Source organism: Talpa europaea (genome assembly GCF_964194135.1).
Source record: "Talpa europaea genome assembly, chromosome: 1".
In the NCBI taxonomy this organism is placed as follows: Eukaryota; Metazoa; Chordata; class Mammalia; order Eulipotyphla; family Talpidae; genus Talpa; species Talpa europaea.
In genome coordinates this window covers 20826364-20970542 of record NC_140073.1, presented here as the reverse complement: position 1 = coordinate 20970542, position 144179 = coordinate 20826364, and the positions used below count along the sequence as shown (strand labels likewise).

At 38.2% G+C, this 144179-nt stretch overlaps 2 protein-coding genes across 4 annotated transcripts; one reads left to right on the top strand and one right to left on the bottom strand.

The window, feature by feature from the left end:
• Positions 1-32885: 32885 nt before the first annotated feature.
• APIP (APAF1 interacting protein) lies at positions 32886-50149 on the bottom strand (the record flags this gene model as incomplete). 2 transcript variants are annotated; one of them, XM_084239796.1, is made up of 7 exons in its annotated part: positions 49984-50149; positions 43866-43966; positions 39574-39622; positions 37861-37978; positions 36332-36467; positions 33564-33731; positions 32886-32985 (listed from the first exon to the last, which is right to left on the bottom strand). In XM_084239796.1, exons 1-7 carry the CDS (start codon positions 50038-50040, stop codon positions 32886-32888), a joined length of 729 nt encoding a protein of 242 aa, XP_084095922.1. In that variant the 5' UTR covers positions 50041-50149. The 2 variants fall into 2 exon arrangements, with proteins under 2 accessions (XP_084095922.1, XP_084095923.1); XM_084239797.1 differs by having other exon boundaries at positions 33603-33731.
• A 254-nt stretch (positions 50150-50403) lies between these two features.
• PDHX (pyruvate dehydrogenase complex component X) lies at positions 50404-102820 on the top strand (the record flags this gene model as incomplete). 2 transcript variants are annotated; one of them, XM_084245249.1, is made up of 11 exons in its annotated part: positions 50404-50596; positions 60977-61057; positions 73054-73154; positions 80147-80346; positions 83879-83977; positions 89420-89594; positions 91267-91414; positions 92032-92090; positions 95233-95391; positions 99531-99595; positions 102562-102820. In XM_084245249.1, 11 exons carry the CDS (start codon positions 50437-50439, stop codon positions 102818-102820), a joined length of 1506 nt encoding a protein of 501 aa, XP_084101375.1. The 2 variants fall into 2 exon arrangements, with proteins under 2 accessions (XP_084101375.1, XP_084101376.1); XM_084245250.1 differs by lacking the exons at positions 80147-80346; positions 83879-83977; positions 89420-89594; positions 91267-91414; positions 92032-92090 and having other exon boundaries at positions 50437-50596.
• Positions 102821-144179: the final 41359 nt, after the last annotated feature.

Below are 144179 nucleotides of genomic sequence, written 5' to 3'. Positions count from 1 at the left end.
GTTAATCTTACTCTCTCATGAGTGTAGTATGGAATTCTCCAGAAACTTCAAGATGCAATGAGAATCATTATTCTAACAGCTGTGTGCTTGTGCATAAATTTAGAAATTTAATTTTAAATTTAATTTTGAACATAAAGATCCATAGCTGTAATTTACACAAACAAAATTTCTTTGTGATCCTCAATAATTTCCAAGAACATTTATGATTTAGTGTGTGATACTTTCCCCTATTTTGGTCTATGAAAGTGGCTAATTGTTATAGGAGTTATTAGAAGAAGTTAGATAAGTTTTTCCTTTTGTGCTCATCAGGATCTGAAAACAATTTAACCATTTATTTAGCTTCCTTTACATAATCATTAAAGATTTGCACCATATTATATATACATTTTGTGTCCTGCCTTTTCACTTAGTTAGTATAGCATATATAAATATTCATGTAAGACATAATAGCTTTTAGCCTGGCACTATTCAAAGTATTTCACATAACAACCTTTTGAGATAAGAATTATTATGGGCCTCCCCAGTGGCGCAGCGGTTGAGCGCTGGGCTGCGAAGCTGCCCACAGCCTCTGCAGCACTGGTTCAATCCCCGGCCACCAGGCGAGGGTCCCACATGGCAAGCAGAACTCTCCTGCCACGCCCGATGCTCTCCTCAGCAGTGTGCTTTGTCAGGCTGCCTGTTCTGCTCCCCACTCTGGCTTTGGTGAATTATCTCACCCTCCCGTGCTTCTGACTGTACCCAGTGTTTGTATATAAATAAATAAAAATAAAGAAACACTTTGTTAAAAAAAAAAAAAAGAATTATTATAATCTCCATTTAATAATTTAATAATAATCTCCATTTAATCTCCAAGGCAACTAATTTATGTTAAATTCATTTGCTTTATGAAGCTGTGGAAAGACAGTTGGAATGAAATCCAAATCCAAAGGCAATCCTGAAGCTCAATATTTCATCATCTGAGTGGCCCACAATTTATGTACTTATTCTACAATTTTTGAACATTTAAAATTTTAGTCATTTTCTACTTTCCACTTACATAAAATAAGACTACATGAGTCCTCAGACAAACAGCTTTTGGGGAGCCATTGATTATTTCCTTCTAATTCATCTTTAGAAGTAGAATTACTGGATCAGGTTGGGAAGGGAGTTAATTTTTTCAGAATTTTGATGCACATTGCCAGATTCTTTTCCAAAAACTCTTTTCCCATTCTGCTTCTACCCTAAATACTTGAAGAATATTTATCTCATTTTACACTCATTGATTATTTGCTCACATGATAAGTAACCAAAATAGTTCCTTTCTTTACCAGGAATTTCTTTAATCTCTAGGGAAGCCAAACACCACTTAAAATCTTTTGTCAACTGTTCATTTTTATGATCTATTTTTATCTAACGAGACTGACCTGGCTTTTATTCATACATTCTTGAGTTTAGGCATCTAAGCACATGTTGACCACATCAAAGTGATCACTTAGACACAATCTAATGATAACAACACTTGATAAAATATTTGGAACTCCTTGATGGAACTTACATATAATGTAGTTTATGTCACAGAGGAAGGTAGGGGGAGAATTCTTTGTGTAAAGCATGATCATCACCTTACAGAAAATGCTATTTGTATTTAAAAACAAACAAAACAAAATACGTATTGTTTACTATGCATACTTTCCAGGATCCAAATAACATTTTGGTTATCTCCTGATATCAAGCCTACTCTCAAGGGACCGGGAGTTATTACAGAAATTGACTGTAATGGACATTGTGGGTACCCCACCTCTTTCCCTGTCACCTGGCTAGGGCACCCATTCCCCTGGAGCTGTGAGGAAAGGCTACTAATGACCTACAGCAACCACTTCTTCAGAACATTTTCTGCTGAACAAGAGTGGTCAGCCCCACACATCAGGTATCCTGTCAAATCCTTAGGGTAGCCAGTAACCAATGATGACACAGGACACAAAGACTGATATCCTTATCTTGAGGGAGATCCAACTATATTGTGCAATTTGTGCTGCAGAGCTTTTTGTGGGACCAGGCTGGTCTTCTGCCCACACCATATCCTTGCTTTTCCCTCTTGGCCCATTCTGCTACTCTCACTTCCCTTCTCCTGAGAGCACTATTCCAATAAATTAGCTTTAGCTGTTTTTAGGGAATGCCACCTAAGGTAATTGGAACCAGCAGTCAGAGCAGATAGATTCTAAGGATGGGATCCATGAGGTGGGTCACTCACTGGATGATAATGAGGACATCTCCTGGGAGGTAGGTGGAGTACAGATAGTTTCTTTAATGCTTTCTCAGCAATGGCTGAGAATTTCCCCTGTGATAAGCTGGGGGAGGCACTAATTTGTGCAAAGTTTCTGAAACTTGAGAGGTGTAGAGCAAATGGTAAACTTAAGACTGTGGAATTGAGAGACTGCTGCTAAATGCCACTGATTTCCTTAAGAGAAAAAAAAAAAAGCAAGGCTCAAATGCATTACTCAGTCATTTAAAGCCAGAGCCTCTTTGGTGACACTTAGAGACACTCTTTTTTTTTTTTTTTTTTTTTTCTTTTTTGCAGCCAGAGGGCAGAAAGAGCTGAAGAGCAAGCTCAGAACCTAATTGCAAAGCAGAACTTCAAAGCAGACTGAATTCTCAGCTTAAGCATATAGCCTATGCCTGATAAGAAAAGTGTAGGACCTTAAGATTTGGGAAACGGATATTTGTGGAAATGCAGTTGAGAACTTTGAAATTCAGATTTCCCTGAAACCCACTGGCATGCACGAATGGCCCACACTTCTTTGTTGGAAGACAGATTCCCTGTCCCTTTTCTTGATGATAATATAGAGCATCAAATGAGGTCTGTGTTTTACAGATGATGTTTGTTCTTAAGATCAGCTATCATCTTCTTCTTCATGAAGACCCCTAGACCTATAATTACAGTCAAATCTCCTATAACACCACTGAGAAGTACCAAGCCTGCAAAAGGTAGAGAGAAATTATATACAAATAAGCTACAAGAAATGATTAATGTGTACCAGCAGGAACTGGGTGAGTATGCCCAAGGGTGGATCATGAGGATGCTGGATGAAAGTGCGAAGAAAATGGACCATTTGCCAACACAGGGCTAAGGGCCCTAGGAGACATGTCTAATATACTGCTAGAGTAGTTAGTGGCTTAGAAGAGATGATGGGTGGCATCGAATGATATAGAGATGCCAGAATGCCTGGTAGACTGTGTGGATGGGATTAAAAGTCTCAGAAAACTGATCATGCTAGAGTGGGCCAGCTGTGTAAGACTGATACTCAGGCACTGACTCTGTCCCTCCGTTTATCAAGGTGGAAAAGAGGGCTAGAGGGAGGATACCAGAAACATTGAGAAGTTCCTTAGAGGCATTCTCTTTAGATGGGGGCTGACAATAGAACATGTTATTCCAGAACTAGGCTTTCTAGCATGAATGGGAATAATAGGGTCCCAGAAGAGCAGAGGCCAGGTGGAAATCCTTGTGTCAGAGGTGAACAGAACCCCTGCAAGAGGTAACAAACAGCAATGGCCCCCCAGGTCGTCTAACCTGAAGCTATTTATGAAGATCTCGAATAGGCTGTGTTGTCCCTAGGACCACGGTACAGTGTAGCCAATAAGAATATTTGCTTAACATACAGAAATAAAAGATATCATTCAGGGATGAGCAGAACGTTAAGGTTAGTCATCCCAACAAAATCAGATTTTTTTTTTTTTTTTTTTTGCCCAGTTTTCATGCCTGAGTCAATGTTGAGATTCAGAACTCATTGACAACAAAGGGAGTTGGGTCTTCATGTAAGGAAGATAGTTCAGCATCAAAATAATATATATGTACTGTTGTGATTCACCCAGTCCTTCACCAAAAAATAACTCTAGTTACCATGCAGGTAACCGTACGTGGGGGGAAGGGAAATGCTGTCAGATACAAGATCAGGTGTGATCCTGATATCATGACCTTCTTTAGATTAGGGCATGTGCAAGTCAGGGGATAATGGAAGCCTCTCAGTTTGTACGCTGGGCCATGGGTCCACCCAGTGGTCATTTCAGCAGCTACCAAATGTATAAGTGGAAGGGCTACTCTTAGTCATTTGCAAAACACTTCCATGTGATCTTTGACCTGCAGAGTAAAAGTAATTATTGTAACTAAGTCCCCAAACTGTACCCTATGGTCAAAATAATTTATCAAAACACTCTGCATCCTAGGGGGAATGACAGATTATATGCATAAGGGTTTTAGTATCTGCCTTATATCCTTACCTGATTTATCTGTCTGCCCCTAAAAAATTGGATCATGGGGCAAGCCAGTAGGTTGCTGCAAACTTGATCAAGTAGAGCCCCCAACTGCAGCTCTTTTTTTTTTTTCTAGAACAGATTAACACATCCTCATGTATATGGTAGCCAGCTATTACTTGTCAAATACTTGGTTTTAGAAACTTGCCCAAAAAGGAAGATCAGAAGCAGTTGTCACAAATATGCAATGAACAGCAATGCTCATTGTCTTGGGGCTTTGTTTATTTTCTCCTTTCTAAAGATATAGTCCAGACACTCATGATCATGTCGTGTATCACCTCAGTTTACTGCTATCATGACATCAGTTTCATCAAACCTGATGAGAGGTGGCAGATTTTCTGGATGTCTTGACAATGTTAATGTGCTTAGAGGAATGGGAGATCAACACTACAAGGATTCAGAACTTGCAACATAGTTGAAGTTTTTAGGGGCTCAGTGATATGGGACATGCTAGGTTATCCTACATAAAGCAAAGGTCAAGTTTTTGTGTTTTGCACCTTATTTGACTAAGAATGAAGCACGGAGCTTGTCAAACCTCCTTCAGTTTAGGAGATACAATAACATTCATTTATTAGGTGATACAGAAGGATCCTAGATTGAGTGGGATCTTGAACACTGATCCAATAAATTCTTACAAGACTCTGCTTGACTTCAGACAGGTACTGCAAGAAGAGACCAGGTTGACCTCAGACAGGTACTGGGTCTTAGTTCTATGGATTTTTCCTTAGGTTGAGTGATTTGAGCATGATCTTTTTTCTCTGTGAGCCTCCATGTTTTCATCTATAAAATCTGGGGTTTGCGTTAGGTCAGCATTTCTTAACCTTCTTCCATCAGATAGAAGATATGACTGATAAGATTTACATGCATGACATCCATGGCACACCCAAGGGTGTGCCCCTCGGCACCCATAAGAGAGGCTACAGGTTATGTGTAATTCCCAGAAGGCTCACTGTAATAGCTCTCCTCCCGCCCACTCAGGAAGGAATATTGGGATGCATTGGGGTCAAAGTAGGATAACATGGTACTTATAACCTTGATTCTGTTCTATTTTTTTAAATATTCATGATCTGTATATTTTAATGTGCTAAAAATTACTTTTAACAGAATCCAGTGTCTTGACGCATGGCTCAGAAGTGGTGGTTTAAAATGTTTTTAAGATTACTTTACCTCCGAAGTCTTAGATTCTGAAAATGGGTCCCCCCAAAGGAATTCCAAGTTCTCTCTATGTCAGTGCCGGTGAAGTGAGAGCACTGCTTTGTGTACATAAATACGAATATAAGTTGAGGTGTACTTGGTGGGCACTCAACTACCATGGCCCTAAAGGGGGCCATTCACAACATATTTACTGACTGTTTCTTCTTGTGTTATTTCTAAGATTCTAGAACTCTAAGTTGTGATTAGTTGATTAACAAAATTACTTTCCTTACTTGACAGTAACATTCTTAAAATTGCCCATTAATAAGTGTTCAGAGAGAAAGGGATTCTGTTGTCAGAAAACTTGGTGTCAATTAAGATTAATCAGATTTCTATTACAGACTTCTCAAGTCCTTTAATCTAAGCAGGTAATACGTTTCTTGAATCTCCAGGAGAGAAATTTAGTTTGCAATGTTTCCCAAACATTTTGAGCAAGAAATCCCATAGAAAAAAAAATGTTTCTAAGAATCCACACTGGAAAAGTCTGCCTTCTGGGATTCACTGGCTCCTGAGTAGTCTGAATAACTCTGCAGTGATGCCATCCACGCTGACTTGCCAACCACCAACAGCATGATACTCTCGAGTGATGTGCAGGGTGTCTGCTAAATGCCGTGTGCTCACTTCTGCATTCATTTCTCCCCACCCACAGTCCAGATTCCACAAGAGCAACCAGACAATGGTTGTACTATAAAGTGTGTGTCTACCCTCCCAGGTACTGACAAACTTGTGGGGGTAAAGTGGACACATGGACCAGTGGTCAAGCACTGGGTCCAGGACCTTGCTCAGGCACCCAGTAGAAAGGTAACCAGAACCAAAGACTAAGAATTAAGGTGCAATAATCAAGAGTGGGGTATTTGTGAAATGAGCTGATACTTTTTAATACTGATTAGAGATATGTATTTTAAAATAAAATAAGGCACCTACTGCATTTCTAGGTCCATAATCTGTAAGAAGTAAGAAAATCATATTATTTATAGTCTCATTTATCAAACACTCTACACCAGAACTATGCTAAATACTTTGCTCACATGTCACTTCCTCACAGAGACCATTCCTGACTATCCCCTCAGATAGGTCACTCTCCATACCCTCACCCTCACCTTTATAGAATTTATCACTATCACTTCCCTGCTTGTTCTTTTTCTCTCTCTAAAGAGAATTTAAGATCTGTGAGGAGAGAGGTTTTGTGTATTTGTACTGTGGTTATCCCTAACATCTAGAACAGTGCTTAGAACATGATAAGCCATAAATATATTCATACAAGGAAGGCATAAATGAATGATCTCGTGGAACCACATCTCTATGAGCTAAGTCCTATTATTATCTCCATTTAGTAATTAAGGAGACTGGGCCACAAAGAGATGAAGTCACCTACTTAAGGACACAATAAGCAGGTCTAGGTGTAATTCACAATGTTAGCCACTAGGCTATATAACCTTCAATGAATGCTTTTCAGAAGGTGGTATCTAGCCTCCATGGAAACTCACTAAAGTATTGATTATGGGAATTCATGCTGACACAGCAGGGCTGCAGGGAATGCTGGGGGGCAGGGAGAAGAGGGATAGGAATGACAGAGTGAAAGTGCCAGAGAGAAAAGAATCACACCCATCTCAGAATCCAGTTCTCAAATGGACCAGTCTCGCCTCCTGGGATTTCTGTCTGGATCCTTCCAGGAGGAGACTCCATTAGGCCTGGCATGCTTTGATGTCCAGGTAAAAAGTTAGTACCAGTTTGACCTCGTTCAAGTCGAGTAGCTCTATGGCACCATAGACAGCCTTGACCCAGATGCTGGATTGTCATGGAGACCTTGGAGGGAATCTTGGGAACAGGATCATTAACACAGAGACAGGAATGGAAAACAATAGAGTCAAATGCAAAAGGTTATGGAACTTCACCTGGGGTCACAGAAAAGCTTAGAAGGTGGGCAGATTTTGCTAGGGTCTGATGTTCCCGGATTAGGCAAGTGTGGGCAAGTGCCAACTACTGACATTTGAATTGTTATTGTTATAGTGATTTCATTGGTACCTACAAATATTATTTTTCATCCTCCAAGGTTCTTGTTTTCCTTTGTCTGGTTGGACCTGGGTAGTTCTGCTCTGCAGGTCACGCTGGCCTGTTGGGCTTTCACCCTGAAGTGACCAGGGGGTTACCCTGATGTAACCACCCTGCACTGTGACCAGTGCAGCATTCATTCCTTTCTGGGACGATCTGTAATTCACTGGTGGTTTCAAGCAGGAAAAAAACAACGTCCGGAATAGAAACTACCTGGGAGGATTCAGAACCAGTTCCCAAGTCCCACCTCCTGGCCGCCCATCTCCAAAGGACATGGGTGAGCTCCAGAGAGAGAAAGGAGTCTTTTGTCCTCTCCTTGTTCCAAGCCCAACCGCCCTGCTGTGCCTAAATTCCACAGTGTCACAGGATTTGACTGAAATTGCTCTTGATTTCTAGTAGCTTTCTTGAGAGGCCCCTCCAGGACTGAGCTGTTAGCTCACCACTCCTTTATTTACATATTAGCTGGTGAAGTACACCCACTCGGATTGTGAAACACTAGTCATTGTTTTTGGCGAGTTGCTCTTTCGGTGTAGTCAAGTAGTGTTGTTCTGAGGGGTTCAAAAGTGTTCCGTAGCAATGTCAAATCCATAGTTGTGGTCCTAAGGAAAACCTTGACCTGAGAAATGGGACAAACTCCCAATAGGTGAGGTAAGTACCTGGGCAAGGGACGACATCTCATTGTGTAAATTATACCACATTCACTGTGAAGTTAAACTTCCAATAACCCTTACAAAGTCCTCACAGGGAATGACTTAACCACGAATAGTGAGTTCCAGGTTTGCAGAACAGAACACGTTTGTCTTTTAAGTGCTATTGGGAAAGAGAAACTAGATTAAAATTGAAAAAGAAAAAGCCATTTCTCAGTCTCCAGTCATTGAAGGTTTGGCCTGGGTTCAGGGGTGGAATCCTGGTTTCCCCCCCTCAAACCAACCCAGGACTAGGTTATGCAAATCTTAGGTGTAGCAAGAATTGGGCATGAAATCAATTGCACTTTTGGAATGTCCATCATACCTGCAATTTGGTAGAACATTCTCTCTCTCCTGGTCCATTTTGTTCAGCGTTTCCCTGAAAATAAGAGGCACTGATCACCTTTTGAATCCACAGGTTTGCATCACTTCAGGAGACCTCTGATCTTATGTGAATGATGCCCCCAAGAGGTATGCAAAACACCAACCCTCATTCTTTTCTAATGGGATCATGAGTACTCACCAAATATAACGATCCTGTCTAATTGGATATCCATTCTAGCATACCTTCCACCGCCTGATCCAGGTTAAATGATGTCTTTCACCTCGGTCTATTTTTACCTTTTCCTCTTCATCGTTCAAAGGTGGGACTTTTCATCCAGCACCAAGGTGTGCAATGCAACATCTGACATAAGGGAGAGTGGGCGAAAAAGAGAAAAGAGTCTAAGTTGCTTCAAAGAAGCTGGGACATTTGTTCTGGCAAAGACTTTATGATGGCACATAATATTTCAGATCCCAGATCTATGATTGATGTTGAATGTTAATAGACTTTGAGATGAAATGAGGGCAAGATGTCCCTGGCAGATGATGAAACAAGCAATATGTCTCTTCCCTACCTCACCTTCCAACCAAAATGGTTTGAGTGTGTGTGTGCTTTTTGTAACAGGTCTTTACTTACCAAAACAGCTGGTTCTCTTAGGAAAGACGTATCCAACTAATCCTCCACATAAATACTTGGCTTCAACAGAGAAAATAAATTTGCCATATTCAGCATAAAACTTGATTGCACTTGCCTCCTGGTCTTTGAACAAGCAGGGGTGGTTTGCCCATTAGATACTATAGGCAGAGTGCCTAAGCTAAGGCCCAAGAATATTTCAAGAGCCGATTAAAACACCTGAGACTTGGAAAAGAAATATTTGGCCTCCAAGCTGTGGATATTGATTTCAGAATTTCAAAATATTTACTGAAATATAGATACAAATTGTGACATATGTCAACTTCATCAGTTATTAAATTCTATACTCACAGGTATCTCTTAGTTAGAAATAATTTGTTCTTTAGATTTTTCTCCCTTAAAATTTCTCATGAGTACCTAAAGATTGCTGAGAAATCATAACTAATTGTGAATCAAAGGCACTACACAGAAAATAATTTCAAAAGCCAAATTAGAATATGCCTTTCAAGTTTTTTGGCCCCTAAATTTTGGTAGATATGGTTGTTTGAATATATTTGGTAAGCTATGTGTAGAACTGCCTACAATTTAGGAAGAGTTCCAAGTGGTCTCTTATGTGGGTCATTTCTGCTCCCTGGGATTCTTGTTAATTGTCTCTGTAATCATCCCTGATTTAAATCTTCAAAGAAAACTCCCCTAAGAACATTTCGTTGTTCAATTCTTCTGGTTTCCTTGACTATTTCTTTAGCAATCACACATAGGAGGACTTATCTTCCTCTATTTTTATATTAAGGGCTTTCCTAACATTTTGTATATTGTCATGTCATATTTCAATAAAGTAAAAGCACTGGAAGGGAAAGCATTTATTCATTCAACAAAATTACTATGTATTGGGTACTTGGGATACAAAGTTAAGTAAATCACAATTGGCCTTTCTTTCAAGGTGTTCACAGTCTAGAAAAGTAGATGGAAAAGCACATACATTATTATTGCACTGCTATTCCTGGATGCTCACTCTGTTGCTTGCACTGGCACTGGCCTCAATATTGTTTTTCTTATTAAGCATGCATTTTCTTGTGTGAGGTACTGTTTTCAACATAGGTGCTATTTAGCGCATTTGTCAGTATTAACCCTTTTTATTCAAAACGGTGTATTATTAACTCCATCTTTCAGATGAGGATATTGAAGAACAGAGAATTTAAATATTTCGCTTAAAATCAGTCACACAGCAAATATGTAGCAGCATCAGGATTTGAACCTAAATAACCCTGTCTCCATAGACCATGCCACAGACCTCAAGGTTATGAATTGAACCACCGAATCAGTGCCAATAGGATTCCTTGAAGATGCTATATAAATAATTATGCACTACTGGAATGAAACAGGCAAGAAGTTCTTTGAAAAGGAAATGCTATTTGAATTGCTTTGTATGAAACTGGAATTTGCCCAACAGATAAACCTGGAAACAGATTAAGAACAGCATTCCCAATAGAAAGCATAGCCTGGGCACCTCATTTACCTATATAAGCAAACAAGGAAGATAATTTGTTTGGGGAAATGCAAATATTTTATATGGTTAAGGTATAATAAACTTGGAAAGCATGTATAGAGAGAGGATTTGAAAGGGAAGCCAAGAAAACCTAAACTTATCAATCATTTCAAGGGGGTTGGCTCTTGGTCAGTTTCGACTTTGGTGTCGAAATGTTGATGCTGTCTTCCTACCCCCACCCCTTCAAAATCACTCAAGAGAAGATCTATAAATTCAATTGCACACAAGAAAATGTGTTCAAATGCATGGAAGGAAATGACACAAAGAGCCAACAAAGTAGGATAAAATGTTTCACCGTACAACGCAGTCTATTTTCCTTTTTTTTTTTTTCCACAGTCTATTTTTCTTAATCTATGAAGTGTGTTGACAAGTATACATGTGATGATGGATGTTAGCTGCATAGTGCGGGCACCATTTCACAATCTATACAAATATCAAATTATTATGTTGTATACTTGAAACTAAGATAATCTATCAATTATATCTCAACAAAAATAAGGAACAAGAGTGACCAAGGAATCAAGAAACAAAGGACTAGAAGAGAGGGCCTAAAGAAAAGGCATTAAAACATTTGTAAAGGTGCTTTGACCACTTATAATAAGAGAAATACAAAAGAAGACAAGCATAAGATACAATTGCTGCTGTTGGTTTGGCAAAGACAGAAAGGTGTGGTCACACACCAGCTGGGCTTTGGGGAAACAGCTGCTTCATATATTGTGGCTGGTAGGAGGGTAAATTGGCACAACTTCTATGAGGTCAATTGGGCAATAGCTTTTAAAATTACACATGTATATATTGTTTAACCTGACAATTCCACTCCTAGGAATCTCTTCTAAAGGTTTATGCACACATGGATATGATGTTGTACCTATAAGAATACGTGTGCTACAACATTGCTTGTAATAGCAAAAAGATTTGGGGGAAAGCATCTAACCTAAATGTCCTTCACTAAGAAACTGAATGAGTCCATTATGGTACACCCAAACAGTAGTATTCTTTCCTGTCTTTGAAAAGAGCAATCTGCCCTATATGTATTGAAGTGTTGGAATCACCAAGATACAGTGAAAAAAAAAAAAAAGGTACAGATCAGTGGACAATGTTGGTTATCATGTGTGCTGAGGGAAATAGATACATACAGATTACAAGATGCATTAAACACCTCTGAAGGAAACCTTAGGATTTGGTAAGCTTGCCTGACTCTAGGGTAGAAAACTGGATAGTAGGAGAAAGGGATTATGAAGATCTACTTTTTATCCTATAATTTTGAATTTTGATGTCTTCTGAGTTTTTGTCATGTTTCCCATTTTGATTGTCCCTTTGCCCTGGTATTAACTGATTGTTAAGTTTTAAAATTTTGGTTGATCTCCTCCCTTACATCATTGCATGATCCTACATTTGATAAGAAGATCAACTAATATATTTATTTTGTGTTTTTAATTTTTCACAAGATTCCAAACTAAGTTACCTTCTGGTGTAGAGAGCAGAGAGAAGAGCTGGACCACCATTCATTGGAGCATCAGGTTTGTTGGACATTCAGGGCAAAGAGGGAAATGCGTAAAGAAAATGAAATGGGGGGGGGCCCTCCCTGGTGGCGTAAGGAGCTGGAATGCAGCTCTATGAAGCTATCTGTAGCCACTGCAGCACGAGTTCAATCCCCAGCCAGGGAGGTGACCCACCTGGTGCAGCAGATCTCTCCTGTCTCGCCCGCTGCTCCCCTCAGCAGTGTATTTCAGTAGATCTGCGTGCTCCACTCCACACTCTATCTCTGGTGAATCCTCTCACCCCCACACCTCTGTCCTATACCCCAGTTTTGTATAGATCTTAAAAAAATTTAAAAAAGAAAATGAAATGGCCAACTCTACCCAGGACCCCAAGAAACATAGCCAGAGCTCATAAAGCCCAGGGAGAGGCAAGAAACACCCAGAGGGGAGAAAGACTGCTCCCCATTCCAATCTACAAGCAGGTGATAACACCCACAGAGAGCAAGATGCAGCCAGAAGGGGGCAATTCCTCAAAACCGGCCAGTTTCTGGAGGGTAAGGCAAGTTCCCTAAGCAGGACAAGCAGTACCTGAAAAACCCCCAAATGCTCTCTCCCTCCCAAGAGAAGGGCAGAGCTGGATAACACATGGCAACTGAGGCCTAATGCTCTCCCCTGCCCCAACCAGCTGCCTGGGCTGATAAGACCACACCCCAGGAACACAATGAGGGGGAGTGACTTAGAAACTGCTGCCTGGACCAATAAACCATACACCAGGAGTGCCAGTGTAGGCACCTGAGGAAGGGATGGAGTGAACACTTCCTGGACCCCATTTAAGGCGGGAACACCCTCATTTCCCTCACAGTTGTTCTTACCAAGGTCTCTGTCCACCCAAGGACCTCTCCTCAGTGGCCCTTTATTCTGTCTCTAAATAAACTTTGCTTTTGCTTCCTAAAGATGTGGCAGTGAATTCTCACCACAGTCAAGAAATGAGGAGCTTCTAATTCAGGGAACCTGAAACCCCACAATAGGTTGAAGATGGCTCTGGGAAGAGGCTGCTTCTGCCCATCTTGTGCTGTGAGTTGGGCCAGCGGGAGAGACTGTGTGTCTGGGGAAGGCGTGCAACGCGGCTTGTTAAAAGACTTCTGTTTAAACACCTTTCCAAATGCTGGTTTTCTGGTTACTTAAAACTAGAGATAAAGGTTGTGAAACTCCTGTCTGGCCTCAGTTTTGGTTACAACCCTGCATATGTGTTCACTGACACATTCTAGAATGTACATAATCTTCACTGGCCCTTTTTGCTAAATGGGATAAATTTATGTATCTATTTTTAGAGATCTCTCTGGTATCAATCAGCCTTGCTTTAATAGGCTTATGTAACCTCCCAAAGCACTGATTTCTTCAGCTAATAAGACTGAGTGCAGAAGACCCAAGTGCCATTTAGAAGAAACTGTGTTTAGACCTCTCAAGGTATAATTAATAAAGAGAATAAAGGATCAAAGATCATTTCAACTGACAAGGCCAGGCCCTTCTAATTAGTGAAAACTGCCCAGTTGCCTTGCAATATTTTCTTTGCCAGGAGACACCTCCTAGCCTAAATGTTTAAGCGACTTCTTGTTGAGCTGGTTTCGGAGGATTAAGCTCAGTGTAATTTCATCTTTCCCAGGTGTGAGACACTTGTGTGTGCAGTAATATGATTCTGTACCGTCAGGAAAAACAGTATGTCTTTGTCAGCACTGTTTGACACAGTCAAACCCCTGAATCATGACCTCACAGGCCTAAATCCTGTGTGATTACCACTTGTCCTTTGCTGAGACATGGGGGGTTTGGCGCCTGGCATGTGGTCATGCCAGCCAGCCGTCGATAGAGTGGGTGCCACCAGTCTCGATGGACTTCAGAAACTATTTCCTTTCCTGTTCCTTTGGATTCCACTTCTAAGCTCATTCAGCGAGTGATACTATCTCTGTTTTTATCGAGAGTAAAAAAACAAAATGTTTAATAACTAGTTTGTTTTCACTTTAGTTGATAGCTAAGTGGGTTATTTTTTTGAGATGGTGTGCAATGTCCTCAGTCATGGTTTCTGCTGAGTGTTTGCATTTTTGATATGTAGTATGTGCTATAATGTTATAAAATGGTAGCTACCATTTATGAATAACAGCTTTTTTTGAGTTCTAATGAAGAATCATATACTGGTCTATGTGCTTACATGGATTATTGCCTCTGATGCATACTACTATCATTATCATGTCCATTTTACAGGCTTGAAAGTAAATGCAGGAAAAGTAGCCTGAGGGTTGGTAAGTGGTGGACATGGGATTCAAACCCAGGAGTCTGAGTCTGACATTTTAGCAAATAATCACAAAGTTATCTACTCCCATTTAGCATCTGCTAGACACAAAACCACCCCAAACTGATGATTACCATCCTCATTTTAAATGAGCAAATATAGTCTCCATTGAAATAAGTTACACAGGTCAGAAAGGTGGTAAATTCTTAGTGTAGTTAGCTCATATTCAAACCTTGGTCCACTTGGGTAATAGACAGACAGATATGGGCCATATTGCCGTTTGTCCTTACCTGTCCCTACAGAGAGACATCAGAGATGAGAGACACTTGTATTCTGAGCTGGGGATTATATAAATTTGTTACTTTAAGCCTTGATGTCTTACTCTTCAAAAAAAGAGTCTTGAAGGGTTGGAACTTTAAATATCAGAAATGAGACCCCAATATTTCACAGATGAGGACTATTGCCTTGGTGACAGAAAGTTACTTATGCAAAGTCATAGAGAAAACTTCAGTGGACTTGCTGCGGTTAGAGCCAAAGTATCTTCCCATCAAGTCTAATGGTCTTTCTTTAACATCCTTTTTGTTGCCACACATGTTTATTGACCTTGTACTGCAAAAATCCCATTTGGGCAGAGTTCATCATTGTGTGGTTTAAGATCAGTCCTGCTTATCAATATCACTAACTTTAAGTTCTTGAAGTTCTCTATAAAGTCTGTGAAGTTTTCTCCATAGCCTCTACTCTAAACCACATGAATTGATGCCTCTGTGATTCTAGAAGATTGAATATAATCAGCTATTTATGATTCTACCTGATCAACTTTCATTTAGTAACTAGCCTTTGACATAGTCTGTCTTGAATTTACTAAATTAAGAAATCATGTCCTCTTATTGAATTGTTTCTTTAAGCAAATGCTTGCCTCGATACCTGTGTGGTTATTTTCTACTGTCCCCTGTGCATTCAGAAGGATACATGGGAGAACTTGAGAAGAATAGAGAGGAAGAACAGTATAGCAAAGACTTACCCAAGGCTTCCCAGTATGATGGGTTACTAATGTCCTCTGTGTTCTTGCCAATTTAACTGTAAGATGTTTCTTAACTCCACATCATGACCGCCAGAAGCAGGTCATACTTATTACACATTCTCCTAAAGGTTGATGACTCTCTTTCGTAGCATGTAATAAATTTCGACTTCCATATGAAACGATTTGACTGATTTCTTCCACCTCCACAGGGCCATAAATTTCACCTCCAGCCCTTAGCACAGTGTCTAACATATAGTAGGTGCTCAACAAACACATTGAACAGCAACAAAAAATTTTGTTTTATTCCTTTCCTCACCATCCAACCCACTTAATGTCAGAAAGTTTTATTTAAGAATATTTTTAAAAGTTTGTAAGTTACATTTATGTGGAGGTAAGATGTGCTTTTATTGAGATATAATTGACATACAACATTATACTAGTTTCAGTGCACAGAACAGTGATTCAACATTAGTATATATTGTGAAATTATTACAATAACAGGTCCAGTTAACATCCATCACTACACATAGTAACAATTTCTTTTCTTGTGATGAGAATTTTTAAGATCAACTCTATTAGTAACAGATACAAACTTCCAGTTATAAACAAATAAGTCATGGTGCTATAATTTACACTATGGTGAGAATTGACATGAAATTTGGTTCCAATGTAGATAAGGGAATTTGTAGTAATTACTTCATTTGTCTAAGCTGAGGCACAGAAAGAAGAATCTTTCCCAGCAATGAGGACAGTGTGACCTGGCACCTTAACTACTCTTAAGTGCCCTTAAATCTCCTAGTCAAGATCATTATCTGCAACCTGGGCATACTAGAAAGTAGTCTTCTCCACTGACATCTCAACAGGGATTATGATCCTCTATGCTTATGGAACATGAAAAAGCCAGGCCCTGAGAAATATCTGAGACAGATTGCATGCTTGAGAAATCAACTCATCAAATAGGACATGGTTTAAATTGTCTATGCTTGGGTTGAAGATGATGGTGGCACAACAAGAATGCCCTGTGTCTTGTCTTTTCACTACCAAGTTATCCAGTGAGTAGTTCGCACATGCTTCTTGACATCTTCTTGGAGCTCTGACATCTGGCTTCCATTTTTCAGTTTTCCCCAGCTCAACATTTATCTCTTTGGACCTAGGTTTGTGGTACTTTCTACACTTACTTTTCCCTATTTCTCATAATCATCCCTTGCTACTATCCCTCCTCCAAAGTCCAAGTAAGCACAAAAAAAAATAGTTCGTAGCCTTCTAATTGGGAGTCACTTAGGCAGGCAAATTTCTAAGCTGGATAGACAACTTCATGTGCTATACTAGCTGTGGAGACAGAGTACAGTTTGACCTCAGTTTTGAGTTTGAGAACCCAGATGTATACTTTGCTTAAATTTCCAGCTGTGTTACAGGCCACATCCTCCAAATTGAGACAGAAACATCAATCTTAGATCCCTTAGTTATGGGGTCCTGAACTGTTATCAAAAGCATTCCATTTGATAGCCACTTTCTCAACAGCTTATCAGAGGAGCACAGAATAGAAAATTATTGATCTGAGATGCATAGGACTTAGAAGATTTTTTGAGCAAGGGTGACTTGGATTTTAAAATTTAAGGACTTGGAGCAAATTTCCTAGAATGCACCAATTCTTCAAATTCAAAGGTGCCAGAAAATAAAGTAGAATAAAAAACAAAACTACTATTTACTAAGCAGTATACATGACACTTTGCAAACATCTCATTTATACAAGCCTTGAAGAAGGTGTTTTCATTTCCCTTAAAGGACACTTATCCAAAATCACATCATCAATAAGTGGTGGACAGAGAACTCAACATTATAGTTTTCTGAAACTAGAGCTTATGTTGTTAACAATATTGTGCTACCCTTTCTTTCTTAGACTTATGCTTGTTATTTTAGCAACAGATGCTATTTTACCTTCTCCCTTTTGAAATTCTCATATCTTAAACTGAATGCAATATTGTTTGGATTTCCCACCCACTTCCTCTTTCTCTATTTCCTTTGCTGGTCTCTCTTCTCTATTTTTTACTCTAGAGTGTGCACTAATGTTGAATATTTCTCCATACCCTTGAAAAGTTCATCAATATTCATGGCTTCAAGCGACATTTTCACAGTCCCACTAGATTCTAGATAAGAGGACAACAGAGATCAGATCTTTTTATTCCCTGGAAAATTTCAAGCCTCTTGAGATAGTGCTTGACATATAGTATGTGCTCAATAAATATTATTGAATAAATGAATGGTTAGATGAATCACTGATCTGCTGAGGTTTCTCAGATACCCTTTTTCTTAAAGTCTAGACCATTGTTTTCAGCTACTTACTGGGTATTCTACCTCAGGTACTGTCATTGCTACGAATTGATAGTAAGAGTTTGGTGGAACCATTGAGAGTTTCAACAATTCATTGGATCGTCTTACCAGTTGAGTTCTCTAATGTTTTCCCATGGAGGCAGCAGTTTTCAAAGGAGAGCTATAGACCTCTTACAGGGGAGCCAAGAAGTTTGGTCTTCCAATGGTGTAGACTTGAACTTCCCAATGATGTGGACTTTAACTTCTTTGGGAGGTCCCAGTGTAGCTACTGAGTAGTGTCCTTGCAAAGTAGACATTGAAGGAGAAGGAATGTTGCATCTGAAGTGACTGGTAGCTCATTTGAGAGTGGGAATATTATAGTATTCATTGGGTAAATGTATCCCAGTGTTGAGGCACCAGAGATATTTAATGCCAGATCAAGTCTAGGCATGGAAGAATAATGAGCTCTAGCCATAAAAAGGCACAATCCTATCAGGAGCTCCAGATCTCTCGGTTGCCTTCTCCTCCTGTGAGTCCTCAGATACTCCCATAAATCTTGACTGTGAATGTCAAAATTGGTGGTTGTCCTTAGTAGAGGTTTGTTCCACTAAGGATTTGTTCCAACTAGAAAAATTAATCAAATGTCTTGAGAGGGGAGGATTTTCAGGGAGAGACTTGGGGGTGGATGACATCTATTGATTGAGTTTCCTGTCCACTCTTTCACACCTAATTCTAGAGCACATACCCCCCATATGTTAATATCCTTTAGTGGGCATTAACATGATTCAAAACTCTTAACCCTTCATGCTGGCAGCCATATGTTTGTTGTCTTGTTCTATCTCACTCTGATTTAATTCCAATATTTAAATCTTTCTCCTTCCAGGCACCTGATTAGCCAGTAGGAATTTACCACTGAAATTTATCTGCTTAATATTATAACCTTATCTATATAACTTGGGTAACCAGACTTATCCTGTTTATTGGAAGAATTTTTGCTTCATCACTATCTTCCAAGGACATCATTAGTGGGGTTATAGTGGAGCTCTTTGCCATATACTAAGTTGACCCATCCAAGAATTAAGCTCAAACCTTTTCCTATTCTATGAAATGGCTATAAAGTGTCCATCACTTGACCACGTGTGAGCTGAGAGAAAAGTGTTTGTGTAACAATGGTGAATGGTAACAATGGTGAATGGTATGGAAGCCTGAGTTATCTGCTATTGCAACTTGCTTATGACCTCTGACCCAGATCGTGCTGTATCTCATGTGTACCACTGGCATCTTATAGATTATGGCTGTGCCTATCTGTACTACAACATGACTTATGCTTGTTATTTTAGCAACAGATGCTGATGGTGATAGGCATTCCGGATACCTTCGTATATTAGTCAATTGGTTTATTAGTCAGTGTTCTCCAGAGAAACAGAAACCATAGGATATATGTATGCATGTATGTATCTACACACACTCACTCATGCATACACATATGTAGTTATACATTAACAGCAAATACTAAAAAATTTAAAAGGTCATTGACAGCAACCCACTAACTGCAGAGAATCTTAATACCCCACTTTCAGCAAGAGACAGATCAGTCAGCCAGAAAGTCACTAAAAAACAATTACCTTAAATGACAAATTAAATGAGATGGACTTGATAGACATTAACAAAATGTTCCATCCCTATATAACATAAAACATATTCTTTTTAAGTGCTCATGAATATTCTCAAGCAGAGACTATATGTTGGGATAGAAAACAAATCTCAATAGATTTATGGAGATTGAAGTCTTATGAAACATCTTTTCAGATGATACTGAAACTAGAAATAATAAGAAACTAGAAATCAACCATAAGAGGAATGAAGGAAAAACCACAAATTTATGGAGAATAAGCAACATGCTACTAAACAAATTTTAGGTCAATGAGGATATCAAAGATGGAATTAAAAAAATACAGGCGATAGCTAGAAATGACAACATAGCTTATCAGAACCTAATGGATGCAGCAAAACCAATACTATGAGGGGAATTTTAAATAACACTGGTCTATTTCATGAAATAAGAATCACAAATAAAATTTCTAATCTTACAACTGAAGAACAAAAAGAAAAACCAAGTTACTTCAGTTAAAAAAAGAAATAACCTAGAACCTATGAATATAAAGTATTTTAATTGCTAAGGCATGCAACCAACCGGAATGTCCTACAACAGACAAAAAGATAAAGACATTGTGGGATATATACTTAATGGAATATACACAGCTGTGAAAAAGACAAAATAGTGGTTTTGGATACAAGAGAGTTGGACCTTGAGGTGACTATATTAAGTCAAATAAGTCAGAAAGTTAAAGATAGATATCAGATGGTTTCATTCACCTGTGGAATATAAATTTTAAAAAATGCAGGCAAAATACCACAGGAATAAGTCTTGTACTTAATAAAAGAATTTAATGGTTACCAAGGGAATGGGGTGGAGGGAGAAGGGGATAGGAGAAGGAGGTAGAGAGGTTATTGGCTCAGGTGGTTTGATAGGTCATGTGCACATATGGATGAACAAAAATAAAAATACAAATTATTTTGTTTTAAAAATACTTTCATTTGACAAATATTAATTTAGGCTTTATTTTGTTCTTTTGGATGTAAAAGTTTACCTTGATAACCAAATGGTTAAAATTCTATCTAGTTTATATTTTACTTTCTTTATCAAAACCAGCAGGGCCAGCAGGGTAGTATGAGATGAATACAGATATTAATAAATTGGTTTATTATGGAATGTCACCTGACTTTATACAATATCTGAGTAGTATATCTACCAACACAAGATTTTATAATAATTTTGTCTTAGATTTAATTTCACCTTTCAACATTAATGCCAATGCTTCTATTCCTTCCTTTCTCCTCAACTCATGTTGTTGTATAAATTTATATACAGTCCTCAGTTCTTTTCAGAATGAGTGCAGATACAGATTAATGAAACAGAAATACTATAACACCATATATATGTTCTGGAAGGATCCTTGCTATGCTAAAAATAGTAAGGCATATGAAATCGAGAAGGCTGACAGACCAGGAGACATTTGTGGGATCGTATAACCAGAATACCAATTAAAAACAATAATATTAGTAATAAAAAATTCTAGCAGAGTTAGTGCTCTTCAAGTATTTGCACCGAACATCATTATTAGTTAATCATTTACTTCTTTATAATTCCATGTGGTTGTGCTTCCTCTCTTAAGGTGTAGGTCATAGAGGGCATTTGCTTCTAAAATAATTTTCATCAAATTTGGCAATCTGATCCAGTCTGAAGCCTCCTTCATTACTCTCTTGTTTTTTATAGGGAGAAATATCTTCTTAGTATCTTCATTCATGCCTGCCTGAGTACACAGCTTAACACTGAGGACTTGTGGATCTACTAAGTCAGCCTCTTATTTTTTTTTTTGCAATAAAGAATGAACTTCTGTACATTTTCAGCTTCCCCTCCCCCAAAGTTTGTATATATTTCCAAAGTTTTCTCATTATTTGTGAGTTTCCCCCGATTGCTTTAAAACAATGATCTAAGGAAAATTGTGTACGAGTCAACACAACTTCCATGTTATAGCAATACACCAACATCATTTTTCTATTTACCAATTCTGTATGAAGTAATGTGCACAAAAAACTGTAGTCTTATCAACATTAACATGAGTTAACCTTTTGTTTTATATGGTTCCATAGCATCTACTATTAGCCAAACATCGTATCAGTTAAGTTTCTGTTATGAAAGGACTTATGTCAAAATAAGTCCAAAAAAAAAGCAAATTTATTCAATTCGTCTAATTCAAAAAACCAAAGATGAATCCAAAGTCACTTCTGAATCCAGATACTGAAATGATGTCACTGGAACTACGTATTTCTACATCTTATAAGGGCCACAATCTGGAGCTGCTGTATGTCTACATCTTTGCTCTGTTTTATATGCTTCTATTTTTGTGTTGGTTTCACTCTCTTCAAACAGAGATATGTTTTCTCTGTGTGGCCAGGAAGATGGGCCCTGGCAGCTTTCCTTGAGTGAGCAACCTCATAATTGAAATAATCCTGGTGGGGTGCATCACTGGCCAGGCCTGGGGCAGGAGGTCATTGTGATTGACAGGCCCTCCTGGGATAGAGGATGGGGTGCAAGTGGGTTCAATGAATGAGTTGGGCAGATTCCAATAATAACTTACCACTACTTACCCAGATGGGCAAGATTAAGACAAGGCTAAGTACTCAGAATTCAGAAAAAGAGCAGCTGAAGTTAGGAGTTAGAGGATCACTAGGAAATGTCAGTCAAAAAATGGAAGTATGTTATTATAAATGATTCCAATCAATGTAAAGATTTAAAAGTGTTAGCACATGAGCTGTGAATATAGATGTCAGAGAAGAAAGGATAAGCCAAGAGAGAGGATTAAAAGAATAAAAGTTACAAGTTTAAGGAACAAAAAGGAAGAGAATTGAGAAAAAGGCAAAAAGAAATGAAAGCAATTAATAAAATCTCCCTAATTAAAAATGAATGGGCAGAAGGAATTGAAGAAAAGGAAAGCTAGTAGAAAACCTCTTTCCTAAGGCCTCCCTGGTGGTGCAGGGGTTAAAGTCTCAGCATTGTCAAGCTAAGGCCAGCCACTGAGGCAAGAGTTTGGTCCCAGGCCAGGGAGCAACCCACATGACACCACAGACCTCTCCTGACTCGCCCGCTGCTCCCCTCAGCAGTGTATTTTGGTCAGTCTGCCTGTTTTGTTCCCCACTCTGTCTCTGGTTAATTCTCTTACCTCCACCCCCAACTCTGGCCTATACCCCAGTTCTTATACGCATAAATAAATAAAAATAAATCTTTAAAAAAGAAAAAAGAAAACCTCCTTGTTAGGAACAAATGCATTAGGAAAGATTACCAGTGATAATATATACTTTAATATATCATGGATTTGGTTTATGGTAAAGTTTTTATTTCATATTAAAACTAAATAGTCATTTGTTTCTTATGTAAATAGGAAAAATGCCTGAAGAATATTTGAATGGCATTTAATGATTGAAGATTAACAGCTAGAAGTAGTTAAGGACTGGGTTAAAATCACACTTATTTGTAAGCTTGGTGAGTCAGAATCACTGTAAAACGTTAAATGGTAATTCTTATAAAGTTACCTGGGGCAAAAGTAATATCCTTCACAATGCCAGCTTTCTTTCGCAACTCAGCCAGGTTTTTAAAAATGTCATGCCTTGGAAAGAAAATCTACAACTTGAGTAGGAGTTCAGTTTTGCTCTCTGGATAGAGGCAAAAGAGAACATGGTGATAATCTCTGAAATTTAGGAAAATGGAGGAAAGTTTTATTCAGATCATTTCTGTAAAAAGCACACACAGATTGCTGATAAAACAAGTGTAGATTGAAGGGAGTTAATTTATGGTATCATGTGATAAGATCACTTAGTTAAAGATGCCATTCAATTAAATTAACTGCAATAATTGCTAAAAAGAAGGGGACTTAAAGAGTAGAATTATACCTGCCATCCTGTGAAATAAATGGCTTTGTTAGTGCCATTGCAAAGTGTCACTTTTGTTCAGAGCCCTTTGAGGTTTGAATTTAAAATAGAAACAACACATTTCTAAGTTGAGACAGAGGTTATCACATTCAGGAAGAGTTAATGAAAGAAAAAGGAAAGGGAAGAAATGTGCAGCCTTATCAGTTTACGTAAGTTTATTCTTAAAAATTGGAGGGTGGGGAATAATGGCTTTTAAAATATTACCATAATATTCTAAAACTGTGACATTAATTACCTCTATGAATATTGTTAATTTATTTATGTATTTGTGCATAGAAGAACTGGGGTGTAGGCCAGTGGTGTGGGGGTGAAGGGACTCACCAGAGACAGAATGGGGAGCAGAACAGGCAGATCTACTAAAATACACTGCTGAAGGGAGCAGAAGCTGAGACAGGAGAGTTCTATTGTGCCATGTGGGTTAGCTCCCTGGCTGGGGATTGAACTCGTGCTGCAGTGGCTGGTGATAGCTTGATAGCCCTGAAAATTTAATCCCAGTGCCACCAGGGAGGCTCTGTTCAAATATTCACTAATCATTTTTTAGTTTTACTAAACCTGTGTGGGCACAGGTTATGGAAATGGATGGCACTGGCCTTGATTCACTGGAAATTTATATTCTTCTGTGAATGGTTATAACACCAAAATCACAGGATTGTTGAGAAAATGCCAAGAAGATTGAAAGTATTTGCTAAATTATATGATTTTATACAATTGTCATTATAAATATAGTTAATGATTAAGGTGATTCATAGTTTGCTAATGAGAAATCTCATAAAAATTCAATAAAGACATTCAATAAAGAGATACCAGATAAGCTTTACTGTCTCAATGAGATTTTGGAGTTTTATTCTTCCCAATCTTTTCATTTGGAGTGTCACATATTATTGATTTGTTTATATTATTTATGTTTGTTCCAAACAGGGATTTTAGGCTTTCCCAGTCCTACTCCATTAACTCCAACCACCAATTATGTCTGTAACATAAGAGCTAACATAACTTTCTTCCTTCCCAGCCTCAAGTCTCTCCCAGTGAAATTAGAAGGAGGAGGTGAGGAAGACATTTTGTTTTACTTTTTATTTTCATTTGCTTTAACATTGCTGGGAGCAAAAAACCATTCATTCAACATTTATTGACATCTGCTTAATATTCTTAGGTTGGCAACAGTATCATTTGAGGGGAAGAGATTTCCAACCCAGTGTTGAATAGGCATATTTAGTGCCTTGGGATGTCTATTCTGTTCTCTTATCTTTGCATTATGGCATATTTGAGATCACTGATTTCAACCAGATAAGCTTATATCAGCTGGGAGTGTTAGATTTGACACCTTACAACTGCCTGCTTCGAGAGAGTCATTTATTATACTAACAAGTTATATTTCCTTGAGTTAGGGCATTTTGATTTTCATGCAGTTTTTATTAAATAATGCAAGCCTGAATGTGCATATGATTATACGGACACAGTGTTTTCATACTTAGAGCATGGAAAAGGAAAATTTGTTAACTGGAAAGTTTATGTGTGAGAAAAAAGAACAGATCTTAGCTAGCTAGTGAGCTCTAATTACAGTGGCATTGAATCATGTTAAAGTCGACTTAAAGAGGTTGTATAACAGAGCAACATATCTTTTATTTTTACTTGTATTAAAAATGATGATTGTAATTAAATCTAAAACCAACAATCAGCATTTGTGAAACCAATGGAAAAAATTGTGAGCAATTTTGAAATATCTTGTTAAAGTAATCAATGTTTGGTGCTGGCTTGATAACAACCTTAAGAGACAAATTATTAATAACTGAGTGACAGACATAAACACTGTGCTTTTGAGTGCTATAGGTAAACATTTTTTCATTGAAAAAAAAACAGGTTAAACTCACAAATCATATATATGCTACTTTATTAGTGACTTAAAGGATTTTTAAAGATAAATTTGACTATTGGAGATTTTTGCTTTACTCATTAACTTTCAAATTTAAGAAGCTACCCACTGTATATCAAAAACAAACAAAAAAGATTCCCTACTTTTATTTGCAAAAATATTTGCCCTTATTGCAATAATAAAAAATATCAAGAAGGGAAGTGTAGGGTAAAGAAAATGTCAGGCTTTTCTGCCCTTCCGCCATCAGGATAGATGATGGATCCTTGTCCTGAATGCATGCCTGATGGCGGGCACCTGGAATAGGGTGTGGGCATAGGTAGATGGGATTCAGCTGAGCTAAGACTGTGCTTTTAAGGGCGGCGTCACGGGGACGCCAGCAGCAGCACCAGTAGCAGCAGGAGAAGCCGGAGAAGCCAAAGCAGAAGCCGAGAAGCAGCAGAACGAACGCCAGAGAGTCCAGATAGAGTGAAGACTTGCTGGGGGCTGGGAGGCCTGCCAGCCTCCCAGACCCCCAGCCAGCACCCCTGCCTGCCATATGCCTGGTGAACCCCAAATAAAAGACCTGCAAAACCACTGAGGACTCTGACTCCTCCTTTACCTGGTCTGCATGGGATCAGAAAACCTGCACTGTGTCCAGTCCTGGCCCTTACAGAAAGTAAAAGGTATTTAATAAAATTATAAGTAAAATGATAAAAGGAAGAGAGTATTATATGCTTAAAGGAATAATAATTAAACATAGGATTGAATAATAGCTGAAAACCCAATGCATCACCAAGAAATGGTCCTCTAAGAAATTTTGGGAAATAGTAGGTCAGTAGAGCCAAGAGCTTTTCTGTGAACACATTAATAATTTTGTGTGAGTCCTCAGTCCCTAATCCCTATATCAGAAGCTACAGAGACTTTAAGAAGATAACTGTCTTTACACCCACAAAAGCAATAATTGTTAAATTAATGAGATAAAGTAGAGTTAATGTGGGAAAGTGCCAAGAGCATATTGGGTTATCTTGGTAAATTTTTCATTTGAGTGATTTAACCTGTGCATTTCATTTGTTTTTCAGTTTGTAAAAAGGGGGTAGTAATACTGTCACAGGTCATGTTAAGAACTGTATGTAATGTATTTAAAGGTCCTGACCAGAGAGCTTGGGCTTCTAAAAAATTTGTCTGCTGGAGAACTACAATTACACCCAGTCTGGCTGGGCCCTGGTCTAATATGAATAAATTCGTTGCATCTTCACAAATTTTATTTCTAAATCAGACATTCCAAGAAAATGATAGAGATTAATACAGTATTTGTGATAAAAATTACCTTGCTAATGCTTGTAGAATTCTAATCAAGGAGCTAGTAAGTGGAGAAAATGATATTTTTCTTTTTCTACAGGTTTTATTTATTTATTTATTTTCTTTAAAAATACGTATTTTTTTATCTGACTGCACAATGAGGTTGGGTGGGAGGAGAAGGCTAGGGAGTGAAAGTGGGGAGGGGCACAATGGGCTACGTTGGAGAAAATCTATACATTTCTTAAGTCACTTTATTTAAATTTCATGAAAGTTACTTTTGAGCAACAAAAATTCCACAGTGAGAAAAAAACTGATAGAGAAAGATGAACACTGCTTACACTTGTTAATCACAGGAGAATACTTATTCCAATTTTGGTGATTAAGTGATTGCAGGTTATAAATCACTGAAATGAAAACCAAATTCTCTTTCTCTCATAGTTCCATATTAAACAAACTTGGTGGCCGAATTCTAATTAATTTTGGAAAAGTGATAGCAGTGTTGCTAGTCCCATATCTGACCACCTTGATGAGAGCTGCTGATGAGACACAGAAGTTTTCTTCATCAAAAGGGGAGTATTTGAATCACTTGAAGTGTAAGATGAAACTCCCCTGAAGCTTATGACTTTACCTTTCTGATTGTTTGGGACATTCTGGGGGAACTTTATTATTTTGAGGTACCTCTCACAGAGAGAGCTGGGGGGAAATGGCTCTAAAATCATTTGAGATACAAATGACATGCTCTTGACTAAAATGTGTTAATCCCTTATTCACCTGAGAGTAAACGGAATGTCTTGCACTTAATATAATAAAAAATATTTGATCTAGATTTTTTACCAGTTTAATCCTTTATAACTAATCTTTTCCCTCCTTATTTAAGGAAGGAATAATTGAGAGAACAGTCACCAGGGAGGAGAATGCCCCCCTTCACAAGCCTCCACTCTACTGGAAGTGCCGCAATCAATCAGGGAGCAAGGATCACATTGTTCTTTACAAAAAATAACTAGGAGACACAGACTTCTACCAGCTATTCCCCCAACTCTACATTAGATTCTGCAAATCTTTTCTGCATTTCCAGTGAGAAAGAAACCTACGATCAGTGATCAGTTGTGCTATGTTGCAGCATAGCTTAAAGTGATCTACTTGTGGGGTCTCCCTGGTGGTGCAAGGGGTTAAGATGCAGCACCATGAAGCTATCTGCAGCCCCTACAGCTCAAGTTTGATCCCCGGCCAGGGAGCTGACCCACATGGTGCAGCAGACTTCTCCTGTCTCGCCCACTGCTCCCCTCAGCAGTGTATTTCAGTAGATCTACCTGTTCTGTTCTCCACTCTCTCTGGTCCTCTCATCCCCCACACCTCTGTATTCAACATCCCCCACACCTCAGTTCTTGTATGCATGTATAAAAAAATCTTTAAAAACAAAAAGTGGGGCCTCCCCAGTGGCGCAGCGGTTGAGTGCTGCATTGCGAGGTTGCCCGCAACCTCTGCAGCGCCAGTTCGATCCCCGGCCACCTGGCGAGGGTCCCACGTGGTGCACAGACCTCTCCTGCCACCTGCTGCTCCCCTCAGCAGTGTATTTCCTCCATCTGCCTGCTCTGCTCTCTGCTCTGACTCTGGTGAGTTCTCTCCCCCTCCCGCGCTTCTGACTGTACCCAGTGCTTGGATAAATAAATAAATAAATAAATAAATAAATAAATAAATAAATCTGGAAAAAAAAGTGATTTACTTGCATCACAATTACCATGACGGTGCTACCTGAGGGGTGTTCTGGTAAGAAGTGTAGCTTTTGAGTGCATTCCTAATATATGACAGTCATGGTAAAGTTAATACAATCTTTTTTATTTTAATTCTACATGTTATTCCTACCCGAGCCTCCGTTTCCTCATCTAAAAAAATGAAATAATGCCTACCTCAGAAACGCCTTATGAAGGTTCAGTGGAACTTACAGAAAGGAGGGTAATTAATCCTTATTGAAAACCTCCTATGGGTTGAGCTCTGTGTTCTTTCACACACTTATCTCATTCATTAGGTCCACTTTAAAAATAAGGAAAATGGTGGTAAGCCAAAAAATGATTTTTCCCCAAGGGAATACCCTTCACCAACAACTCAGGAAATAAATATTTATTGAGTGCTTACAAGGTGCCAGGCATTTTTCACTGTTATAATGAACAAGGCAGAGATCTGTCTCAAAGAAGTTTTGGCCTAAGAGTCCTGAAAATGTTTGGGAGTGAGGAGAGGGTAATGGATACCAGGAAAGAAAAATGAGTAGCATTGTTTGGGGCCACAGTGTGCAAGACATCCCAGGGGTGCTGAGTAGGGGGTGCAGAGAGAGCAGTCTGGAATGTAAAAGCAAGGTCTGGGCTGGAGATAGCACTCTGAGCCGTCAGCCATAGTTAAAGTCAAGCACAGAAAGAGATTTCCTAATTAAAGAGATTAGGTGGCCTGAGGCCCTCCAATGTTTCCAAGTCTGAGAGTGGAGAAATGCTCCAGGAGAGAGCCACAGAACTGACCAAGGAGGGAAGCAGAAAATCTCAGGACCCTAGAGAAAAACATTTCAAGGCAAGTAAAATAGAGAAGTGACCCTCATTTTGGCCAAAGGTGGTCTTTTAGTCAATAAGTATTTAATACTGACTATGTACTAGATACTGCTCAGGAGACTAGGGGTACAGCAGTGAACAAAACAGACGGAAATCCTCATCATTCAATTCCCATTCTAGTGAAGGGATAAAGAGAAAACAAATTATCTGCTGTTGGTTATAAGCACTTCAGGAGATACTAAAGCAGGGAAGGAATCCTTAATGTGGGGGGAGTGTTATATTTAAAATGGGGTGATGAGGAGGTGGGGGCGACATTTGAAGACCTGAGTGAGCAGAGGAAAAGTGTCTGGAGGAGGAAGGTTTAAACAAGGAGGCATTTGTGCAGAAGTGCCCTGTAAGTTTATGTTCTCTGGAGGATGCCAGTGGCTGGAGCAGAGTAGTGAGGAGGCAACTGAAGGAGGCAATGGAGAGCTGGGGGAGACTGTGCGGAGTGTTCATTGCAACACAGTAAGCTGAGTTTTGAGTGACAATGGCTGATTTCCATATTAACAGATCAAGAAGACTTCTGGGTTGAGAATAAATTTGTTTGCACCAGAGTGAGGGTCGGGGGAGGAGGGTGAGCAAAGGCCAAAGCAAGGAAATTGGTTAGGAGGCAACTCCAATAAGAGGTGAGAAATGGGAGGCTTTGGGCCAGGTGGGAACAGCCAACGCAGTGAGTTTAGAGAGACTAGGTATATTCTCAATGCAAAGCTGGGAGAACTCACTGGTTAGCTAGCTGCGAGAGGCATGTGAACAAAACCACGAGTAGGATAACTTATGAGCAACTGTAGGGTGAGGAAAAATGTCAGGCTTTTCTGCCTCCCGCCATTGGGACGGATGATGGATCCTTGCGGTCCTGAATGCATGCCTGATGGTGGGCACCTGGAATAGGGTGTGGGCATAGGTGGATGTGATTCACCTGGGCTAAGACTGGGCTTTTGGGGGCATTGTCACGCGGACGCCAGCAGCAGCAGCAGAAGCCGAAAGAGAAGAAGCCCGAAGCAGAAGCAGAGGGGGCCGGAGAGCCTAGATAGAGTGAAGACTTGCTGGGGGCTAGGAGGCCTGCCAGCATCCCTGCCTGCCATATGCCTGGTGAACCCCAATAAAAGACCTGCAAAAAAAAACACTGAGGACTCTGACTCCTCCTTTACCTCGTCTGCATGGGATCAGAAAACCTGCACTGTGGTCATTCTTGACCTTTACAGCAACCAAAAGGATGGAGCTGGGGCAGACTTTAGGAAAGTGGGAACTGTTTGGGATGTTGCCTCTGAACATGAGAGAAGGGAGATCTGCTGTGTGTATTTTCAGTGAAATAGCAGTTGGGGTCATTAGCCAAGAGTGAGTGCGCTGGTGCTCGATGGTTGAGAAAAGAGAACATTTGTTGAGGAGAGCAGGGGAATGGAAGGACAAGGGTCATACTGTAAAATTCAGGGGCCGTGTTAAAGGCCCACTTGACCTTAATGTGGTTGTGGTTGTATGTTTCCCTACATACAACATGAAGGCACACAGGGGCAGTATGGTGTTGTAATAGGGTGGTCCCCAGGAAAGAGGGAGGTTCCAGGTTTCCTGCCCCACCCAAGGGAGGGTGGAGCTGAGCAGGAAGAGAAGAAGCTGCAGAGGAGACTGAGGAAGGAAGGAGCAGGATGGAGCCAGGAGACCTGGAGGAGGCGCATGGAGCCTAGAGACACGTGAAGAAACTGCACTTGCCTTTTGGTCGTGGACAGGGTGACACGGATGTGGGTGAGACCCGTGGGGAGGTGACAATGGCAGCTTTTATCTTGATGTTGATTTTGCTCTTTTCCTTCTGGGCTTGTCTGGTTGTTTCTGACCCTTTTCTGTGGGTTCCCACTGGAAGATGCTTTAGACTTGTGGCAGGCTTTGGGGCCTTGCTCTGGGCCAATCCCATTTGGATGGAGTTTTACCCACGAGGGGACAGGTAACTTTGGGGGTGCTTGATTTAGAAATTAGATTCTTTGCCTTTCTTGTATTGTTTCCTAATTGTATTAAAGTTCCTTCCCATTAAAGTCTCATATGTTTTGTGTTGATGCGGCAGATGGCAGAACCCATTTAAAATAGGCAGGTTTGCAGGGTTTCGGCTGCCCCTCTCCCTGCCCTGTAACAGTGTCAGGAGAGCGCAGGAATTCACTATGGTTGAAGGCCCACTGAGTATAATGGAACAAGGGGAATTCATTCACTCCGCCCCCAGGCCCATCAACAGGAGAGGAAGTGGAAACCACCACCACCTGCCAGTGTCAGGGGAGAGAGCAGCTTCATTTGGAGCAAAGAAGAAAAGGAAGAAAAGAGGCTGAGGATCTGGGGTTTCCCTTATTCGTGGCAAAAGTGTTTCAGTGGAATGGTGTGGCCTGCCTGGGGTGAGCCAAGGAACAACTGAGAGAGCAGAAATTGACAGACAAGTGCACAACCCTCAAAAATTCTTGCTCTGAAGGAGGAGTTAACTGAAGGCAGAAGACAAGGTTTGTGTATTTTTAAAGTTGTAAGATATTATGGCATATCTTCATACCAATGGAAAAGATCCAGTGAAGAGGGTAAAAAATTGATGACTGAGAAATGGGTTAAGTGGGTAGATGTTTGCAAAAGCAAAGCCTCCAAGGTCAGTGAACATTGCCTCCAAGGCTTAAGTGGAAGAACTGACTTTAGAAGCATTTCTGTAGAAAGAATGTGGCAAAGTAAGGCTGTAGGCAGAGGGTTGGTGGCGATAATGAAGTGGGGAGATAGTGAGGGGAAGATAGTGAGTTCTAAGGAAGTGGGGGGATAGTGAAGGAGAGATAGTGAGTTTGCTTTACAATAGACTGTATTTTCTCTCACCTGAGAGTTGATGGTGGTGGTGGTGGGGGGGTTATGTTGGAGATTTGATGAATGACAAAGGAAGGTGAAGAAATAGTCACAAGGTGGGGAAAATGAAACTACTAAGGAATTGCAGGTTTATGAGTCAGTATGGAGTGCCCATAGGAGATCTGTGGTCATAAATCTGTAGTGAGACAGGTGACTGAGCACGGTCATTTTTCCCAATCAGGCCTTCCTACTTGTGTGTGGTTGTCAAGTAAGTGGTATAACAAGGACTGAAATGCCCCCATTCCAGAAAATTTTGGAGATGGTATATTATTAATTTTTCTCCCCCAACTGAAAAAAAAAAGTAATGGTGAAATAAAACTTTCATGATCAAGTTGATGTAGCTTTTGGCTACATTAAAAAAAAAAACCAAAAAAAACATGGTCTGATGGCATCGCTGGGTAGGTCAGGGTTTACTTGGCTAGGAGACTTTGAGTTAATATCACCTGATTTGAATTTCACAAGCAATTTCAATATACAATGAGTGCCATATGTTATAAGGAAACACCATAGCACATGGGGAAAATTTATAAAACAGCTTTGACATCAACAGCAAGGGATACATTTAACCTTTCCTTTTCACATCGATTTTATGATAGCAATATTACAGCAAGTGAAAATGAAATCTGCTGTCTAATCTATTATCACCAGCAACATTAAAGAAAAGAGAGTTTCTTTGGGATTGTATGGAAAAGAACTTAAAGGAAAATATTTTGAACAGGACTTAAAAGTAAACATTATACATTTTTTTATTACATTCAATTGTCATTTATAATTACAAGGATTAAGCAAATATCATCCAATGTCAATAGAGATTCAGGGTGATAATTTGCAGTATTTAGGGACAAAATAACAGCTTCATAGAAATTTTCAATTCATTTAAAACCCATCAAGTTTCATTTAAGTAATAAGATAAGCTTTTGCTCTGGATATAAACTTCCATTTGGCTTATACAATTCCATTTTCTCCAACTGGAAGCTGTGCAGGATCCAGCCCTACTCTCTTCATTGATACAGCAATATCAAACAAATAGTCGTAACACTCACACCTATGAGAGAAAAAGCAAGAAGGTGTTTAGTAAAACAGAGTTCACCAAACCCCGTCCATCAAGTTAGCCCTGTTTCTGGCATATTTAATTCTAGGCCAAGTTTTTCTTATTTTGCCCCAACATTATTAAAATATGGAGTGCGATCATAATAAATTATGCAACCTTTTCATGATCTACATCTTAGGAAATAAAAGGAAGTTTATAATACACTCTCTATTGAACTTTATATTTTTTACTATGTGCCACACTTTAAAAAATAAATGTGGCAAATCATCATTAGACTTGGTTTGCTCTATTCTGTCTTTCAGACTTAAACTGTGAACAATATTTGTCTCCTTGTCTGTATCAAAGGGCAGAGTCGTGCTAAATAAATAATTTATCCAATAAATATTACATAATGAAGATAATACAAATATCAAGAAATAATGATAAGCTACTTAGATTTAAGCCAATTTGATCAACAACACACACGCACACACACAATCACACTTCCTTTTCAATGATAAACTGTATTTTGTTCTCTTTCACATTTGGAGTGTGATGACTTGTCCCAGGAATGTTCTTTGATTTAGGCTTACATGGTTTTTGCCTTCTCCCAAGTCTCTCCCCAGACATATACTCCATGACGTCTGACCAGTACTGCACAGGAGTCTGGGTATTCGTTCATTGCACAAGCCATTCGTTCTTTGAGGTCCTTCTCCTCGGGTGTATTCTCAATAATGGGGACCACTAACATATCATCGTATCTGTGAGATGAAACAAGTCACTTTCCTTTTTAAAATGAACGTATACATATATAACATTTATAATTTTTTCAAGTAACCACTTAGACATTCTCTTTATAGCTGAAAAGTCGCTCCAAATTACAAACAAGATGCTGCATGCTATTCTGTGTATCTTGCATAAAAATCTGTATCAAAAGGCACCTTGGGAATTTGGCAGGCAATTTTCTAATCCTGAGTGTCAGTGGCAGAAATTTGTATAGGATACCAAAACCTAACAAAGAAATATCAAGATCATACAAGTATTTATTTGAAGCAGAGACAAGCATAGTACTTTTAACAGGAGATGGCAAATGATAGATCTCAGAATCAGAAGAGTGGGAAGGATTAACAGTTGAACTACTTATTAAGGAGGAATTTCCCAATGATATAAAATAATTTTATTTTACCTCTGTAGGACCTTACTATGTCTCATCTAGCCAATACAGGTATGGCTTATGGCAGTGGGATAGCAAGAACCTCCAGGAGAAAACTAGTAAAGGTAAACATTTTCGGGGTGTTCTCAAATCTGTGGCCTCAGAACTTCTTTTATTGCCATCCTTGTTTTTGGTAAATACATGTGATGAAATCGGAACACGCATCTTCCTTTCTGTTCAAGTAATAATATTTAAGCAAACGACTTTGTTACTGGAAAGATTAAGTCTATCCCTGAAGTCATTTATAAGTAATCAAAACGCAGATGTTTTCCTTTTCACAGGAATTTTTCTTGCCTTGTTATTGTAACATCTGCTTTTTTACTACCTCTATAATATCTTAACAACAACATCAAAACAACACCTCTAGCGAAAGAATCTCAGAAATCACTAATTTAGGGCAGGTATAGGCTTTGTAGCTGTCCTGTGATAAGTTGGCCAACCATTATTGTAAACAGTATGAAGTTGCCCATTATCTCACTTAAGTAAAATTCTTGAATATGTAAGGGATGAATTGCTAGTCTCAAATCTTCCCTAGTATTGGCCAGGAGAACCACAGATTTTTATTTTCCACTAGCATATATTGAATAGTCAGAAAGAAAGCTAAGTCCATCCAAAGCACTGATTTTGTCAACAGCACACAAATCCTCCTAAGGCAATGAGAAAGAGAGCTAGAATAGTCTTTTGAAGGTCAAATATAGTGTCCTTACTCTACCATAGGTATGTGGTTTCCAAAAGGGAGGCCCATTATATTTAAAGATGGTAACCTTCCCTGATAAGAACTAGGGTACTTAAAAGTTTTCACTTTTAAAAGATGGATTTATAAAAAAATATAGAGAATATAAAATTTTTTTTATTCCATCCCACCTTCTTTTGAAACGACTCAGCATCTTCCCCAAATTCTGATATCAGCACTCCCAGAGCTGTGACTGACCCAGCTACTGATTTCCCATAAATAGAATTGCAATCAGCATCTCCAAAATGTGTGTATTCTGTAAACTGTGAAACATTCCAAACAACACAGACTGTATGTGTCACATAACAAATGGCATCTTTCATTCGTGTTCTTTCTTCCACAAAGTTCCAAAGGCTCTCTGTTGTGCTGTTCTTCCACCTACCTTCTCACATATTCTCTTGACTGATTTTTCTTTTCTTTGCCAAAGTAATCAAATGCCAATGACATTGATAGCACACGTAATGCCTCTCCTTTAAGACCCAGATACAGGAAAGGCAAAAGGGGCTATACTTTCTCTAGTATGTACACTTTCATAACTTAAATATTTAACAGTTGTAAATAGGTGTTTCACAGTGCTGAGAAATGCTTTGGGCACACAATAAATATTAACTCAAATCAATTAATTTCTTTGCACGCTAGTTTAAACATGTACGTTCGACAACATGCAGTAACAATAAGATATTGCTATAATAACTGGCAACTTTTCTTCTAAACAAGGCAAGGGAGAATTAGGCCTTTGGGAAGTCAGGAGGGTGAAGGCTCAGGCGTAAGAATGCCAATACATCCGAGTGAAATGCTTGGGAACATGCTTCTTCACGTCACTTGAGTCCAGATTTATAAATAATTAGGTTTTTATGGGCTAAAGGGTTTATTTGATTTTTATCTAGACAGCCTCTGTTCTATACCACTATGCTTTTCCAATGAAAAAGCTTTTTTACTGAAAAATCCTAAAAATAGAGGCCTACTTAAAAATTTAAATAATTCGCAAAATGCTTATAGAAATGAAAATACTCCACAAGTAACAAATCAAAACAAACTATAAACTGTAGTTTGAGCTGAAACTTCTGAAAGACAAAGTGAAGGTGAGGTGATCTTGCTGTTTTGGGTGCCTCAACAGAGGAACATAATCTCTCCATCTCTACAGAAATCTCAGCCAAAGTTTTTTTATGTTACTCTGACAAACACTTCATTATTCCTGTTGCTTATAATTTACCCAGTCTGGGTGGAGGAGGAGGAGGGGCCGTATCTGATTTGTGTCACTGAGAACAGATCTGGAAGTATAATATTAAATGGGGTATTATTTAACACAGATCCCACAACATCTCATAAAACGCACAAAAAGATCAGTTATCCTGTTTATCAAAAGAAGGAGAAATGCTTTTCGAATTATTTAAGCAAAAATTGAAAAAAAATACCTATAATACCCTCCTGAGGTACATTTCCTTATTCCTTTTATCATCTCTTGATGTGTAATTTTAAACTCGCGTCCTGGAAAGAGGAGGGTGGCCATCACAGCGGCTTTAGAATGGGTGTGGATCACCGCGCCTGCTCCTGGGAGAGGAGTAACGTCACATGCTCAGTGAAAATGAAATTTTACCTTTCAAAGAAGCATATACACACTTACACACAAACACACATAAATATTTACATATGGGCATTGACTTGTTTTTCCTTGGCCTGGAATAATAAACTGGTGGATAAGGAGGGTAAGGGAAGGAAGGAAAAATACTGATAGAAGAGTTAGAAAGAAAAGAAAAAAAAAACTTTATCTGGCATCTGGACAAAACATACTGCTTTATACATGCTCCAGAAATATCTTTTAGATGGTCTGAAGTACAACTATAATAAATATGGACATGATAATCCTAATGCTCCAGCTAATGAGATGCCAATGTGCCAGCAGCTGGACAACCCCCCTTTAAATTTTATCTCTTTGCAGTTTCACTATAACCACAGAAGCAGATCCTATTTCCCCGTTATGATGGTCAAGGATGGAGGCTGAGAGAAGTGAAATAACTTGTGTGGTTCACAAGAGGCAGAACTTGAATGTGGACCTAGGTACTCTGATCTTCTGTCACCAAGTTAGGCTTCTCAGCTCAGTCCATGTCTTGGTAACAGAAGGGATGGTGAGGATATCTAGGTAGAGAAGTGATGGATTTACCTAAGAAGTTATTTGCATGCTATAAAATTCAGTAATGGCTAGTTGGAAGTTAATTTAGTTTTACGCTGTTATAATCCGTCCCTGAAAGTTATATCCTTCAGTTCTGGTTGATAATATCCAGGAAAGGAACACAGCACAGTTCCTCCCTCAGCATTCATTCAGTGGCTACAGGAAAGTGGCTCTGTTAAATAAATACACGTATTTCATTTATAATGACTTTATTGCTGCAGTTGAGACAGTACTTCAGTTACAATTTTCTATTTTCATGTCGTCATCGAGGGTCCACCTTTCCAGGCTGTTTTTCTAGTACAATTTTGGTAACTGGAATAAGACTCCTATTATCATCATACAATAAATTTTTCAAAAAGAAAGGACCACTTCCACTGAAACAAAGGCCATAGTTCTCCCTCATTTGATTGACTTCTACTACAAGTTCCCAGACAAATAACTTTTAGCTAAGAATGGGAATCTGATTGTAAACATAGTATGTAGCCAGTCATTCTGACAATCTAGGGAAGTCAGGCTGACCTGCGTTGGAATTCTGGCCCGAACACTCACTGGCTATTTAATTTGGGGAAGTCTTCCCAGAGTCTCTGCCCACTTACTTAAAGGGAGTATTGCCAGACTTTTGTCACAGGCTGATGAAAGAACTGAATGGGTTAACCCGTCCAAAGTTCCTGCACATAGTAAGTAGGTATTCAAGAAACTTTAACTCTGATCATAATTACCATTATTTAGGGGAGTTGTGAAGTTTTCTTTATGTTGAGTACATGTTCTGCCTACCTCTCATTATGTAAGCATTCATGAATAGAGGAGTACACTGGCTTTTCTTCAGCTTCTTACACGGTGGAGGCCCACTTATGTCCTGCCCAATTATGTCACACACAAACATGTCTTCAGGCTATTTAGAAAAGGAGAAAAATGAAGGAGACTTATACGACATCAATGACAAATGTCACACAGTGCTGACATACATGTATATACACTTTTTAATAATTTTAAATGTCTCATGTTTTCTCCATTTTTAGCCATTTTGAGAAATAAAGAATATTTTCTATTAATAAGAATATTATCAAAAGAGTTAAATCTTCCCTTAGAAACTGAAGGAGAAACGGATATAAAGATGCTGCTGTCATTTCATCAGCTTAGCCTCTCAACTTGTCTATAATTTCAAAACTGTATATATATATATATTTTTTAAATTTTATTTATTTATTTACACAAGAACCGGAGTACAGGCCAGATGCACGGGAGGATGAGAGGATTCGCCAGAGACAGAGCGGGGAACCGAACAGGCAGACTGACGAAATACACTGCTGAGGGGAGCAGCGGGCGAGACAGGAGAGGTCTGCTGCGCCATGTGGGACCCTTGCCCAGTCGGCTGGGATCGAACCCGCTCTGCAGAGGCTGCGGACAGCTTCATAGTGCGGCACTCAACTGCCTGCGCCACCATGGGAGGCCCCAAAACTATATTTTAGGGAGACAAAATTAAGAAATTATCCAGAGGGATTTTTTAACTTTTTCCCTCACATTTCATAAGAGGAAAAACAGGGCCTCCCCTGTTTGCAGCGCTGTGAAGCTGTCCGCAGCCTCTGCAGCACGGCTCGATACCAGCCAGCCAGCAAGAAACCCGCACGGCGTGGCAGACCTCTCCTGTCTCACCCACTGCTCCCCTCAGCAGTGTATTTCACTCAGTCTGCCTATTCTGTTCCCCCCTCTGTCTCTGGTGAATCCTCTCACCCTCCTGCACATCTGACCTGTATCCCGGTTCTTGTATGTATGAATAAAAAAATCTTTAAAAAAAAAAGAGGAAAAACATAGTGTAAAAATTTCTATCCCCTGAGAAACTTAACTGGTATTGAGAAATATTTATCTAATAAGGTATATTATTCTTAAAGTTCTGAGGAATCATGTATATGGGCAGATTTTTGTAGTAATGCATGCATATTTCTGACTTGGATCCTTCATTTGCCAGGGTTTACTACAAACTTCAATATAAGTGTTTTATTAATGAAGCATTATGCCCTAGAGAGAAGTGTTATGGTCATTTTAACTAGATTTTGGGTATTACTCTAGCATTAATACAGAATGACTCATCTTACAATTTTGAAATGAAGTTTATAACAAATTGGAATAGCTTTGCTGTTATTAAATGTGAATCATTTTGCTTCATTTGAGACCAATCTGATTACCTTACTAGCCTGATAAAGATAGTATTAGAAAGCTGCAAAATTGTAATCACTTTTCATTTTCAGTTATGATTATACTATTCACTTTTACTTTCTAGAGGTTAAAATGACAAATCAGTAAATGTTTGCTGAAAAAAAAATTTTAACTAGTTTTTCAGCAAATATTTGTTGATTGGTCATTTTAAATACTCACAACAAATACTCACTTTACAAAACTAACATCTCTTTTAAAATCATTTCCTTTTAACAAGTCAGTAGTCAAGTAGAGAAGAAAAGACATTTGGCTTTAAGGATCCCTTTACCATACCTGAATCCGTTCCTTTTGCTCTCCTGAAGGAGCTATGTAGATTTCATTGCTGGTAATACAAAAAAATAAAGAAATTGGTATTTAATTCTAATGTTCTGGTTTTGCACAAAGAAAAATATCCTTGCAGTTAAATCAATAATGTTTTTTATAAACTAAGTCATATAAATAGTTGCTTGATTGAATTAATGGTATAGGCTGTATAGAAAGATTACCAAATTATTTTAATGTCTTTGTAATGACGATGTTGGTACTTGCTTTTGGGTTTTAAGCTTTCATATGTATTTCTTTTTACAGTACAAAATCAATTATAACCAGGCTTTAATTAGGTTAGGAGAAATAAAAATCTGAAAATACATCTTTAGCATCCTTAGGCATGAATAAGCAGAGTTTATCCTATTATATGTCAAATACAGTTATTCTATAATCCAATCAAGGAAAAATATGCTCATTAGGAGCAGGTTTCTGTCTTGCAAGGAATCAGGTTTAACTTTATTGTTTGAAATGCTCCTATAAAACATGAAGTTTAGAGACCTCTGCTGGGGGTTTTGTTAAATTACAGCAGGAACACTTTCGTGGGGAAATATAATAGGATGTTTCCTATTGGAAACACACATCTATCTTGTAAAAATATCTGGTAACAAGGCTAAAGCAACTGCAAAAAGTTAAAAACAAAAAGTTAAAAAGAAATGGCTCCATTTAGAGATTTCTCTGCTACAGGTTGTGCTACTGGGAATGCTCTACGCTCCATTTACCACAACGTGCTTTTAAGGTGGAGTTGGAAATTAATTTCAAAGTCATCGCTAAACGAAAAGAACAAACAAAACATTGCCTCTAAATTCTCTTTATCCTCAACAAGAACACTCTGGCTCATTTATCAGTTTCAGTTGGGTCTTAAGAGTTGCCATATAACATGCAAATGAAGGAAATGTCAGCACCTACACATTCCAGCTTTTGCCACTAAGGCAAGGAGAGAGGACTCTGATCAAATATTAATGGTTTCAAGGTGAGGAAGAGGATGATGGCCTATACTGAATTAAGCTGTCAAAGTTGTGGTTATTAATAAACCTATAGATTTGGAGCTGACAAAAATGTAAGACTAGTTGAGAATTTCTTTAAGGACCCAGTTGTAAATGAAGGTATAGAATTAAGGCCTGGTTATAGAGTGAAATGCAAGGCAAAGCATTTGTCTTCATGAAGCAGCTCCTGCTTCGGAGTTTTGTTGCAAAAGAGAACCTTAGCATGGCATTCTTCTGGAACCAGAAGGGATGGGTAGGGATCATCTTGTTAAGAAGATGATATATATATATCATCTTTTATTTATATTTAAATATATATGTCAAATATATTTACAAATACCAGGGATTCAAATCTTTTGTCTTTGTGTAACATGAAGAAACCCTAGACTCATGTGTGGTACAGAGTCCACTCACCTTCATTGCTAAATGGACATGTGGGATTTCTTGTGGGGAGAATTGGATGCAGTGCTGGGAACAGACCCAAACGAAGTACAAAACAGTCTGGTGGTAAATAAAACCTACTACAAGTAGGACAATCCAGAGCATTTATTTTGTTTATTCAAGTGATTTGGTCCACTAAATCTGTTTTTATCACTACCTTTGTAAAACAGAAATCAATTTAGACTTCGATCAACGTTGGGTAGTTAAAAGATTAACTAAAAAGCTTTTAAAAAATATATCTACACCTGTAAAAAAAAAAAAAAAAGCTATCTGGATAAAAATAACAGAGCTTTTAGTCTAGGAGGGAAATATGCCAAAGACTAAAAGTGTACTATTTAGCTGGTACTGTAAGCCACAAACAAAAGGTGTTTTGAATTTCAAGGTGTTAAATTTTGGAATTTATTTCTTTATACTCCCTGCTCTTTCACAATGTGGTAATCAGGGGGACAAGCAGTCATAATATATCTATGAACAATTGCTTCTATTTTTATTTACTTCAAAAACAATTTCTTCTATTTTTATTCACTTCACTTCTATTTTTATTCACTTCAAAATATTTAAATCTTACTATGTCTCAACTATCTTATTTACCGGGTACATTTCATTTATTTTAATTCTAATAGCATACATCAGGGTTAGTGTCTCCTGACTATGCTGTGAAAACAAGAAACTGCTAAATTTGGTGTGGACCCAAACTAAACACAACGACTTCTGATTACCCCGGATTTATTGCCTTGATAACTCTTATTTTCTTGGTCTTCCATTTCTTCCTACTGATTTAGGTCTCACATGTGACTTAGCCTACCTTTCTATATATCTCTTGGTACCACACACCAGTAGCATAAGCTGGAATGGTTTTACCCAAAACTTGCAATCATTAAATAATTTTATTAATCCCAAAGAGCTTACAATCAATATTTTTTTGAAAACAATCTAGTGGATTTGTACTTCATTCCAAATGTACTTGCTTAAAGAAAACCAAACTTTCACTAAGAGCATAAGAACAACATTGCTGATCAAGTTCTTGATGTGAACTTAGGAATTCATTTAAATACTAATAAAACATTCAACAATCTACTACAAAACATCCATTTTATCTGGAACACACAAATTTAACCGACTCCCGAAAGAGTACTTTAAAATTGTGGCTGTTTCCAACTACGACCTCTAGGAGGAGCTCCTCACTCATTTAGGCTCTTAAGAAAAAGCTTTACACATATGATGCAACTTGCCTATAAATTGATTATACTGCTATAAAAGCCATTTAATTTTAAAAGGTGGCAGTGATGATTTTATGGTGGCCACACACAATGCCAATGCATGGATTAGTAAGATTCTTCTAGAAAGAGCATAGTCCTTTATGTTTGGGTGACCACAAAAGTTTCATCTGGAGGTTCCTAATGGCCCCTTAGCTGCATTCTTCTACTTTCAACTTTGCCGTTCTTCATTAAAAGTCAGATAGAAATAGTTATTTCAGCTTTGTAGGAATTCCTATTTGTACACAAACTACTTCAGCATTTAATACACTAATGCAAATAAAGAATAGTCAACTAAAGGCAACATTCAGCCTTATTCAGTATTATTACTACAAATAATTACTACTACTACTATTACTTATTCAGTATTATTACTACAAATAATAATTTGAGAAATCAAATTACTGGAACTCAGCTCCTACATGGATGAATGAGACAGTAACATCAAAGGTTGTCATCAAAGGACTTTGCTGTAAACAGGTCAAATTGGAGGTTTTTGCAAAATAATCTGAAAGCCTATGAAGCACTAAATTAGCACAGGGTCAGAGGCAAGGGGTGTGGATGGATGGATGATGATTTATTAGGGGGAGCTGGACCTTTGCAGATGAGTGGGTCCCCACCGCTGAACTGTGACATTTGTTGACCAAGGCCCCCTCCTGTCGGCTCCCACAGTTCAATTAATATTTCATGAGGTCACTGAAGAGAAAATTACAATGACATCATCCTGCAGTATGCATAAAATCCCTTTTGTTCAAAATGCTCTGACTGTATTTTACATTCCATTCCTTTCCTTCCTGCTGTCCCCTTGGGGGTGTTATTACATATACTCATTAGTATATAAATATTGTAGTATTCTAATTTTGCTAAAAAAGGTGAATTAGCATAAAGCAATAAATCAATCTACTCAGTTTAACACTCATCCTCCAGATAATAATATTCCTAAAACATTTCAGGGGGAAAAACATTAATTCTATTCCAAAAATACTATTCCAGATATTCCACCAACACTGTTTTCAGCATTAGTAAGTTACTTATTTCTTCATCCTGTTGGAGGGAGGACAATGAATAATTCTAATGAACAATTAAATAGCAGACCAGCAGCTGCTATGTCCATTAACAAGGACACCAGCACTTACAGATGTACACTGTTTTTCTTTTGACTCGCTAAACATAATTTTTAGGATTTTTAATGTTAGTAATCTACATTTAAGTGATTTTGAAATTTGTATGTAAACCTCTGAAACAAATCCTGTTTACTGAGAGGGAACCGTTTATATTTCCACACACATATACATACTTGGCAGCAAGTTATTTAACTCTGCTACTCTGAAGACTGAGAAATCAATTATTTTGATTAGACACTGTGGTTTTATTATAAATCCTTCCATATTTATTGTAAGTGCAAATTATGCACACTTGTTCCATTCAATTATGCAAATATCCTTTTCTCCATTTAGAAGCTAAATACCTACAGTATCACATAAAACTGCTCAATTGTTCTTAGGACATAACACATGCTAGGCTTTTGCAGTCCACTGACATGGAGAATTCTCAGCAATGAAATCAGCCAGGAACTTACCCATGCTTCAAGCTAATTCCTCCTCCAGTCCCAGTGACCCAGCCCAGATGGTAAAACTGTTTGCAAAGCTCTGGGATCAGGTGTCTCGGATGTTCCTTGTCCTTAAAAAGACAGACATTTTATCAAGTGATATTCTAGCTGACACTTCTATTAAGGAAGTTTAAGAAAACCCACCATAGACAGAGAGTATAGTGAGGGACAAAACTATTATAAAACATACTTTACATTTTTAATGTTTAGAAGGTGGATCTATATTATTTGACAACTGGATTACTGAGTACAGGGCAGTACAATCCAACACTATGGAAGAGGCTGCAAGCACAAGGTGGAGAAATGTCCCCTATATATCACAAATATCTACTGAAATGGATGGAATAAAAAAGAATTAGGAGCCGAAAGGAACATGCCTCAGTGTGTCCAGAAAATTTCTTTATGCAAAACGCGTTATTCAAATAAGGCATGATACACATGAAATATTATGATAGCTATTTGTTCATGTTCTGTATGGTGGGTTCAATTTTATTTTTGTACTAAAATGTGTATTTTTTCCATAGTATTATATTGTTTTCTCTTATTACAAAAGCAATCCAGACTCATTATGGAATAGAACATAAAAAGCACTCACTCAGAAACAATCACAATTAATTCTGGGTCCATTCTATAAAGATGTGTCTAAAGGGACATATGTTCCTATGTAGGGAGAAACATCCAGCCTAATTTTTATAAGCTTAGTGATTACTTCTTTAGAAAAAAATAAGCCAATGTTTCTTCTTTTTTTTTAAGTTAAAATTAATGAAAAAAACAAAAAAGAAATGCAATGAATACTATTTTTGGCAGTATGATATATAACCCTTACCTTGAAAACAAGTAAAAATGCTGAATAAATTATTTAAAATATATTTCAAAATAAATTGCTAAAGTGCAAGAAAGCAAAGTTTCATAGCAGCCATAAAAGAAACGAGATTAAGACTAGCTGTCAGGGAAGTGAATTCCAAAGCCATGATTTCCCTGAAGATATTTGCAAACTGCTGGTGACCTTGAGCTTCAATTTTGATAACTAAGGAAACCACTAGTTAAAACCTACAGCATGCTCAAAGTGAGGCATCTAATAGAAAATTCTTACATAAACAGGAAGAACCCATGAGGCTATGCACCCTCTAGGTAAGAGTGAACAAGAGACAGACCCACAGCACAGAGAAGCACAGCAAGAAAGCTTGTGTAGATTAATCTTGGCAATGGGGAGTGGGGAAAAGTGCCTTTGAGTCTTAAAAGGTATGATTATTGAACAGACTTTCAGCCATTTAACTGGATACCTGAAATTGTGGTGTTTTTCCAAATTCACTGTTGACATTTTATATAATCCACTTGAAATAGCCTTCAAAATATATAATAAAATATGGGACTGTTGAAAAATTAAAGTTCTGATTTGATACAGGCAAAGGAGTTAAGGGAAATAAAAGTCAAATCCACATCACACCATTTACTACTTAACATGATTTTGGCTTTTTAATTTACTCTTCATCCATAAATGAGAACATGGTGAAGATTAAAATGAGATATAACAGACATAAAACTCTCAGCACAATGTGTGACATAGTCAATACTTGTTTCCTTTACATTTTAATGAGTTAAAAATTCTTCAGTTAAAATTAGTAATAAAACCAGGCTGTTTTTTTAAATATCTGCACTTACAAAATCTAGCCAAGAGTATCCATGGTGCAGATAATTTGCTATTTCCTTTTTTTGGGGGGAGGGGTATATAGATGAGTCTTCTCTAAGGAGAAGACTCCTGCAGTTTCCCAATCCTTAAAACCATCAATTTGCACAGCAAGTTGCAAACAGTATAGAAAATGCTCTATGATTATTGGGTCTCCCCTTTCGCTCTTATCTTTTCTAGTACTGAGGTATTATAGTAATTAGCAGCTTCATGCTACAGAAATAACAATGATATGGCAGCTGCTGTTAATAAAGTTGAATTCTATTGTTCAAGCCAAAAAAAAATTACAATTTTAAGGAAAATCATCACCTATCAGCAGGAACAGAGGGATATATTTGTAAAAATGCAGTTATTGTCCAATATAAGAAAGTATAAATCAGAGTATATATTTAAACATGATAAGAAGAAAGGTTTAGTTAATAGTGTTTAGTTTTCCCCTGAATGTTGTCTTTTATTGATAGAGCTGGCTTGTAATTAGAGTAAGAATTTTAAGAAAGCTGTACCTAAAAATGGGCTATAATCAACTGCTTTATGCTAGAGGTTCCACTGTAAGTGATGGAAAAACACTTAACAGTATTTCATATGGTTACAAACAAAACAACAGGCCCCACATGGAGTCACTTATGCTAAGCCCCATGTCACCAAAACCAGACTTAAGTTAATTGCAGTTTTGGCTCTCCCAGAAATCTTTAGCAGTCAATCCTATATCTCCTTCCACTTCCACCACACTTAAAACCTCCTTACATTAGTCAAGCAGTGACTAGGAATCAAAAGATGTGGATCTGAGCCCCACTCTTGAGCACCTTGAAGACAATCAGTGACCCTTCCTGGGTTTCAGCTCCCTCATATTACTAAGGTGGATCAGTGATTTGCAGACTTCTAAATTCCAAGACCAACCATTTTTGCTGTTTTTAAATTTTAGGGTCTGTTATTAGGTTGCTAAATTTGATATTAATTATATATAGTCATTTGATATTAATTATATATAGTCACCTTTCTCACAAAATAAAGTGAATTTTTAACGTAAAAAAGAGTAGGAAGGAAAATTTCAGATTAGTGGTAGATTTTTAAATTTAAAGCAATTAATATTGGGAAGCCTAGCTTTTCCATTGTCTTTATTTTTCTTATTTTGCAACAGTTGAATAACAACGTTCAGGGACAAATACTTGAGGATTAAATTTATCTTTTCCTAATTGGTTCCTTGTCTACAACTTTTCCTTTTACTCCAACTTACCCTTAGTTCTAGTGTTAGTGCTAAAGTAATATAATTTGGTCACTGAACTCCATTCCTTAAATCATTTAATGCTCAAATACTGTGTTTTTTGTTCTAGTTAAGTTCTGCTTTCTTGCACCAATTTAACAAAATATTTTTCTTCACTTTTTTATATAAATTCCTCAATTCTGTTCAACTGAGTCATGGCAGTCAACCTTCAGGATGGCTCTTGATGATCCCTGCCAATTGGTGTTATTCACCCGATGAACAACAGTCCTTCCCACATTGTAAATGGCGGCAGATGAAAGGGGGGCAGGTGTAGGGCAGAAATGATAGTATGTTCCTTCTGAGATTGGGTTATAAATGGCTGTAACTTCAGCTTTTGTTGCTGGCTTTTGGATCAACTGCTCTGGGGTAAGCCAGCTATATGTCACAGGGGGACTCAGCCTATGCAGAAGGGCCATGTGCCAAAAACTGAGGTCTAGGGCCAATCAGTGAGGAACAGAACAGATCCTCCAGCAGCAGTTGAGCCTTGAGTTGACATGACAGCAGCTCCAGATGACAGCTTGACTGCTGCCTCTCCTGAATCAGACCTCAGCTAAACTCTCCTGGACTCCTAATCCTCAGAAACTGGGTGAAACAAATGTTTGTGTTTTAAGTTTAGGGCACTTCTTGTGCAGCAACAGATAACTAAGCCAATTTTCTTGCCAGCCAGAAAAATGTTTCTCTTTGTGCTGTTACTGCTTATGCTGGATCTCTGATTATCCCAACTCTACCGGTCAAATTCCCACCATGAGCCTTTACACCAAGTTACCCACTCATTTCACCCATGATTCCTTTTCTTCCCAGCAGGAAGTCATCACTCCTTCCTCATTTGCTCTGGCATTTGCTCTAGCTACAACAGTTCATTCAATATACTTTTACTTAAAGCCCTAAAGAAATGAATATAAGTAAGACAAAAATCCTTACACTTGAGGAGCTCATAATCTAAACCCCAATCACTCCATTAGAAACTTAGAACTCTTTCTACGTGACTTCTCAATCAATAACTAAGTCTCCTAATTTTACTGCCTAAATCCCTCACTCAGGCTACCTTTAGCTCTAATCTGTGTTACTACAACTTACCAATTTTGTCTCCAAAATTTTTTGTCATGTTTTTGGTCATTTTATTGCCCTGAGGACCAAATGCTACAGTATTTGTAGCATTGGCTTGTAAGATTGCAGCCTCGGGTCCTGTTTTCCTCATTAGTCTCATCTCTTCCCAAGTCCTTATCCCCTACTTTATATTCCACTAACACCAAACTTGTCTCAATATGAGAAGCCACCAGACTCAACATGCTATTTCTCTATCTGGAAAGCCCTTACCTCCATTTCACATAGTTTCATCTTTCTGATCCTTTAGGCTTTGGTTGATATCATCATTTCCTGATGAGGTATTTGCTAACTCATCCATGTCTTTGTTCTTATCATATTTTTAACTTTTTCATCATAGAATAAATACCATATTATCCTTATCTTTTCAATTATGTGTATCTTTCGCTACATGCCATACTCTATGGGGAAAGTAAACATGTGGTTTGCACTCTTGATCCACAACATCTGGCATACAGTAGGCAATCACTAAATACTTGTGAATTATTCACTTACAATTGAATATTTCTCTTCCTTAAGCTTAGAGATTGATTCTCAATTGCCCACAAACCTGCCAAAACTACAGTAAACTATTATGATTTCTTAAAACTCTTCTTACTGCTCTACTTGTTTCTTTGCTTAAAACCAGGTAAACATAAGTGTCTAGAGGGGCTAACATATTTAGGTGCCAACAGAAATCTAGTGTGAGTAGTGGAGCTGGGGCAGACAGGCAAACACGTGTCCCCTTTAAGGGGGTACTCACTAGTCAGCTGAACCCAGAGTCACTTATTCATGAAGGAATAAGTGCCAATGCCATCATATATTCTGAAGTTTTAAAAGAAGTTGGAAATATTTTGGATTTTGATTATGTTGGTTCAAAATTTTTATGACCTTTGATTGGAACAAACATGCATGTCCACCAAATTGTCTAAGGGCCATGTTCCTCGGATCCCTTGTGAGGCACTTTTTAATGTTCATTTAGATTATGTTTCACCAAGATTTACTTATTGGGGCATGAACACATGCGCTAAAGAGCTTAGCAATCTTAGATTCTAAGAACAGGTTGCTTTTAAATTCCTCATCTTCCTCACAGCCTGCCTAAGAGCTATTTGGAGTTGTCAGTCCTGTATCCAACATAGTCTCCCTTTCTATTCAATCTTGCCTGTCCAGCATTCTATCCTCATAGAGTCGTTTTGTTAGTCTAGGGGAAGTCACTTACCCACTTAACATACAATAGACGAGTATTAAGCAATAATAATCTGCTGCGTGTTACTACATTTTAATTGAGACCTTCAGTCCTATGAAAGACTAACGGGACAAATAAAGTGGGCTAATTTTAGGGGGCTTTCCGTAGCTCTGAAGCAGGGCTTCTCACATTGTATTGCGTTTATTTCATATTTCCCTACATACCCTTGCTCACTTGTCTCAATCACCACTGTCTCTCTAAGCATGACGAAGATGTTTCATAAAATTGTTACTGTGTTTAATGAAACAGATTTGCTGCCCAAGGGGGGATTTCCTTAAGGAAAGGATTGCTTAAGAAAGAATCGTTTCTATACCCATGCCACTTAAACTGCGACAGGCAAAGAGCCTGTCAGAGCCTGTCTCCTGCTCAGAGGAAAAGTGCTGGCTACTGAGGCATGGCTCTGGATCTGCAGAGTAACCCCTGCATGAGCACTTCACCTGTGCTGCTTTGGCTTGACTTCTCGATCAGATGCTTAAAAGCTCACACTTAAAACATCAAGCGCTCTTTTCGCTCGATCATTTTTATTTCTCGACGTGTGCCGCTCAGCTCTCGCCACCGGAGAGAGCAACGCCGAAGCGGTGACAGCAGCCGGCTCAAAGTCAGCAACCGAGATGGAGGTGGACATGGAGGTGGGCGGCAGCCGCTTCCGGTCCGGCCAGAAGCCCCGCCCAGCCGGCGCGTGGCCCCGCCCAGTCGGCGCGTGGCCCCGCCCAGCCGGCGCGTGGCTCCGCCCCCTTTCCAGGGTCCGCCATGATGCCGCCACCTGCGTCTAGTTTCCTGGGAATTAAGGGCACGGCGGCCCCGCCCCTACCTGCGCGCCGTTACGCTCCGAGCAGCAGTCTCCTTCCGTAGCGCGACAACCAGACATGGCAGGAGCGGGGGGCACCCTCGGCTTCCAATCTGCGCAGGGCGTTACGTGCCGCGCTCCACCTGGGTCTGTGCAGCGAGGCCCCACGCGCAATCAGGCGGCGCCGAGGGCAGCCCGGACGCGGAGTGGATGAGGCGGGAGGCGGGCCTAGGGGGGGTCCTCGTCTCCCGTAGAGGCAGCGGCGCAGTCGCCTGACTGGCAGGCGGGGCCGAGGAGGCCGGGGGCGGGGCCGAGGAGACCGGGGGCGGGGCCGAGGAGGCCGGGGGCGGGGCCGAGGAGCCCGAGACTCCGGGAGTCAAAGGCCCGTCGGGCCCCCCCTGGGGGCGGGGCCTGGGAGGAGCCTGATGACTGAGCGCTCAGGCGGCGCCGCGGACACCCCGGGAGAAGGCCGGGAAGATGGCGGCCTCCTGGAGGCTCGGCAGTGACCCGCGGGTGCTGCGCTACCTCGTGGGCCTCCGGGGCCGGCGAAGCCCGGGTCTGGTCGGTGGGGCTGCTAGGTGGTCTGTCGGCCATTCAGCTAGTTGGAGATGGTTTCACAATACGCAGTGGCTCTGGGGTGAGTGACCGGGGTACTCTCAGCTGCTTTCTAGCTGAGCTATGGGCCTGGGTCAGGGGCTTTTTGATTGACGGCCTGCCTCTGGGTGTAAAGGGATTTGGGCTTCCCTGAACATCTTTCCTCAGGGAGAAGCCTGCAGACTTGGCCTAGTGCTTGCCTCGAAGGCCTTTCTTGGGAGCTGGGAGCACTTGACTCAGTCGCTGGCTCCCATCGTTGTTAAGCCTTTTCTGTGACCTTGCCGTGAAATTCATGCTGTGAGTCGTGGAGAGAGGTCCTAACCCCCTTTTCTAAAGTCTCTTTCCAGTCACGTCTCATGTTCCTTTAGGGATGTCAAGCATCTCGGATGGGGGAAAGCTGCCCATGGTTGCTGAAATTCAAAGCCGCTGTCACTCCTATTCGTTCGCTTCGCTGGTCGCTGGGGGGATCTTTCAGATCTCTCCGGTTGCTCCACGAGACTAGTTGTCTTCCTCCCCCCTTATTAGCTTTAATTTTAATTTGTAAATGTCTACTGAATCACAGACATAGGGCTGGGAAAATGTTTTAATCCAACATGGACTTGAGAGAATGCAAATCTAGGAGAGGAATCATACCAAGAAGTTTATTCTACGAAATTGGCATCTAGTAGTGATATTGACACAGTACGGTATTATTATTTGACAATATGTAATGCTGTAGTATGCTGGGCATTATTTTTCTTCACATGGGATATTGGTAGGGTACTAGGACTAACATTTTCTGAGTATGACATACCTCCACATCACAGAATGAATTTTAATAAAAATTTGGCACTGTAAACATTGTCTACCTATTTTGCGCAACTTGAAGCTCAGAAAAAAATAAGGTAAAGAGTTACAAAGTAAAATGACTACTGAGATGTCTGAAGATTAGGTGATGTGAAATATTTCAGTTTCTTCACTATAATTTTTCATAAAACACTTCTTGGAGAAGTGATTCTTTGTGTATAGAATTCCCTGACTTCCTCCTCCACCTCCCACTACCCCCACAACGGTGTCAAGGATTTAAGTTTCCTACAGCTCCCAGAGATTCTGTCTGGGATGGAGCTCAGCAATCTGCATTTAAAAAACAAACTTAGCTGAGTTTTGATGTTTTATGTTGGTGTCTCGTGGGCTACTCTGAGACTCCGTGCCTTAGTCACAAGGAATAGTAAAAGCTCAGTGTTGGAAAAAAATCTAGGAAGAGTGTTTTTAACATGTGTGTAAAACAGATCCTTTCGAGAAACTGCTTTAAGCAGACTCTACAGAGAAAGGGGTGCATTTGTGGTTTTGTTAAAAAAAATGTGCATGCAGGAGTTTCTCTTAGACTTCATTTAAGGACTCCTGCTTTTGCAGATTCAATTAGGCAATCTATCTGATAAGCTTTGCCATTTTACCTACTTCCATGTGCAGTGAATAACTTGCCTGACTCTGCTTGGACATCTGTAAGGGAGAGCATACAACATCCAAATGAAGCTGTGTTAGTTTCCTAGCATCTCTTGATCTGCTGTATAAGGACTCTTGTGATTACATTATTTTGTTGGTCCACCAGACTGCCCTGGATACTCTCCCCAGCTTACTTTCAGCTGTTCAGTGTCTTCGATTCCTTCATCAATTACCCTTTGCATGTAACATAACATATCAACAGGTTATGGGTATGAGGAGCAGGAGGACTGTTTGGTGGGGAGGGGCATTATCCTGCCTACTACAGAAGCTATGCTATTTAGTAACTAAATTATTTGGAAATCTTGGATTTTTTTTTTTCTAATATTGCACAAAACTTTGTCTCCTAACTTAACACCTTTCTTTTCTTTTTTCCCACACACATGGTTTTATTTTTCCATTCTGAATATAGCACTCAATCCTGGCACTATGTATTTCACAAATCGTGAATTTCTACCCTTTTGTTTTTCCTCTGAGCTTGTTGGAAATTGCTGTTTCATAAAATGAAGCTTCTTTTTAGTAATCAAACTATTGTGAGTTAAGTACAATTGCTGAACTGTTACCTCCTTGACACATCTATCCAAGATTTAAAGATTTGCTGGTTACAAGTATACTTTGAATCTTGTTTTCCTTGAAAGGTGTTTGCTGGCAGCATTATAATGAGCTCTGTGACACATGCCACATGCTTAACACTGTCTAAAACTCCTTATTTATGACTCGTAGCAACCTAGTGAGGTTGACATTATCTGCACTTTATTGGGCAAAAATATTAAGGCTTACTGAAACTAAGTGAATCTCCCAAAACCACGCAGCTATTTTCCAGCAATGGACTACCTAACAATCCAGCCGGCTTCCTTGCAAATGTGCCACGGTTTACTAAGTATATGAAAGAATCAACAGATTTTTTTTTTTTTTTTGTAGTGCCAGGCAGTGTTTTTTTTTTTTTTTTTAAGATTTATTTATTTATGCATACAAGAGCTGGGATACAGGCCAGAGATAGGGGGGTGTTGAGAGGATTCACCATAGACAGTGGGGAACAGAACAGGCAGACTGACTGAAACACTGCTGAGGGGAGCAGCAGAAGAGAGGTCTGCTTCGCCATGTGGGTTTCTCTCTGGCTGGCTGGGGATCAAACTCATGCTGCAGAGGCTGTGGATTGCTTCATAGTGTGGTGCTTAACCCCTTGCGCCACCAGGGAGGCCCTGCCAGGCAGTGTTTTTATTATAGCGTGTGATCTGCTCATTTTTTGCAACTGTATATATAAAGATCTTTCTTGTACTACATAAACTGTTTCTAGGGGAGAATTAAGCTTGGCAAATGTACAACTCTTCAGGAGAGCTTCCTTGGGAATTTACTAGCAGCGATTTTTAGAGGGGTACAAATTATTTGAAAACTGATAAAAACTATAGCATGTCTTCAGAAAAATACATGCATGGAAATTTGTATGTGACTCCAGGGAACTTCATGAAATTCATATATAAACACCGCCTAGTCTCTTGCCTGTTTTTATAAACTTTTCAGTCATTTCTCAGAGAAACTAGATTCCATACTTTGTGTTTTAATATTGGGATTCTATCTATAACCATGATTAGTGGGTATATTTATAAATGATTGTGGCAAAGCCACTAACTTGGAAATCTTGATTCTGATCTGAGTGTGGGTTAAATTTACATGTGCACTTAGGCTTATCCGCTCAGTCTCCTATACCTAATATCTATCTTTCTTTTGCTCATATTTTATTCCATCGAGTGGAATGAACTTCTCTGTGGTTTAAATATTTTCCTCTGAGGTCTTTCTGTAGGGCCTTGGCAGGGAAACAAAAGCACTCTAAAAAATGGATAATTTGAGGAGAATTTAATAAGTGACCATTTTTGTGAATTCACGATACAGAGATGGTACTATCTAAAGCAAGGTGTGCTGTGATCACTGTAGACTTGAAGAGGCACAGGAAGGAAGCAGTCACCAGGCCTGGAAAGGAATGAGCTTCTGGGGAAGACCTCCCTTGAATCTATGCCTTTCAGTTAAAGGAGAGCAGCCCCAACTCACCTCACAGAGAGGGAGCCTGGAAAAGAAAATACTCTGACCTCAGTGCCCTCTCTGCAGCCTCCTGCTTACACTGCCAGTTGACTGAGCCCATTTGGAGCCCTAAGCATAGAAAGCCTCTTGATGTAGCACATACAGTAGAATGGGGGGAAGCTGGCGAGCAGATCTGGAAGGGCAAATGGGTACTACCTCTCACACCTACCAGATTCCCACCCATCTGTCATACCATGTACAACTTGGTTTTAGCACTGAAACTATCGAATACTGTATTGTCTGTACGGTAGTTTCTCATGATAAGAGAACAGTATAATTTCTACACTAGGGAAGATCAATTGTAGTTTCCCTGGATGTGTCCCCAGGCCAGTCAGTGCCTTGCATGAGAGTAAGCACAGGGTTTTTATAACTGATCTGATTTTAATGGGGTTTTTTATTACACATTTGAATGACTGAATAAGAATCAGTCATGAAGTTTATGAGGCTCTTTCTTGTAGGAAAAAAGATTTTCTTTTTGGAGCTGTCACATATCATTTTGACTTTTGTTATTTTACTCGTACTTACTGACTTTCATCTTCCACATCCAATCTGTCAGATATTCCTGTTGCCTCTACCTTTTAAGTGAAATCTACCCACTCCTCACCACCTTTCCCACTACCCACTAGACAAGTCCAAGCTACCACCACCTTAAACGTAAATTATTCCAGGAAAGTCCCAATAGTTGTCCTTACCATGATCCTCAACCCTATACAGACTCTTCTTTGTGCGACTTTCTTGTGAATTGTGCTTCTTGTAAATTATAAGTCAGATCCTGTCCTGCCTTTGCTGAAAAATGCTCCAAAATCCCATTAAAGTCAGAATAAATTATGAAGACCTTATTGTGGTTTACACTGCTCAATATGATATGGATGCCCTTCTTACTATGTTCCTCCTCACTCACTCCATTTTAGGGTACTGGCTTCCTTCATGTGTTTTGAACATACCAAGCACACTACTCATTCTTTGTGCTTGCTGTTTCCTCTGTTGAAAAGCCTCTCCATCAGATGTGTGTGTGGCTCCCTCCATTCAGCTCTGTTCACTTTATCAGAGGAGACCTCTGATCAATTGGTAAAATAGTTCCTCCTTTGTCACGTTGTCCCTTTACCTTCATTTCTTTGTTCATATCACTACTAGCTATGTTACTTGTTTCCCAAGTCTCCCCATTTTAGAAGATAAGCTCCATGAGGGGAGGGATTTTTGTCTGTTTTTACTCATTTTTGCTATCTCCAGCCCCTAGACGAATACCTAACTAGCACCTGTAGGTGCTGAAATAGACATTAGCTGAATAAATGAACAAGCAGGTCTCATTGTCTTCCTCCTTCTCTGGTTCATTCCTATGCCTTGTAATGATCCTCCAGAAATGCTCACCCCCTGATTCAAACCCTTCCATTTCTTTCTAATGAAGGCCAGACATTTAGAAAGATCTCAATCTCTTAGGTCAAAGGATCTGTGTAAATGAGAACAGGTGACAATTGATGGTCAGGTGACATCATCACTTTGTACTTACAATCCCATTGTTTTAGTTAGTTTTTTTTTTTTTAATGATGTTTATTGTTTTGACCATCTCAAAGCATATGCATGGGGGGGGTAAATTGTAGATTGAACATTAGCTGTGTATGTGGAACTGCAAGCAATTTCAGATTCTTTTTGTTTTCCTTTTGTTGATGGTAATTTCTCTTTCTTGCTCAGGTTTTTTCATGGCCTTTACCCTTTCCATGTTGCCTACCAGTACTGAATAGCTAACCCCTTTGAGACTTACTCTTGCCAGGCACCATAAAAGATTTTACATGTGTCATCTTATTTAGTGCTTAGAAAACTGTATTTTATAAAAGCAGCAACTGAGGCATAGAATGATTTAGTAACTTATAAGTAGTGGATCTGTAATTTGAACCAAGGTAGCTTGACTGCAGCATGAAGTCTCCAAATCATCGTGGTGTTTTAGCTTCTTAAGTCTTAAAAATGGTAAATATTTTGTTAAATAAATGTTTAACAAAGTAATACATGCATGAAGGTCTATAGCCTTCAGTGGATCTTCGCCCGATTTACCCTACTTGACTAGTTTGTCTTCTTCTTTAGAAGCCACATGTTTTGTCTCTTAATTTTCTTCTGGCTTATGCTCTGGCTTATGCTCTGGCTTATGCCCGTTTCTATTTTCCTATCTCATATACCCCCTTCCTCCTAGTGTAGTTATTTTGCAATTTTTGCTTACATTCATATTCATATTTATTCACATTCATTAAACCTTGTGCACACAAGATTGTCATATATCATCCTATATCTTGAGTGATAGCTTTCTACTTTTTGCTTTTTTTCTGGCATTGTTAACTCTTTAAATTTTCTTTAGTTTGCCCTGAAACTATAGCTGATTCAACTCATACTATCTAACAACTTCTCAGCACAATTTTCTGTATTGTCAGTCACATCTCAATTAACCTTTTTTTATTTTCTATATATCTCTGAGTATTTAGGTTGTCCCTCCTCCCCATAGGTCCAGTCATTTTCTCTCTTCAGGAGAAACCACCTTTAGTCTTCTGCTGAATGAGGGTGGAAGGAGGGAGGTGATCCTGGTGACTAATTGTGTTTCTAGTAGCTTTCACCCATCTCTACCCTTCCTAGTTCCACAAGTCCTCAGTTCTGCCAGCTCCAGGCCTTAAGGAAAATCTCTATGTGGTGTAACAAGCTTTCATACTTCTGGCTTAGAATTCAGCTTTCTTGAGTCTCTTTGGTCAATTATTATTTAACTTTAATTTTCTGCTTTCAAAACTGTGTCTCATTGTCCCTTTTCTTCCTGTCTTTGTGAGTTTCTGTCTGAAATAACAAACGTACATTTTTTAATTAGTGTTAGGTAGGCTTTGGGGAGGGAATGGAATGGGATAAATTTATCATAGAAAATTATTAAAATGTGAATTATACAAAAAACTGGAAAACATATCATCAACTAGAGTTAACTACTATTACCATTGTGGAGTTTATCATTTCTGTCTTGGTGGGTACACAAGCTAGGCAGGTAGAAATTGGATTGTGCCTGAAATACTGTTTATGGAGGTACCTTTTATGACTGTTACCATGCTAAGACCTGTAAATGCCTTTTTCACACAAACTGTTCTGCATGCATTTTGTTGCCAATTTTCAATCTGTTCTTATGCCAATACCGTAACAAAATAATTTTTTAAATAAAGACTTTTATAATAAACGTGCACTTAAAAAAAGAAAACATTGCTTAAAATGCCTTTATTCAAGCCATAGTGTCCTGGTGTTGATTTTAAAATTATCTGGATTTCATGCTGCTTTATTTCATCTCATCTGCAGGTGGCAGAATTGTTTTATTTGAACTAAAATTTTAGAAGTGCAATTTCCTTTTGTAAGTTCTTGTATTGAAAAGAGAGGTGATTCTATAAGCAGCTTCTCTCCCTGTTAGAGAAGACACAAATTAATGCAGAAGCAGTGAGCCACACTAATGACATTCTGGGTACATCTTCATTTGTTTGTGTTCATTTTGCAATTTTTATATTTGGATCACAGTTGTCTAAATGGACTAGAGCATGAAATTCAAACTGTACCATAGGTAAACTGCTGGATTTCCTTCATTACTTTAGTCACAGTAATGGAACTTAGCTCTGTTTCATAGTGCCAAAAAGCAGTTTGTTCTGCATTTGGATTTTAAGAGTTTGTTTGTATTAATCCTTTTTAATTTTTTTTAAATCTAGAGACTTTACAATCGATGTATATATCATCAGTTTAAAGCGTTGACGTAATCTTGCTGAAGTGTGTTTTGTTTTTAGGATAAAAGCAGTACTTTAGGGAATAAGAAACTAGATTAATGTGTCATATTTGATGTTAAAAACAGTTATGCTATAGAAATATAGAAAGTCTGGAAAAGCACATTTGAAGAAATGTAGGCATTGTTTTGAGAAACTGCCAAAAAATGATCAATAGATCCCGATAAGGCAGGAAAAGCTGCAGAATCCTAAAGAACAAAAGAATTAATCTAGTGTGTTATTCTATTGAGGCCCCCCCAAAAAAAAAAAAATCAAGGATTGCCACGATTTATGAAACGGCTTTTAAATTCCGTATGTCTAAATATCAACTAATGTACATACCATGACTTTGTAAGTCATTAGATATACTTTCTTGGCTTGATTATAAAGGAATAGGACACTAAAATGATTACAAAAAGGTTAATTTAATTAAATTTGCATTGGGCTGTGTGTGTGTGTGTGTGCGCGCGTGTGCGTGTGCTAATTGAAATAACCTGTATGATAAGTGAGGGAAAAGAACACATTTCCTTTATTCTTATCCATAGTTGTGCCGATTTTTTAAATAGAAAATATAATTGGCATATATTTCAAAGCCACCTCAATTTGACAGGAGAGAGGTACTGCATTGGAAAGGGAAGCTATATTTAATTTCAAATGAAATAAAGCAAGATTAAGTATAGGTTAAAATTCCAAGAAGTCTAGAAAAGCCCACGGTTATCTCAATAGAATTGACAGCAGCCATGAAGGGCAAATTTAATTTCTGCAGCTCTGTCACTCAAAGCTGATGTTCTGTTTAATTACTTTTCCACTGGAAAATAATTTGGAAAAAGATGTACATAATATTCCGGTCAAAGGAAGATATACTAGAATGAAATATCAACCATGATTAATAAATTAATGCTTCTATTTTGAAATGCTTCTGTAGCTTGAGAGGCCAAGGATAGATTGGTTAGATTAATCAGAAAATACATTACACATTTTACTTTCCATAGTAAGCAGTGTAATCAATCAAGATGTAGTACTGAGTAATGGAGACATCTAAAATGTCTGTCTTTGGTTTTTGTCTCCTTCACTTCAGAGTAAGGGTAGTGATCTATTACAAATTTTTTTATATTTTATTGTCATTATTCAGAGAAGCAATTTCAATTCATCCATGAAGGGTAGCTATATGAGGAATGATTATGTTCTTTTTATTTTTAAAAATATGAATTTTTGAGGTTCTTGATATAATTTGGAAAATAATAATAAATGCAAAAATTTCATAATACAGTCCTCAATGTCATGGATAATGGAAATGTGAGGGTCTTAGAGGTGAGAGATGATAATAGGAGATAGAATCATAAAATAAATATGAGTTATATCTTGGCAACTAGAACAAAGGTATAAAAATATAGAAGAGATTTTGTTTTGAGAGAATCAATTTAGTATTTGTCATAAATTGGAATCTGGCCATAAAATCACTGAGGTTCGTTTATTTCATATCCTTGAAGTGAAACTCTATTTTATATATATTTATTATGTTTATAATTATGAAATATTCCATCTCACAATGCCAGGCTTGAATTTTTTGATGGAAGTAGCCTATTGAAACATTTAAGTTATACTTTACAAAAAGAGGCTTGCCTCTTACAGTACTATTAGAAGGTCAGTTGTTTGCTATTAACCCAATTTGTGTCTATGAGCTTAAAAAATTAAATGCTGAGATTTGAGCTGTCTATACACACTTTCATAAATGTTTTTGTTTTCTTCAACAAGTCATGTAAAAATATGACAGAGTTGATAGTCATATAACATAATGTAGGGGATAGTAAGCTACTTTTATTAGCTCCAGATATGGTAAAAAAAAAAAGAAAAAGTCCTCTTTTCTGCACTTGTGATATGTTAATATGCTATGATGCTTTGCTTTCTGGGGTCAGAGAGTTGAAAAATCTGAAGCTAGAATAGGCTCAATGGAGGATTTCAGGGAGTGCAGTTTGTTTCCATGGCTACTGCTAGTGCTGACGCTTGCTGTTAGCTATTTTATATAAACTTTGTATAAATTGTCATCTAACAGCTGTGTGCTGATCTGTGCATCTGGTCTTGGGTAGTGGATGACTGTTGGAAAGCACATCTGGACAAATAAGAGTGTAGCATATTTACCTCTTTGATATCTGAGAGGTAACCCTAGTTTGAGAGGTCCCCAAAAAGGGTACCTTTTTGCATCCCCAGTGGGATTATGGTATGCGGCACAATCTGAGATTAATTGGACCACTAGGTTCATCTGCTTCATCATCATTGAAAAGACAAACTTGCCATTATACACCTGAAAGAACCTTTGAATATTGCATAGTCTAATATTAGAGGAACGTAAAAACACAACTCATTTCTTAATGCCTAATGTTGATTTTTCTGTTGTAAGTCTACCCTTGATTATTTTAAGTGTTTTTAGAACCTTGTTTCTTCTTTGTCTTTTTCTTTGGTCATTTAACTTTTTTTTTTTTTTTAATAGAGGCATGTTTTTTTATTTATTTATTTGTTTTGTTTTGTTTGTTTGTTTTGTTTTATACATGCACTGGGTACAGTCAGAAGCGCGGGAGGGTGAGAGAATTCACCAGAGCGGGGAGCAGAGCAGGCAGAAGGACCGAAGTACACTGCTGAGGGGAGCAGCGGGCGGCAGGAGAGGTCTGCACACCATGTGGGACCCTCCTCCGGTGGCCGGGGAGCAGCCAGGGATCGAACCGGCGCCGCAGAGGTCGCCGGCAGCTTCGCAACCCAGCACTCAACCGCTGCGCCACCGGGGAGGCCCCGGTCATTTAACTTTTAAGTAATACCTTGAAGTGACCAAAGAGGAGGGAGAAGGAACATGTCAACTTTATTTTTTCAATCTGGCAAGACTTAGCTTGGAAATATGCATAGAGGACTGAGGAATGATGAAAAAAGAAGTTAAAAGTATTCCAATAAAGAGTTTTCTTTTTAAAAAGTCAGAATTTTACTGACCAGTTCAGAGTCTGTTAGACATTGGAATATTTTCTTCCTTGAATTTGATATTAATCTACTTGAACATTTTAATCCATTACCTATGAGATACATTATTTTTTTTGTGAGCTAATCATTCCACTTTTCAATTTCAGCTGATCCTATTAAGATACTGATGCCATCGCTTTCTCCTACAATGGAAGTAGGAAACATCGTGAAATGGCTGAAAAAGGAAGGTGAGCAAGCATACTACTAATGCCTTGTGTTAATCGATCACCTTGTTACTTTTGTACTACATGATAAATATTATATCAATGAAATAAATTATCTTCCTCTGCAGTTAATCTGAGCTTGTTTAAATAAAATTTTCCCATGTAATATAGCTAACATTTCCTGGATTCAGCATTTCATTAAACAGAAAATAGAAAAATATTTTAAAGCTTTTTTTCCAACTTTTAGTCTGTATACTTAGCTCTTAGTTTCAACATTATAAATCTGTCAGTCTACTTAAATTAACTTATGACTTTGTGATTCTCTGTGTGTGTGTATTTCCTGGTTCTAGGCAAGTTGATTATAAATTTCATTGGAAAGAACAAATAAGTAGGAATAATAAGGAAAGCTCTTGAAAGAAGAGCAGTTGAGCAGGATTATAGCCCTACTAGATAATTGAAACACACTTTTAAGCTGCTATAAATAACTGTGGTAGTGGTGTGTAAAAAGACAAATAGAACTGAATAGAAAATGAGCTTGTAAGCACAGTTGCATGTGGGTATTTAGTGTATAATGAAGTAAGACAAAATTAGATTCATTGTTTGTACTATACAAAAGATAAATTACAAATACACTGTATACTGTACACTTAATGTACAAGAATGAAACCATATAAGTACATTTATGAGAAGAAATTTCTCATTATTGGCATATCTCAACTCTCAAAATTGGAGAGAATGTCACTGTATAATCATTTTGCAATCTCTAATAAAATAATGGCTATTACTAGTGATCATTTATGGTTGCTAATACTACAAGAAAGAGAAATTCAGAAATGCTTCCTGATGTTAGGACACTGCAACAGCTGTGAAGCTGTCTTGCTAGAAACTTGAACTGAATATGATCAAAACTGTAGCTATAACTACCATTTTTCAGGAAATACAGGGGAAAGGATAGTGTTCAGTGATGCCATGCAGTATATACTGGTAAACCCAGACTGTAGGGTATGGGGAATTCTACAGGCCCGTTTTTTAACATGAATTTTAGGGATGAAAAGGAGGAAGGAGAGTAACCTCTAGTTTAAATGAAATTGAAGAGATCAAATGTGTGGACCTTATTATGATTCAAGCAAATAAAAAAAGATCTTTGAAAATGGTATATTTAATGATATCAAGGAATTTATCATTTTAGAGGTTTAATGAATCCTAGCTATGAGAGGTATGAGTTGAAATATTGACATATGACATAGTGCATGTGGGATTAACTTCACAATAACTGTTGGTAGATAAGAAGATAAGACAGAGTATAGATGAGACAAGACTATGAATCAGGTGACAGTTGTGTAAGTTGGGTGAAAGGTACATGTAATTTCGTTAACTTTCCTCACAACTTTTGTATATGTTTGTAATTTTTATAAAGACATACAATTTTAAAAGTTGTACGCTGTAATCTTTGGGACAAAATTTGAAGTGAGACAATGCCTTTCCTCCGCTTTTTGTGCGATCCAGGGGAATTTGAATCTTGTTTTCACTAAGAGAATATTATCTACAAAACTACCTGTAAAGCTGTATTAATCCATTGTTTATAGCAACCACTTTGCCAGGATATGAATAGGTAAGTATGCTGCAATGCTCATAGTGCAGAAGGACGAAGTAACAATTCATTTCTGGCAGCTGATTTCTTTTCCCTTTTTTCCTTTTTCTGGGCATTGCCAACTGTGGTGGTAAACTCTCCTGGGTATTGACTGCTATACAGCTTCCAGCAACCTTTCCTATGTTTTACTCATTCTGCAACATATTAAACTTTTGTGGAGGAAAGAGGATGACTCCAGTACTTAACCAAAATTGTTAGACAGATTTATAGAACTTAGAGGTGACCAGATGCATTCCTCACATACGGTAATATGCTTTGGTTTGAGAAATGGTGACCCAAGTGTTAAAAATGGAAAGAGAGGAGAGAAGAGCAAATTGAGAAGGAAAGTTATGACCTGGGAGGACTTGTCTGAGTTCAGAGACTAGCACTGGCAAGAACTTGTCCATTTGTGACTGAGTGGGCACAGATGTCATCCAGGCATATGCTGGTATTGAGTAGTCCAGTATAGTGCTTGTAAAATAGCATTGATGGAGTTTAGGCAATGGGAAAGAATTCAGAGTATTGCAAAGTTGTGCTGTGATTCCAGGAGATAGTCATTCATGCATTGCTTTTGCCAGTGGTGGTAAGTAAGGAGGTCAGGAAGATGACTGCAAGTATTTACTTAAGAACCCTAATCAAATAAGCTTGGGAATTTGGGAGAAGTTCCCATACTTTGAGGGAGATCAGCAAAGGCAATGGGATAGATAATAGAATAGGTCTCATAGCAGGAGCTCCAGACTATCTGTTGGGCCAGTAAGTGAGAGGTAAAGCACAAGGAGGTTATCTAAATGACTACGATGTGCTAGATATCACACCTGGTTGGAAGTGTTACTTACTTTTGCTTCCTAGTAGGGTTTCTAAATGGGGTTTGTTCTATAAGAACCAGTTCAAACAGCATCTCATCCACAGTGCCTTCTTAGATCCCTGTTACATTTCTTGCTTTTGATTGGCTTGCTTTGGTTTTTACTGCCAATACGTGTACTATTCACCCACTTAGAGTGCTGCTGGGTCTGTTCTAGTTACCATACTACTTATAACAGAGAAGGGAGACATAGCAAAACTCAGAAGAATACCCCACTAAGAAAACTAGACTGTAGTTAATTAGCATGTGATGATTGTTATCTGAAAGCCAAGATATATCCACATTCATGACTGTTAAATACAGGTGGTTAGAGGTGGTTTCTGTGTGCTGTCTTGAACCATGTTAATAGCATTGCACTGATTAGAACAGACTTAAAGCATCCTGGTAGCAAGAGCTAACTAGAGGTCATTTAAGTGGGTCCCTTGGTCTGCTCAAGTCAATCCTGATGACTTGAGGTCAATATGACCATCTAAGCACATGGGGCTCCCTACTGGATATACAATTTTAGTGTAAATCTTTTAAATGTAAGTTGAACTTTAAGTCAAGAAAGCAAAATGACCAAATGTTATGAGCCTTCAGAGTGGTCAGTGACAGTTGAAGCTGCACATGCCCCACTGGATTACAGTTAGAAGACTGGACTAGCTGTGATAGGGAGTGGGGACTTTTGTGGTGGGAGGGAGGAAAGGCAATGAAAGATTAAGTTCAGTTTTAGATGTGGTGAAGTTTGAGATGCTTATTAGACAGTCAAAGGAAAGTGTTCAATAGATCAGTTGGATATAGGCGTTCTAGAGTGAAGTCTTGCTTAGTGATAGAAATTTGAAAGTTGTCAGCCTATGAATGAAACTTAATTCCATTTGATAACAGGCCAATTTATTTGTTTGACTTGGAATCTAAGGGAATAGGAATGCCTAGTCCCTTAAAAATTTGCTCTCAAGGCCTGTCCTCATTAAGCATTGGGATTAATAGTCTTTAATCCAGGCCACACAAGATTCCCAGATAAAGTCCCACTTATCAGGAGTTCATGATCCCAAATTTAATTCCACCCATGGAAGTACTCCTAGGAGCAAAAGTCAAAAGGCATGACAAAGCATGACTAGACTGCCAAGAACTTCAGTTAACTGGAACTACTAGGTACATAAAAATGTATTTCTGAAATGACTTAACATGTAAGAGAAGTTGAAATATGAAAAAAAGCACTATTTTAAAAAAGGCAGATTTGAGGAGAAATAGAACTAGGAATGAAAAATATTGTCTCTAAAATTAAAAAGCAAAAATTTCAAGCTTGATTTATAATATGATTAGATTGGTAAATGTATAAACTGAAGACCAACTTGAAAGTTTAGCTTGCTCACAGCTCAGAGAAATGAAGCAATAGAGAATATGTAAAAGAAGTTGAGACATGAAAAGTATAATGAGAATTATCCAGTAACCAGTAGGAGGAATTCCAGGAGAAAAGAAAATGGGTAAGAGATAATATTTGGGGGGAAAAAATGGGAGTGAATTTTCTAGAATATGAGAAGCACATATGCCACATAAATGAAAGAGCCAGTGCTTCATTAGCAAGCACTTGGAGCAATTGGCTCTATGTGGCTGCTGCCATCTATTAAAATAATTACCCGTAGCTAAAAAAGTTTCACCTTCATAAATAATGTAATCAATTGGAGTCTATTTTTAGGTTTCTTTTTACCTGATGAATTATAGAGCTTTGGCAATTTCTATATTTGATATAACAGAGTGTTGGCATCATTAAATAATGATTCAGACACAGAACAGTCGTTTAGTAGGGTTATTATAAAAAGATTAAATTTCTTCACACTTTAAGAACTGATAGGTAAGTAGATAAGAGAATTCTCTGGATCACATTTATCTCTCAAATTCCTAGCTTACAGGAGATCCAATAAGTTATTCATGTCCATTAGTAGATGGAGAGTATGATAAAGAGCTAGGAAAGACATATGGTCTCATCATTCTGCTCTTTTTATCTTTTTGATTACAAGGTGCAATTTTCATATGGGACAAGCCAGGGTGTATTTTAAACTCCTGGAGCTTATTCCCCTGAAGGTTACTCTTAAAATTATTTGTTTTGCTAACTGAAAAGTGTGTGATTACCAATACAGTGTAAGTAATTGAGAACAATCTTAATCCTTGGTTCTCAATAATTCAGTGGTTTAAGTTTATCACCTTTGTGATTTAGTTGTGAGCCTTTGAGTATAAAATCATTAACTTATACACATGGTATAACTGTAGCTGTCTAAGTGTGTTTGATACTTGTTACATTTCTACTAAGTAGGTTTCAGTTATTCTGTATTAAAATATTTATATTCTGACACAATACATTTTATATACTTTTTCCTCTCACTGGCTATGTTTTTTAAATTTTTGTCTTGAGATCTTTATTAATGTATGGTCACTGTTTTTAGAACAATGACTCTTTAAACCTTCACATATTAAGAGGATTGGAGTTGTTTTCACGATAATTTGTGTCTGTGGCCTACACAGCATGGGCTCCCCCAACATTGTGAGCGGCTGATATACTTGGTGTTAACCCTCAGGTACTGCCATTTTATGTGGACATTCCTTCTGCCATGTGATTTGGAATTTGAGTATTTCAAATAGTTTTTGTGTAAGTCGTAGATTGTAGCTAACAGCATATAAAATTGTGATGTAAGACTGTTTGAAGGAGTTTATTATTGAAGTGTTATAACCAGGTACAACTTGAGAATTGTAGGGGTCTCTGTCTTCTACTGTGGAAGAGGCTTTGGTTTTTCTTATTTCTGGGACTTTTGTATACGTATTTGTGGTGCTAAAAGGAAAAATTTTGGAAACATTTTTCACAAATAACTTTAGTATTTTTTCAGTATACAGCTATTCAACAGGGCCTCCCCAGTGGCGTAGCAGGTTGAGTACCACACTGTGAAGCTGTCTGCAGCCTCTGCAGCACTGGTTCCATTCCTGGCCAGCCAGGGAGATTGCCACATGGCTCAGCAGGCCTCTCCCGACTTGCCCGCTGCTCCCCTCAGCAGTGTATTTCAGTCAATCTGCCTGTTTTGCTCCCCACTCTGTCTCTGGTGAATCTTCTCACCCTTGTGCACCTCTGGCCTGTACCCCAGCTCTTGCATAAAAATAAATAAATCTTTTCAAAAAAAAAAAAAAACTATGCACCAGCTTATTGAAGTGTATTTTGCCTATTTTGGCATTCATCATTAAATGCACAACTCATTGATTATTAGTGACTACAGAATTTTGCAGCCGTGACTACCATCCGAGTTTCCACTGCTTGTCATTCCAAAAAATCTCTGGTCGCTTTCTTCCTTATCTATAGCCCTGGATGAGCCTAATCTGCTTTCTATCTCAAAAACTGCCTTTTCTGGACTCTGATGTGAATAGAATCATATAATATGTGGGTTTTGTGACTGGTTTCTTTAAGTTAGCATTGTTTTGAGGTTTGTCCTTGTTGGAGCATCTATCAGCAGTTCATTCCTTTTATTGCAAAATAGCATTCCATCGTTCTGCTTTTTTATTATGTAAGAATCTTAGAGTTGGTGAGTGGAATTACAGATTACAGTACTATTTAATAGAGCTTTCTATGGTGATAGAAAGGTTCTGTGTCTGTATTGTCCAAAATAATAGCCGCTATCTTCATGCCCACCAGGCCCTTGAAATGGATGACACAATAACATGTAAGAGGTCAGAAGGATGTCAGGGCCAGCCTATTGGGCTCCTTTTCCAAGTACTGCATGGTGCCTTCAGCCCTCACAGGCAGGGCCCACTGTGGTCAAGGAGCCAGGTTGCCTGGGGCCTTGGGCCACACAAACAGTATTCTGATTTTAGTGGTGAAGTAAAGAATTGATAAATATTAACCAGAGACTATTGTATTTTATACTATTGTGCACACTAATTTGATGGGATTGGCAATGCCTGTTCTTTTTCAGTCAGATTAGGAACTTCTTGAAGTAGGTCTGTCCTATTTTATTTTTTTACCACAGTGTCTTACGTATTGTCATTCATGCATTGGGGCAGCTAGTACAGAATTGGTGAGTAAACAATTGAATTATTTTTGTCTCTTCTCATAGTTGTCATGGTTCAATATAACCCAACAAATGTTCACTTCATTGTAACACTTTAATGTTCACAGATTTAAAACCAGTTTTCCCCCACTACTACCACCTATGCCCTTTTCAAATCAAGACGTCTGTTCATAATTTTGGGCAGAACAGAATTATTTTGTGGAATCCACAGGGTGTGTTTAGTTCATAACCAATATCACTATTAACTACTTTTAATCAAGACTATACTTCATACCCAGAATTTAAAAAGAGAAAGGGAAGTCTCTGTATACGCCAGTCCTCAGCTCTGACAGCTGCCCGTCTGGACAAAGGACCAGGATGATGATGATGCTGGCTTCGGTGCTGGGGAGCGGCCCCCGGGCGGGCCTCTGCTCTGGCTCCTCCTGGGGCCCGCACTCTCGCTCCGAGCCCGCTCCACCTCGGCTGCTGACACGGCACCACCAAGAGGAGATGGTGCAGGAATACTGCAAGGCTGCCATCTCCTTCTCTAACCAGCCAGCCATCCGCGTGGCAGCTGAGGAGTCGTCTGTTACTTCACACCGTCCGTGATGCTCTCCTGGCTGCTCAGTCTTCTTCTCTAGACTGTGAGCTCTGCCTCATTGTTGTGTTGATAGGCAGTGCTTAAGTGTCCTATCACTAATGTATATGAAGTGATTGTTTGAAAACCACGGAATATGGAGTAGGGAGTTAGAATTGTCAGTAACATGCCTAATATTTTTGTCTAAAGATGCGTAGTGTTCTGAAAATGTATGTGAAAGTTAACCTAGTATTTTCTCAGGGCCTTGATTTTTTTTTTTTTAAATATTTATAGCTACACATCTAAAACCTTTCTGAGAATCAAGTAGATTAAATAACTTGGTCATGATTACTAGTAGGTCTTAGATCTTTATACTCCAACCTATGTCTGAATTGAAACAGCTCCTTTATATATCATGGTGTCTAATTGTTGATCAGACATAGACTAGTTTATTTGGAATTTTCATGATTCATTATTTAGTCTCAAAATTGTCTTTTGGCATTTACGTTGTATTTTGATGATAGATAGATACATAGAACCCTAGTTTCATGATAAATTATATAGTGATAAGGTATTTTAAACTTTGCTGTGGTTCTTGTGGAATGTTCATCATATAGTGGATAGAGCCTTCTTTGTATTTCTTTTGATTTCATCTCTCCGCATTCTCATATTGCTAACATACATGTCTATGTTACATGAATAGATGTCTTACTGCTTAGCATTTTGAATGTTAAAGCATACTACAGATCAGATGTTATAATGATGGAAATAAAAGGGATGGGTTTATGTATACCTCATGAGGAAATGAAGATTTGTGAAATTGTTCTAATTTTTTCCTGAAAGTCTTTTAATCTCAGAATCATGTGTGAGGCACTAGTCAGAATCCTGGGGAAGGAAGTGAAATATAAAACATGTGGTTTCCTGTTCCTGTTGTAAAGAAGTTTATAAGCGAGGAAAGTGAGGAAAACCCAGTTTTTACAGATGTAGTCAATAGTAACAGTATAACATTTTACAATGCAAATTGTGAATGACTTAGAATTATAATGGCTACAGAATTCAGGAACAGGAACAAAATCATCAAATTTGTGGATGATTCTTAAAGGATGTTTGGCATTTGAATATAGGGGAGTACAAGTGATAAAACACGATTTGACTCTGTTTACCTATGGCCAGACTTTTCTTTCTAGGTGGCTAGTAGCAGGGTTTAATTGCTAGATTGCCTGTTGCCTAGTACAGTTGTTTCTCTAATCCCCGCTGCCTCGCCTACCAGAAGAAACATAAGGGCATGATTTTTTTCTCCTCTTAAAATACAATTCATTCCTATTAAAACATCTGTCATATCAAGAAGTATATAAGGTTATATTATGTGGCCCCAGAACTTTCTCTGTACGACCTACAAGGGCTTTTTGGTCTGGTCTTGCTTACCTCACCAGTCTAATCTCTCACTCGTCTCATGTACCCTTTAGTTCCTCCAAACGTCCATGTTCCCTTTTGCCTCCAGGATTTGGAGTAGTGGTGCCTTCTGCCTGGATCACTGCCCGTGTCCTTATTTTCTCATCTTTGGAGCCTCAGATTAGTTACAACATTTTTTCCTACGTAGCCTTCTTTTACCTTCCAAAATATTAAATGAGATGCTCCTCCTGAATGTTCCCAAGGCATCCTGACCTCACCTAACCTGCTGTAATTTCCAATAAACAAGCTTCTTCAGGTCAGAAATCTTCCATCCGCCTGCCCCTCTCCCCACTGCCCTGTACTCAGCGCACTAATACATTTTTAATGACTACTTGTTGAGTAGAAAAATGTCTTTGAAGTTAGGCCAGACACCTTTTAGGTGTCCACAAAATAACATCTAACAAGTACGTTTATTTTTTTTTAAATAATTTCAATTGCTGGTTTTGAACTATTGTAACTGATGATAAAATATAACCATCCATGTGAACATCTTAATATGCAATGAATTTTGCTATAGTAAACTTTCATATCATATTTGTTACCTTAATAGTAAGTTCTTCTATTAATAATGCTAAGCCAGCTATTTTTGGTATGTGCGTGTGTGTAATTACATGTTACAGGTTTTCTATCATTGTATTTTTACTGTTTTTGTTTTAGACTTACCTCTTGTAAGCCACATTTACCTAGATTTAATCTTTTTGTATTTATTTTGAAAACCTCTACTTTTAATAGGTGGTTTTAATACATTTGTAGTTATTGTAGTTACATTCATTTGGACTTATTTTTAGCATTTTTATGTGTTTTCCATTTTTATTCTTTTCACTTTTTATGTGTTCACCTTAAATTAGATGATAGTTTTGTTTTTTATTTTCTTCTCCTTTTTCAAATATTATAGACTATATTTATTTTTTTATGTACACCATTAAATTTTTTGATACATATTTAATTGAATGTTACCAATAAAGTCTAGAGTTATTCAGCTTTTTCCTACCGATCTGTATTCAGTGGTCCTAGTGTGCTTTAACTATTACCTAAATATTTCCTTATCCATCTTACTTTTTTAACCCTCAGAAATTGTTTTTTAAATGATCAACAGCATCTTATCAGTTTCCCTGATAACTTATTTCATGTAGCTCTCCCTTTTTCTTCTTGATGAACTGTATTTTGTCAAGACTCATCAATAGGTAGGAATTTTTCTTCACTTTTGTATGTCTAAAGTATACTTTTCCTTCTTTCTTGAATGATGGTTTGGTTGTATATTAAATTCTAGATAATTATATTTTCTCAGCTTTTTGAAGATGTTATTCCATTGTCTTCTGACCTCTGTTACAGCTGCTGAGACCTATCCTCTTAGTCTGTCATTCCATGGATGTAATCTGTTTTTTTTCCTCTCTGATAGTACTTAAGATTGCATTTTTATTGTTGATAGTAAGTATATGGTTTCTCCACAGTCTGTTTAGTGTGGATTTGTATTTGGCAGTCTAATATTTTTTTCTGTTTAATATTTTAAGCAAGACATAACTGGCATGAAATCTAAGCCTAATTAATTTTTACATATATATGACCAGGTTACCACCACCCAGATCAAGATTGTAGAATATTTTCAGCAAGCGACAAGACTTACTCTGCCGTCCTAGTCAACACACCATAGAGAACCATTATTTTAAACTCATATAGAACTGCATTGAGGGTACATCTCTCTTTTCAGTTCTGGGAAATTTTCAGCCATTACCTCTTTTATTGGCTTCTCCATAATTCCCTACATTCTCTTTTCTTGGAACTCCCTTAGACAAGTGTTGCAGTATCAGTCTTTGTCTTTCAACTGCTCTTTTCTATTTTTATTTCTTTTTGACTACTTATATTAAGCTCCAGCTTGTTTCTTAATGCTATCTTTGATTTACTTATTCACTTTTTCACCATGTCTAGATTGTTGAGTGTTTCTTTTTATTTCTGTGACTCTTTTTCATTTCCAAGATTTCTTTTAGTTTTTTTCCTTTCTACCTGATATTTTATTTCTATGCATTATTTGAAATCCTTTATTCTTGTGTTAGATCTTTTACTTTCATTGATAATTCTGAACATCCTCAAGATATTGATTTTAAAGTTTTTGGCAGGTTGCACTAAGAAAATTTCATCTTAAGTGAATTTCCATTGTAATTGTTGATTATGTGATTTTCTTTCTTAGCATTATATTTCTTTATGTCTTGGAGCTTTTGCCATTTACTTTTTTTTTTTTTAATAGGGCATGTTTTATTTATTTATTTGTTTGTTTGTTTGTTTTGTTTATACATGCACTGGGTACAGTCAGAAGTGCGGGAGGGTGAGAGAATTCACCAGAGCCAGAGCGGGGAGCAGAGCAGGCAGAAGGACCGAAGTACACTGCTGAGGGGAGCAGCGGGTGGCAGGAGAGGTCTGTGCGCCACGTGGGACCCTCCTCCGGTGGCCAGGGAGCAGCCTGGGATCGAACCGGCACCGCAGAGGCCGCGGGCAGCTTCGCAACCCAGCGCTCAACTGCTGTGCCACCGGGGAGGCCCTGCCATTTACTTTTGCATGGAAGATTTTAGTTTTTGTTTTGATATCTTCCTGCTCACTCTCCTCCTCCTTCCCCTACTCTCATCTTGGGATTTTACTATTGATATTGGACATAGAACAGATATAGTAATGGAATGAGAGGGGACTTGACTGGGTTCCTAGTATTGAGACAGTGTTTTTCTTCCCTACATTCCTAGACACACTATTCTGATTAAAGCTATATTCCTAGCCAACAGATTTTGATTCCCCATTTTACCAGCCTTAGCTTCAAGTAGTGAATCTGATTGAGGAGCCCTGTTTTCAGCAAGTCACTGAAGGTCCTTTTACTCTAAAGGAAACCACTGTACTTGTCTTCTACCCAGCCTGCTTCTAGGTCTGGAAACCAGGAAGTCCAGTCCTGCTCAATGTTTTTGACGTTCCATTAAATTTTGTTATGCCAGAACGTTTCTAATTTGACCTCGTTGTGTTTTTCTCTCTTTTTGCTTAATATGTTTTATTCATTTGTACTCTGTGGTGCTAATATGATTTCTGAACTTGACTTATAAGATGTTAACCCAGAAGTGCTCTTATTGTAAAACTTCTGTCTTAAGGAATAACAGTCAAAATATATTTTAAAAGGAAGGAGTGTGTGGGACCTAGAATTAATTTGTTTGAAGATATGCATTCCTTGCTATCATCTCTAAAATGCAGTATATTTTTAATATTTGTTTTGTGATCACTTTTTTATTATAACAAATGTATGTCAACTATAGAGTTGTTGGAAAATACAACAAAGCATCCATATATTCTTATAAAGAAATACACAAATATGGTGAGAATTACTAATAATTTCACAGCTCAGAAATAGCTACTGAGTAATTTGGGATTTATTATTCATGTAATCACACTGTAGTCACACACCAACTCCTATGCTAATATTCATATTTTAAAAAACAAAACAAACCCAGTCTTGTTTTGCAGGTGAAGCTGTGAGTGCTGGAGATGCCTTATGTGAAATAGAGACAGACAAAGCTGTGGTTACATTAGATGCAAGTGATGATGGCATCTTGGCCAAAATAGTGGTAAGTTTTTATTTTGATTGTCTTCAATAGGATGCAGATTTCTTAAATATAAAGTGCCTTTAAATAAAGTTACCTTTTGGGCCTCCCCGGTGGCGCAGCAGTGGAGTGCTGGGTTGCGACCTACCCGCAGCCTCTGCAGCGCCAGTTCGATCCCCGGCTGCTCCCCGGCCAGCGGAGGAGGGTCCCACATGGCGCGCAGACCTCTCCTGCCTCCCGCTGCTCCCTTCAGCAGTGTACTTTGGTCCTTCTGCCTGCTCTGCTCCCCGCTCTGGCTCTGGTGAATTCTCTCACCCTCCCGTGTTTCTGACTGTACCCAGTGCTTGCATAAATAAATAAATAAATCTTTAAAAATAAATAAATAAAGTTACCTTTTGTTTTTACTCTGTTTATAATGCATTATCTGCTGCATAATATTCTTTAAATGTTTAAGATGTATTAATGGTAAGGTCTAATAATAATGATCAGACAACTTAGAATTATTTCAACCATGAAAATAGTACTCAGTGTTTTGGGTTCCCGAGTGGAGAATGAGAAGCATTCTGGCTGAGGGATGATAGAAGACGGTAAGTTAAAGCTTTGAGATTCATGTTTGTATATGATAACAGCAAAAGGAAGAAATGTTTTACTCTCATCACATAAAACAAGAACTCCTGTCTTCATTGAATGCAGGACTGCTCAGGCTGGTGTGTATTAAATGATTGTCTGCTCAGTTCTAATTCTGTCCTGTGCAAAGTTTTGTCACTTAGTTACCTGTCCAATTCTTACTCATCCTGACAATTTGGACATTTTTTTATAATCATTTAAAGTATATATTATCAGGAATCATATGTATAGAATATCTTATGAGGATACAATTGAATGACAGACTTGTCTGTTGGTGGTGTATTTTCAGTTCCCTGACCATTTCAATGGAAAATATGATTGTAGGGCTAGCAAGACCAAAATTACTCCCTTATAGACCTAAATTTTGATATGTCCAGTAATTTTGAGTACTCTGGACAAAATTCGCTTTATAACTAATTAAAACTGGAGGTACAACTTGGATACTTTAGCATTATTACTGGAAGCTGAAGTTAGCACAGCACTTTAACCAAAATGTGTACCAAAGCAAGAGTGGTTACTTCAATAATAGAAGACAATATAGAATACATGTAGCCATTAAAATTTTTTTACAAGAAAAATAATGTGATTTCTTTATACATTAGTAAAAGCTCAACAATTTTTTGGAAAAATTGCTTTTAATTTCTATGGAAGTGATTACAATCTCCTAGGACTTTAGGAAAAACAAATATAAGAAAGATTAGAATAAAACATTATAAAAATGTTGAACATTCTTGAGGAAGAAGTGATCCTTCTGCCCCATGTTTTCTATTTTCTGTAATACTTTTGCTGTTTTATGTGGGATATTAATTTATGTAAAAAATAATATAAAATACTTGAAGCATGATTACTTTGGGTAACATGGTATATGCACTCATGGAGCATGCTCCTTAACTTCTAGAACATTTAATAATAGATAATGTGGTGTGGCAGCTGAGGTTATAGGCTCTTAAGTAATACTTCTGCCTGATTCTTATATAGACAATAAGTTCTTCTAGTTAATAGTTACATAAAGATTAAAAGATTCTTCCTTTGTGTATTTTATTCAAAGACCACACTTTGGAATGTTTTGCTCTAATTAGATATAGATCTATACAGAGTTTTTTCCTTCGTGTTTCTAACTTGAAAATCCCTTCTCCTTTATTTAGTCGCTTATATTTTATTTTTGACCTTTGATTCATCAAACTTTCTTGTCGTCTATAATTTGATATTAACAGCCATGTTAAAATGTTGAAAATACTTTCTTAGAGGAAATATGAATGGAAGTCTAAAATTTCTGTGCTTTCAAATTAGGAAAATATAACTATTCGTACTAAAAATAGTTTGTGGGACTAATTTATGCAGCACTTTGAAAAAAAATTGTTTGAATTACCATATGTAATAAACCCCGCTACATTTTATTGTGTGTGCTTTTGGCAAGCTGTGTTCTTGGCCCTAGTTCTGGATTGTTTGACTATGATAGTCTTCCAGAATTGATAGCATTTTCCCACTTAGCTGCTTAATAATGCATTTTAAATTGCTACCAATGTCATAGGTCCAGAGTGCCTGTTCATCCCTTTCTTATGCTCTGAAAAGGTAGGGTCCTGGGAGGTTATGATTGATAGCAGCTTTAGAGCACAAATAGCTATTTCCTTGCCAAAAAAGAGATTGTATGTATATTTTAGGGCTTTGTGGCTTTATTATTATTCCACATGCTTTTCAAATAATAGGGTTGGGAATATATCCTTGTTACAATGCATATAATTTTATGGGGGTAAATTATTATGGTGGTATTATAGGTTGTTATTGTTTTTGTTTTAAATCATTTGCCCTATTCCAATCCCAAACTCCAAACTAGCAAGTTACACCTTTATCTTTTATTGTGGAATAATTCTTATATTAGCTCACATAATAAAATGACTTTTATAGTACATATAAGAGATATTTACCTTAAAAATTAAGGTAAATAACTGAGCTTATGAAAAGGCGAGTGGTAATATAAACCTTCAATTTTTAGTTTGCCCCTATTTTTGAAAGATTAGAAATTATAAACTCTTTTGCTCATTGTAAGGATTTATTTCCACATTCTGTGAGAGATTTCTGTATTCCCTCTTCCCTGACAGTTTCACTCATTTCTTTGTACTCTTACAGTTTTTGCATCTAAATTCGTTTTAAGTATGAAATGATTATATTGTATAGCAATTAGAACAAGAACTTAGAATAATTATTGAATATAGATAATTTGTAATTTACTTCCAATTTAGTTCAGTTAATGGGAGAATTGTTAAATTTTCATTTAATCACTACTAAATTGTTATGCAAAAAACCTTAAATTATTATACACATTTTAGTTCATAAATTTAGTCTTAAAAATTTATTATCCAGCAAATTGGACAGCAGGTGTTTTAGATGATAAATTAATAAGATAGACCATTAAAATGACATACTTGAAGATTATCTAGTTTGACTTCTAACATATTTAGGGTTATCATATAATTTTTCATACAAACAGGATACCTCTGAGAGTGAAACAGGTGTAGGATATTATTGTTACTTAAACTTGTATATAATATTTATGAATTATAATTTATGTTCTCCATGAATTAAAAGCTAAGTCAGTTGTAATCTACCCTGTATCTTTTCTTTGAAACTTGTTTTTAAACATAGTATTAAATACTGATCATTTTAAATACTACCTCTAATGTCAAAGCACATATCAGTTCTGGCTTATTTCAGTACTAGCTTTGTGCTACTGAACAAGTTACTTAACCTTTCTGTGCCTCAGTTTTCTCATGTATAAATAGGAATAATAGTAGCCCTTACTGTCATCGGAGAGTTAAATGGAGTTAAATCTGCTAGAGCATCACTTGAAAGCCAGACAGGCTATTATTCAATGACTAACCATTTCTTCATCCCCTCTGCATTTTAGCATGTCGTTAACTTGTTTTCAGCTTCAGTGTTTCTTGTGAATTCTTCGTTTTAAACCAAAGTTCATTGTGTGTGAAAATTAAACTGTATGTGTTAAAGAATAAAAATAATTTATAGCTATTAGTGGTTCAAAACATGATTTCCAAACCATAAATTTTCAGACCACATCAGTTGTGTGACTCAGTTCATCTCCACTAACTACTGTGCATGCTCCCTCACTACCCACTTAGCAGCTTTCAAACTGTTATGAAGAAAAATATTTTAATAATTAGTTACTTTATTTTTTTTTAATGTCAGCATCAAGGCAGAATTATTTACCAGCACCTTTAATGGAATGAACCCCTTCAGACAACTTCTCTGTGTGGAGATATTGCTGTAGGTATTTTGTATCTTGACTTAAGCATCCCAAATCCTTGAGTCCACTGATGAGCTAGGTGGTCTGTACTTAGCTAACTTCCAGGTGATTCATGGCAGCCTTCAGAGCTGTCTCTGATAAAGGGCTCAAGGCCTCAGATTGCAATTTTACCTCTCTATGGTTTCTATAGAGAGATAGTTTGTCACAGGCCTTACTATCTCTATGTCTCGTGTGATGCTGTTTACGAAGTAGTACCACCAGTTCCATGCAGGATGATCTTTAGGCTTAAATTTCTAAGTCTTACCAAGAGGCACTCCTCTATAATTCATCTTGATCCATGTTGAGTGTATTATTTTTTGTTTTAAAAATCAGTAACTTGGAGGGAAACATCGTTACCACAATAAAAATAATACCTTTTGCATTTATGTAGCTGTTACTAGATGTCTTGTGTATAACTCCTATATTCTCATAACCACACTGTGACATAGCTGCTATTACTATTTTATTTTATTTTGCAGTTGAAGAAACAGTCATGGTGAGATTCTAGTAAGTAGCAGGGCCAGTACAGATAGCCAGGAAGTCCATAGGAAACTGGGAGGGAAGGCTAACACTGAATGACAGACAGCAGATCCAATATGTCAGCATGAGTGAGCTCTTTGGCAGGGCTAAATTTTATTATAATTATAATAAAGTAAAAGTCAAAATCAACAAGCAACTATAAACCAGAGTCACATTATGGTGGGGAGAGAGGGAGGGATTAGGGTCAAAATAAGGGGGTTGGGAATTGTATGGGGAATATAACAATGAAAATGCATCCATTGTGCAAAAATGAAAAATGATGTAAAAAATATATAAAATAAAAAATAAAAAAATATTTATCTGGAAAAAAAAAAAGGTATCCTGCCATTAAATATTAAGAAGTCAGTGGCACAAGAGTAGGAGGGAGCAAGTCAATCAAGTGCCTGGGAAACTACCTGGGCGTTTGAGGTGCCTTCGAGTTCCAGAATAGTGGCACCCACTGTATCCGCAGTGCTAACTTAGAGGGAGCAGTAGCAAAGGCTCATTTGGTTTCTAAATAGTTTTTGAAAGCACTTTATTTACTTGTTACTAAATCTATACCAGCTTTAAACGTTTGTTGACTACAACATAAGTAAATGTTTACCAAAAATCTAGCCCATCTCTAAAAGAATTGCACTAAGGCAATAGAAAAGGTCAGTGAAATTATCTTAAACTTGTGATTATAATGACTTTAAATGGGACTGTAATAAACATTTATTTTCAATTTCTGTTACACATTCAAGTTTGATAATGTATCATGTGCCCTGTCTATATTATTTGGGGTTCATGCTTCATGGTACTATTTTTTAATGGGAAAATGTTATTTGATATTTAGGTATAGTAAAAATTGAAACCATACTAAATGCTCCTTATTGCTTATTTGTGTAGGTATCAACTGGTAGTGTATATATATATATATATATATATATATAAAAATCAATTGTATGATTTATTGTGGTAATGAAACAGATTACATTTAGAGTCCAATTCATATTTTAGAAATCTATCAATATTTTTATTTTTTTGTTTCTTGTTTTTTTTTATTTAAATATTTTATTTTATATAATTCTTACATCTTTTTTCATCTTTGCACAATGTATACATTTTCATTTTGGTTATATTCCCCATACAATTGCACTCCCCACCCCCCTTATTTTGACTCTAGTCCTTCCCTATCAATATTTTTAAAGGACAACTTTTTTTTTTTAATGCTTTGCGTTTTACTGATGTTCTTTGTATGTGGATATTGATCCTATTTCTGGCTCTGTAAACTTAGTAAACTTAGAAAGATTCTTAGCTGGGCCTCCCCTGGTGGCGCAGTGGTTTAGCGCTGGGCTGCGAAGCTGCCTGCAGCCTCTGCAGTGCTGGTTCGATCCCCGGCCACCGGCGAGGGTCCCACATGGCGCGCAGGCCTGTTCTGTTCCCCACTCTGGCTCTGGTGAATCCTCTCACCCTCCTGCACTTCTGACTGTACCCAGTGCTTGTATAAATAAATAAATAAATCTAAAAAATAAAGAAGAAAGATTCTTAGCTCGTAGAACTTATGCCTTATTATTTTAAGAATAGTGCACATAATAATAAGCATCAGAATTAATGTTTCTTGGAAATGTCAAACCCAATCTCAAAGTTATGCTTTTACTTAAAAATTACTATATTATTGAAGTCCTGTAGCCTATAATTCTATTATTCATTAAATTACATCTGTAATGAGCCTCATTTAAAGTAATTGAGGGAAATAATAGAAAAATTTTAAGAGTGACATTTCTTCCAGTACTGAGAATATCAAATATTGTCATCCGAAGGTTCTTTAGGGACCCTATTTTTAATTAATAAATAAGAATTGAATCAACCTTTTATAAATTAATGCTGCTGAAACAAAATGTGATTTTAATTGCTACCAGCTATGAGAAAATATTTGCTTAGCTGAAACACCGCTGTTTCTGATATAGTTATGAAGAATTTTATTTTATTTTGCAGACCTTATCCAGGGAAGAGTTAGATATAAAAATGAAAAATACATTTAAAGATTAATCCAAATCTATTGTACAATTGATTTTTTTCCAGAGACTAAGTTTACTGAAACAGTTTTACTATAAATTAATTTTAGTAAATGAGATTAATTTAGGAAAGTTAATCCCTTAAGAACTTTTGAAACTTCTAAACCATTGTGTAGATATTATCTGAGAAAGACAAATAATTAAGATATGTAACCACAGTCTTCTGTTTTGGATTTGTACTGTTTGACATAAAAAGGAATATAATATTGACCACTTTATATATTTGAAGAATCAAAAAGAGAAGAGCTTCCAGATTTATTCCTTTTATTTCAGGAGGTAGCAGTAAACGGGAGAGGGGGAATTGTGAATGAAGGTGTCTGTCTGTCTATCTATGCACATATCAGGGAAATTAAAAAAGGAACTTGGGGATAGAAGGAAGAGTGACTTGGAAGTATATTTTAGCTCTAATTGAAAGCTCTTTCTAACCAGTAAAGAATTATCCAACAAAGGTGTACACTACTTCATAAGGTCATGACCCTTTCCATTTCTGTAATAATTTTCTTCTTAAAATACAGGTTGAAGAAGGATCTAAAAATATACGGTTAGGGTCACTAATTGGTTTGCTGGTTGAAGAAGGAGAAGATTGGAAACATGTTGAAATTCCCAAAGATATAGGTCCACCACCTCCAGCTTCAAAGCCAGCGGCGCCTCCTCCCTCACCAGGACCACAAGTTTCCCTCCCTGCCAAGAAGGAACATGCACCCGGGAAACTGCAGTGAGTATGTTTATGTGAATGGTGATGAAAAAAATATGGCAGCAACTGTTAGGGTATTTTAATGTATAGTTGAAACATCTTTGTCTATTAAGAGGGAAGTTGTTGATCTTCCTTTTTAATCTCTTAGGAAACTGACACCAAGGGATGACTATTTTACTACTACTGTTCATTCACCAAGGGTACCTGTTATGTTATAGGTGCTGTGAAAAAAGTGCTCACTCAGCAGAAAATAAACAGTCCATGGTATACTTGAATTTAGTTTTAGGTTTCCAGAATGGAATTCAGTACACTAAACTTCAGATTGTATTCCCGTTTGTGGAATTCTAATTATTATAGAGTGAATTTCAGTTTTAAACTGATATAAAATGGAATTAACATTTAACTTGCTTTCCTTTCCCAGCTGTTCTGTGGAGTATCTATCACAGATCAGAGCCCAGTTTTGTCCTGTTATCCTGTAGCCATTCTGATAGTTAATAAATACCATTATCCTTCAGCATTATATAGCTTTACTTCATGTACTTTGGAAATTCCAATATGTTTTACGTATTTGTTTTTAATATTCTTTCCAATTATATAAAAATACGTTTTCTTTATAAGGAAAAGTTCTTTGTGAAGGTCTCATTAAGAACTGCTTTTGGGGCCTCCCCTGGTGGCGCAGCGGTTGAGCACTGGACTGCAAAGCTGCCCGCAGCCTCTGCAGTGCCAGTTCAATCCCCGGCCACTGGCAAGGGTCCCACATGATGTGCAGACCTCTCCTGCCGCGCCCGCTGCTCCCCTCAGCAGTGTATTTCATCGGTCTGCCTGTTCTGTTCCCCTCTCTGGCTCTGGTGAATTATTTCACTCTCCCGTGCTTCTGACTATACCCAGTGCTTGTATAAATAAATAAATAAATCTTTAAAAAAAAATGCTTTTGAACTTAAATGAAAATGTAAACCCTTTCAATTTGTGTCAGAAAAAAATCAGTGTTTATGAAGTGTTAAGTTTTATTTTTTTTTAAAGATTTATTTATGCATATAAGAAATGGGGTACAGGCCAGAGGTGCAGGGGATGAGAGGATTCACCAGAGACAGAGTGGGGAACAGAACAGGCAGATTGAAATACACTGCTGAGGGGAGCAGCGGGCAAGTCAGGAGAGGTCTGCTGCGCAATGTGGGCAGCTTCCTTACGGGGGATGCTGCAGAGGCTACAGTTAGCTTCATAGGTTGCGTCTTAACCCTTTGCGCCACCAGGGAGGCCCATGAAGTGTTAAGTTTTAATTCCTGTTACCACACACAGTATTTCTTACTCCATTGCCTAAAACTCCCCTTTATTTTATCAGATGGGGGATCATGGGTGTTTTTTACTTAATGCTCTTCTTTGCTTGTGAAGATGATAATGTGTATTTGCTCTGGCATTCTGCTAGCCCCATCATTAAAGACTTTACATGGATCTAAAACTCCACAGTGTCAGTTGAAGATGGAAAAACCCGTGAGCCAGTAGTATTGACCCACACGGTGATCTTTTATAAAAAAAAATTTAGTTGAATGGTTATTAATTTATCTTACATAAAAATCTAAAATTTCAGTTTCTTGAAAAATCTGAAGATTTGGTACCACTGAGCCCATATCAAATAGAGCCATTTTTCCTTGAAAAGCAGCAAATGCCAGATTTGTTCCTTTCTATTTTTTTCTAGTTCCAGTCTCTTTTACTCATTTTCTTCTTTACCTTGCTATGTAGTCATTTGTATTAGCTGGTTTGCAAATAAACATGCTTTCATGCAGATACTAAGAACTTTAAAAAATATATGAGGGGTACAATTCAACAATAATAAAACAAACAACTTAAAGCAGGCAAAGGACTCCGATGCGCATTTCTTCTAAAGAAAGATGTGCTTGTGGCAGATAAACACATGAGAAGATGCTCAGCATCACTCATCGTTAGGGAATTGCAAACCAGGGCTACGTCACACATTAGCATGACTGTTATAAAAAAGGAAATACCGGGCCTCCCCGGTGGCGCAGCGGTTGAGCACTGGGTTGCGAAGCTGCCTGCAGCCTCTACAGCGCCGGTTCGATCCCCGGCTGCTCCCCGGCCACCAGAGGAGGGTCCCACATGGCGCGCAGACCTCCCCTGCCACCTGCTGCTCCCCTCAGCAGTGTACTTCAGTCCTTCTGCCTGCTCTGCTCCCCGCTCTGGCTCTGGTGAATTCTCTCACCCTCCCGCGCTTCTGACTGTACCCAGTGCTTGTATAAATAAATAAAACAAAATCTTTAAAAAAAAAAAAAAAAGGAAATACCTGTTGACAAGGATGCAGAGAAATTAGAATTCTTGTGCAATGCTGGTGGGAATGTAAGATGGTAAGGTCACTGTGGAGAACAGTATGACAGGTCCTCAAAACATTGAATTGAATTGAATTACCCTGATCCAGCAATTCTTCTTCTGAGTATAAACTCAAAAGAATTGAAAGCAGAGACTCAGAGATGTTTGTGCCCCCACGTTTATAAAGACATTGTTTGCAATAGCCAAAAGGTAAAAACAATTCAGTGAACAAAATGTGCTATTATATAAAATGGAAATGTCTTCAGCCAAAATAGGAAGGAAATGCCGATGGATTCTACAATATAGATGAATCCTGAAGACACTGTGCTATGTAAAACAAGTCAGTTACAAAATTAACATACAGTATGATTCCATTTATATGGGTTACTTAGGGAAGTCAGATTAGTAAAGACATAGCATTGATGGTTACCAGGAGCTGGTGAGGAAGGGATGGGGAATTTCTCTTTAATGGGGACAGAGATTCAGTTCTGGAAGATAAAAAAGTTCTAGAGATGTATGGTGGTGATGGTTGCATGGCAGGTTGAACGACACTCAGTTGTATGCCTAAAAATGCCCCAAATGGTAAGTTTTGTATTTTACCAGAAAAGATATGTGAAGAAAGAAGTTAGCTAATTCTTTATTGAGGAAGAACCATGTGAAAAGTTAATGAGTTCAAATATAAGCTCTCTCCTTATGAATATTTAGTCTTATTAAAAGAATACTTTCAGGGCCTCCTTGGTGGCACAGCGGTTGAGTGCTGGGTTGCGAGGCTGCCCGCAGCCTCTGCAGCGCCGGTTCGATCCCCGGCCGCCAGGCGAGGGTCCCACATGGCGCGCAGACCTCTCCTGCCGCCCGCTGCTCCCCTCAGCAGTGTACTTCGGTCCTTCTGCCTGTTCTGCTCCCTGCTCTGGCTCTGGTGAATTCTCTCACCCTCCCGCACTTCTGACTGTACCCAGTGCTTGTATCAATCAATAAATAAATCTTTAAAAAAAAAAAAAAAAAGAATACTTTCAAATACATACAATTTTGATGTTACTCAAGTAGTTCAATTTGTATGAAAATGTGATAGTAAAATAAATCATATTGTTATAGATTAACTGTGACTATCTGTAAAAGTCATTTTAGTTTATTGTAAGTTTTTCTTTTTCTAATTATCAGTAAAACTGTTGACACCTATATATAGTTCAAACATAAGCCTTAATTGGCTCCATTAATCTTCAGGTTTTCTTTTTAGGTTCCGTTTAAGTCCAGCTGCCCGCAATATTCTGGAAAAACATGCACTGGATGCTAGCCAGGGCACAGCCACTGGCCCTCGGGGGATATTCACTAAAGAGTATGTGTGTGCTTTTTGTATTAACTAATTTCATTATTTATCACAATCATCTTTTTCAGAAAGTATTTAACAAAAAGCTTATTCATTGTAAAGATTTAAAGGAAAGTATATTCTTTTAATTGCTTTTGTCAGTATAAAATTATAGTCTATGCAGGGGTTGTTTTCTGAATAATTGCAGCATTACTGAAAAATAGTTCTAATTTGGTAACTAAGCCAGATCTTTAGAAATGACAATAAATGCAGAAAATTAGAGTGCAAACTGGTGAAACTTTATATTGTTTTTAGTTTGTATGAAATAATCATGTAATCACATTTAACTCTTTCGAACATGGAAATATACTTTTAGAACTAATTTTATTGTTCATTTGGATTTCATTCATTTGTATGATCGAAACATTTTCCCGTTGCACTTGGGTCACTTTTTGGATTTTCTTTTCCATTCCATTGTCCCTCTTGCCTATGACTTATAGTACTAGACTTTTAATTATCAATATTTTATAGTATACTTTAAAATCTGATATGAGTTATCCTGCTTTTTTAATAAGGCAGGTTTCTTGGTTTCTTCTCATTTTATTATTCTTCCATATGATCTTTAAATAATCTTTTACCCCACTGGTGGAGTTGGACAAGGAAGCTGGTATTTTAGGGATTGTATCACATTATAAATTAACTCAGGGAGGAGGAGATAAATTAATAAGGTAATCCAGGTAGAGTTAATGCTGAAATGTGGATTGGAAGATCTGATAAAGATCTTCCATAAGGATAGAATCCAGAAATCTTTGAAAAGGATTGAATGTGCCGCATAGACCAAGATAGCAGTAAGTAAGGGAATTGGAATTAGGGTCCGGTGATGAAATTTCGGTTCCGTAAGTAGAAATAAAGGGTTCAGGAAAGCATCTGTCTTGGTGAAGTGAGTGCCTTGCTTGGAATGTGTTGTCATTATGGACAAGCCATGCAGGCATCAGGATCACCAAGGTGAAGATGTATCTCGGGAGATAGTTTTGGACTAAAGAGGTAGGTTTGGTAGGTAATAAAGAGGTAGTTAACCGACTTCATCAGTAGGTGGACTTTTTTAGAGGAAAGAAATTCCTGTGTTGGAGGATACCTGGGAGATGGACAAAGCATCAAGGAAGATGGGGTCTTAGAAAAAGCTTTTGAAGTTGTTGCTTAAATGACCTTTTAGAAAGGAATGCAGGGGTCTGACTGACATTAGTGAAATGAAATAAGAGTTTTCTTCTTTTCTCCCTTCTCTTTCCTTCCATGCTTAATACATGTATGATAAATAAATGGTTTTTTCCAAACCTGAGTTGAAAGCTGTAATAGTATCCTAACATTTCCTAAGGAGAATAAAATGGTATGGCCTTCCTGGATGCCCTAAAGAAGCAGTGTTAAAGAGTTGTTTTTAATAAAAAATGTTGCCAACTTTCTATTCAGGTCTTTTCCCTGTCCTTTAACTAGCTATCACCGGAGAGTCAATCTTTGGTCTTCCAAATATGGCATACTACAAAAATTTTGTGAGAAAAATGAATCCTTAAGTCAGGCATTATTGGGGATTTTTGCTTTGTATGCTACTGTCTGTTTTTTATTTAACATTCAGATGAGCTTTGGGGAAAAAAAAAACTTCTGCTTGGTGTCACTACAGAAGTGTCATCTTCTGACAAGATTGAAAAAGTTCAGGCTTTGGCATAAGTGGCCCCCAAACACCTTAGTACATGTTCTTGGAGTAGTGTGGGACATCCGTCTTCTTTATCCTGTCAATGAAAAGTTAAGCAGAATAGAAAAATCATTTCCAATGACCAAGGAAGTGCTTCTGACCCATTGTAGTTATAAAGAAAATCATAAGAGTTAGCGTTGCTGTTTTAATGTTGCATTAAAGCAATTGTATTGCTCAGAATAAATGTTTTGGAAAATAAATATATAGAAACTTTTCTTTGCTTGTGCATGCAACTATTTTAAGAAAACAACTGCTAGGGTCACAGAAGCAGAACATATTTAGGTTCCTTGCCCGCAGCCTGACATCTGTGGTATAGTACTGTCTTAAATCATAGTTGTTAAATGATTGTATTCAGACCACAGCATCAGGAATCTGGAAGGCATGACAGGCAAGTGTCTAGTATTTATTCCTTTGTAAAACTAATTCATGGCACATCTAAATGAATTTAGGGAACTTTAAATCAGGATCTCTAACAGAGAAATTTCTGCCATGAGTGTTCTCTCCCATTCTGCAGAAGTGTGTGGTGTTTTACTTTTTCTCCTGATTTTTATAGCTTTTATTGTCCACCTAATTCTTCAAGCTTAGTCTGATTAATTATTTAAAGGATAGAAATCATTAAACTCATTCTGTTCATTGTAGAAACTTAACTGTTGGCTATTACTAAACAATAATTAGCATTTATACTTTATGAGGTATGTCAGTATAAAATCAGCAATAAAAGTTTACTGTGAACCAGTGACCAGAATTGATTTTCTCCTAACTTGTCTATGATTAATGACTCCTTATGTTATTCTACACCAACTGCTGATTTACCCAAGGATCTTAATTTTTACAGGGATGAATTATACTGCCTTTTCTTCATAAAATAGTAATAATTATGATGATATGAAGTAAGTCTATTTAGTGTGACCAATCTTCTTTGTTTTATTTTTTAGTAGATGCATTAAGACATTAGCATTTTGGGTACCAGATTCTTCCCAAGTGCTCATTTTTGCTTGTTTTGTTATTAACTCATGATACTGAGTAAAACTAGGAATCCCCATATAAGGAAATTAATGTGTTTTGGATATGTCATTCTGGAACTAAATTTTAATTTGATTTGAAATCCAGGTTAATAATAGCTTTTGTAGAGAGATATATTTAATTACCTTATAGAATGAAAAAAGACTAGTAATAGACTGTGTCCTTTGAAAACACTCAAAGCAAAATATCTTTCATTGAGGACATTTTTCTGAGTCAACGGAAGGCTTATTTTATATCAGTGCTCACACTTTTGTCTGTCTGTCTGGGGTTTTGGCTCAGGATATATGTGCCCAGGGATTGTGTTGGCAGACTCATTATTATATGTAAATACTATTATTAACTGGACAATGGTGCTTTTGGTTTTGAATATCATAAGTAAATTTAAAATTAATTTCCAAACAGAAGTGAGCTTATTGTCAAAAACCTTAACAGTGCATAAGATCATTCCCTAGGACATAAACTTACTCTTGCTTACTCAATCTTTCTGTGGCTCATCCTATTTGAAGAACCCTCCTTTCACCCATCACTGTCTCATTTCTCTTGTTTATATTTTCTTCATGGCCACTTTTCATTTGTTTACTTGCTTGATGTATGACTTCCTGATATAATAAAGCCCCTTGATGGGAAGTGTTTTGTTTGATATTATATCCTCAACACTCGGAATAGGTCAGGTGGTTGAGGAACAATTGAATTGCTCATGGAATCTTAACCTCTTGTGTCTGCTTACTCATCTGTCACTTGGAAGTTATAAAACTTCAACATGACTGGTGTTAGATTAATAATAACTTGAGCATAATCCATACATAAGGGAGGCTAATTTTTCTACTTTACAGTACTTAGGATCCAAGAACATGAACATTTAAGATTTCTTTGTCAGTCTCACCTCTTACCTTAAATGTCAGTTCTTTAATTTTAAAACAAATTACTTATAAGTAATGTATTTAAGTCCATGGATTCCTTTCTGGACCTGACATAAAGGACAGAGTCAACTTCCTAAAGAATTGTAACAGTTCACACTGGAGGAGGTGGGGGTTATCCCTCTAAGGATGCACCATCAATTATTGCAACAAATTCAATAGCTTAAAACAACACCTGTTGTTACCTAAGAGGTTTATGGGTCAGAAGTCCAAGCTCAGTGTAGCTGGGTTCTCAGGTCATGGTCTCACAAGGCTAAAATCAAGGCATATACAGGGTCACGGTCTTCTCTGAAGCTTGAAATCTTCTAAGTCATGGTGTTGACAGAATTTGCTCCTTGGAGCTATAGGACTCTGACCCCTGTTTTCTTGCTGGCTCTCAGCCAGGAACCACACTCAACTCCTAGAGGCCTCCTTTAGATCCTTGCCTTGTATCATCCCCGTTAGGCAGCTCACAAATGCCCGTTTGCTTCTCCCATGCAGCAGGAGCATCTCTCCCTTCAGATTTCTTCTTTCAGGAATCCCAGTTTCTGTCATGGAAGTGACATCTGTTACAGACACACTCAGTAGGGACTATATGAGATGTGTACACAAGGAACAAGAATATTGAGCTATCTCAAAATTTTGCTACATGCTGCCAGAAGATTCTAAGTAAAATCGTTCTAGGGAGGATAATTGTCATCTCAGACATGATCAATAGGCGCTAGGTTTTACCCTTTACCAGTTCTTTTGACAGACAATACCAAAGTATTAACTGTGTTTGAGAAATGTAAAAAATATAATCCATTTATATATGTGTCAACCTGAAGTTGTTTATGTTATGGAATGCCTTTTTAAATTGTTTAAAATTATTGTATTCAAAGTATTTTTAAATGTAAAACTTTTTTTGACTTGTTAGACATCAGATTTTAAGAAAAATTTTAAGAAAATACTTTACTTGATACCCATTGTATATTAGCATAAATTAAGAGCTTGACATATTTAGTAGCTTAATTTATATCCTCTTAATAAAATAGGTATCTTTGTTTTATAGAGAAATACAAAGACAAGTCTGTTACATGTTACTTTTCATTCTGAATGATGCTGTGAATTAGTTTCTTTACATTAGGTTGTCCTGATAGCATTTGGACAGAATTTTAAATAGTGCAATTTCCTGGCCATAAGCAAGCTAATTTGCATGGGAATAAACATTGATTGGTAAATGTCCTAATGATAGTCATAGATAAGGTTGACATTTTCTGAATGCCATGTGCAAACTATTTCACAAGTATCAAGAATGAGGATATGGTTTAATTTATGAATTGCTCACCTACCAAATGATACCTCCTCTTCCCCACTCTCCCACTCCTCGGGGGAAAAAAGAATACTAATTTCCTTTTTTAAAATAGCTGTCTATATCCAATACTTTCGTAAAATTCTAATTTTGCTTGGTTTTTGAAAATGTACAAATATTGTAGCTGTTGAAAAATCAATATGAATCAGCAGATCAGGTTAAAGACAAGATTTGCCTGAGTATACAGGCTTCTGCTGTGGTCCAGGCAAGGGGAGGCTGAGCACTTCCTCCCCTGTGGTTGTCCCATGTTCCAATGAATTGGAGGCTGAATTGAGAGTCAGTGAGTTAATAGGCTGAGGGGAGGCAATTGGGTAGGAGGCTGAAGAAAAAAAAAAAAAAGAAGATTGATTGTGCTTGACATCTATATATTTCTATCTTTCATGTCTCCTCCATTTTCTGAAAGTTCTCTTACATTATTTGTTGCTAATCATGATTATGCAATTTCCTCACATCTTCAGAGATGCTCTCAAATTGGTCCAGTTGAAACAGACGGGCAAGATCACTGAATCCAGACCCACCCCAGTTGCTCCACCCACTCCTGTCCAGCCTTCGCAACCACAGGCCACAGCCATGCCATCTTATCCCCGGCCACTCATCCCACCGGTATCAACTCCTGGACAACCCAATGTAGCGGTAATGTCATCTGAGTCGATTTTTCCATATTTAAGATTTAACTGAGAGAGAAAATAAGAACCGTTATTTTATGTTTTACAAGTACTTTTACCAGTCCACATTAGTAGTAACTAATATACTTCAAATGCTTTGTTTTGCAGATTTTCTAGGACAAACAAAACTTGTACAATGCTAACTTCCAAATAAAACATTAGAGATATGATTCAATTTTAAATTTACTGCAAGTTCCATAACTTCAATACCATATATATGCTCTGTAATCATGAGCCTTCTCAGGTTTTTCCCCCCTTGGGTGCAGGACTAATCATTAGCAGCTGACAATAGCACCTTTTTATGGATATGTTTTGTTTTTTGAATGAGGAAAGTCTCACTATGAAGAACTGTAGACTATATAGCTAATCAACAAAAACAGACCTCTTTGCTTTCAAATTATTCCATTTGACCTTTGTGTCACCCTTTTTAGTATCATTCATGTCATTTGCTTTCCATCCAAAGAAAAGCAGGATATTCAATTTATTTAAAATTACAGACACTGAAATTTTTTTAATGAACAAACCTACTGCTCTTCCTGATGGAGAAATATATTCTGATCTGGAAACAGTACAAGTTTCATGGAAAATAGATTTTTTCCAATGTACATTAACAATTCATGCTATAGATACAAAATGTTTATGTGTAATAAAGTATTTCTTTTAAAAATAAGTTTTTCAAATTAGAAAACAAAAAAAGTAACAAGTTAGAGAAGATAAGCCTTTCAAATTCTTGTGGTCTGTAGAGAGCTTTTATTCTAATTGATCAAGTACTTTGCTAACATAAAATGCTTAATTCTCTAAAAGAGCATCTGTTAAAATAAAAAAGAAAGAATGAAGCCCAGCTGCTGGGGGAATTTTTGCCTCTGTCTTACCCTGAAGTATATTACCCTAGAATGAAGTGATGTTAGGTGAACCTAACATCCAGGGTTATCATGCATTTGTTAGAGGTTCAGGGAATACAATGGGAGAGCTACAGTAAGCTTTCAGGAAGATTTTACTGTCTCATTCATACTTTAACTTAGGAACTTTTAGAAACTATGGTACTTCTGAGGGTTTTTTTTTTTTTTTTAATTACAAACCAAAATAGAAATACTTTGGCAGATTATTCAGTATATTAGATAATCTTTTTCTACTCTTTGCATTTTTATAAGTAAGAATTGCTTTTAGTTGGTTTGTTGTTTTATTGGCTATTGAGTTTTATTAAGAAATGATGTTTGTAACAGAAGTTGTTTGCAGTTGGTATCTGTGTGTGTGTATGCATGCACTCTCAGATACCCATGGGGCAATTATTTGTAATTTGGTATATTTTCTTTTCATCACCTTGAACTTGGTGTAACATAAGATGTCCCCTATACAATTGAAACATGAATTTTTCTATAATCCCATACTATAATCCCATACTGTAATGTAAGAAATACATTTTTCTTATATACTGTGTCTTATATGTTTTATTTTCATATATACTATGAAGTCATAACTGCTCACATTTCTTTATTCTTCTTATACTAAGAATTTGTAATAGTATTTTTCCTACAATGGTTTTTATTATAAGTCAGTGAGGCTAGATTTCAATTATGAAGTTTGTTTGTTTGTTCTTCTTCTATTTATAATTTAAAGGGCAGATTGCTATTTCTTTGCAGGGCACATTCACTGAAATCCCTGCTAGCAATATTCGAAGAGTTATTGCCAAGCGGTTAACTGAATCTAAGAGTACTGTGCCTCATGCTTATGCTACTACTGATTGTGACATTGGAGCTGTTTTAAAAGTTAGACAAAGTCTGGTCAGAGGTTGGTAAACTTTAATTTACTCCTGTAATACACTTGCTATATTTTATTTCAGTTTAATCATCTGGGCTTATTGAAATGCTAGAAAAATAATTGCTTCTCTTTTTTCTGTGAGAATATTTGGTTCTATCATCATTTATGGTATGATACCTGAACAAAGGAGTCTTTATTTAAAATAAACACATGTACTGCTCTTCTAATACATTATAAAGCATACTTAAAATAAAGACATTTGAAAAGGATGAGAAAAAATGATTTTATAAACTTGGCTGTATAACCACAGAGATACTATTTGTCTTTTAGACATGTAAGAGTATGTTCTTTTCTTTCTGGCAGTGGTTATAATGTATCCTTCAAGTTCTTGTGTATGATATCTGAGCCATTTAGAAAAAATGTAATCAAGGCTTAGAAGTGAACTTTCATACTCATGGTTAATATTACATATCCAAGATCTTAATGCAAGTGTTTCTAATCAAGGGAGCCTTACTGAATTACTGACTAAAAGAAACAAAAGCTCGTCATTGTCATTGCAGTTTGTAATTTACAAATTTGAAATCATAATGGTCAATATTAAAGTTTTATTATGAAGATTAATTTTAATATACGTATTTTTTTTTCAGATGACATTAAAGTATCAGTAAACGATTTTATCATCAAGGCTGCAGCTGTAACCCTTCAAGTGAGTAGTAAGCTCCAGAAAATATTTGCTTCTAAAACAGTCTTAATCTGGGGATTTTTTTAATGATAAGTAGAACTCTTAATTTTAAGTCACAAAATCTATAATTTTATTGCTAAAATGATTCTATCACTTAATCACACTCCCTCAGTTTTATAGGTGAAATAACCAAGAACCAAAAGGTCTTAGAAGTAATTGCAGCAGAATAATGATGACTTATTCAGCAAATACTAATTAATCCCTTAACTTGTGCTAAATATGTTCCAGACGTTCTGAGATACCATAGTGAAAGAAAAGCCTACATGTATTCTGTTCTCATGGGGCTTATATTTTAATTTTGAGAGACAAACATATGTATGACAGACAGTAAAAGTGCTTAGGAGAAGGAAAAGGGTAAAGGGACAGAATAATTAGGGGTGTTTCTTTCCAAAGTTAGGCAAGGAAGGCCTTTCTGACAAGGTGTTAATTGAGACAAGGCATGCAAAAAGAGGGAGTGAACTATGTCTGGTTAGAAAAGTACTCCACCCAAAGGCGCTGAAGAACAGAATATGTTTCAGAGACAAAGCCCTGAGAACTAAGTCTGCCTGCAGTGGGGAGGATAAGAGATGAGATTAAATATTTTAAAAGAGGGAGTATTTAAGGGAGACTTGAAGTCCATGAGGCCTTGTTGACCATAGTAAGGACTAGGTATTGGATTGTGAATGAGAAGGAAGCCTTTGGAGGATGTAGAACGGAGGAGTAACATGATCCTGCTCAAGCGATACAAAGGAAAAGGCGAGAAGCCTCTGGTTGTTTGGGTGAAATACAGCCTGCAGAGGCAAGGGTGGGAGTTCTGAGCTCTCCTAGAAAGCTGTGGGCTAAAACAATGGCTTAGACTAAGGTGGCAACAGTGGATTTGAGATGAGGTGAAGATTTTGGTTACATTTCACAAAGAGCCAGTGAGATTTGTTGATGGGTTGCATGTGGGGTGTTTTGAGAAAGAAGGTAGATGATTTTGGCTGGACACAGTAGCAGAAATGAAGGTTTATGTGTGCTCAGATTGGGAAAATGGGAGAGAAGCAGGTGTAAAAGCACAGAATCGAGAATTTGGTTTGGGAAATAATTAAATTTGAGAAGTCTAATCAAGCCCCCATGCACGTGGCAGTGAGGCATGACACAGACCTGCAGTCAGTGGAGTTATAAGATAAAGGTCTGAAACCCCTGTTCTGCACCATTTTCTTTCACATCTTCTTTTTTTATAACTAGGCTAATTCTCTGTGGCACTAAGTGCATATTACAGACTATCTTTAACTAGGTGTATATTTATATACTTTAAATTTGTTTTTAGATCTTGAACAATAAAATATTGGAGAATATTAAAGGCATGCCTTTTCAGCCAGTCAGTATGTAAATACCTGTATGACTTTTATCTTTTGACCAAGTGTTTTGAATTATATTAATGAATTTCTAACTAAGAATCATTCTTGCCCTCTTTAGGTGACTCTGTAGTGGTCATTAGCTATTTCTTAGTATTTTATAATTTTGTGTCTAGAGCTATAAGCAGTTGTAATTTAAATTTTGCAACAGCTTTCTCAGGCTTTTCTTTTTATATCAGTGGCTTCATACAATGAATTTGGATACTTATTCCTTCTCCTTTTTCTGTGCTTGCTTCAATACTGTAAAGATTTTTTTCCTTCCCATTTTGTGGAATTCACCAATGCAAATATCTGATCAGTTCTGTGTGAGGAAGAGGGCCTTGGCAACTTTCCCATTTTTTTCCTAATAATTGCTGACCTGTTTAATTTTCAGCTTTTTATTAAATCAATTTTGGATTATTTATGTATTTCCAGAATATAATTCTGGGAATATTATTTCATGTAGATTCCCAAACTTATTAGCATGGAGTCATTTAAATTTGTTTCTTAGAATTCTTTTACTGTCTTCTGTGCCTGGTGTTTTTCTAGATTCTCACTTTTGTTCCATATTTGTGTTCTCACTCCTTTTATAGTGTTTCATTATGTATTCTTTCTTCTCCTTAGGTTTATAATGGTTAGAAAGACTTTGTTAGAAAATTTGTGCAATCATTTTAGTTATTTTTTATTAATAAGTAGGCTTATGATGATGAATTTTCTTTTGGAAACTACTTAATCTATGTCCCACAGATTTTTGTGATGTAACTTTCTAATTAAATATATTTGCTAGATAGTCTTCCTTTGTGAGGTTTTTTGGTTTTTTGTTTTTCTTTTACTTTGGTGTTGTCTGTGAAGAACTGAAAATCTTCTATCAGTTGGCACTTCATTATTTTGACACTGGCATTATTGAATGAAAGAGCTAAACCTCAAAAGAAGGAGAAGTGAAAAGAGCAGTTGAAACATAATAGAAGTAGCATAGCTTGCCATTGAGAAACCTGAGTAAAGTAGGAAATTCATCTTAGGGGAGTGGTCAGGAATAAAATTAAATAGGTTGGGTGGAATCAGTTGTGGCTTGCCTTGCTTAAAGGATACATCCTGAAAGGCTGAGACTTACTCTGTAGAAAACAAAGAATTTTTAGAAAGAGAAAAAAGTTTGTTATTTTTGTTTTTTTGTATCATCTTCTATGATATTTGGCAACATTATGAATATACACTGTTTCCAGGCATTTAGTCATTTCAGATGGTATTTTCATTCTCATTGTGATAAGTATATTAAACATAAGCATAGTCATATGTTGTGTATATATGAAGCCTAAGACATCTCTCTTAATAGGGGAGTCCTTTATTAAGGGCCTTCTGATATCTCCCAGGACTACACCAGAAAACCAGACTTCCTTCATGCCAGAGGAATGATGTGGCTGAATGTCACTGTTTGCCTCCATCCCCTCATTGTCAAGGTCCTGCTGGTCATTATGTGAGGCAAGAGGTAGAGCAAACACTAAGTACTTTGTAGTAAATTCAACAAAGGCAATCCTTTCTTTCTAACCCTGATAGGAAGAGACCAAAACGTGCACAATCAGAATTTCTTCAAACTTCCTTTTAAAAAGATTGCTTAATTATTGTTAAACTGAATTTTGATTTATTTCCTTCTGTCTAGCTATATTCACTTTTAAAAAATGCTAATAATGTTAACTATTTTTCTTGGTCTGAAACTGCTGCATTAGTAACATGTTTTTTCTGTTTCTTTTTTCTAGCAAATGCCAGTTGTTAATGTAAGTTGGGATGGCGAGGGTCCAAAGCAACTGCCTTTTATTGACATTTCAGTGGCTGTGGCCACAGATAAAGGTTTAATCACGCCAATCATAAAAAATGCCGCTGCTAAGGGTATACAGGAAATTGCTGACTCTGTAAAGGTATGTCTTAGGAAATAGTGTGCTTTCTAAATGAAACAGTTTACTGTCTGATAAAATGTCAACATGATCTGGTCACACTGATATACAGTATAGCTGTAGATATAAAATTTTTAATTTCTAAGTGGTTGTCAGTTAGGTACTTAGGCCTTTTAAGTTTTTATCCAGTATAACCTATTTCAACAACATTGAGAACACACAAATTTAGAGGTCACACACAGATAAGGGCCAACTGTATTCATGTTATAAATCAGTGCTTTCTTTATCTAAGTTGACAATTCAAGCACTAAATATTTTGAATAAATTTTAAAATTAAAGCTGAAACTATAGTTCTGTGAATGTACTAATGGATAGATTTCACTGTAACAGCATTTTATTCTTGAAAGCAAGTTTATTCATTTCCTCTCTAAAATTAAGACCACTAAAACTACTTAAGCTTTTTTTTTTTTAGCAGAAGTGTCACATATTTTGAAGTGTTGCCATTGAAAAGTTCCTATTCATTTAGATAAATGATTCTTTTATGTTTTCATTTACCAAGCACCCCTGTGTGTGTGTGTGTGTTTTTGTGTGTGTGCATGCACTCATACCCCCATGTATGGTAGACCAAGTCATAAGGGGGATATAAAAAAATGTAGAAGCAACTACTTACTACCTTGGGAGTGCTGATAATATATAAATGTATAGACCTTCTTTACCAAAAGAAATGAATGTAAGTTACCCTAGTTTTAAAATTATACTCGTAGAGTTTCGAGTTAGATCTAATTGAAGGGAACTTTAATGGGGTTAACAAATTTAGGTCTTTCTTCATTCCTCTTTGAAATAATTTGCAGAGGGTAGTTTTATAGATAAAAATGCAATTTTTTTCTTAATTAAGAGAGAACATTTATTTGGCCAGTTCAAAAGTCAAAGTAATATAGATTGATTTACTTAGGACAATGCATGAATTTTTATTCATCAAGAGTTTTCAGTAACAATGAGAATACATGTTTGTTGGTGTTTTTGTAAAGTTCAGATGAGATTGAATTTAAGTGTAGAGTTGGAATCTTCTTTAAATATATTGCATATTAAAACATGGTAAGTTATCTTTGATTTTCACCAGTTTACCCATTTTACAACTATAATACATATTCTTGTTGGCATTCTCTGTTCCTTACATCCTGAGAGAACCTAAGTTGGGGAGTTGAGGTAGTGAAGGGCATTCACTACCCAGCATTCAGAAGGGCAATTCAGGCCCTTTGGAATGTTCTCGTGCCTCTGGTAGTCCTTGAACATTTCTTGTTATTGCCAGCAACTCATAAGGTTTTCTGTGCTCTGCTTCTCTCTTTGTGCTTCTTACATATCTGCTGCTTCTCTGTCAGTGTTCCCCTGTCTCTAATTATACACTGTGCTTTCAGCTAAGCACTTTATATCATGTTAGTCCAATAATATAGTTGGAATCTTAACTTCTCCACTTTGAAACTGGGAAACTGAGTTTTAGCACCTTAAATTTGTCCACGCTTGAGAAATTGTCAATTTACTTAAACCTAAGCATTTCTTATATTTCATTTTCTTAGACCTTCTTTGACTTCCAGAGCTAAGGTAGCTTCCTGATATTGCCCTGCTTTGTTATCTTCACATGGTCCATCAATCTTTGAAATTACTTTGTTCTATGTGCCTTATTATTGCCTGATGTTGACTGTCTTGTTCATTGCCATGTATATATGTAGTTCAGAAGAGTGCTTGGAGGATAGTAGATGCTCAGTGATTTTTTAAAAAGAGATTTTATTAAAAACTTTCTATGAATCTGAAGAGTTTGTGGGACCCTAGAAATCTTTTGTGCACCCCAGGTTAAAAACACAGACATGTGCACTTAGTGTTTTCTTCTTTAATCCCAATAATCCCAAAGATGTCAGTATGTGGGCTAAAGCATGCCTCAGCCAAGTTCATGTTTGTGTTATAGTACAAACCTTAGATCTCATGCTGTTCTTCATTAATTCTAAGTTTCAAAGCACAGAGACAGAATTCACTTCATTAGTATTCCGTAAATTTTTTAGATGAATTATTAAGAAGTATGATATGTTGTAGAAATATTTGATAATCATTTTGTATTGTAGCCTTTTAGATGGATGCTTCAGGTAACATGCTTTCATTTTTGAGTTCACATTGTCAGGGAATTCCTGTGAAAATTAGGAATTTTCGGAGCAACAGTTTCATCAGCATCTGTCCTTATTCCAGAACCTCAGATTTCGCTGGTAGAAATATCCTGCTGATGTATTTAGTGTCTGCAGAGATTTTTTTTAACTGCATTATGTGTGTCTGCAATCTCATTTTTAAAAAGAATATGGTTTTCATTTGTTTTAGCCTAATAACTCATCAGGATATGTTGAGATCATCTGCCTCTAAAGAAATGCCTTTCAAAGTTCATGTGATATGTGCCTATTCAAATCATGTGAACACTTAATTGCTTAGGGCAGGAGAAAGAAAAACATGTATATAGCTTGTTCTTTTGACTTCTCTTATTCTAAGGATTATGTAAGTCTTAAGTTCATGTTTTCAGTTTTCAATTTTTTACAAGTAACTGTATCCAAATAATATAAATCTCTGTTACTTCCTTTGGCAATAAAATGTTGAGATAATTTAAAAATTTTTGAAGAATTTTTTTTTCAAAATTTAAATCATTTATGGTTTAAAATTGTTACCAATATTGATTGATTTATACCTATATTAGTTTGTCTGTATGCTCTAGATTTATTTCGTGTATTAAAATGACAATAGCTTCAATTTTTTCTACTCTTAAATAATTTGTTAATTTTTCATATGTAATGACAAGCTCTGTTTCCTTGTTTTTGAAGCATTGGAAAATAAAAATTTAAAGAAGCAAGTTTAGTTGCAAATACAAATAAAGGAAAATTAAAATACTTGTATTAATGTCACTCTCAGACATTTCCCTCTGTAAATTTTTAGAAATTAGTGTTGTCAACGGGTATATGAAATTGCAACATTCTTACAATCCATATAACAATGTAAATTGAACCAGTTCATTCAGGAGGTGCTTCAGCTATAAGATCAAGACCTGCCTCCTATCCCCTCAAAATGTTCATTTTCTAGGACTTAGTAATTTTCCTCCTAAGAACTTATATGAAATAATTCAAGGAAAACCAGTGAACCACATTATAACACTGGGGAACAGACTAAAAGTAAATCGTGGTAGATGTAGTGTTTGGTGTTAAGCAGACATTAGAAAATCACTTATAAAGGCTAATACCATGAAAGGTACTTAAAATATTGAAAAGTGAAATACAAATGTTTGGTTCTTTTACAACTACCTGAAATTATTTGTTATAGATAAGAAAGCAAAAACTTGAAGAGGAAAACTTTTATGTTGGGTATGGGTTTGTAGCCATTGGAAAATTTGTTTGAAGTATTGGACTGACGTGAATGATTGCTTCTAATATTTTGTCTTACAAGAAAGCATTTTATAGGAAAAATAGAAAATTGCATTATATATTTAGAAAACACTGATACATTTTACATTATGATGGCATACAGGGTAATTGAAGTATGAAGAATTTTTCAGAGGAAAGTGATTTTTCTGGAGTTTTGAGTCACATCTTTAGTTTCTTAGATTATCTGTACTCTGCTTGCTAATTATTTAAATTGTATTAGAGAAATATATATATATATAGGATAATTTGTTTGGATAATTGGATAATTTGAGATATATATAAGCTATATATATATATATATCATGTTATAAAGTCAAATCCATGCTCATCAGAGTTGAGAATATTCCTTGTACAAATATTTCAAGGGACAAGTACAAGTGAAATAAGCCAGAAGAAGAAAGAGAAATACATGATGGTGTCACTTATATATGGAATATAGAGAAACCAAACAAAGGGTCAACCAAAGACAAATTATAAACTAATCTTTGAAAACTGAAATGTAGGGGGCAGGCTGAGTGAGCATAGTAGACTATGCAGAGGACTAAGGGTGCTTTGGTGGTGGGAGAGTATGATGACCAAAGGGGGGAAATCCTATATTGTCAAAATGTTAACAAAAATATAAAACAATGGATCTACATTAATAGAAATATATATTTCAAATGATAAAGTCAATGCATGACAGTGTTTGTTGGTTGACATGCTCTGTATTTTTTTCAGGTTTTATCAAAGAAAGCAAGAGATGGAAAATTGTTACCTGAAGAATATCAAGGAGGTTCTTTTAGGTAAATTTAAACTTTTAATCATCAGTAGCATCAGGCAGATTTATAAGACTTATGATGACCCTGTCAACCGGTGTCATTTATTTTTTGAAACATGTTTTGAAATTTAAGCTAAATATCACATACTGTATTTGGATAACAGAAAATATGTTTTAGACTAATCAGACTTTCATATTAAAGCTAGTGGGAACCCTCCAGGATCAGCTAGTTAACCCACTTAGATGTCCTTGGAATGACATTCAGGGTCTGAATTTTTTTTTAATTTATAAGTAATTTATAAACTTCAGCTTTTTTCTACTTGTGATGTCTTTTCCTTTCAAGTACTTTGAGGAGAATACTAACATTTAGACCCTTCAGTTATTAACAGTTCTATTTTTGTTTAAGTATCACGTACCTACAATAATGTACACTGAGTGTGGCTTGAGTGATTTGCAAAGTAAAGAAACCTGTGAAACCAACCAAAAAGCAAGATGTAGAACATTACCAATGTCCCAGGAGCCTCCCTTTACCTTTCCAGATACCATCCCCTGAAAGATAGCCACTATTCTGGAAATTAGAAGTATAGATTTATTCTGTTAGCTTAGATCTTTATATATTCTTTAGTGTCTTTAATGTTAAGTGAATTTAACATTAATGGCTGTGAAATTAACCATGTTACTATGTGAAGCAGTTATTTACTTGTTTCACAGATTATATTAACACAGTACATGATATTCTCTAGTGCACAGCAAAAGGATGGCAGAATCTGCTTACTGATTTTGGGGAATTTGTGTTGGTTAAAGTTTGTGCTATTACAGATTCATACTAGTGTTTAATGGTGAACGTATGAACATATTTTCGTTTTATAGATCCGAAAGTAGAATTGTTGCCTTAAAAGTTTTCAGACAGGGCCTCCCCGGTGGCGCAGCGGTTGAGCGCTGGGTTGCGAAGCTGCCCGCAGCCTCTGCAGCGCCGGTTCGATCCCCAGCCACAGGCGAGGCTCCCACATTGTGCGCAGGCCTCTCCTGCTGCCCACTGCTCCCCTCAGCAGTGTACTTTGTCACTCTGCCTGCTCTACTTTCCGCTCTGACTGTACCCAGTGCTTATATAAATAAATAAATAAAATCTTTAAAAAAAAAAAACTTTTCAGACACTGGCAAACAGTTTTTCAAAATGGTTGTGCAAATTTATACTTCTGTCAACAGTGAATGAGATTGTCAAAGGCTTCATGATCTTGCCAACACATAGTAAAGTTTCAAATTTTAATGATTCTTGAAATGTGTAGTGGTACTCTTTGTGGTCAGAGAAATGCAAAATAATGATATAAATACTGGTTTTCATTTATCTTTCAGCCATTTGGATGTCTGGTAACTCAGATAAAATATCTGTTGAAGCCTCATATCTATTTTTAAAGTGATTTGCAGTTTTTTTTCCAGACAAAGAGATGTTTGTAGGATATGTATTTTATTTCAAATAACTTTTCCCACTTTGGAACCTTTTTGATGAACAAGAGTTCTGAATTTTAATGGTCTTATTTATCAGTATTTTCCTTTTACAATGGTACTTTTTTTTTTATAATAAATTTTATTGTTATATTCCCCATACAATTGCAGCCCCCCCCATTCTGACCCCAATCCCTCCCCTCCCGCCCCCGCCCCCCTAAAAGTGTCTCTGGTTCATAGTTTTTTGTTGATTTTGGTTTTCACTTTCTTATAGTTATTCATTTTCCTGGTCCCTTATTTAAGTTTTCTAGATTCCTGCTATGAGTGAGACCATCCGGTATTTTTCTTTTTCTTTTTGGCTTATTTCGCTGAGCATGATCCCTTCCAGCGCCATCCATGTTGCTGCAAATTGCATGTGTTTATCTTTTTTGAATGCTGAGTAATATTCCATGGTGTATATGTACCACATCTTCTTGATCCAGTCATCTATTTTTGGGCATTTGGGCTGTTTCCAAAGCTTAGCTATACAATGGTACTTTTTGCTTTCTATTAGGAATTATTGCCTATCCCAGAGTCCGAAGTTATTTTTCTATGTTGTCTTCTAGAAGTTTTATAACTCTCCACATGTAGATCACTGTTCAATTGATTTTTACTATGTTGTGAAGACAGAGGTCAGGATTCTCTTTTTTCCCCCCATATGGATATGAAATTGACTCAGCATCATTTTTTGAAAAGATTTCTCCTTCTCCATAGTGTTAAGAAGGTGAACATATATGTGTTTGGTCTTTTTTCCTCTTATATTTGATTGTCCTGTTTGTCTATTCCTTGCTCAGTGTTACAAAGCTTCAATTTTTGACATCTGATAATGAAAGTCTTCCATTTTATTCACCTTCAGTGTTTTCTTCCCTGGCTCTTGGGATTCATAGTCAAATTGACATTTTTTATTCATACATACATACAAAACAACCAGCCAACCAACCTTGCTGAAAGTTTGATTGGAACTGCATTGAATCTTTTGATCAGTTTGAGGAGAATTAATTTCTTTATAGCATTAAGTCTTCAAGTTAATAAACATAGTATTAGCCACTATTCAGCTCTTTAATTTCTTTCAGTTAGGTATTGTAACTTTTTGTATAGAGGCCTGATGTGTATTTCATTAGAGCTATTTGTTTTTTTGATACTATTGTAAAATCATTTTAAAATTTTATTTTCCAATATAGCAATTTTTATAGATTTTTATATGTGTAATCAGTTCATCTGTGAATAAGTTTTCTTTATCTAGTCCTTATACCTTAAATTGGTTTTTCTTGCCATAGTGCACTTACTAGAACTTCTTGTTCCATGCTAATAAATGTTTATATTAGATATGATATTTGTTTGTGTGCTGATATCTGTTGATACTACATAAATGGTAATGTTTATTCTTGATTTTTGAAGAACTAGATGTGAGCTTCTGTAGCACATTTGGTAAAGCAAAAATACATGCTTCATAGGAAAGACTTTTTGACTGAGTACATGCCACTTACAGAGCTGTTTGTTTTCCCCTAGTATTTCCAACTTGGGGATGTTTGGCATTGATGAATTCACTGCAGTGATCAACCCCCCTCAGGCTTGCATTTTGGCTGTTGGGAGATTCCGCCCTGTGCTGAAGCTCACTCAGGATGAAGAGGGAAACGCCACGCTGCAGCAGCGCCAACTCATAAGGGTCACAATGTCAAGTGACAGCCGTGTGGTCGATGATGAACTGGCTACCAGGTTTCTTGAAAATTTTAAAGCAAACCTAGAGAATCCTATCCGACTTGCCTAGTCCTCAAAGATAAGAAGGTGGTCTTTGACATAGTTGCATTACTGTTACCAAGAAATATATACTGTGGAAGACAGGTATTTAAGTGTGAAATGGATAAAATGTTTATTTATTTAAGGTAAAAGAGTTTGACCCAAGTTGTCTTCATTTTCACTTTGGGGTTAATGTTGTAGAAGTAGGTGATAAGTGTAATGAATAAGAGAGAATATTTGATTAGTCAGATCCATTTTAACCTCTGGTGCTAAAAGGGGTGTTAACTAGATGTAAATTATAACTTTGGCTCATTTGAGCATTTTAGAATACTTGAGAATGTATGATAACTTGTAAAATCAAAAAATTATTAGAACCTAATTGTGTCAAAATTAGAACTGGTCTTTAAAGGGATTCCCATGGGACTCCACTGTTACAAGCACTGTTCTAGGTATGTTTGAACAACTCATGTACAGTTTACTCTGGATAAAAGTAACTAAATAAGGGTCATATTGTATTAGAGGTTGTGGCAAAATTATTGAATTTTGTATGTATATAAAGCCATATGTTTCAGAGTGGTTTCTATTAGTCTTATTTTTCACTTCTATAACACTGTGAACTTACAAAGAAGAATAATTAAAAAATCCAAAATGAGAGACCAAAACATTGTTTGTTTCAATGATATATTATAGCTAAAATATCTAAACACTTAAAGATTTATTTATTTTTATTTTATGCATACAAGAACTGGGGTATAGGCCAGAGGGGTGGGGGGTGAGAGGATTCACCAGATACAGAGTGGGGAACAGAACAGGCAGATCTACTGAAATACACTACTGAGGGGAGCAGCGGGCAAGTCAGGAGTGGTCTGCTGTGCCATGTGGGTCAGCTCCCTGGCCAGGGATCGAACTCATGCTGCAGTGGCTGCGGGTAGCGTCTTAATCCTTTGTGCCACTAGGGAGACCCTAAAATATCTAAGCACTTAAAAGTAAACTTCTTACCTTCATACTAGTTGGTATATAGTAAAATAAATTATACTAGCTAGCTTTTACTGAATATTTTATGTTGGTGTTGATTTAAACACCAAATGTTATGTCTTAGTGTTTTTTAACCATTTTTACTTTGCAGTGCAGTGTGGGGAAATATAAAAATTTCTATTGTATTTTGAATGTTCGGACGCAGTATTTTAAATGTTCAGACACAGAAGATTAGTAAAACTATGCAGTAGATTAGAAATTTCCCTGGAATAGTTTAGAAGGAATTTTACAGGAAGGAAAAGAATTTAAAGATAAGACGACATTAGGAAAATAATGGATTTGGGATGTAAAGTTTTGAAAAAAGAGTAAAAGAGAAATTTATTAAGCAGGTGAAAACTTTTTTTCCAGTCATAAAATGAAACTTTCACTAATTTTGTAAAAGTTAGAAAGCTTATTTCTCTCTTCTAATAACTCTGCTACAACTGACAAGATAACTGTACTGAAACTGCATGGTAATTTAATTAAACAGTCACAGAAAAGCTTATATTAGAGTTGGCTGACAGGAACCAGAAGAAAGATGATGTGTTACAAGTTGTGTGGTTTGACATGATGAGCCACTTCACTTCTGAAATGATTAGTATTAAGAAGATGCTTAATTCAGTTTCTCAGTTTTAACAAGGCATATTTTTTTAAGTCTTCAAAAATTTGCTATATTAATTTAACAGTAGCACTAAAAATTATAACCAGTTTCCCAACCTTTTATTGAAAGATAGGTGGTGCTGTAAGTTAATATACATGTATTATAGTTAGAGCATGAGAGGAAAATCAAAGTGGCACTTAAATCTTAGTTTTCAAGGAAAGTTGGTTCTGCTTGCACATTGCGTTGTGGTGGGCTTGGTCTTGGGGGAAGTGAAGAAGTGAAAGAACAACTTTTGTTGGTTTGAAGAAGGAAGTAGTGATGCAGAATTATTTTAAGATTAAGGATTAGTCTGTCCAACATATGCAAGATGGGTCAAAATAAGGAGAGGACGGTGGTCCTCAGAAACATTCTGGAAAATTTTGCTGGAATGAAGGCATGAGTTGGTTAAGTTCTGCATTAGTTTATGAACTTCTTTACTACTTTTTTTTTTTTAAAGATTTATTTATTTATTTATTTATTTATTTATTTATTTATTTATTTATTTATTTATTTAGACAAGCACTGGGTACAGTCAGAAGCGTCAGAGGGTGAGAGAATTCACCAGAGCCAGAGAGGGGAACAGAATAGGCAGACTGATGAAGTACACTGCTGAGGGAAGCAGCAGGCGCGGCAGGAGAGGTCTGCACACCATGTGGGACCCTCGCCAGTGGCTGGGGATCAAAGGTGGCCGGGGATCAAACTGGCACTATAGAGGCTGCGGGCAGCTTCGCAGCCCAGCGCTCAACCCCTGTGCCACCAGGGGAGGCCCTTACTACTTTTTATCCCTAAAAAATATCTTTTAACAATAAAATTGTTGTCATCTAATGAAATGTTAGTCACAACTATTAGTCAGCACTTTATAAAGCATAAGGTACATTTTGATGTAAGATGTTAGATTGTTAATCACATCAGTTGCACTTACTCTACACTTAATCAGTGACTCATCAGCAGTCTGTTTGATAAAAATGGCATTTATCACAAAGCTATCAATGGTTCATAATAAACTACCATCTTCTTCACAGAACTTCTGGTCTTTAGCACATGCTTTGTTTCCCAAGTTTGCATATTGAAATCAAGACTATTTAAGGCCTAGTTTCTACTTTGTAAATTAATGAGCTCTTGGTATAAACCTTGTATTTCAGAGCCTCAAATATTCTTGCCTATAAAATGAGGCAATAGCAGAAGAGAAAATTAACAACAGTGATGGTTCCCTATCTTATTTAATCTTCTCAGTTCCAGAAAGTAGGAATATTCCACTCTCCAGTCATCATTGCAAGGAAGGATAAGAAACAAATTCAGAATAGAAAATGTGATTCCATCATGAAGCTAAGAAATGCCACAGTAGGATTTGAACCTCCATAGCATCAAAGCACTCACGCTCTCTGGGTTGTAGTGTCCAGCTTTCTAAGTTGTATTGCTGCTGCAGAGATATTGCTGTGTGAACAGAGTTTTTCACTAGCAATCACTGAAGGTCGTGTTCTTCAGTAATAACACTACTGTGTTCAGTATATGACTGCTCTGTAAAAAGTGCTGAGGGATATTTTGTTTTCATAATCACAACTACTATTAACCTGAAATGCTGAAGTTAAGTGTTATAACTTGTACCTCTGAATGGAAAGCTTAGAAAAATATAAGCTTCAGAAACGTTAGAGATTTAGTGCCTCTAGGGATAAAAACATAGACCATTTTGCTTTTAAGAACTAGCTTTGAGTCAGGTTCTAGCAAGAATCTGAGCTAGCAAATCCAGAACCAAAACTGGTTATCTCAGCTTTCATTCTGAAAGCTCCAGGCTTCTATAGTGACAACAGTTTCACTTGGTGTAGTCTTCTCTGGTGACTATCTTAGCAGTAAGGGCCCAGTGGTTACAGCCCATTGGCCAGCAGAGCAGTTCATTGGGATGTCCAGGCCAGACCCGTCAACACTCACCAGGGAAATAGGAAGCAACCCTCCATGGCCCAGGTGACCTCAGCTGCTGAGCATTGGCACCAAGGGGTCAGCAGGCCACTGCAGGTGGAGAGGCCTGGAGCACTGGTGCCTGTCAGGAAAGCCACAGAAGGTGACATAGTTCATATAAGTGAAAGGCAATTAAGTAAATTCAGTAACCAAAGACTGTACATAGGGCATGGGTTGAGATGAAGGCCTCACAGAGGAGGTCACATTTCAACTAGGTTTTTACATTACTGGTTACAACCAGCTCCCTATTGTTGGTGATTTCTTTGACTAATTTTCAGTAGCCAAATATTTAGCATCTGTTATGTACCCAATACACAAGCTCAGCTGTTCATTTTATATGACGTTCACTCAGTGCCTGTACATATGAGTATAATAAACTTAATTCCAACAACGGTTAGGAACTTAGAAAGAAAGCAATGGAGGTTATGTGGCAAAGAAAAAGCCTCTACCCTATAAACTACTCAACAAAGAAATGTTCTTTGCCAGGTCATTATGCCTAAAGAAAATTAGGTTAATTTTCTTTATCATGCTTTATTTAGTTGCAATGTATTTTAATAACTCTACTTCCTACCTCTCCAGCTCATACTCTCTAAAGGTGTCTTGTGTGTGCAAAGGCTGTTTGGTAATGGAATGTCATCTGCTGGGATAGCTACTTCCCTTAGGTATCTTTACATCCATTGTGTTGCTTCTAAGGGCATCATTGTTACATTTATTTTCAGAGAACCATAATCATCTTTGGGCTCTCGCGTAAAACTGTAGGAGCAGGTGAGAGTCAAGGGGTTTTATTTTTTTTCTTTTTTTTTTTTTAAGGTTTATTTATTCGCATAAGAACTGGGGTACAGCCCAGACGTGTAGGGGGTGAGAGGATTCACCAAAGGCAGAGTGGAGAACAGAACAGGCAGATTGACTGAAATATACTGCTGAGGGGAGCAGCAGGCGAGGCAGGAGAGCTCTGCTGTGCCATGTGGGTAGCTCCCTGACCGGGCATCGAACTCATGCTGCCATGGCTGCAGGTAGCTTCATAGGTTGCATCTTAACCCCTTGTGCCACCAGGGAGGCCCCTTTCTTGGTTTTCTTTAAATCATCATCTTTAATGCTAAATATCAAGTTAATGTGTTCTTTAAGTGTGTTAAAATGAATATGGTATAAGGACAGCTTTATTCATGTCCTAGCACCATGCAGTTTTTCATGGGTTACAAGCTCCCGGTTAAATGGCTTTCACTACATATTGACTTAGGCTATTTGAGGGCACTTCATTTTGACACCAAGTCAAATGTATTTTACCTCAACCTGTTGACTGAATACTCGTCAGAATATGATGAGTTTCCAGGTAGTCTCTTTATACTTCAGTACTTCGACACAATTTTAGAAGAATGTGAATAAATTTTGTAGATGTATCTGTACCTGAAAGCAAACTATAACCCTTTTGAAAATTTCAATTTCAGCCATTTTTCAGGGAATGCTTAAAGTCACTGCCTCTGAATTGAGAGTATATGCGGCTATTCATCATCTAAGTGGAAACTCTATTCAGTGGCATGCAGGGCTTTTTAAAAAAAATTTTATTTTATATATTTTTTATATCGTTGTTCATTCTCTTCTCAGTTGTAATAGCCATAAATTCCCATGAATTCCCACCACCAAGACACTGTAAACCAGCACCATAGTCTGTTGTGCTCCTCCTTCCCCCGTTTTGATCCCTCTGCCTCCCCCTCCCAAGCTGAATGTCACAGATTTATAGTTTGCTGCCTCCACATGGATGGAGCTGGGAGGGATTATACTGAGTGAAATCAGTCAGAAGGAGAGGGACACAGGTATATTTGTTTCCCTGTTTTCTAAATGAGTCGTCACAACATTAGAAAATATCGGGTAGAACAGCTTCCTAAAAAGTCTTAAAATTAGAAAAACTGCTAACATTTACATAAATTATCATTTACTAGCAAGATTCTCTACAGAGCTTTTATTTTCTGGGTTGATATTTCAATGTAATTTTTCTGGCTAGTGTCTAATTGCTTTGTTTTCATTAAATAGATATAGACCTTTGCTCTTCAAACTATACATACACTGATGATGAGAACATAACATGATAGTAATAGCTGGCTTTCTGTGTTCCAGGCTTTGCTCTGAGTGCTTTATAAGTATTACTAATTTAAGTTCTCACTACAGCCCCATAAGAGATATTAGTAGTAACCATATTTCACAGAAAACACTTTAAGTAACTTGTCTAAGATGATAGAGCTGCCAAGGGACAGTGACAGGGCCCAAGCAGGCAGTCTGGCACTAGAGCCTACCAGAGACTCCTCTTTCAAAAACATCCATTTATCAGGGAATTCTGGAGTTAAAAGATTTATTAAAGTGTGGGCAACTGCCTTCCTGTTGCTAGAATGAAAACAGCTTGTGGAGAACTTGAACCTGCTACCAGAGTCACACGTATCGAAGCTGTAAGACTGTGGCTAAAGCCACAGTAATTTGACATTTAATATTCTCTCAATTTTAATATTAATGAATGATGTATTACTCCTTTTCTGATTCATGAAGGAGGACTGGTAGCAGGTGTGGATTAATAATTGTGACTCAAACAGAAAACAACATCTCGATGTTCTTATTTGGATGGGAAGTTGTTGGGTGATGACCAAAGAGTTCCTTTGTTTTGGGAGAGCAAGTTACACAACACAGAAGAAATGTCTGATAAAGTAAGGAAAAAAACTTGAATCAGTGTCTTCATGGTTGGAAGTACATGTTCTTTCTATGCAGATACTGATCTTGCAAGTTCCGCTTGGATATGTTTTTGTTTGAAGTGTATCTCTTCTCTACCCTTGTCTTCTTATCACCAACGCAATTATTATCTTGTAAAATGTAATATATGGTTCATACCTCATAGGATGCCAAACTGATTGGGCTTTTCCCACTCTTCCCACCACCCACCCTCTAATTATGTCAGTCTGACTTTCATCAAATCCTCCTTTCTTTGGAGCATGCCTGGGAATCTTCTGGGAGCAGCTCTGTTCCTTGGTGTCAAGAATATACCCATTAGGTAAAAGTGTTAATCATTTGTTCAGAACCCGCCCAAAACTGCTTTCGGTAAGCCACTTTGGTATCAGTTTCTCTTATATGGTGGGTGGGTAAGCTGGTAGCATTGATTTACTCCCTATTTAGGGTTCAGAGAAGCCCTGTATATTTTTGCATCATCGTGAATAATACCATAAAAAAGACATTCAAAAGCAACTTGTCTGACAACTTTTTTTTTCTTATCCGCATCAAAAGTTTTTTCATAAATGAAAAGAGTATACTCCTCATAATTGAAGGATGACTTTTGAGCAGAAGTTCCTACCTCACGGCACCAACCCATATTTGGTGAACTTTTTCTTAAGAAAAAAGTCAAAAGGAGAAAGAGGAATAAGATTGTATAATAGGGCCTCCCCAGTGGCGCAGAGGGTTGAGCGCAGTGCTATGAAGCTGTCTGCAGCCTCTGCAGCGTGGGTTCATTACCCACCCGGCCAGGGAGATACCCACATGGCGCGGTAGACCTCTCCTGTCTTGCCCACTGCTCCCCTCAGCAGTGTATTTTGGTCCATCTGCCTGTTCTGCTCCCCGTTCTGTCTCTGTCTCCCGCGCCTCCGGCCTGTACCCCAGTTCTTACATAAATAAAAATAAATCGTTAAAAAAAAGATTGTATAATAATGGGAAAATACTTGTGGTGTTGATGAGCAAGAGCTTGAATAACATGAAGAGTCAATAAACTGATTTAATAGAGACAAGACTGGCCATTTTTTGAAGAAAACTTTAAAGTTTCATTGTAATTTTTTTCTAGCACAGAAGGAAACTGCTTAGTAGCTAGTGTTGGTTTTGGCCTCAGTCTAAATTTACCAAACAAGACTATCAAATAACCTAATTTTTTAAATGTCTGAACATCTTGGTTCAGTTAGCTGTTTAATTCCACCTTTACAAAGACTTTTTTTAAAGATTTACTTATGCATACCAGAACTGGGGTACTGGCCTGTGGCATGGGGGGTGAGAGGACTCACCAGAGACAGAGTGGGGAGCAGAACAGGCAGATCTGCTGAAATACACTACTGATGGGAGCAGCAGGTGAGTCAGGAGAGGTCTGCTGTGCCATGTGGCATTTTTAAATCACAATTGCAATTTTAACATAAATAAGCAAGATGCCTACATGTTCATGTGCACTGTACTTGGTGAAAGGAAGATTCAAATTCCTTCTGTTCCCTCCTTTGACCCTAAGTAACCACCTGATGTGGATTAGACTTTGGTGCCAACACTGCCATCTGTTAGGATCCTTTCTTCCCATGTGGCAGGTGTGGTCAGGACAACCTAAAGCTGTCCCTACTTAAAAGGCAGCCTCAGGAGGTTGATCTGCTGTGACTCTTCAGGAAAGTCTCTATACTTTTTGATTTGTGTTCTTGTACAGTTCTTCGTATTTTTCTTGACAAGGGAATGGCAACCATAAGGGCTGAGATGAAAGGGTAGACTTCTATGATAGAAGCTAAGGAGGTTCACCCTGCTTTGTTCTTGGATTAGGCAGTGTGCTGATAAATGTTAACACTTGAGAGGAGAAATCACTGTACAAAAATGAACAACAATGTAAAAATAGATAAATAATAATAAAAAATATTTTGACTCCGGAAAGAACGTGTATGCATAATCAAGTGTAAATCTATCAGAAGCATTACATGCAAATAAAATATACAATGTACAATACAACAGACTCTACAATACTACTAAAATATGACCAATATAGTAACAAAATTATTCACAAATAGATATTTTCCTTTACAGGAAAAAGAAGTTAAAAAGATAGACGTTGGAATTTCTCTTGTAGATGTAGAGAGTAACGTCTTTACTGAAATCAGACAATTTTTGAATATTACAAGTCTTGCCTCAAATTTTTCACGATTCACAGTGTACATGCTGTAGATATAACATTTTAAAATTTAATCTTCATTATTTAGTTATTCATCACTTAAGTCTAGAGATAATTAATGACAAATCAAACCCAGATATTTTAGTGTTTCCTTATTTCCATGGTGTAAGTGCTCTGATGTCAGCTGCCAATATGACTTTACCGAATGTGGAGCTGAGACGAGAAGCTCAACAGTTCATCATTGTAACTTTCCCCACCATTCCAGACACAGTAGGTGTCAAAGTCCTCAAGAATACCGATAATAGTAAAACCTAAGTTTTATTATTAGTAAATGACTTCCTAATTGTAAAATTGATTAGGAATTTATGTAAATTTATATAATTTAATTTGGAATAGCTTGCAAAATTCCTGAAAATATAATAGTGCTCACAAGCTGGTACAAGCTAACTTCAGCACCCCACTTTTTTCCTTCCAATTTAGGTCAGTAATTCCCTAATGCCAGCAATGCTAGAAGTGGGGGAGATCTATGGCTATATGACTTGCTTTTTGAAATACAGAATCTAGGGCCCTGCCCCTGGAAATAAGTATGGGCTGGTCCTCCCTGGTGGCACCGGGGTTAGAGACAGCACTATCAAGCTGTCACTGCAGCATGAATTCGATCCCCTGCTGGCCAGGGAGGTGACCCACTTGGCTCAGCAGACCTCTCCTGTCTTGCCTGCTGCTCCCCTCAGCAATGTATTTCAGTAGGTCTACCTGTTCTGCTCCCCACTCTCTGTGGTGTATCCTCTCTCTCTCTCTCTCTCTCTCTCTCTCTCTCTCTCTCTCTCTCTCTCTCTCTCTCTGTCTCAAACCCCCAAACACACACCCCACACCTCTGGCTTACACCCCAGTTCTTGTATACATAAATAAATAAATCTTTTTAAAAAAATAAGCTTGGGCTGATATTTGGAACTGCAATTCAAAACAAAACCACTTCCCCAGATGCTTGTGATATGCAACCAGAGTTAAGGACTGTTTCTCTGCAAGGGTACTTAAAATCTAACCCAGTTTCCCAGGACCTGCTTCATCTGGGTTTGAAGGAGGAGTCCCCAAAAATACTCTTTCAAAAAGATGTACACTCCTATCTTTATTGCAGCCTTGTTTACAATAGCTGAGCTTGGGAAATAATCCACATGTCCAATGGATGGGTGGACGAGATGTGGTATGTATAAACAACAGAATGCGCTCAGTTGTTTTTTAAAAAAAAGGAAGAAATCTTGCCATTTGCAACAACATGGCAAATAATTCAAATGATTTCACTCTTGGAATATAAGACACATGAACAGACAAAACAAAACACACCGTTAGATGAACAGACAAAACAAAGCACACCGTTAGATACAGAGTACAGGTTGGTGGTTACCAGAGTGGGAAGGGTTTTGTCAGGTGGCTTAACTGAGTTAAGGGGATCAGTGATGATGGATGGAAGCTAGCCTTGGTGGTGATCATGATACAGTGTGTACAGATGTCAAATTATGAAGCTGTGCACCTGAAACACTGAAAACTTACTTATGAAAATGCATCTTTCTTTTCTGGCCTTGCTCTTTGTTCATATATCGTACCCCTATTGAACCTCATGGTATTGAATATACAATGGTGGCTGCGATGGGAGGGGTCCCCATGTTCGTGACCCCGGGACTCAGCCACTTTTACTACGACTGTTAACATGGTTGTCTTAAATGGCGCCACTATTGTCCTATGAAAGTGGAAACCAAGCCAGTGTCTCTGTTCCTAACTAGAGGCTTGACTGGCGACCACTGAAAAAGCAGAAGTAGATATGAAAGACTGTGGGCTACTTACATGGAACCGTGAAGTCTTTCGCTAGGTTTGGCTCCTGACTCATGGGGAAGTTTTTGGTCTCGGTAGCACATGTTATTTTCGAATGTCCGTTTAGTAAAATTTAAGAGCAAAGCATGACTGCCTCTTGTGTTGCTGTGTAGCTTACCCAGCAAATGAAAAAGAATGACCTTTATTTCTTGAAATTAGTACACACAAAGGAGGGAATGATGTTACTTTTTCGAAAGCGCTTTCTGTTTATGAGAAGACCCACAGAAAGTTACCTAGAAAATACCCTTCAGGTAGTTTTAAATGGTGCTTACAACGTTCCTCTTATATTTGTGTGTTTGTAGAAATACATCTATGGTGTTAAACATACTAAACATTTAACCATGGAGTCCACAGAAACTGTCTCCTTATTGCTGTGAAATAGGAAATAGGACCCACATGGGGTAACGGGAGGTTGCATGCCAGCAGTGAGGATATGTTTGGGGACAGTAACAACACAAAGGCCTTTTTCTTTGCTGGGTTGAGAGTCAACTTGCAGACAACGTGACTGAACCAGCAACTTTGAAACAGCTTTTGTTTTTGTAACCCATCCTGGAAGATGAAGTTACTAATGAAAATTGAGGAACTTCAGCGTAAGTATTAAACTTAAATTCCTGAACCACCCACCTAAGACATGTATGTGAGGGGTGAAAATTATGGATTATTGTGGAGCAGGAAAGCTCAGTATGCATGAAGTCAGATCAATTTAAAGTTGCTTGCACTTGAGATTTTGTTTTTATTAAGTAGCTTTCCCCCAAATTTCTCATGGAAAAATAAAGCTGAAGTAAAGGGTTAGGGCGAGGGGAGGTGTGGTTCATGGGTCATTGGGAATCAAGTTGTTTTCCTGAGCAGTTTCCAAGTCCTCTTGTAAGCACATTATTGCACAAGAGCTATACACAACAGATGTAAACACAAAAATAGAAGATGATTAGAGACTTGAGTCTTTTTTTTTTTTTTAGAGTACAGTAATGACATTTCCTTTGGAAAGCTTCCTTGAGCTCTGTGAATGCATGATTTCAAATGGAGAATGTCTAACTTGATATGACAGCAGGCAAACACTGCGCATGGAGAACAGACTGGAAACAGAAGCAAGCAAACCCACGTAATTTGTTTTATTAATTTGCTACTGCCTCATACCTGTGCTGAGAATTTAGTTCTTTGTACCTTAGTTTCTCCACTTGGAAATGGATGCTACTTTGAGCAGCCACATTCTCCAGAACAAAAGGAACCAACATATCTGATCTATTTCATCTCATTTCCATGTCTTCCCCTGCCTTCCTGTATTTGACATGTCACAGGTGGGTCTTGCTGATTTGTGTCTCTACACCTGCACACTCACACTCACACCCACACACTATCTACCCATCTACAAGTTCCTTTTACACTACTCCCCTCCAAATGGGTCCCTCACTCCATAACCTTATACACAGATCCTATTCCAGAAAAGTTTCCAGAATGATCACTCTCCTTAACTCTCTATAAACCACAGTACAGGACGAGCACAGCTTTCTATGAAATCTTGAAGAAGGTCATCACTTTAAGAGTTTCCTGGAGAAGTGACTGGCAACATGAATTGGCACTCTGCCCTGACCCGTCTCCCTGTCGTCTGTGTACTGTCACTGAGACCAGAAGCAATGTCTGATGTAGCAAGTGAGGAACAATGAATCTGACTTTTATGAACATAGAGATGTTGTCCTTTCATATATGATTCCATTCTTATTACAATTTTATTCTCTCCCCTCAGTTACTGCTCTCTGCTTAAAAAGTCAAATTTTTTAACATTGGGGACAAAGCCCTTCATGATCAGGCCATGATTCTCGTCTCTCCTTTAGTTATGCCCCTCGGTTGCATGTACATCAATCCACCTGTGGTCTGGACTCCCCTCCCCGCCTCCACCAGTGACTGCTGCTTGTCCTTTAAAGTTCATCACTTCTTCTTGACTTTCAGGTGGATTTTTTGGGCTCTTCCAAGTTGGTTAATCTTTGCACACCAAGAAATGCCTTGTGGATCTTTCCTTAGGACATTTCCTGCTTTGTCTAATTATGACTGTTCTTACCTTATTTGCATATTGTGAGTTTCCTGAGAGCAAACCATGTTTCTTCAGCTCTATTCCAGTATCCAGCAAAGTGCCTGACACCTGGTAAATCTTTAGCTGGTATTTGAATGAATAAATGATCTGTTGCATTACCTGGAAATGAATGTGAAGAAGAAAGAATGGAAAAGATAATAACTTCTGAGCTCAGCTTCCAAAGAACTCATAATTTTGACACATCTCAATGACCTTGGAAGATACCCTCTTACCCGTGATTAATGAATGCTGGAAATCTGACAACATGTGACTCAGGTATTCCTAGGAATAAAAAGCCTTGAGAAAACAAGTAAGTATATCATTCATGAAGAGCTTGAAAAAAAATTGTCATTAAATAAACACAAGGAGTGCTGTCTTCAGTAAGAAATAATGCCATAAGAATGCATCTGATTCAGAAAAATAAATTTAGATAATGAAGAGATTGTATCAAAAGGAAACTGGTATGTTAGTTGAAAAGGTAAGTATGATTCATAGCTCTCCTGAGTTCGACAGAATGTAAATCCATGACGTGGTGGTAAAGAATGTACAGTCTCTTATCCCTTTTTAGTTCAAGGCAAAAAAAGGTATTTCAATTAGTAGAATAGCTGATAGGCCATATAGACATTTGGTTGATAAGGTTAAGAAAATATCAATACATAAAGCTATTTCCAAGTTGACAATAGCACCAATCAATGGCCATTAGCAGCTTGAAACTACCAAATGTTATAGTTGTATTTGTTTCTCCCAAAAGGTGGTGGTAACTTGTAGACGTGTTTATGCAAAGACAACTTCAACCAGAGTTATATTGTGTTGTTCCCAGGTCAGCCCCACCCTTCTCCAGAAGGATTAATGATGGAAAAAACCCAAAGGGCATGTAACTAAACAACACTTGATAATGTGTCAATGAAACTTTTCTATATTAAGTAAGCATTGAAAAGTAGCCCAATTCAAGACCTTGGGCGCAGTGCAAAAAGCTTAGAATCAAGATCACATAAATTCTCATCAGTACTTTTATGTAGTGAACTGTCAAGAACGTTGCCTGTAGAGTCTTGTTGGGTTTGGAAGTTCTTGATGAAACTTTAAAAACTAAACGGGTCTGTTGTCTTTTCTTCTGCAAAGATATCACTGGGCTGGGGTTGGACTCAAAAATGGCACTTGGTTTTAAGGAGGCTGAAGCTAGGAAATCAGAATAGAGCAATGAGGAGCTCAAAGTGATTTGAAGAAACCTAGGAACAGTTTATTTCTCTAAATTAGTTTTGACAATGACTCTTTTCTCACCTCATGTGTTCCCTCACCCGCTATCATTTGAATATTTCCCACTCCAAACCACACCAGATACTGAGAGATCAATACATAGCAAAGAGATTCCAGACTGATCTTTTTACCTTTGAGTGAGTCTAAGCTTTGAGGTAGAATCATCCTATTTTTTGTGTTTATCTGTGGATATATTGTTTGTGTTTATATTGTGGATATATTATATATACATATATAATATATATTACATATATATATTATATATTATATATATTGTGGATATATTGTTTGTGTTTATCTGTGGATATATGTGCTCTAAACAATGCAGACAAATCCATCAGGTGGTTCCAGGGGGCCCTGCTAGTTCTAGTTCTTTGTAGATGCTGTTGACTCCCAGCTAAACTATGATTCTCACACTCCCTCTCTCGCCTAAGCGTGTAAACTTCAAGGAAGTCAGTCTTCAGATTGACTTATTACCTGTGTCTGTGATGGTTCAGAGCACATTATCCTAGAGCCAGACTACCTGAGTTCATACCCCATTCCACACTGCTGGCTGACGCAGATCATACTATTCAACCTCTCTCCATAGACTTTTTTCCTCATCTAAAAAAGAGGGATGATAATTATAGTTCTTACCTCATAGATTTCCAGAGAGGATTAAGTTTAATACATGAAAAGTGCTTAAGTGTTAGGTACTATTATTTTTAAGCCCTTTTGGCATGCACAAAGTAGACCTTCAACCTTCCACTGCAAAGTATAGAATATGTAGCTGAGAGAGGTGTGACTGATCATCTAGCCAGCTTTTCATTTCTAAAAAGTAGAAAACAAAAATCCAAAGAAAGCACAGGCCTTTCCCACAAAGTCAAATAAATGTCTATGAGGGAAAGATTAAGAACCAGCATTTGAGCTCCCTGCTTGCTATCTCAGACTACTTTTGAGTGGACCGATGAGAGGATCAGAGTTCCATAGAGAAATTGACACTTCCCTAGGTTGACTGAATGAACTTAAAGTGGAGAACTTCATAATTTAAGACCGTATTATCAAATACTGAGTGTGTGAATTTTGAAGGAGATTAAGGATACCAGAGGGCAAAATTACAAATAACCAGGGCCCAGAGCTCCCATACTTTGAGGAACATGAACTTTGCTTTGGTGGAAGCTGATGCCTGGGTAGTGACCTAGGAAGACTTCACAGAAGGGGCAAGAAGTGGATTCATCAACTGGGGCTTAAAAAACAAAAAAGACCTGTGGTTCAGATAGATACATAGATAGATAGATAGATAGATAGATAGATAGATAGATAGATAGATAGATAGATACATAGATACATAGATACATAGATACATAGATACATAGATAGATAGGTAGGTAGATTCAGTGCAGCAGCATGACAATGAAATCGGCCTCCATCAGACAGTAAAAAAGGTGCCTTTATTTTATAGTCATATCTCATGTAGTAACTGTCCAAAACCCACCACCATTCTCTCCCCCAGATCATGACTGTCCTTGTCTACCAGATAAAGTGGGATTATGGACACTCTTCATAGCCTCTTCCTCCTCCCCATTTGTGGCTCCTTCTTGATGACCCTCAAAGTTCATTTCCATGTGAATTAACTTTGGCAATAAAGGTTGGGATGGGGCACAGTATGAACTGCCATCACATGAAGAAAAGCATTAATACTCACCATTAGAAAAAAGCCAGCTCACAAAGCCAAGCTGTAAACAGAATGAGGGGTATGCTTCTCTGTGGTCAGCTGTCAGCCTTGCTGGTTGGGTGGCCAACTAGAGCCAGAGGCATCCCTAGGACAGGGGATGAGTTCCTCTCCAGATCTGCAGAATGCATCATGCCTATTAGGGGGGGCATCAAGATAATCCCTTCACCCCATAGAAGGTTGAGGATACCTATTTCATCTCTTGGGTTCTCAGAAACCGAGATTTTGTTCATTAGTTTACTTAATTTATTCTTTATGCCTCACTGAGCCCAGAAGGGTTGAGAAGTATGTGGTGTTTTCTTCTAGGATTGGTTCTATTGATGTCTTGAAATAGTCTAGGGTAGCCCTGGTGTTGGCTACCAGCGGCGTCCCTTCTATGTGGAATATAGAAAAACCAAAAAAAAGGGTCAAAGATAAACTTTAAAACCAACCATTGAAAACTGATCAAAGGGGAGGGAGAGAAAGGGGAAAAGAGAACTTATCAAAGACCTTCAGCTTTCAGAGAGGGTGAGGGGTGAAAAAGCAAGATGGAGGGGAGAATACAGTGGACAATGCTGGAGGACTATGGGTGATTCAGCAGTGGGAGCAGCATGGTGTCTACCCCTGAGTGGGTAAATCCCATACTGTCAAGACACTAGCAAAACAATGTAAAATAATGATGCTTCAATAACAATAAATTAAATTAAAATAAAGAGAGACGTGGGTGTTCTCTCCAAGGTCGGGACAACCTCCAGTTGTCTGCCTCTTCCTTTCCTTCAAAGTAGGATTTTTGAAGTAACTTTTGGAAGTTAGTGGAGAATACTGCCTTTGGGTTGGATGGTAGAGGAATCTCATGATTTGTTACTTGGAGTCTTTGTTGAAAGGAAAAGCCAACTTCTGCATTTGACATGGGCCAAGGAGCTTAGATGCAGCTGAACATGATGAGCCTTGATATGAAAATGAATAGCCTGACAAAGCATAACAGGATGTGAGTTAATTAAAGAAGTGGGTTTTTTTCTTCATGGGTTTTTAGGCAGAGTTAAACCTACCTAGTGTAAAAATGTGAAAAGTACCCATGTAAGCGAATGTTAGGACAAGCCCAAAGCCAAGATACCATTTTTTGCTCTAGGTAAATCCACCGAGGGAATTTCCTCCCTTTAAAAAAAGAAGAAGAAAAAGATAACCTATGACTAGTAACGACTACTGCTTTCATCATTTTCTCTGAGCCTAATTTGCTTTCCTCATTTTCTCTGAGCCTAATTTGTCACTGTCTTCTGAGGAGAAGCTTTTGGAAGTTAATGGAGAATACTACCTTTGGGTTGGATGGTTGAGGAAACTCATGATGCGTTACTTGGAGTCTTTGTTGAAAGAAAAAGCCAACTTCTGCAGTTGACATGGGCCAAGGTGCTTAGATTAAGGTCAGAGGTGACAAAAGATGTGACTGCAGAGAGGTCAGAACCTAATATCATTTGGATGGTTTCTTCAAAACTGCAATAACTGAAACAAAAGCAGGTCCTGGGAAGAATGAATGCCATCTGTTTCAATGTCAACTGGGATTTTGTTTTCCTCACCAATGTAATAACAAAATGACATTGAACAAAGGCCTGTATTCTAGGACCTCTTGTAAACTAGTCATGGTGCCTATTTCTCAAAAGGAGAGAAGACTTCCAACTTTGGCGTTGCCTCCTGTAGTCACTAGAAAACCCAACCACCTTTGGCGCTTTACCTGCCTACTGTCTAGGACCGTAGACCTAGCTTAAAATCTCAGTAGTCCAAATTCTAGGTCCTTATTGGTTAAAAGAAACCAGCCAGCACTCTGACCCTATTCAGCTTCCTGATTGCTTTGACCTGGAAAGCCCCAGAGATTTCACTGTCTGATTTCTGGCAATTGAAAGAGAATCTTAAAAACGGGATCCCAAAAGAAAACTTAAAAGTTAGTGCCTTCTAGGAGTAGCTTGTTTCTAGAGTTTGTGTCTGCACATAACCAGCCTCCCCACAGGTCACACAGGGCATAAAGCATCTCACACAGGCAGTGGAACTTTTCCTTTCCCTCTACAGTTTGCCCTCCTGAAAGAGATGTTGCTTTTATTGTTGCTGCTTTGAAACACAGTTGTCTTTTATTTTGTTATCGTCATGGAAACTATAATAAATAAAGAGAAGCATGATTTCTTAATGGCCTTTATCATCAGATGCATCTCTGCCTGATTACCTGGGAGAGCATAGAGCTATTAGGAAAAAAATTGAAGGCGCGAGAGTGAATGTTCAAAGCACCAGTCAGTACATATATGGGCTTCATGTCTGCACGACAATGTAGTCTTGGGCCAGTTTCTGATATTTGGTGTGATTTTGTTTGGAAAAAAATATACAATGTGCACATACTATTACTTTCTTTTAGAAAAGTTGCATTTAGTCCAATATTTTTTTATCCTTTGGCTCTCCTTCATGTAACTTTCTTTAGGGGGGTTGTTTATAATCACTTCAGCATGGTGTCATAGACACTCATTCCTGTGGAATCCAGTTAGATGGCCTTAATCCCATACTCTGGCTGTGGACATGTGTTTTGATTTACACTGCGCCTGGGCGAACCATGTGTATGCTTCATCCCTATGGAGGGACATAATTTGCAACAGAAGGCTTGGAATAGCATCACCCTGCCTGCAAAATATTTTTAAGAAAAAAAAAGATATCCTGTTTAATTCCAAAATCTTTAATTATTCTTTAGTTAGATACCATTTTGAGTAGTCAACCCAGTGTGATTCTCAACCCTGGGTCCATTACAGCCTCACCTGGGTGGAACACAAAAATCTCCACCCTTATCCTAGACACCGCCATCACTTCCAATCCCAGGGATTCCTAGTGGGTGGCAGCTGTGGGTGGGATATATAGATGAGAGAGAGAGAGATTTTTTGAAAAACACAGGTGAGTTTAAAGCTCACTCATAGTTCAGAAAGCATTGAGTTAAACAATGTAACATTTTAAAAACAATTTACTTTCATTCTTAGTGAACAAAGGGATATCCAGAGACTCCAAACTGTTAAGGGGTGCTTAACTGTAAAAGGGGACAAAGAAAACAGCACCTCCCCTTCATGGAGGTGTATGTGTAACATAATGACAAGTAATAGAAACACATAGGCATAGGAAGAGGAAATACACAAACACAACTAAATTATATCCAACGTCAAAAAGGGATTGCCTCTTGGTTATAAGTGAAGTTCTCTTATCCCACAGGCTGATTTGGCTTTACATAAAATGCTATCAAACCCTGTGAAATTCCATCATGTTTTTAAAATCAGAAACATGGGAAAACGTCACCTCCATTGTTAGAAAAAAAAGACTGCCATTTCACTGGGTTAATCTGGCCTCACAGATAAAAATGACGTGTATTAGTGAGCCCACAAGAGTGGTTAATTATCTCAACAGTGGTAGCTGTGTCCTGATAAATACAACTTCAGCGGCAGAAAGACCCAGGCTTGATGATAGCTTTTTAGCACACGCGACAGATAAACAAGTTGATAAAAACCACTTATCTTATGCTAGGTGCTCTTCTAATGCTTTACCTACATCACCCCACAACATTGCTATAAAGTAGGTATTATCCCCATTTTACAAATGAGAAACTGGGTGCAGGCTCTTTCTCATATTCACTCAGCTGGTTGGGCAGGGATTGGAACTCAGAAGATCTGTTTGACCCCAATACCACTCCACTGCAAGCACTCCACTCTTCGGTCTCACTTTTCCCATTGGAACAATGAAGATCACATTGCTGACAGCTATACAACCACTTCAGAGAAATATGTAAGAGACTTACATACAATAAAACACACTATAAAAGACCAAATCATCTTGTAAAGGTGCAGTGATGACTAAAGAGCTTTATTAAATATTTATGTTGAGAATATACAGTCGAGTGTTAAATTTGGGTGGTTTTATTTACCTCTACTGTGCCATATGTTTGAAACATTTCCTTGCTAATCATTCTTGGGCAAAGAATGGAAGAAAGTTGATAAGCTCTTCTGCATTATGAATTATTCAGATAGTTTTGCATTAACTGGAGGACAGATAATTGCTACTATGACCTCAACAAAGAGATAAGGTGGAGAAAGGAATGTTTGCTAATTAAATACAAAGGAAAGGAAATTGTGAGACATAATTAGATCTCTGATTCTCTGTGCTCAAGTTACTATATGCTTCTCCAAAGCATCTCCTTACTATGTCTTTTCCATAATGACTGAGAGTAATTAGCTAACAACCTACTCTAATAGAGAAGAGATCTTGTAAGTTTTGTTTATGATGCCAGTTAAAGGTGTATTGTATTTACAAAGTATATTAGTGCTCATCAGCTGGAGTTGCTGCACTACAGACACTCAGAATTAAATCAAATGGTTGAGACCAGATGTCCCAATGATTGCTTGGATTTTGGCATGAACCTCAAAGGCAGTCCTTGGCTAGGAGAATATTCTTCCAGATTCCAACAGCTTTTGTTCAAAGCCAGCCATATCTTATTTATACTTCTTTCCAAATTCAGTGTGACACAGAAGATTGCCTTGATTTTGACTTTTGGTTCATGGAAATTATAAATGAATCCTAATTTGAATGAGCAGCTGACACATCTCAGCCAACGTCTGCTATGTGTGCAAAATTCAAGAAAGGGGTGGCCTTTTATCTCTTAATGCATTTAGCTGTGGGGCATTAATGTTTATCTTCTTAGTGGAAGTCATGGATTTTAAGCAAGCTGTGTGTATGTATAAAGCAGTGACAGAGGAAATTTCATCCAACTTTTAACAAGATACCTTAATGCTCTCTGCTAAGGTGAAAAGTCTACCCTGACACTTTTATCTCTAGGAAAAGTGACAATAAAAAGATCCATTTAAGAAACACTCCTTGCCCATATTCACAATTCAAAAATTCACAGTCATATATACAATATATTGATAGTTCCACTTTTATTTAAAAGATGTATTTAAATGCAATTAAATAAGACTAGAAGTACGTGCAAATCAGAATGTTCATGGTAATTAACTTTCTCTTAAGGCAGTGAGTTAAATGATTTTTATTTGATTTTACTTTTTAGCTTTTTGTGTGCTTTTAAAGTTCTTTTTAACAAGTCTATATGGCTAGTTTAACAGGAGAAAAGCACAATTAATATACAAGGGTCCAAAAATATTAAAAAGTGAATATTTTTCTTTTTTCTTCTGACTTATTTCACTGAGCATAATTCCTTCTAGCTCCATCCATGTTGCTCTGAATGGCATGAGTTTATCTTTTTTGATTGCTGAATAATATTCCATTGTGTGTGTGTCTATATATATACATATATACATATATATATATATATATACACCACATCTTCTTGATCCAGTCATCTATTTTTGTTCAGTTTCTCTATATTTCATATGTAAGTGAAACCATCCAATATTTTTTTTTCTTTTGACTTATTTTGGTTAACAGTCCCTTCTAGTTCATCCATGTTGCCACAAATGGCATTAGTTTGTTTTTTTGATTACTGAGTAATATTCCATTGTGTAAATACACTACATTTTTTTTATCCATTCACAATAGCCAATATAACACCACATTTTTCAGAGAAGAAAGGGATGCTAAAATTTGTTATATATTTTTTGAGTGAAAAGGTTTATAACTGCTGGAATGTAAAAAAAACACTTGTTCTGTTCAAATTTTTTTTAAAAATTATTTCTAATAATCTGAAAACAACACATGAGTATTATGAGTATTAGTGAAAAAAAGTTAAATACCTGTATGGTGATTATATAATGATCAGAATAATTTTTTCTGGTACATACACTTGTCCTTTGGTTTCTCAGCAGTTTCTTTCCATTAAAATATTTTATTAAAAAATTTATTTTGGGCAGTTACAATATATAAACAATAAAATAAACTTAGAAAAATAGTGTTTTTTTGTGAAAATTTCATGTAATGTGAAAAATAATACTTTATCCATGTGATGTCTTGATTGATCATAAAATCTTTCTGGATTGCTTTCCTTCTAATTCAATTATTAAGTCATTATACTTTTAATGAACTCATTTTTTATACTTAAAATATTTGAAGTAAATTTTTTAGAGCAGTTTTAGGTTCATAACAAAATGGAGAAGAAATTATAGGGATTTTGCAAGACCTTCTAACTGCATCCCTGCAGCCTCCTCGGTTATCAACATGTGGCAACAGAGTGATAATTTATTGTAACTGTTGAACCCAAAGTCTGTAGATTATTATTTGCATTCATTTTTGGTACATTCAATGTACCAGTAGGTTTGGACAAATGTACAATGACAAGTATCCACCATTGTTATTGTGTTATGTGGCTTATTTTAACTGCCCCATAAATTCTCTGTGACCCATCTGTTTATTCTTAGCCATTCCCAACTAGAAAACTATAAACTATGTCACTAGATTTCTTGCCTGAGGAATCTTATTTTCGGTATATAATTCTGTCATTTATTTCATAAAATTCCTGAAATCTTTAAAGTGATAGTTTATGACTTTTGCAATCCTTGACAAATTCAGTTGATTATTAATTGAGAAGTTACCTACAGATGCCAAGGTGTCAGGTGAGATCAGCACAATTTATGCTGCATGTGGAGTATTCTCAATTTTATCTTTTTATATTGAAAGAATTAAATATTTCAGTGTAGCAACTTAATGAAGTAACTTGTTTTTTAGCAAATATTGTTAAGGAAAAATTTCATCATCAAGATTGTGTGTATTTATAGTTGTTTTAATATTTCACCCAATTTAAATGCTGGAAAATCATAGTTTTTTTGTTTCACTTTGGCAAATATCAACTTATCTATAAAAATAGAAGCCTCTTGCTTCTTGACCTTTGGGCTAAGATCAAGTGTTTGCATCTTTTTTTATTTTTTTGCCAGTTTATTATATGATACGTCCTCTCTCTAAGAACAATATATTAACTGAATTTTTGGAGCAGGCAGATGGAAAAGGAGCTTGCTTTGTTTGCTCTGTGCATCAACCCTGTGCTAGCTGAAGTTAAATGGCTAAATTGCTTTCAGACCCTAAGGGCATGAAAGAAATGAGAAAAAAAATTAACTTTCTCTCTGAGGTTTGTATTTACAGATGAATAACAGCAATAATCTTGAGCTAAACAACAAGGTCAACTGGAAACAGAATATACAGAGAAAGAAGGGGCTACCCAGAGGCAGGCACCTTGGAAAAGCTCAGTCCTGGCCCTGCACTCCTATTAGAAACAAGTCTTTTCTAGTTGGTTTGGATGGATGGCCCCTTACTCAGTCTGTGGTCACTGCTACTGTGATATACTTTTTTCTTTTGATTGTTGGTTCTTGGCTCCTTAATTACTCAGTCACCTTTGCCTCCAAAGGCTGGAGTCATTAAAAGTTCCAAATAATTGTAACTGGAGGTATAAATAAATGATATTACAATGGTGTGATAACCAGTCATATTTCAAGTTCCCTGAGGAAAGATTCTGCTCCTCTGTGGACCACAAACCTCCACCCCTACTCAGTAGGAAGCAGTTACAGAAGAAGGGTTTCTGCACATTGCCCCTCAAGAACAAGAAGCAGGAATGGACAGAGGAGGCAACTGTCTCCACCCTGATAACTGTAAGTACCTTATCCTTGTCCTGTTCATCCTTACTCCGCTCTTGTTTATCTTTTCTTAGAGATGAAACCAGAAAACCAGGCAAAACTGGGTGAGACCAAGATGGAGGCTCCGGGGTAGCTTAGAATATTAGGATTTTCTAACTGTGGGTTCTCCAAACCCTGTTTTTTGAGGTACTAATAACTTCTTGTGAAGTCACGATGCAAGTTTTTTGGGTGTGGCTCCTAAATTTGTTTCTGTAAGTACCGTGACTCATTTGTTGAGTTCACTTATATTAAATGGTGGGAAGTTGTGGGAAGTAAGCTATTTACCAGGAGAAAAATATAGTTCTTTGGGGTTTTCTAATGGCTTTCCTGAGACAAGGTGTCCGCTGAGCTGAAAGAACATTAGCACTTTGAAGGATGTGTTCTGTGTCTGACAGACTGCTGGGTCATCTGAAGTCATCCTCTGATGACATCTTCTAAGAGGGAAGGAGAGTAAAGTTGCTTGGATCCCATCATGCACTTTGAATACATTATCCTATATTTCAGTCCTCACAAAACACCCCTTTTATAAATAAGGGAACAGATTTATAAGTTTGATGGTTGTGTTCCGCCACCTACCCAGTAATGGAGCAGGATTTTAAAGCTCATCTTTCTGAGTCCACCAGACTTGGAAGGAGGTCCAATAAAGTCATCAATTCAATGACTTCTGGGAAAGCATGTGAAGGGCTAAAATTAGCAATTGCACCATCTTAAGAAAATTTAAAGAGAAATTGTGTGTGGTGAATGGAATTTTTTTCTAGCAAAAATTTTTATTGCTTTGTACTTTCTGTGTCTGACACACTGAGTGGTGAGGCTCAGCCCCAGTGTCCTCATGCTCTGTGAGTCTTACTCGGTTCTGACAGTTTGTGATGAGGCTGAATTCTGACGCCCAGGATGACCCTCAGCGAATGTTAAACTGCTGTGTCATTTTATGAGTGAGGGCTTCTGAGCTAACAACTCCCTTGAGCTGTGACTCACTGGGGTGCTTCTTCTAACGTGTCCTGGCTTCTCAGACAATGGGTTTGTCTCTGGTTCTCAGGGACAGATTAGATTCCTCCTCTATCTCGTGGGTCTTTGTTGTTCATTTTGTGTTGCTCTCTCCGGAAATAGAGACTGATTTGCAATCCAGAGTTTGAATGCAGGGGAGGAGGCAGGAGAGGGATCAGAGGAAGGGAGGGAGCAGCATAGGGGACTGAGGTGATGGTGCACGGGTGCCTTGGTGAAGGAAACTCTATGGGGCTACACCTGGGGCAGGGAGAGAAAGCAAATATTGTTTAAAAATGAACAATGATGTAAAAATATATGAATAACAATATATTAAAAAATTAAAGAATGTTCTTATTAACAATTCAGTTGACTAAAATTGAGGGATAGTATCATGATAATGACTAAGAGCATGATTTTGTTCACTTTAAAAGACATGGACAGCAAAATTTGGTGGTATGTTTATGTTTCCAACTGTAAGGTCTTTCAGCATGTGACACACCTACTAGAGCTTCCTATCTGTACTGTTCATGCAGGCATTTTAGAGAGCTCAGAGCTCACGTTTTGGAGGCTGACTCTGCACTGACAGCTTTCCTTTTCTGTCCTGCCCATCACCCCTACTTTACCTCTGCACCTCAGATGCCTCAGCAACACTGACCAAAAACTGAGACAGCTCATGGAGTGGGAGTGAAGAGGAAGCAGATGCAGGGCAGAGGCACCTGGAAGCTAATCTCAGCCGAAGTTAGACTTGGAAGAGACCAGGTTCATCTGCAGAGTGTAGAGGGGCAGGGTAGTGGCAGGAGGACACAGAGCAGGATCTCTATGATCCGAGCAGACGGGGTAAGAAGTCATGAAGCCCTCAGTGGCTTTTTAGGCTTTTATTGGGATTTTACTGGGTATACAGCAGGCAGGGGTGCCGGGGGGCCAGGAGGCGGGCAGGCCTCCCAGCCCCCAGCAAGTCATTACTCTTTCTGGGCTCTCCAGCCTTCCCTGGTGGTCTCTGCTGCTCTCGTGGTTCTGCACTCTGCTCTTCTGGTTCTCTGCTTCTTTCGTTTGTTGTTTTCTCTGCTGGCATCCCTGTGATGCCGCCCTTATAAGCCCAGACTCTTAGCCCAGGTGGATCCCATCTACCTATGCCTACACCCTACTCCAGGTGCCCACCATCAGGCATGCATTCAGGACCGCAAAGATCCATCATCAATCCTAATGGCGGGAGGGCAGAAAAGCCTGATGCTTTTTCACTTACCCTACAGGCAGTCAAAGCAGAACGAAACTTAGGAACAGAGCAGAGATGAGAAGAGATCTGAGGGAAAATAGGAGCAAGCAAGGAGGGGTGGGAGAGAGATTTCTCTTCTCACGCCTACACTCATCAGCTGATAGAAGCTCCCGGAACAATGCATTAGGGATGAGGCTTGGTGGGATTTTTCTGTGATCAACCAGTGATGTCTACTCTGGATGACAAAGGTAGAGTAAATGCTGTGTGTTTGCATTATATGGCAGTGTAACCAAATGGTTCATAGTGCAATCTGTGCAGACTGTCTTATGTCTCTTGTAACTATTGACGTTGGGCTGTCACATATCTCATTTTCCTAATTTGTAAAATGGGATAAGAACTCAAAGATTTTTGTGAACATTATATGCAGTGGCAAAGGAATGTTGCTTAGAGTCATGCCTGGGACAAATTCAGTGCTTAACCAATGTTAAATATTATTACAAAGCTTTCTTTGCCCTTGAACAATTGCCATGAACAACTTTGAGGTATTTGTGATGTGTAAGGAGGAGGATTGGACTTAAAGTAAGCGTGGTGTTAATTGGACAACTTCTTATTTTCTGCTAATACCTATGAGGTGTTTTGAATTTAACATATTTAATATTAAATAATACTTGTGTGTTTTAAACACAAATGGTAGGGAGGACACCCTCAAAACAATGTGGATTTCATAAAAACAATCTCCACCCAATCCACCTTTGCTCATCCAACAGCATGAGCGGTTGTTTAAGCCACTCATGTCACTTAATTAATGGTTAGTTTTCATTCACAAGCTTTTGAGAGTTCACCTTCTGCAGTGGACATGAGAAATTGGGAGATGGGCATGAAGGGGTCTCGTTTAAGCAGACTTGGTCTTCCTATGATATAAAAGACCTTGCTCTGTGCAGAGGGGGTTGAAGGTGCCATGACCTGTTCTCTGACCTCACTCTCACTAACGTAGTAACACCTGGCACCCTGTTCTTGAAATAACTTGAAGACAGACCACATGTGATTTCACTCAACAAACAGAAGATAAAGACAGAAAACTAAAGCAAAACAAAACTGCAACAAGCTCTCTTACACTATAAGAACAAAATAGTGGTTAGCAGAAGGAAAAGGGTAAAAATGTGTGATGGTGGATGCAACCTAGACTTTTGGTGATGATCATCAGGTCATAGACCTAGGTCTTGATCAATAATGATCATGCTCAGAATGTATATAATGTTATAATGCAATGTTACTTCAATAACATTTTTTAGAAGAGACTCAATTACTCTCTATTTGACTATCACTTCATACCATACATCACATCACTGACATTCTGCTTTAACTCAGAGACAAGCTCATTTATTCACCACCGCTTTTTCCCACCATCAGCTCTTTTCTTTAATCATATCCCATCTTATCCCAGCTTAGATTTTATGACTCACCATTATAATCACTCTCTCAAAAACCCTCAACTGTCTTGCTTCATCCACTATCCGGTTGACCAGGCAAAACCTTAACTGGTCCATGAGTCCAAAGCTTACCTTCTGCCTTCCCTGCACTTATATCTGAACAATTGGACATTGTTAGAGAAAACAAAAGAATGTGTTTCACTTAAAATTCATGATCATTGGGCCTCCCCGGTGGCGCAGCAGTTGAGCACTGGGTTGTGAAGCTGCCTGCAGCCTCTGCAGCGCTGGTTCGATCCCCGGCTGCTCCCCGGCCACCGGAGGAGGGTCCCACATGGCGCGCAGACCTCTCCTGCCGCCCCGCTGCTCCCCTCAGCAGTGTACTTCGGTCCTTCTGCCTGCTCTGCTCCCTGCTCTGGCTCTGGTGAATTCTCTCACCCTCCCGCGCTTCTGACTGTACCCAGTGCATGTATAAATAAATAAAAATAAATTTTAAAAAATTCATGATCATTAATCTCAAAATATACATAGCAATTCTACCTCTTTTCTCGAGATCTCTAACCGCCCCAGTTTTGAAGGTGACTATTTGGTACTCAAAATACACTTTTTTTCTCTACTTATCTCTGGGGGTCTTTCCCAGACACTAGACTAAAAAAAATAAAAGTGACCAGACATAGACTATCTTCATTTCCCTAACATCAAAACTGCAAAGCTGTGTACAATTTAAAGACCCTGTTTCAAGTGACCTTATCTTCATTTAAGCAAAAACCACACTTTCCTGCCTCTCTCACCCTCAAACACCCTCTCACTTTGATACCTTATCTCTTATCTTACGTTTCTAATTCTTCCCTTTCTATCATGTTATTTCATCAATATATAATTATAATGTAATAATATTTAGCTTAAAAAACAAGCAAAAGAAAAAATCCCAGTCTACATTAACCAAGCAGTTCTCACCCTTTTCTGCTCTTCTTAGCGTAACTTGAAAAGTTCTCACCTGTTCTGTTACATTTCTTCTGCCAGTTAATCTTCAATTCATCCCAGACTGGTTGCCCCCCATTCCCACCTCTTTTATTTTTTCTTTTTAAGATTTTATTTATTTATATAAGAACCAAGGTACGGGCCAGATGCACGGGAGGGTGAGAGGATTTGCCAGAGACAGAGCAAGGAGCAGAACAGGCAGACTGACGAAATACACTGCTGAGGGGAGCAGCGGGCGAGACAGGAGAGGTCTGCTGTGCCATGTGGGATTCTTGCCGGCTGGCGGGGATCGAACCCGCGCTGCAGAGACTGTGGACAGCTTCACAGTGTGGCGCTCAACCGCCTGCGCCACCAGGGAGGCGCCTCATTCCCACTTCTGAACCCAGGCTGTTTTTGTCAGAATTACTAATGACCTTGAAACACAAGAGTTAATTTTCACTCCTCCTGTTAATCAACCCAGTAGGGCATCCCCTCTTTAAAATGCTGTCTTTCCTTGACTTCTTCTTCTCTCATTTCCTGATCCTTCTCAGTCTCCTTGGCTGGTTTCTTCTCAGTCCCTCAACACCTCAAGAATAGAGTACCCAAAGTTCAACCTTGGATGTTTTATTTTATTAAGATTTATTTTTATTTATTTTTGCATAGAAGAACTGGGGTGTAGGCCAGAGGTGTGGGGGGGTGAGAGGATTCATCAGAGACAGAATGGGGAGCAGAACAGGTGAATCTACTGAAATACACTGCTGAGGGGAGCAGCGAGTGAGGCAGGAGAGGTCTGCTGCGTCATGTGGGTGAGGTTCCTGGCTGGGGATTGAACTCATGCTGCAATAGCTGGTGATAGCTTGGTAATGCTGAGACTTTAACCCCTGTGCCTCCAGGGAGACCAGCCCTGGATATCATCTATACACTCATCTCAAGACTTTAGGTGCTCTCAATGTTGCACATACATTTTTGTGCTGGTGTTTCCAAATTCATATGTCCCACCTCAATAGCTCTCATGAGGTCCAGACTCTACAATAATAATAACAACGTTGACAGCCACAGGAATGAGCCCTTGACTATTGACTGCAAGTCAGGCCTGTTTGAGCAGTTGGCATGAGTTCAACACTGATTCTTTGAAATTGGTGCATGGTCAACTCCGTTTTATAGATTGGAAAAACTGACTCACAGAGTGTCTGTGTCTCTTGCAACCCACAACTGGTGAAGAGTAGATCTGATGTTTTTCCAGTGGATGGAAATCATAAGACCTATTCAGGACAGAAATTATTATTCAAGGCCATCTAAATATCATTTTTGGGTTATTCCTTTCTCTTACTTGCCACATTTAATTGCTTTGGAATTCCCAGTCATTTCAGCTTCAAAATGCATCTAGAATCTAATTACTTTCCATCCTTTCTAGAATCACTTTCTAGTTCACTATTGACATTTTGGACTAGACAATTCCGTGTGTGCGAGGCTGTCATGTGCATTTAAAGATTTTTAGCAACCTCCCTGACCTCTCCCGACTAGACGCCAGTGATGCCCCCCAATCATAACCATCAAATAGTCTCAGACATCGCCAAGTGTCCCACAGGAAACTGAGAACCACTTAGCTGAAACCTTCACATCTCTTGACTGAACTACAATAATCTCTTGCCTGGCCTTGCTTCCAATTTTATTCCACGTATTATTTTGTTGTCTGCAGAACAAACAGGAAATGGAAATAATATTATGTTATTCCTCTACCTAAAGTGCTTTTATGCATTCCTATTGAATTTAGAAAAGAGTGCTTAGGGAGAAATGTCAGATTTTTTAAAGACTGCGTGATCTGGCCTCTGTCAAATTAACCAATCTCACTTCATTTTATCTTTCCTTTTTCTTCACCCACATCAGACTTCGCCCACATTAGACTTCTTTCGGCCCCTTTAAAGGTTGACATTTCTATCAACTTGTTCTTCCCTCTGTCAACAAAGCCATGACTTCCCAATTCCCTGATGCATGTATGTGTGTGCACACACCACACACACACCACACTGATACTCATAATGACCAGACACACACTCATACCATACGCCATACATCGCATAGAACATCACACACCACATCCACATACCCCATACACCATAAAATACACACACACATAAACCACTAACAACCTTCCCCAATAATAACCACACACTCACACCATACCCCACACATCACATACAACACTGTGTCCCACATGCACTTACACCATACAACGCCCACACACACAAACACCATTAACAACCCCCCCAATAATAACCACACACTCACACCATACCCCACACATCACACACAACACCACACACCACATGCACTTATTCACACCATACAGCACACACACACTATAAATAATGCCCAATAATAACCACACACTCACATCATACCCCATACATCACACACACACACACACCACATACACTCACTACACATACATACACTGATGCGATTACTACCCTATCCTGTGTCTCATAAGAATGGCTCCTTGTCATCCTCAAGTCTCTGTCTGAACACCAGGTTCTCTGAAAGATCTTCTGTAATCATTCCATGTAAATCATTTGTCCTCTCCCATTATTTTCCATCATCGCACTGTGTGCTTTTATGTCTCTCATAGCAGTTATTTATTTGTACGTTTTCCATTTCCCACATTAGACTGTCAGTCTCCTAAAGGTGCAGAACCTGTCAGTCTCGGGACCACTGGCACAGGACCTGCCACACAAAGACACTCAATAAATCATCAGTGGAGAGAGATGCGCTCCACTGACAGGGCATGCTGCTGGGAACGGCTGAGTAACTTCAAAGACTTCCTGGGAAAGTCTCCTGATGGTGGAGCACCATGCAGTCCCGGGAACACGGGGGCAGTGAAGAGGGGGTATTTGCTCATAACGAGGGGTTTAATCAGGGCCGACGTGGTTTATCTTGGGAAAAAAAAGAAATTCTAGCTGGGCTGCACGGTGCATTCTCAAGCTGCTGTCTTGGGTCAGATTTGTTATTTTTTTGTCCAGCAATGGCTGGACAAGTCTTCAGCAGCCTGGTTTTCCCCTTTTCAGTTTGTGGTCAATAACTTGGAGGAAGTACCCGGTTATCAGTTCTGCTGGGCCCTGCGTTCAGGATGTTAGGAAACAGGAATTAAGTATAACTCCTTTGGGGCCATTTCAACAGCTGTGGTTTTTGAGGAAGTCTGTCTGTGCCAGAGCCAGCATCGGGGAGAGGAGTGGCAGGCACAGCAGGGCTGTTCTGTGGCTCCCTCCTAGCAGAGGTATGTTTGCATCACTGCTGGTGTGTGTGGTGTGTTTTGTGGTGTGTGTGCATGTGAGATGCAGGATGTGTTGTGTTGTAGAGTGTGTGTGTATAGGGTGTGCTATGTATGTAGTGTGTGGGGTGTGGTCTGCATGTAGTGTTGGGCTGCGGTGTACACACATAGTATGTGCATGTGTGTGGCATGTGTGTATGTGTATACACACACTCAGGAACTTGAAGTGGCCTAGTCATTTCTAAAGCTGGAAGAGTCAACAGGCAAACTTCTCATTTGATTGAAGGAAATTGAAGCCCTGAAAATTTTGTCTCATGTAACACCACGAAGAGGTGGATTCCAACAATAGTTAAGCCTCTTCTAGCATATCTTGTGGTCTAGAAGGTTCACTTTAAAAGTTTGATTTTTTCATTAAAGAGTGATATGAAAATGAAGATTCAGAACTACCATTCTAGGTTCAACCCTCGGAAAGCCCACCTCTAGCTTCTAAGTGGCAACTCTTGTCAGAGACATTGTTAGAGGAAACTTTTTTTAGATGAAATCCCAGCCTGTTTCTCTGTCTTCAGCCCAAGCTTGAATCCCAACCCTGTTGGTTTCTTTGGTTTCAGCTGTGACTTATCAACCCAGGCCTTCTGGGTTTCCCGTCCAGCCCAGCCCTTTATTCCTAGCTCTACCTTAACCACCTGGCCCATTCCTACCTTAACTCTAGTCACCTAAACTGGCCAAGTTCTTGCTTGTCCTGAACTTCTATTAACCATCCTCAATATTTGTGACCCCAACTGACTCATCAGGCCTTCCCTTAAAAAATCACCTATCAGGGCCTCCCTGGTGGCGCAGCAGTTGAACACTGGGTTGCGAAGCTGCCCGCAGCCTCTGCAGCGCCAGTTGGATCCCCGGCTGCTCCCCGGCCACCGGAGGAGGGTCCCACATGGCGCCCAGACCTCTCCTGCCGCCCGCTGCTCCCCTCAGCAGTGCACTTCAGTCCTTCTGCCTGCTCTGCTTCCTGCTCTGGCTCTGGTGAATTCTCTCACCCTCCCGCGCTTCTGACTGTACCCAGTGCTTGTATAAACAAAAACAAACAAACAAACAAATAAATAAATAAAACATGCCTCTATTAAAAAAAAAAATCACCTATCAGCCGAGAGCACAGCCTTGACCCATTAGGAGAACACAAGAGGCCAACTGACTCCACCTTCCTAGTAAGCCTCCTCCATCCCTGGAAGTGCTAAGAGGAGTGACCATCTCACATAGTACAAGAGCATTTCCTGTGAGTACATACTGTTTCATTTTCACTGAACTCTTTTACAGAATATTAAATTTTGTCACCCACTTCAAATCCTTCTTGGAAGCACCCAAGGGAATAATAGATGTGAACACAAACAATGGATTTGCTGTACCAAAACTTTCCACAAGAGACTGGTGATGAGAGAGGCTATAATCTACAGCTCAAACCTGGGTCCTCCGAGCCAAGTATTTTCCTTGTGCACCTTATGTAAAAAAAAAACAAGCTATAGATTTGCCTTTTTTTTTTGAAGGTTTAAATACAGGGTGTAGACTTATCTATTTTGACTGTCTGTTATTCAACACTCCTAACTTAAGGGGATTTCCCCAACCTGATTGTGTGTGTATGTGTTTAGAAGCCAATGGCCACCTCCTCCTATAGAAGTCAACAGAGGGAACGTCTCCAGAGTTCTAGCTGCATGGGCTTGTAACCTATACCATTCCAACAAGATGCTCCTCTGTTGGACATATTTTGAGGGTAATAGAAGCCTGGGAGGGTGGGGGCACAAGAAAATAAGATTATCACAGCAGAAATGGTGGTGACAGCAAGAAGGAATAGCTGCGCCCTTGGTAGTGTCCACAGCCTGACTTAAGCAAGTTCTTCGAAAGGCATGAGCTTGTCCATGCTGTTTCCTGTGTCTCCAGGCTGCTCTTGTCTTGCATTTTCTCTAATCCCTTCTCCTGCCTTTCTATTCTGTGAACTTCTCTAAACTCTTCCAATAAACTTATTTTCTGCTTCAGTTAGTCCAAAGTTGATTTCCGTTGCTTGGGCTAGCGGATTCTAGATCACACAACATAGGTAAGGTGAGTTAGTCCTCTACAGAACACCTCTATATGGAACACTGGAAATTCTCAATGCCACGCAACAAAAGGCCACAGAGGTGCTGGGTGACCCGTGTTCCTCCGAGGAGGTAAGAGCAATTGTGGGCATCAATGAGTGTCTATCCTCAATCTGCAAGACTACATAAGTAATATTAACTAAATGATTCAATAAATGAGTGAAATCTTTCTTCATAGAAAATTTGGCCAGCTGGAGAATGTCATGGGAAACAACTCTGGTTCTCTATATAGTTAGAGTGCATTTCCCTAAAAAGCCTCTGAGGCTTACTGAAAACTGAAGTAGTCTTTCTTTGTTAAATGTCTTGCAAGGCCAAATCGAATAGCATCTTGGGACTCCTGATTCTTAAACTGTGCTTTCTTCATATGTTCTGGAAGGAAGACAGAAGAACAGAGATGGATTTGCCTTTGGCTACTTGAATCCTTGTAATTAGCTAACACTGGGTTTTACATCTTATGTATGCGTCAACCCTGAAACAGACTCTCTGCTTCTGGAAAACTCTTCAAGCTGGAAGTTAATTCCCAAATATGATTGAACATGTTGCACAAAGGACTTTAGAGATCTTCAGGGCAACTTCTGGAAACCACATGGAACACCAAATATGGTGGCTAGATAAGCAAATATGGTGGCTAGATAAGCAGATGACGTCCAGGGGCCCTGGCCCCGTAATTATATCCCCCCCCTTACTCTCCCCCTCATATCATTTGAGGTGAAACATCTCCATTTTGTTCCCAGGAGTCTGTTTCATACCCCCTCTTTTTTTTTTTTAATCTGGTTTGTTTTATACCAGTGGTCTTGGAATGGGCATGCCTGGGAATCCCTTACTTAGTCCCACAGATAACATTTTTCTCTAAATCTAAGTCAAAACATGAAGAAATTCCAGAAGACAAGAAGGCATTGCCTCTTTTGGAAAATGAAAGTGTGGTGGACTTAAGAATTTCTCAATAAATTTGGTCCACAAAGGCTGGTACAGAACTTACTCACCCAATAGATGAAGTTTTAAAGGCACAGGCTGCCCCTACATCTGCTTTCCTCCCACAGCCAGGAAGCCCTGCACATCTTGGTGGAGCTGAAACCTGAGGGTGTGCCGGGATCTGTGCCAGAGCCTATCAGGAGGAGGCTTGGTCTTGATCAGAGAGGTAGGAGTGGGTGGGGGGGCGGTTATCCCAAGCTAGTTCTGAGTTACTAGGGGACTGGTTTTCCACCTAGGGAAGCCTCTAAAGAATCAATCCAGAGAAAAGAGTGTCCAGAGAAAAAAGACCCCATTCAAGATGATTCAAGAGATTTGGGGAACACTAAGAGGGCAATCAAATTGATTTTGCTGATAGCATTTTTCTCTTTTGTAACATGCTGCCCTCACATCAGTGTCTTAAAGGTACTTCCTTGCATGGATCTGATAAAAGGATACGTATGCTTATGATTAACATAAAACTGCATTGTCAACTACCCACCCACATTGAAGTCTCTCTCTGCCTCTCACTGGAGTTGGGAGAACAGCCATCAAACTTACTGAGCTACCCAATTCACAGGAAATCTTAGCTCCTCTTTAGGTTTTATTGTTCCTGCCCAGACAGGGAAGCAAAGATGGAATTGAAAATATGACCATCTCTTTCCTCACAGCCATTTTTCTAAGGCCTCAGCTTCTTCTTTTAACCACAGGAGGATGTTTCTTTCCTTGATCCAAAGTTTGAGGTACAGGAAAGAGTGGATCCTGAAAGGGTTCTAGTGCTTTGAGTTCTTTCTTCAGAATTTTTGGATGGCAGGTGTCTGAAAAGGACTGGAGTGTGGGGGGCATTAGGCAGCGAGGGGGGATGTCCCGTGAAGAGTGTTTACGCACATGGTGGCCCAGACCCACAGGGATCTGGGTAGAGACAAGGGCGAAATAAGACTCTGTTTTGGAAACTGTGGTAAGAAGGAGGCAATGAGTCAGTGCTTACTACCCCAGGAAGAGATATTGCTCACTGGGGAGGCTTTGGGGCAAAGCCTGAACATGTATCTGGAGGCAGGGTTGGAAAAGCAGATTGCAACATGGGAATTTGGAGGGAAAGCAGTTGGGGAGGAGAGAATGTGGATGAACAAAAGGTGGGAAAACACGTTGGGCAAATAGTAGCAAAAGTGGGACTCGGGGCAGAAAGAATTGTCATCACAGAAGCAGAACTCCTGATAGTGAAGGGAGATTTTGCAGATTGGTGGGAACCCCACAGACACGTATTTCACTTTTCCCTCATGCTTCTCATTTAAATTTCTTTTCAGTTTAACGTGTGTGGAATAATTGTGGTTTAGAGCAATGTAATCTCGGTAACCTGAAGGCTATACTTAATGTCCAAGTTTAGGGGTTGACCAAATATAGCATACCTGGAAACAATCCTTTATTTATCAGTTGCTGAAATAGCAGCTGAGTCACGGAAGTGACACAAACACAGTTGGTGCCTGTCTCCTCCCTCCTTACTCCCTGGGGTGTTGATGAACTTGACCTTGGCTTGCCGAGGCTGGCCTTACACTTTCCTCTTTGCTCCAGGATGATGCCCTTCATGCCGGAGTGCACATGTCTATGAGACTCATTTCAGTTGGTTTCGGGTGAGACCTAGGAAATTGTAGTTATCTGACTCATTCACTTTCATTAAGGAATCTTTTTTTTTCTTTTTTTAAAAAGATTTATTTATTTATGCATACAAGAACTGGGGGACAGCCCAGAGGTGCAGAGGGTGAGAGGATTCACCAGAGACAGAGTAGGGAACAGAACACTGGAATACACTGCTGAGGGGAGCAGCAGCTTAAGACAGGAGAGGTCTGCTGCGCCATGTGGGTAGCTCCCTGCCCAGGGATTGAACTCGTGCTGCAGTGGCTGCGGATAGCTTCATAGGCTGCGTCTTAACCCTTTGCACCACCAGGGGGGACAAAGGATTCTTCATTTCAATATAATCTTACACAAAGTCCTAAATCTGAAACAGATAAAGACTCCTTTGAAGGATGGGGCCAGTGTAGGGCCGGGTTAGCACTCCAAGTTTTTCCCATTCACTTTCTCTCCCCTCTGCTCTCCTTGGTCTGTGTAAACTTCCACTTGAAAAGTGCTGTGGTAGCTTCTGAAAGATGCCTCTTTGCAGAATGACTGTTTCAGTGCTTGAAACCTATCAGAATGGTCCCCATTCTGAGGTCCGATCATGCAGACGTTCCCCATTAAATGGATCCATCCCCGCCAGTTCTTCATGGCACATGCTAACACCTTCTCCCAGCCCAGGTTAGTAGAAGGTACTGACACCTTCTCCTTCCTTCTCTTAAGAGAAGGCACCTTCCCCAGGCCATTTCCCACCTTCCTGTTTTTCCTCAGCAGCCACACTTCCCCTCGGCAAATGGTCAACACTCATGTGTTCGTCCATATTCATGTTCATTGCAGAATGTGGCCATAATCCACAGCACCATTTTTTCTAATTTTATGTCAGCTTTATAATTAGCTCCCTCTGCAGAAGGAGATTCTGTTTAAACTAAATGCAATCCCATCTCCAAGGAACACCTTACCCTTCAGCCAACACCCTTATGCTGATGTGTCATGATTTTCTTTCTGATGTTGCTGGTTTAGAGATGCCTTGTTTCCTGAAGGCATTTCATAATGTCATTTATAGAGTTATGTTGTCTTTTTGAAAAAAGATTTATTTATTCATGCATACAAGAACCAGGGTACAGGCCAGAGTTGTAGGGGGTAAGAGGATTCACCAGAGACAGAGTAGGGTACAGAACAGGCAGACTGACAGAAATACACTGCTGAGGAGAGCAGCAGGCGAAACAGGAGAGATCTGCCGCACCATGTGGGTATCTTGCTGGCCGGCCGGGATTGAACCTGTGCTGCAGAGGCTGCAGACAGCTTCACAGCGCAGTGATCAAGCGCGTGCACCACCAGTAAGGCCCTTGAGTTATGTTGTCTTCATGAAAAACCTTGAGGGGTAAGCTTGCCCCTTGGAATTAGGGGGAGTTGTGGGAGGTGGCAGATAAAGATACAACATTCAGAGTCCCCTCAAAGAAAGAATTTGTTGCCTTGCGAGTAGGAGGATAGCTAGCTGATAACTTTCCTGTTAACAATTCAGGAAACAGAGTCACCCTCTGCTCACAATTGCTCCAGTCAGTAACAGAGCAGGGCCATGGAATAGGGACTTCGTCATTTCCATCTGAGGGGGATCTTGCTGTGGTGCAACCTTTGGGCTAAGAAAGAATGTTTCATGATCAGAGGGAATCCTTATGACTATTACTTTTACAGGTTTACTCCCCACAAAACTTTTTGCACTTCTAATTCTGCCTTATCATCTGCACCCAACAGAAAAAAGAGATTGTCGGGGAGGAGGAGAAATAAGAACCAAATACAGGATGTACTATTCTAGATTCCTTAAGTTTGCTGCTCTTGACTTGTGGGTATGAATATCCCCAAACTCAGAGTTCAAAGTGTCTGCAAATATACACACACGCTCAATATTGCCAATAGCCTGAATAAAGTCTAAATATTCTGAATAATTTATGTACTATTGATATTTTTCAGATATATGAATAATAGTTCACTGAAATAATTTTTTTTAAAAAAATATTGCATTTTTAGATCAGCAGTTACACACACATGCAACCACATGCGGAAAATTTTTGCATTGAAGAGGAGTTCTCATGTTGAAATTGCTGTGAACAACTATTTTGAGTCTCTAGACATTAACTGGGAATTTCCCCAAAGATGAACTTTGAGAAAGGCTACCAGATTCTCAAACTGAGCAGCTCTAATTTGATAAATATCATTCTGAGAGATGCTGGCGTCTTGGACTCTGATTTTTGAAGACATGTTATTTGGTCATTTAGTACAATCTTTAGCCTCTTAAAACATGCGCTGATATGTTGGCAACCTGGGAATTGGTCCTCTGGTTTCAAGAGATGGCTAGGTATGAAGTATTTGAATATATATCAATAGCAGTGGTGGCAGGAGGGTGTCATTGTCCATCCTGGTGCCACTTATATTTGACGTATCTCATAATCCAATAAAACAAAAAGAGGCAGCAACATTCATCCAATTTTATGGACATAGAAACTGAAGTCCATGCCGGTATGTTACATTAGATTTTGTGGTATTAATACTGATGATAATAATAGCAGTGATCGGGCCTCCCCGGTGGTGCAGCAGTTGAGCGCTGGGTTGCAAAGCTGCCCGCAGCCTCTGCAGTGCTGGTTCCATCCCCGGCTGCTCCCCGGCCACCAGAGGAGGGTCCCACATGGCGTGCAGACCTCTCCTGCCGCCCGCTGCTCCCCTCAGCAGTGTACTTCGTCAGTCTGCCTGTTCTGTTCCCCGCTCTGGGTCTGGTGAATTCTTTCACCCTCCCCCGCTTCTGACTGTACCCAGTGCTTGTATAAATAAATAAATAAATAAATAAATCTTTAAAAAAATAATAGCAGTGATCACAGAGGTCAAATTATCAGATTTCTCTCCCCAAGCCTCTTAAAAGTACACAGAGTGCTCCTGTGGGTTTCAAATAGCATCAGTAGATGTTATTCAAATTGTATCAATAGAAGTTTGAGACAAATTACTTTGTCTTCATATGTGATACTCTTCCTTGGGCAGCAGGTACCATTCAGTTGTGGATTGCTGCTTGGGCAGAACCTTATACCTGAAAGACACTAGCCACCCTCTCCTACAAGGGAAAGGACTGTGAAAACATTACAGCGTGTTCAAAGTCACACAGCTAATAAGTGGTGCACTACTTACCAGTAGATAGGAACCAAATTATGGACTATGATTTGAGGAGAATGGGAAGTTTGCAGCTGGAACACTCAGTATGTGCTAGACTCTGCTACCATAACAAATAGGGCAAAAACATCAGTGGAACATAAAGGAAGTTTATTACTATTTCACTCAAAGTTCAATATAGGTCTGGATGATTCCCTAGGACACCTGTCTTCCACATGGTCCCTCAGGAATCCAGGCTACTTTGGTCTTATGCCACCCCCATTGCTCCAAATGACTCACAATTGCCAAAACAGAGCAAGAACATGCTGGAAATCTCTCATTGGCAATTAACTGCCTAAATTCACATATGACACACAGCCACATGACCCTGTTTAAAAAGAGAAGAGAACTGTATCAAAGCAGGAACTCAACATCCTTACAACAGCAGTCTCTCAGAGTGCCAGAAAATCCCATTAGCTATTATTAGGGTAGATTTCAAAAGTCCTCTGAGAGTAGTAATTTACTAAGTCGTTATCACCCAATAGCCTATAAATCATGAATGAACTTATTAGCTTCGATTTAATCACTAATACTTTGAGAATAAAGAGAAATGGGGGAAGCACACTTTATAAAAATACACACTTTATAAAAAAACCGCCCTGGAGCACAGAGTTGTGTGGAGGACACTTGAGAGGTCTCAACTCTGGTGAGAGATGGTAGTTATAGGGCAGTGAGTATCTGAGGACTTTCTAAGGAAAAAAGGGGGCACAAAAAAGAGGTAGAAGTTGCCCATGACCAATTTCCTTGACTTTGCCCTAGCCTGCCCATGTTGAGTATAGCACCTTTCAAAAGTCTGTGGGTGTTTGACTGATGCCACGTCTTATCAAACCTTTGATCTCATGTTTGTCTCCAATCTCCCTTCACTCCCCAGCCCCCTAACCTGTTTTGGAAAGAGGTTGAAAGCCTAGTCATTGGGTTTCCTGCCACATTTTCGTATTTGCGGTGCTAATGAGACTGAATTGGCAGAGATAAACTGCAAAAGGAAGTCAAGCTTGGTTTTAGTGTGAATTGATTTATTACGTCCTTGACATTTTTCAGACTACTACTTCCATTGGCCAGGCACACTCAGGCTGAAGTAACCCTCCACACTGTGAGCTGTGTAAGTATTTTTGAGCTGAGTGGTTTGCTCAAGTCCTTTAAGCCATCTGGGCCTGTGGAAGGAGCTTGGCCTTCTCCTTCAAGTTCTTCCACCTTTTTACTCTGAGCTGAAAATAGTAGTAAAGAACCATTTCTGCCCTTGAGGATATGGGAATATTTACCCTCAGACTAAGATATATTGCCAAGTGGGTCATATTAGAATAGAACAAAGTCTAATGTTTAGAGGAAAGTTTACTCTAAAAAATTTTTTCTTCAAAAATGGGCTAAAGACATGTGGCTTAAGAGTCTAGTGTATGACTCTGTAGTCAGATTCATATGCTTGGGTTCATATGCTCACTCAACCACTTACTAAGCATCTGGATGTAGACAGATTACTTAATCTTTCGGAACCTTACTTTCTTTAACTTTAAAACAAGGACAATTGCATCTATTGATACAATTTGAATAACATCTACTGATGCTATTTGAAACCCACAGGAGCACTTTGTGTACTTTTAAGAGGCTTGAGGAGAGAAATCTGATAATTTGACATCTATGATCACTGGTATTATTATCATCAGTATTAATACCACAAAATCTAATGTAACATACCAGCATGGACTTCAGTTTCTATGTCCATAAAATGGGGTGAATGTTGCTGCCTCTTTTTGTTTTATTGGATTATGAGATACATCAAATGAAGTAAGAGATGTCTTGAGAAGTAAATATAGGATATATAGGATATATATATCCTAAATATAGGATAGAAGATACTGTCCATACCGTGCAAAGTAATAACAATTATATCAATAGCAGTGATGGCAGGAGGGTGTCTTTGTCCATCCTGGTGCCACTTATATTTATGCTGTCTTTGTGTGTGATTATGATTGAGGAGCCAGATTTTGATGAGGTGGGTGGGGTAGCTCTTACCACACTACCATTGACAGAATCTCATGCTACAGAATCTCATGCATTGCTTAGAATGGAACCCTTGTACACTGTTGTTGTAGGATGGCCTAGCCCCTATGGAAAACTGTATGGAGGTTTCTCAAAATATTAAAAACAAATCTACCATGTAATCCAGGAATCGCACTCCTAGGTATCGACCTGAAGAGTGTAAAAACACTATTTCAAAGCATATATACACTCTTATGTTCATTGACTATTTTTAGAATAGCCAAGTTATGGAAACCCCCTAAGTACCCAATGAGAGATGGGTGGATTAAGAGGATGTGGTATAGATACATAATGAAATACTATTTAGCTATAAAGAAGATGAAATCTTACCATTTTCAATAACATGATGGAACTGGAGTAAGTCAAAAGGAGAAAGACAAACATTGGATGATTTCATACATGTGAAATGTAGAGAGAAACAAAACATTGGATGTTTTGAAGAAGAGATGAAATGAAACCAAAACAATCCCTGGAAATATGAATGTAGATTTGAGGCAACCAGACCAGGATGGTGGGGGTGGGGAACAAATAGGAGAGGGGCCCAATGCGCTGTGATGGGGGACTATGGGGGTGGTGGGTGTGGTGTGGTAACATACATCTGAAAAAGTGTGAAGTTATACCTCTAAATCAACATGTGCAGCACTGTAAACCAATGCCAT